The 144,179-nt window shown below is 41.3% G+C and overlaps 4 protein-coding genes across 5 annotated transcripts; 2 read left to right on the plus strand and 2 right to left on the minus strand.

Annotated features, from left to right (window-relative positions):
• The first annotated feature begins 32,542 nt into the window (after window positions 1-32,542).
• LOC134212170 (wee1-like protein kinase) lies at window positions 32,543-52,408 on the plus strand. 2 transcript variants are annotated; one of them, XM_062689790.1, is made up of 4 exons: window positions 32,543-32,883; window positions 33,669-35,198; window positions 35,256-35,398; window positions 51,053-52,408. In XM_062689790.1, exons 2-4 carry the CDS (start codon window positions 33,673-33,675, stop codon window positions 51,196-51,198), a joined length of 1,815 nt encoding a protein of 604 aa, XP_062545774.1. In that variant the 5' UTR covers window positions 32,543-32,883; window positions 33,669-33,672; the 3' UTR covers window positions 51,199-52,408. The 2 variants fall into 2 exon arrangements, with proteins under 2 accessions (XP_062545774.1, XP_062545773.1); XM_062689789.1 differs by having other exon boundaries at window positions 32,544-32,909.
• Window positions 52,063-78,631, minus strand: LOC134212169 (cilia- and flagella-associated protein 251-like). The gene is made up of 14 exons (XM_062689788.1): window positions 78,387-78,631; window positions 78,081-78,304; window positions 77,860-78,015; window positions 77,532-77,799; window positions 76,962-77,474; window positions 76,701-76,902; window positions 76,436-76,575; window positions 76,226-76,377; window positions 76,036-76,170; window positions 75,739-75,978; window positions 75,472-75,677; window positions 60,932-61,091; window positions 52,793-52,867; window positions 52,063-52,737 (listed from the first exon to the last, which is right to left on the minus strand). The coding sequence occupies exons 2-14, from the start codon at window positions 78,150-78,152 to the stop codon at window positions 52,414-52,416; spliced, it is 2,643 nt and encodes an 880-aa protein (XP_062545772.1). The 5' UTR covers window positions 78,153-78,304; window positions 78,387-78,631; the 3' UTR covers window positions 52,063-52,413.
• Window positions 59,603-60,618, plus strand: LOC134216025 (uncharacterized). Its single transcript, XM_062695061.1, has one exon. The coding sequence runs from the start codon at window positions 59,830-59,832 to the stop codon at window positions 60,616-60,618; it is 789 nt and encodes a 262-aa protein (XP_062551045.1). The 5' UTR covers window positions 59,603-59,829.
• Window positions 78,632-129,062: 50,431 nt separating the features above from the next.
• Window positions 129,063-136,031, minus strand: LOC134212171 (uncharacterized). Its single transcript, XM_062689791.1, has 3 exons — window positions 135,557-136,031; window positions 131,512-131,622; window positions 129,063-131,436 (listed from the first exon to the last, which is right to left on the minus strand). The coding sequence occupies exons 2-3, from the start codon at window positions 131,603-131,605 to the stop codon at window positions 129,779-129,781; spliced, it is 1,752 nt and encodes a 583-aa protein (XP_062545775.1). The 5' UTR covers window positions 131,606-131,622; window positions 135,557-136,031; the 3' UTR covers window positions 129,063-129,778.
• Window positions 136,032-144,179: the final 8,148 nt, after the last annotated feature.

Here is a 144,179-nt window from a genome sequence, read left to right on the forward strand (position 1 = left end):
TGAGTTCGTGGGAAGTTATCAAGCCGGCTTCGTTGACGGCCGCTCGACAACGGACCAGATCTTTACTGTACGGCAAATCCTTCAAAAATTCCGTGAATATCAGGTCCCAACGTACCATCTGTTCGTTGATTTCAAGGCGGCAGTATAGAATGCGTAGAGCTATGGAAAATTATGGACGAGAACAGCTTCCCTGGGAAGCTTACCACACTGATCAAAGCAACGGTGGATGGAGTGCAAAACTGTGTGAAGATTTCCGGCGAACATTCCAGTTCGTTCAAATCGCGTCGGGGACTAAGACAAGGTGATGGACTTTCGTGCCTGTTGTTCAACATTGCGCTAGGTGTGTGTCATGGTGTCATGCGGAGAGCCGGGTGTAACAGCCGGGGTACGATTTTCAACAGATCCAGTCAATTTATTTGTTTCGCGGATGACATGGACATTGTCGGCCGAACATTTACAAAGGTGGCAGAACTGTACACCCGCCTGAAACGTGAAGCAACAAAAGTTGGACTGGTGGTGAATGCGTCCAAGACAAAGTACATGCTTGTGGGCGGAACCGAGCGCGACAGGGCCCGCCTGGGAAGCAGTATTACGATAGACGGGGATACCTTCGAGGTGGTTGAGGAATTCGTCTACCTCGGATCCTTGCTAACTACTGATAACAATGTTAGTCGTGAAATACGAAGGCGCATCATCTGTGGAAGTCGGGCCTACTATGGGCTCCAGAAGAAACTGCGGTCGAAAAAGATTCGCCACCGCACCAAATGTGTCATGTACAAGACGCTAATAAGACCGGTTGTCCTCTACGGACATGAAACATGGACAATGCTCGAGGAGGACTTGCAAGGACTCGGATCATTCGAGAGACGGGTGCTTAGGACCATCTTTGGTGGTGTGCAAGAAGACGGTGTGTGGCGGCGAAGAATGAACTTGAAAAAATGAAAGCTCGCCCAACTCTACGGCGAACCCAGTATCCAGAAGGTAGCTAAAGCCGGAAGGGTACAATGGGCAGGACATGTTGCAAGAATGCCGGACAACAATCCTGCGAAGATGGTGTTCGCTTCCGATCCGGCTGGTACGAGACGGCGTGGAGCACAGCAAGCGAGATGGGCAGACCAGGTGCAAAACGACTTGGCGAGCGTGGGGCGTATCCGAGGATGGAGAGATGCGGTCTCGAACCGTGTATTGTGGCGTCAAATTGTTGATTCAGTGTTATCTGTTTAGATGTAAACTGAATAAATGAATGTAACCAATCCCGTGCATACCTAACACGGACATAAGAATACTGTAAGTCACGGGCCTTCGGGCCCTCCGCAAGATTTTCTTTATGTATAAAAGAAGCAGTGCCTACCGTGTGCGAGTCATTACAGTTTGTGATAGCAGCGGGTATTGACGTGCTTTCACAGTAAACAGACGTTCATCTTATGTCGCGAAGTTGTGTAAAACTTTGTACTGGTAATTTTAAAGTATGTCGTTATGCCCCCGTTGCGCGGTGCTAGTGTGCTAACAATGCTGGTGAAAATTTGTCGTATTTTACTTATTAGCGCTAGTGGTGGTTAGTGTTCAGTCCGTATTGTTACTAGATGGCAGTATCACTTTATTTACGTAGTGTAAGCCACCGCCATCGCTTGGTGATATTGAGTTTGTATGTCGGGCAGTCTGCGTTGGCGGCGCTACTGACTTTTACACATGTTTCCAACAAAAATTTTTATGAGCATCCAATTATATATTCTGTGGTAAAGGTCCGCAGCGCCGCCAACGTAGACTGCCCGACATACAAACTCAATGTCACCAAGCGATGGCGTTGGCTTACACTACGTAAATAAGATGATACTGCCAGCTAGTGACAATACGGACTGAACACTAACCACCACTAGCGCTAAGAAGTAAAAAACGGCAAAATTTTCACCAACATTATTAGCCCACTAGCACCGCGCAACGGGGGCATAACGACATATCTAGACCAACATTTGAAAAGGGCGTAACAGCCAAAATTTATTCCTTCTGATTCTTTGTCTACATATATATATATAGTAGAGTGGGGCGTCATGGTCATTTTTTTCAAATCAATGGTTTTTCGAAGCCATTCTGGGTCCTGAACAACTGTGCAGAATTTGGGACCGATTGGTTGCTGCCTCGCTTTCCGCATCGCGTTTGAAATTTGTATGGAAATTAGTATGGGAGAACGTATATTTTTGCATTTCTACTACTAGAGGTTTCAGTTCATCGTAAACCAAGTAGCACATTGCGTTAAAGTATAACACAAAGGATGCCAAAAAACTTTGCTGAAGAAGGCACGTTGCTGGAACGTCCACGAAAAAAGTTATAACGCTTCGAAGATTGAGTGTTCAAACCATATGCAAAATATCGTTTATTCTGCCAGCACTGCCGAACTACATAGATCAATAATTTAACTGAGTGTTATTTCAAAATACTTTATCTTATAGGGCTTTAGAGGTAATGGGAGCTATCCGGAATCATTTCACAAAGAAAAAAATCCGACAAGAAGGAAGATGGGTTTTGCCCTTCGATAACCATAGGTCGTTTGGTAGTGCTGGCAGAAACATTGATTTCTTGCATATGGTTTGAACAATCAATTTTCGAAACGTAATAACATTTTTTGTAGACCTTCCAGCTATGTACCTTCTTTGGCAAAGTCTTTCGGCATCTTCCAGACTATATGGTAACGTATTGAGTCACGTGATTGATGATAAATTGAAGCCGCTAATAACAAAAATGTAAAAAAGTACGTTTTCCCATACTAATCTCCATGTAAATTTAAAACGCGATGCGGCATGCGAGGTCGCAACCAAACGAGCCCATATTTTGCACAGTTGATAGGGGCCCCAAAACGATTCAGAAAAACCTTGATCTCACTTGATCGGACGGAGTTTGCGTTTTTCCATACAACTGCGCCCCACTCTAATATATAGCTGTATATGTAGACGAGGAATCAGAAGGAATAAATTTTGGCTGTTACGCCCTTTTCAAATGTTGGTCTAGATATGTACTTCAAAATGACCAGTACAAAGTTTTACACACAACTTTGCGACGTAAGATGAACGTCTATTCTCTGTGGAGAAAGTATCATCGACCATGACTTAAACGACCAATTTCAATTTGATTGATTTCGCGTTTCACAACTAGAGGCGCTAACATCGTAATCCATTTCACTATAGCGCCTTCTGGTGACAATGTCATACGAAACATTGTTTCGTGTAACAAGCTCGCAAGATGGTGGTAGAGGAGTAAATGAGTAAATTGTTCAAGCTGTTACGTCTGTTTGTCTGTGCTTTTAACGTCTTCTTATTGGTAAAGAAAATTATGTAGAGCTTTTTAGTGAAACGTCTTCGCTTGTCATAAGACGAGTTAGTACTATCCCATTTTTTTACCACTTGATTGTAACTTTACAGATACGTATTTCGACCTCAATAGTAATGTCTCGTACCTACCTTCCGCCTCTAAAGGCGACAAGTTAGGACCACGAAAACCACACTGATCCTCGTAAAACAGGAATGAAACGCAGGCTTGCTCAAAACGAGCCGCAGATAAGGCGGATTTGTATAAAGCCATAGTTTCTTATACTGTTTGCTGTGTTTTATAAAGTTCACACGGAATAACACTTATTACCGTGTTTGTATATAAAAAGAAGACGAGCTTCCTTAATAACCACACACACGTGATTTCATTGCACTCAAGATTGATCCGTTAAATATTACTGCACGAATCCGCTGGGTCATAATTGAATTATCCCTTTTAATCCAGTGCCTGCTCGCGGTCTCGTAATATCAAAAGCCATAACGATGCGTCATAAATCTTCACTCAGGCGCTATTTTCCCATCATTCGCGGCAATGGGTTACAGTCGCTCCCTACTCAACAGTCAGCGTGACCGCCCGGCGAAGCTGGGTGAGACGAATCGTACAGTTTTTCTAACCACACTCTCACACCAGGTCCACCAAATCCACATACATTGCGCGTTGTTTATGCTGCCATATCGTGTGGTGTATCAGTTCGTTGCGTTTTATCGATGTTGGCAGTTCCACGAAAGCGCGAGATACTTCATAGCACACGAGGCGCACCCGCTCAGCATCCGAATGCAAGGGGCGGAGAAGTCAATGAGAGCCTTTAATTTGCAAAACCCACTCTTTATAATTTAATTTACGGAAACTAATGTGCATACTGGAAATTATACGTTCGAACAATAAATAACCGCACAATTAGGCGATTCTCGTAGCAGACAACTGTGCATGAGATAGCACACAGTCCAAAAGTTGTGGTTTAACGTTTTGGTGTTTAGTCTTCAAAAAATGGACAAAACAATGTAGCCGAAATGTAATTCAAAAATTAAATTACCGAAAATCTATATATGTATTCTAAGTTCTTCAAAATTACGGAATACAGATTGAATGACAAAACATAATCATCTACGCCTGGTTTGAAAACGATAGCACTAATCATGTCCATACATGTCCACAGAACCCATGAGCATAAATGCCTGTCCCTACCGAGTCATTGATCAGAGTCCATATAATTTCATAACAGTAAAATGATACGTTTAATCGATTGTAAACTTGTGTGTGTGTGTGCCAATACTGACCGTGAATAATTTAGAAGAAAGTAATATGGTTTCCAAAAGGGACAGTTAGATGTCTTATGTCATCTCCGAAAGGGGCTTCCCTGATAGATTTAATCCTATCGGACCGGATGGTAAATTATTAAATGTGCTAAGTGCAGAAATTAATTAAGAGTAGTTGTGTTGCATCGGATTTTGATTAGGTTTAAATTTGATTTGTGTAAGGTCTCTCGGGCCTTCCTTAGCCGTGCGGTAAGATGCCAGGCTACAAAGTAAGCCCATGCTGAAGGTATCTGGATTCGATTCCCGGTCCGGTCCAGGCAATTTTCGGCTTGGAAATTTTCTCGACTTCCCTGGGCATAAAAGTATTATCGTGTCAGCCTCAGATAAATGCAAAAATAGTAACTTGGAACTGTGGAAGTTCTTAATAAACACTAAGCTGTGAGGCGATAATGTCCCAGTGAGGGAAAATAATGCTAATTAAAAGAAGGTCCCTAGTTAACCTTGGAAGCAAAGACGGGTTTGCCAATCCGGAGAGGGCGAGTTCGAATCCTTTGTGGATCTTGAATGTTTTCTGGCTGGAAATGCTCACGACTTCCTGGACATACAGGCGTATCTATTGTACTTGCCACACAAGATACATAATCACGTTATGGCATGCATAGAAAACCTTTCAGTTATTAACTGTGGAAATACTAATAGAATACTAAGTTGAAAAAACAGATCAAGTTCTATTAGAGCCATTGGAGAAGAAAAAGTTGTTATTGGGTTAAATATTTGGTTCGAAGCTACGAAGATTGATCTGGACATTTGATGATTTATTTTGAAAAGAGTTCGCCGCCGTATCAAAATGACTATCTACAAAACTCTCATTAGACCTCTGTATGTATACGAGACCTGGATGATGCTTGTAGAGGACCAATACGTACTTGGAATCTCCCAAAAAAAACCACGAATTGCATCGCATCAGCTAATGGGAGATTCATCCATCCTTCACACCGCTAAAATCGGACGACTGCGGTGGGTCGGACACGTACCTAGAATGATGAACAATAAAATGGTGAAAATGGTACTCGATATTAATTCGACGAGCACAAGAAGGCAATGTGCTACCAGGATACATCGATCAGTTAGATAAGATTTATAAAACCTCCGTAGACAGCTTGGTTTGTGCCGTGCAACTATAGACCGAGTTGAATGGAGACAACTTTTATGAGACACTCCTGCCTTCTTAGTTTAAATAAATAAAAATATTTATATCACCCGATCGAACCGGAAGTCGAATCCAACCACCTTTAGTATGGTTTCAACTCTGGGCTAAGAAAAACCACCGAACAAGTTGGCATGTCACGCAATAACACGATCCAACGCGAATTATTTAGTCGTTCTTATACGATCCAGAAAACACCATCATCGCTAGATGAATTAATCTATTTTTGTACATCGCCATATCTTGGACATTGGTCACTTATTACTGGCCAGTTCATTAAAAACAAACTATAAAATGAATCACCCATAAATCTGTCTAATATACACTAACAGAGGCAGAGCTAATTATGTTTCGAATGAAAAATGGATGCTTTCCGCAAGAGCCAAGCAGTTATGCGCTTTTGATGGTGATAGAAATCCTAGTAAAATGCAATTTTGCCGTCGGCAGGCATACGATTGTGCCAAAATGCGACTATTAATCATCTAAAACAATATAGAATAAATTATGTTCCGTATTTATGCATTTGGAACTAAGTTCGTTTTCCATTTGGCGCAGATTTATTTTGAGTTGGGAGATGCAGTCGTTTCGGACTGTACTTGCATCTCAAACGATATTAACGATATAAGAAAACAATTGAAACCGTCTGTAATTAAGTGTTTATGAGCTTCCATTTTAACCATTACTTGAATGAACACGAATCAAGTACTGCTGCATCATTGAGGCATTCCTTCCATTCTACCGCATCCATAGTTAGACGCAAAGAACATCTGCACCAGACAGCGAACGACACGTTATCTGATAGAATGCATCCACACTAATCGTCCACTCGAATGACTGAGACTGGACAGACGAATACACTAAACTAAAAGTCTTGCGAACCTGCCCCTTTTTCTTCCGTGACTATTCTCCCTTCCACACATCATTACATGTCCACTTCCAGGGCGCGGCGGCCGTTGGTGGATTGCACGCTGACTGGGAAACAGTGGTGTAGGTCTTCTTGAGCATCCGAGATGATAAATAATGTACCGCTTTTTTGGCAAATATTCCCAGACGAAAAGAAATAAAATATTATAGAAATAGAACTAATGTGGCGCCGCCGTTCTTGTGTCTGTAGTACGGGTTGTGCGAATTCGGTTTATCTCCATGGAGTAGCGCCTTCCAGATAGCATGCTGATGTTGCTTCTGTCTCTGCGGCCACTTCCTCCTTCCCGGTTCTCGTATTGCTGGCTCATATTCTCCGCATTTTGGAAACCGGTACTGTGCAGTGGCCAGCAGCAAGGATGTGTTCTCTCGGGCCAGTTTGTCTTCTCTCGCCTTCTTTTTGGTCCTTGTTACCGTTCTGGAAGCTTTGAAAGGTATGGTTCTTAAGATAAACATTTCTGTTATTTGATAATGACATATGAGATTGAAGATTTTTTTTTTGTTAAATATCTTGGCTGTGCATATGCACGAAATGGACAAATTGATATGAAATTTGCGAAAAAGAATCTACGTGTTTTGGAGGGACTCGAACCCTCAACCTCATAGGGTATCCAATCATGGTTTGAACCAAATGGCGGGTTTCAGATGAGCCGTCAAAATAAAGTTGATTTATTTCATTAAAGGGACATGTTAGAACTGCGATTTCTAAATTTTATGGAAGCTTTGTTCATTATCTTTCTATAAACATCCTGGGTGCGCATATTTATGCTTAGTTTCATTGAAAAAACTTAATAATTGCATAACTTTGATTCGTACCATGGATTGAACTACACTGTTCATGGTTTGAACTAAATTCGTACCATGGTTTGAACTACTGCAGCAGCCAGCAGCTCCTAAATATAATACTAATCACATGCATGAAACGCTGAGGAAATCTGTAGAAAAGCAAATTTGTTTACCTATTCATCTTCTCGCATTCGATTAGTAACTCGAAACGTGTGAAAATCGTCTAAATTATCGATATGAAAATTGCGATTTTTTCATATCGGAAATGTAAACAAAATGCTCCAGCTAGGCGCATGCAGCGCTCCTAGCGGACAGCAGCAGAACGTGCCTGCATTTACAAGTTCAAACCATGGTACAAATTTAGTTCAAACCATGAACAGTTTTTACCTTGTATAAATGTTACTATTTAAACTATTTAAAACTGTTTCTCAATTGTATGATGACGTCAATCGATTACAGATGAAAATAGCAAAAAAATAGCATGAAAATATTGATCTCACTCCTGTGTCATAAAATGCGTCCTTTACGAGCTTTTTGAAATTATGCCACTGGTGGGGGGGATTTGGCACAAATTCAGGACGTTTTTAAATCGTTTTTTTTTATTACTTAAACAATATGTACGAATGTTTAAATAAACTCTATCACTTCCAGTATACCTAAATATTCCATCCATACTGTTTTAGGTTCATTTCCTGCCAATGAGATGGTAATTTCTACTGATTTCAAAATGGTTCAAACCATGATACGCTTTTCACTAGTTCAAACCATGATTGGATACCCTACTCTCTAGATAGGCGTGACAACCCCTACACAGCAAGACCACTTAAAGGACACGTTTGCGGAAAAGCCATCAGAATCCGAGTACCAACCTCCACCGCGGTTACCTCTTTTTTGCTAATTGAATATATTTCGGACGCTTGATTTGTCTAATCTTCACATGTGCTTTACTGTTGTATATCCACAGTCAAGCGAGCCAACCTTGTTTATTATTTTTTTTAGATTAAAGTTTTTAATATTTGTTCATGCATGCCTCGAACATTTGATTTTCAATTTCGTGTTTGCTTTCGATTAAACAAAATTAGCGTTTTGCGTAGCTTATAAAATTAGTTTTTTTTTACATTTTTAACCTTAATGCTATCAGGATGGGTCTTTTTTTTTAATTTGTTTATGATTTTTTTTAACTTCTATGTAAGTTTATCACCAAGGACGGATGAGTCATACATGCCCAGCGTTTAATATTGGCTGTGCAACATCACAGAAAAGGGCTAGAGTTCACTTTTATTAGCAACATTGTTCATCAGTATGTAGGCTTTGAGGGAAAAATATTAGAGGTCAAGTTTGACTATAGCCTGAACACCAAGATATCCGACCCCTTGGGATGATTTTACTAATATCTCTTACTAAAATATCAATCTGATATGTTTGAATACTTTACCACATCGTGTGATAATTCTGGACACTCATGAATGTAAATCCAGAGAAGGGTCGTTTGGCCGAAACCCACTCGGCCGAAAGCCATTTGGCCGAATGCCACTAGGCCGAGAGTTGTTTGGCCGAATATACCATTTGGCCGAACGGACCATTACGCCGAAAGTCATTAGGCTGAAAGTCATTTAGCCGAATGGGTCATTTGGCCGAAAGAGTCCTTTGGCCGGAAGGGTCGTTTGGCCGAAAGAGTCATTTGGCCGAAAGGGTAATTTGGAAGAAAAGGGTCATTTGTCCAAAAGGGTAATTTGACCGAAAGAGTCATTTGGCCGAAAGGGTCATTTGGCCAAAAGGGTCATTTGGCCGAAACGGTCATTTGGCCGAAAGTGTTATTTTTTCCGAAGGGGAAGGGTCGTTTGGCCGAAACCCATTCGGCCGAATGCCACTAGGCCGAACAAACCATTAGGCCAAAACCCATCTGGCCGAAAGTCATTTGACCGAATAAGACATTTGGCCGAATATGTCAAATGGCCAAATAGGACATTTACTCGAATAGGGAACGGCCGTTTGGCCGAAAGGGTCATTTGGTCGAAAGGGTCATTTGGCCAAAAGGTAATTTGGCGGAAAGGGTCATTTGGCCTAATAGAACATTTGGCCGAAAGGGTTATTTGGTCGAAAGGGTCATTTGGCCAAAAGGGTCATTTGGCCGAATACAACATTTGGTCGAATACATCATTTGTCACAATAGGTCATTTGAAAAGTGAGAAATAAGGAGTGAGAAAAGAGACGTCTCAACTCTCACCCCTCATTTCTCACTTCTCACTGTAAAAAGTGCGAAGCGCGAAGTGAGAAGTGAGACATCTCGCTACTCAATTCGTACTACTCACTTTTCACAGTGAGAAGTGAGAATCAAGGAAAGAGAAGTGAGACGTCTCATTTTTCATTCCTCATTTCTCACTCCTCACTGTAAAAAATGAGAAGCGCGAAGTGAATATTGAGATGTCTCACTACTCACTTTGCGCTTCTCTATTTTCACAGTGAGAAGTCAGAAATGAGGAATAAGAATTGAGACGTCTCTTTTCTCACTCTTAATTTCTTACTTTACAAATGACCTATTCGGTCAAATGTCCTATTCGGCCAAATGACATATTCGGTCAAATGTCTTATTCGGCCAAATGTCCCTTTCGGGCAAATGTCCTATTTGGGCCATGACCCTTTCAGCCAAATGACCCTCTCGGCCAAAAGACCCTTTCGGCCAAATGACTCTTTCGGCCAAATGACCCCTTCGGCCAAATGACCTTTTCGGCCTAATGATATATTCGACCAAACAACTTTCGGCCTAGTGGAATTCGGCCAAATGGTATTTTGCCGAATGGTATTCGGCCGAGATTGTATAACATTTCACCGAAAACTATTTCGCGGAATTCCTTTTCGAAATTTTTTTTTGATAAGTTTCCTAGACCGGTTCAGAAGTTGAACCCAGCCTTCTTCAGCATAGTCTTGCTTGGCAGCCTTGCATCTTCCCGCTAAGGAAGGCCTCCCAAAATATGTAGAAGTAGTTTTCAAAATTTCAATTGCCCCTTATACCGGGCAGATACATCGATTTAAAGAAGGCATTAACAAGTCTATTCGAATTATACCGGGCAGATGCGCCTATTTAAAGAAGACGTTACTCCTGTCTTCGCCTTATACCGGGCAGACGCGTTCTTTTAAAGAAGGCATTATCAACTCCTTCCGCCTTATACCAGGCAGATGCATCCATTTAAAAAAGGCGTTACCCCATCCTTCGCTTTATACCGGGCAGACGCATTCTTTTAAAGAGGACATTATCAACTCCTTTCGCCTTATACCGGGCAGATTCATTTATTTAAAGAAGGCATTACCCCTCCCTTCGCCGTATACCGGACAGACGCGTTCTTTTAAAGAGGACATTATCAACTCCTTTCGGCTTATACCGGGCAGATGCATTCATTTAAAGAAGGCGTTACCCCTCCCTTCGCCTGATGCCGAGCAGATACATCCATTTAAAGAAGGCGTTACCCCTCCCCTCGCCGTATACCGAACAGACGCGTTCTTTTAAAAAAGGTATTATTAACACCTTTCGCCTGATACCGGGCAAATGCATCCATTCAAAGAAGGCGTAACCCATCCCTTCGCCTTATACTGGGAAGACACGTTCTTTGAAAGAAGACATTAGCAACTCCTTTTCATTATACCGGGCTGAACATATGGTGGGGTTTTAGGTTTTGAAACCTGAAACCCGAATCACCGGATTCGGGTTTGAAAATTAGTACAATATCGGATTCGGTTTGGGTACGGGTTTGTGAGATAAAAAATCAGGTCCGGGTCGGGTACGGGCTTAAGAAATAAAATACTGAATATTGTTTTATTCAGTTTTGTTAATTGTGAGGCAAGTTCGTTGTTTGGACTTACATTTTTACACATATCTTGTTTGAATTTTTCGGGGAAAACTTTTGTGTGGGCTTAGATAATTAAATTATGTCGGGTTCGGGTCGAGTACGGGTTTACGAATGCAAAAGTTCTCGGGAACGGGTCGGGTTTTCATTAAATCTAAAAAATTGCCCGGATTGCATGAAATTGAGCAGAAATCGGTAAAAATTTGAATAATAATTATTCTAACTGATTTCGGCCAAATGGCATTCCGCGGAATGATTTTCGGTGTAAAGGTACATTCCGCGAAATTTCTTTCGAAAAAAAAGGTGCATTCCGCGAAATGTGTTTCGGAGAGTTGATACATTCCGCGGAAATTCGTACAGCGAAAAAAAAACCGCGAAATGTTTTTCGGCGAAACAGTATACAACCTTTTCTGGTTCTACGAATGCAAAAGTTCTCGGGAACGGGTCGGGTTTTCATTAAATCTAAAAAATTGCCCGGATTGCATGAAATTAAGCAGAAATCGGTAAAAATCTGAATAATAATTATTCTAACTGATTTCGGCCAAATGGCATTCCGCGGAATGATTTTCGGTGTAAAGGTACATTCCGCGAAATGTCTTTCGAAAAAAAGGTGCATTCCGTGAAATGTGTTTCGGAGAGTTGATACATTCCGCGGAAATTCGTACAGCGAAAAAAAAAACCGCGAAATGTTTTTCGGCGAAATAGTATACAACCTTTTCTGGTTGTTTACTATTTCGCCGAATAACATTTCGCGGAATTTTTGTTCGCGGTACTACATCCCGCGGAATGTACATAATCTCCGAAACACATTTCGCGGAATGCACCTTTTTTCCGAAAGACATTTCGCGGAATGTACCTTTTCACCGAAAGTCATTCCGCGGAATGCCATTTGGTGGAATTCAGTTAGAATAATTATCATTGAAATATTAACTGAATTCTGCTTAATTACATGCAATCCGGTCTAAATTCTTCTGGACTGTAATTTAAAGCAATAAAAGAAGGTATAATCACAGACAAACAGACATAACACTCGTCAAATTTCCATCGTTGACTGATTTACTGGTCAATTCAAATAATCATTAGTTGGCCAATCGATCACTCGTGGCGCGCGCATCGTTTTTGCTCGAGCTTGACGTTTGCTCACGGTAACGCGAGGAAGGGCTGATGCCTTCTTTAAATGGCAGCAACTGCCCGGTACAAATCAAAGGGAGATTATAATGCCGTTTTTAAATAAATACATTTTCTTGGTATAAGCAAGCAAAGCTTGGAAATCAAGACATAAAGGATTACTCATAAAAACGTAAAGTAAAGTAAAGAGAAGAGTCAATCCCTTCATTATATCTGGCCCGTCTGCTAGATATAATAAAGGATTTGTAAGGGGCAATTGAAATTTCGAAAACTACTTCTACATATTCCTTAGCTGAGCGGAAAGATGCGTGGCTGCCAAGCAAGGCTACGCTGGGTTAAACTTCTTTCCTGGTCTTGGAAATTCATCGACTAGAACTTTTCTCTACTGAACATTGATCATAGCAACATGTGATCATAGTAAAATAGCCATAGTAACTTGAATCAATAAAACCTTCATTCATTTGTCAACCACTGTTAAAAGCAGACGTATAATTTTCAATTGGTTATTGGCCCAGAAGAATTGAACATGGTTTGTCTAGGAGTTGAAAAGCTCAACAACCAAATCTACGGCAGCTGGAAATTTACCGTTGAACTGCTTTTGGTGAGGGAGGACCTGTGGCGTTTCGTATACCCAGGACCAAGAATGTTATCGATCATTTAGTAATTCGCATTCGATCATTTAGTAGTTTGTCAATAACTCATTCCAAAAGCTGAATTTCAAAATGTTTTGTATGGTGGACTTCTAGTGCGAAGGTTTTCTACAACTCTGCCTCATGGTTCGTTGTTTGAATGCCACTCGTAACGGAGTTATAGCTATAGTTTCAGTAACTTAGACTAAATGATTACAAAATTCCAATCATTTAGTCTAAGTTACTGCAACTAGCGCTATAACTCCGTTATTAGTTGAATTCTATCAACGAACCCTTGGGCAGAGTTGTAGAAAAACCTTCGCACTAGAAGTCCACCATACAACACATTTTGAAATTCAGCTTCTGGAATGAATCATTGACAAACTGCTAGACGATCGAACGCAAATTACTAAATGATCGATAACATCCTTGCCCAGGACAACCTCCAGTGGAAATAGCGGAACGGAAGGGAACCCAGGAAATTCTGCAGTAGTTGCTGCTTGGAAAGCGGGAGATCAAAAGGCGAGAGCGACCATCGGGCTGCTAGTGGAACAAAAACAACATGTTCTTATCCGGAACACTACTTCAGCGAAACAAGCCTGGGAGAATCTACAACGTCATCATGAACGGATTACTCTTTCGGCGAAGGTTGGACTGTTTCATCAGTTGTGCGAAATGCGGTTCATAGACGGTTATGATATCGAGCAGCATTTCTACGATATGGAGCGATTATTTGAAAAACTTGCGAAAGCTGGAACAAATCTCGGTCGTGAACTGGAAGTAATGATGGTACTACGAAGTCTACCCAAGTCTTTCAGTACGCTTACAACCGCATTGGATTGTCGCAAAGAAGACACGATAACGCTGGAGCTGGTCAAACAAAAAGTGATTGATGAAGTTCTGAAACGTGGACGTGAAAGATTATCAGATCAAGCTTTGAAGGTAGAGGACCGGATGCAGAAAAAGAAAACCAACAATATTGTGTGCCACAACTGCAAGAAAATTGGTCACAAAAAGAAGCATTGTAAAGTTAAAGGCTTGATGAATCTTAGTGAAAATCATGAAGGTTCAAGACAGCATCGAACTGCACAAGATAAAGTGACGATTCCGGAAACAAGTACGTTTGCATTTGCCGTAACAAATTCTGTTCGGGAGTGGATAATCGACTCGGGTCTTGGCATATTTGTGCGAATCGGAATTTGTTCGTGAACGTTGGACCGCGGAGAGTTGGAACTCCAAGTGAAGTGGTTGTGGCTGATGGCCGTAAATGCCCTGTAGAAGGAGAAGGAATGTGTAAGCTGAGATGTCTCGTCAAGACTCAAGAGTGGTATAATAAAGGAGGTGTCCCTGACTCAAGTTTTATACATCCCGGAATTGTCCGCTAATCTTGTGTCCGTTGGCTGTTTGATAAAGAAATCCGCTAATGTAAGTTTCAACAAAGCTGGATGTATAGTGTCAAGTGAAGGACATATAGTGGTTGAAGCTATACTGAAAAATGGGTTACATGAGTTGAAATTAGAACGCAGCTCAGTTGTAGCGACAACCAGAAGTCATAATCCGAACTGTATTCACGAGTGGCACAGACGTTTAGGACATCGTGATCCTGAGGCAAATTTGGATGCAGAAAAGCATAAGCTAGTGGACAGTATCAAGATTCATCCATGTGGTATCAAGGTAATTTGTGAATGCTGCATAGAAGGGAAAATGACAAGAAAACTGTTTCCAAAAAAGGCTAAGCAGAAATCTAGAACAATCATGGATCTCGTACACAGCGACCTGTGTGGACCGATGAAAACGAAGACTCCTGGTGGTTGTAGGTATTTACTGACATTCATCGACGATCATAGTCGTTATTCGTGGATTTATTTCCTGTGCAACAAATCAGATACAGTTGATTGCATTGATCATTATGCCCGATTGATGAAGACACAATATGGAAGTACCCCGAAAGTGTTAAGATCGGATCAAGGAGGCGAATATTGTAACGGTCGTGTTGATGATTTATGTAAAAAATTCGGCATGATACAACAATTTACTACGGAATATACCACAGAACAGAACGGTGTAGCGGAACGTAAAAATAGATATCTGGTGGAGATGGCACGATGCATGTTATTAGATGCGAAAATGGATTACAAGTACTGGTGAGAAGCAATTAGCACAGCAAATTATCTTCAAAATGTTTTACTAACAAGAGCCAAGACGATGACACCGTACGAAATTGTGAATGGATACAAACCGGATCTATCAAGGCTTCACGTGTTTGGTGTAAAAGCATACGTACACATTCCAAAAGCAAATCGTACAAAGCTGAAGCCGAAAGCGTATAAGATGACCTTTGTTGGGTACTCTCTTCAACATAAAGGATACCGGATGATGGAATTGAAAACTAACAAAATCGTGGTAAGCCGTGACGTGAGATTCTTGACGGAAGAAGAACAGAGAATATTTGCTCCAACGGAAGAAGATTCAAATATTGTTGAATACGATTTTCAAGCTAGTGACGTTCAGGAGATACCGCAGCAGATTGATACTTCAACTAATTATAATGATCATTCCGTTGCTAATCAGACCGCATCGTGCTTTCGTGCTGTGCGGTTCTTTCTCTCTTTGCGGAAGGAAGTTTTTAATACTACCCGAAGCTATTTTAATTTCAACGGTGCTTCTTAGCGCTATTTGTACCCACTGATCCCGTTACGATCTTTGCAAGGACCCGTGCCTTCGTTTTACGTTGGACCCGTTTGCGGAAGTAAAATTCCGACAAGCGGTGGTAATCCTGCAGGGACACCGTTCTGGGAAAAAACCTCTTAGAAGGTCTCGTCTCAACGCTCAGCAATGAGCATCAATAAAAACAATAGGGAGGGCATTCTCCATTTCCTTCGAAGAAACTAAGTTTTAAAACTGTCCTGCCAAAGCGTGGAAAAATAGAAGGAAGCAGGAGAATTCAGATATTCCTTCTAACTCTAATATCGGAAATAATTCTTCTCCAATCGAACTGAGCAATCAGTTCGATTTGATTAATGATGAAATTGAGCAAATCGAATATACCTCTAGCCCAGGTGATTCGATTCATGCGAAAAAGCAAAGGATTCCGCCAATTGTGGTATCTGTTGCCGAGTTTTCTGGCTTCCGGAATGAGATTTTGAGTAACCTTCAGGGGATCAAGGTTTCATTTCAGATTGCTAGGAAGGGTGACTGCCGCGTTTTGCCGGGATCCTTTGACGATCGCAAACGTCTTCTTCAGTATTTAACTGAGAAGCGCCATAAATTCTTCACATACGACGACAAAACTGAGCGATTGTTCAAAGTCGTCTTTCCAGTGATGATAAATCACTGGATGAGATTAAAATTGAAATTTCTCAATTACTTGGATTTTCACCAGTCCAAGTAATTAAGATGAAAAAGAAATCCCACTCTGGTACTTCCCAGAGGGGCATTTCTCAAGAATTTAATTTAGTTCATTTTAACAAAAGTGAACTAAATAATATGAAAAGTTTGGAAAAGGCCTGTATTATGTCCCATGTCCGTGTTACATGGGAACATTTCCGCAGGCCTGGGGAAATTTCCAAAACCCCACCCAGTGCCGTAAGTGCCAAAAGTGGGGTCATGGAACCAAACATTGTCACATGGATGCTAAATGCATGATTTGTGGTGGAACCTCTCACGCCAAGGACGCATGTCCTGTGAGAGAAGATTCCAATAAATTTAAATGTGCAAATTGTGGGGGCAATCATAAATCCAATTTCTGGGAATGCCCTTCACGCAAAAAAGTTTTGAATTCCCGTGCAAAATTGATGACGGGAAATTCCAATCGGATCCCAGATTCGACGGGTAGAAATTTTTCAAACGCTCAAGTTTCGAAACCAGTTACCGGTCGAGCAATTCATACCCACCACAATTCACAAACAAATTTTGCCGCTCGTCAACGGGTAGCAAGCACTTCAGTAAATTCCAATTTTTTGAATGTACCTACGTATGCAAACATCGCTGCTGGTAGACAAAATTTCTCTTCTCAAAATGAGGTTTATACCCATGTCCCAACGGAAAATAATGGGCATGTTGCCGATTCAGGTAGCATGACTGCTTCCGATTTTGATTTTTTAACTGAACAATTGCATCACATGATTGATGCAATGTTCAAAGCAAATACCATTCCTGAAGCTGTTCAGGTTGGTATAAAGTACACACAAAAAATTGTTATCGGACTCCGTTTTAATGGATCTAAATAATTGTGTGAAAGTTCTAAATTGGAATGCCCGCTCTCTAAAGGGTAAGGAAGATGAATTATTCAGTTCATAATGTGCATATTGCCATTATAACTGAAACCTATTTAAAACCAGGACTCTCCATTAAACGAGATCCAAATTATTTTATCTACAGAAATGATCGTCTTGTCAGCGCCTGTGGTGGGGTCGCCATTGTCATTAATAGACGTATCAAACATAAATTATTTTCTTCGTTTGAAACCAAAGTTTTTGAAACCTTGGGAGTTTCTGTTGAAACAAATTTTGGTCAATTTTCCTTCATTGCAGCCTATTTGCCTTTTCAATGCAATGGGCAGCAAAAGAATTTGTTGAAAGCTGATCTTCAAATTCTGACTCGCAACAAATCAAAATTCTTCGTAATTGGTGACTTCAATGCCAAACACCGTTCATGGAATAATGCTCAAAGCAATTCCAACGGCAACATTTTATTTGAAGATTGTTCTGCGGGATATTATACTATTCAATATCCCAATGGCCCAACTTGTTTTTCATCCACTCGAAATCCTTCGACAATTGATTTGGTTTTAACGGATTCAAGTCAGCTGTGTGGCCAATTGGTAACTCATGCTGACTTTGACTCTGATCACCTTCCTGTGACATTTGAAATCTCAGAAGAAGCCATTTATAATCCAATCAGCTCTACTTTCAATTATCATAGAGCTGATTGGGATTTATATAAAACGTATATGGATAGGAATTTTGATGTTGATATTCCTCTCGATGCCAAAAGTGATATTGATAATGCTCTCGTATCTTTGACAAATTTAATTGTCGAAGCCAGAGGCATTGCAATTCCTAAATGTGAAATTAAATTCAACTCCATTATTATTGACGACGATCTTCAGCTACTGATCCGTCTTAAAAATGTGAGGCGAAGGCAATACCAAAGAACTCGCGATCCCGCGTTGAAAGTTATTTGGCGAGATTTGCAAAATGAAATTAAAAGACGTTTCGCTATTCTGAGAAATACCAACTTTGAGAATAATGTCTCGAAGTTGGATCCCAGTTCAAAACCCTTTGGAAATTAACGAAAATTCGTAAAAACCTCAAAAGCCAATTCCAGCGCTTAAAGAGGAAATAAAATTTTATTAACAAATGGCGAAAATGCTCAAAAACTTGCTCAGCAGTTCGAGAGTGCCCATAATTTTAGTCTAGGTCTCACTAGTCCAATTGAGGATCAGGTTACACGAAGCTTCGAAGACATTCTCGATCAAGATAATGTTTTTGACCCTTCGTTGGGAACTAATTTGGATGAAGTGAGATCTATTACTAGAAAATTTAAAATATGAAAGCCCCTGGTGATGATGGTATTTTCTACATACTTATCAAAAACTTCCTGAGAGCTCTTTATCCTTCTTAATTAATTTACTTAACAAATGTTTTCAATTGGCATACTTCCCAGATAAATGGAAAAACGCCAAAGTTGTTCCAATTTTGAAGCCGGACAAAAATCCAGCTGAGGCTTCTAATTATCGCCCAATCAGTTTGCTTTCTTCAATAAGCAAACTGTTTGAAAAGATTATTTTAAATAGAATGATGGTTCATATTAATGACAATTCTATTTTTGCTGATGAGCAATTTGGTTTTCGCCATGGGCATTCAACCACTCATCAGTTATTAAGAGTAACGAATTTAATTCGGCTCAACAAATCTGAAGGATATTCGACTGGAGTTGCTCTTCTTGATATAGAGAAAGTATTTGACAGTGTTTGGCATGAAGGTTTGTTTGTAAAATTGATGAATTTTAATTTTTCTCCGTACATTATTAAACTGATCCAAAATTATTTATCAGATCGTTCGCTGCAGGTAAACTATCAGAATTCGAAATCTGATAGACCACCTGTAAGGGCTGGTGTTCCCAAAGGCAGCATACTGGGGCCTATATTGTATAACATTTTTACTTCTGACTTACCTGATTTACCACCAGGGTGTCAAAAATCTTTGTTTGCAGATGACACAGGTCTCTCAGCCAAAGGGCGTAGCTTTCGTGTCATTTGTAGTAGATTGCAAAAAGTTTGGATATTTTCTCCACTTACTTGCAAAAATGGAAAATTTCCCGAATGCTTCCAAAACTCAGCTTATAATTTTTCCCACATAAGCCGAGAGCTTCTTATTTGAAACCTTCTAGCAGACATATTGTCACTATGAATGGGGTTCCAATTAATTGGTCTAGTGAAGCTAAATATTTAGGACTTCTGCTAGATCAAAATTAACTTTAAAAATCACATTGAAGGCCTTCAAGCCAAATGTAACAAATATATTAAGTGTCTATATCCACTTATAAACAGAAAATCAAAACTTTGTCTTAAGAACAAACTTTTGATTTACAAACAAATTTTTAGACCTGCCATGTTGTATGCTGTGCCAATATGGTCTAGTTGCTGCAATACCAGAAAGAAGGCACTTCAGAGGATTCAAAATAAAATTTTGAAAATGATTCTGAAGTTGCCTCCGTGGTATAGTACCAATGAACTTCATAGAATTTCTAATATTGAGACATTGCAGCAAATGTCCAACAAAATAATTTCCAATTTTAGACAAAAATCGTTGCAATCTTCTATTGCAACGATTAGCTGCTTGTACCCTTAGTATAAAATAGGTTAAGTTTAGTTTAAGTTGAAAACATTGTAATTCCTACATGGTTTATTTCAACCACAGGAAAAATTCTAACTGCCAAAGGCAATTGAAATGTATTAATAATAACTAAAACTGTAACATAGCAAATAAGGATGATAGTGTTAAGAAAACACGGAACACCTAGTCTAAGAGATGAATGCATGTATTAGATAATTAGCAAATAAAATTAAAAAAAAAAAAAAAAGATTATAGTGATCAGATGCAAGACGAATCAGAAACTGACGAAAATGATACGTTATTTGAAGACGCGAACGAATTTGAAGGTAATGATGACTTCAATAGTACTAACGATGCAGATCCGATACAGAAGGAGCATATAGTTGAGGTTCGACGATCAAAGCGAAGTACCAAGGGAAATCCACCGTTGAAGTACAGAGTAGATATGTTGAAAGGCGAATCTTCCAAACAAATTGAAGAACCCCGGTATATCAAGAAGCGGTAAGTGGTCCAGAACGTGAGCAGTGGATAGTAGTCATCGAAGAGGAACTTGAATCGTTGAGAGAAAATGGCACTTGGGAAGAAGTTGACCTGCCAATCGGAGTTAAGGCCGTAGGCCGTCAAAGATCTTTAAAAAGAAGAGAGATGCTACCGGAAAAGAGATTCGATACAAGGCACGGCTTGTAGCACAGGGCTACACGCAAATCCAGGGCTGTTACAACAGTCGCGGATTTCGCGAATTTTGCGGATTTGTTGAGGATTTGCTATTCCAATCGCGAAATCGCGGTTCCATTAAACGTTGTCGCGAAGATCGCCGATTTATATTTACACTCTCTCTAAAATTCAAAATGTTAATGGTTTTTATATGAGTGTATGAGAAATAAGCAGTACTTTGGGATCCGAACACATTATATCGAACACATGCATAGCACATTATATATTTTAGTTATCGAATGTTGGTTGATATCCAAACGATATTTGAGAGACCGTCTGTTGACCCAACAAATTGATCATATAGAAATTCTGGATTGCCGGGACGCCGAATTGTGTTTAGAAGTTAGTCTTTGTTCTCAATATTTTTGAGAGTGATTCCCATGGATGTCGTTGCGAATATTGCAGATTATTTCTAGAATTTGGGCTTGACATTTTGTCTATTTTTCTCTCCTAGGGTGTTATTGACCGAATTGAACGCATTGAAATTCGCACCTGGGACCGCCGGAAATGAGCTAAGGCATGCTGGTTATCACACGAAATTATGCTGGTTGTTATCAACTCTGTCCACTCGGTTGAGCGATAGAGAGATCTTTCCGATCTTCTGCCTCATCAAGTTCTGCTCCATAGTGACTTCCAGTACTCCTGGCTGCCTATTCCAATTATTTACCATCTTTCCCTTCAAACATTGTATATCTTTTTATAGTCTTAGTCAATTCTTTGCTTCGTTTGAGGTCAACTTTTCCGAAGAACCCATTTTTTTTAAATCGAAACAAAAACTGATAAGTGTTGCCGGCCAGAAGGATGTTGGTTCAAAATCGCGAATGTTAGGCCAAGTTTGTCAACAGCTCTTTTTTGATTTCTTGTTTTGAATTTTAATAATAGTTGAAGGCGTCAAAAAATATGAATTCTTGGGAAGGTTAATCTTGAATGAATTGAAGAATCGATTGAGCAAATACAAATGCTTGACTGGAGAGTCCAATTACCATCATTGCTTGATTAGATGTTTTGTCGGTAAAAAGCGTTTCTACCATTTAGCGGTCCAAAGTTCATCGTTTCTTCGTTCGCTCGTGCCTTAATTTGTCTAAAACTTTTTTTAGAAGCCTGTTAGTCTTATATTTTTAACCAAAGGTACATTGCTCTAAATATAAAGCCTCCCACGTGTCAGACTATTGTAAGACAAAGTTTTAGGGACATTTTATACGCTATAATTTCGTTCTTCTTCTTCTTATTGGCATTACATCCCCACACTGGGACAGAGCCGCCTCGCAGCTTAGTGTTCATTAAGCACTTCCACAGTTATTAACTGCGAGGTTTCTAAGCCAGGTTACCATTTTTGCATTCGTATATCATGAGGCTAGCACGATGATACTTTTATGCCCAGGGAAGTCGAGATAATTTCCAATCCGAAAATTGCCTAGACCGGCACCGGGAATCGAACCCAGCCACCCTCAGCATGGTCTTGCTTTGTAGCCGCGCGTCTTACCGCACGGCTAAGGAGGGCCCCTAATTTCGTTACACCTCATAATTTGATATTGTGTTTTTGAAATAGGTTTCGAAAAATTAGACAAATTTATGCCAATGCCATTTTACAACACTGCTTGTGCTTGAGTACATTGCAGAAATTGAGACACCATGGAAAATCACGGTTGGTTGCAAATTCGACAATCCACTGCTCGCAATAGACGATGCAATCCCTCCGACTGGGTACTTGTATGTTCATGAGGAGCAGAATATCGCAAGTCCTGTATTTCCCTCTGCGTTTTATACGCTAGGCAAGTGAACTGTACAATTTATTGAACGCGAGTTGAACAAAATTAAATTGAACATTTCCGTTCAATTTACTCGAACGAATAGAAAGTTGACTTTCGTTTGTTTTGACATGTTCGACTTTTGGCAAGTCCATTGAATTCAACTGTGTTGTTCTATTCACTTGCCCTGTCAAAAGGTAGCGTAAGGATTCTAGTCATCTGGGTTTCTAAATAGTTAACACATTTCAAGTTATTGCTCTTCAATATTACCTGGGCTGCACATGTGCAATATCTGCTTTAATTTTGTGTTTATTACCTCGGTGACTCGGTGAATTAAAGGAATATGATTAATTTATCGACTAGTCACTATTCTTCGCATATATCTATTAAAATAATTTAGAAATTTTAATGTTAAAATAAAGCACGACATCCTTTCATGAATGCCTTTTATGCGAAATTGATTTAAGAACCCGCGATTCTTATAATTGGGCGAAATAGAAAAAGTCTCTTTGCTCTCTTTCTCATGAAGATCACGACATTTTCCAGTACTTGTCCTGAGTAAGCTGAATGGACAGGATGTCTGGAAGCGATTGGCCCACGATCGAGTCCAGCGGAGAAGGATACTCCATTCTGCATAGGCATCGAGAACAAGCTGTAGCCCATCAAGTAAGTACCATTCAAGACGATGCCCAATTGATTTAAATCCATTAAACACTTGACTAACGATAACTTTTAATTTATTTTAATTATAAGCGTGTATTTGTGATTACCTATATACCTATATTCTTGCCCTAAAGACAGAAAGATATGAACATCGAATAGAAAACTAAGATGATTCTCATGTGGATAACAGTGAATGGCTTCGACTTTTCCGTTTACTCTTCAGCGCACTTCTAGGGGGGAACATGTCCGTACAGCGAGTATCCTTTTGCCCGACAACCGAACAGTTCGAGAACACTGCAGATATGTACTGTCTACTCCTCCCTATGGCATGCGTTGCGGTGTGCTACTCGTAGTGTGTAGATTCTTCTCCGACGAGGTCCATCGGTTGTCGTTGTCGGCGTCTGCCGTTGGAAGGATGAGTCACGTGCCATGCTGGAAACCGGCTGATGCAAATATGCTGTGATTGTTTTACTCGCTATGCAATGGATGGGGTATCTTCTTCTAGATGGGGTATATTAGTAAGTAAATTAAGCTTTGCATAGATACATAAATATTTTAATGGGGCGCAATTTGTTAGTTCTGTAACAATCATAAAAAAATATATTTGATTTTGTCGTAAAAATAAAGTTATATTGAAATATGATTACTTCAGTGAAAAAGAAAATTCCTCCTGTACCGAAAATGTCCTTCTTCTCGTCAAATGGATCAGAAAAATGTTACGTCTGTTTGTCTGTGGTTTCATTTCGGGGGAGTAATATATTTTTTTCATCTGGGTATAACTTCTTCGTTTTTGACAAAATTTCTAGCTGTTTTTTGGGAGCCTCTTTGTAATAATAGGCTGATGTCAGGTCATTTGGCCGAATGCCGTTTGGCCGAACGCCATTTGGACGAATGTTGTTTGGCCGAACGGGTCGTTTGGCAGAAAAATTAAAAAAAAATGACCTCAAATTGAGAGTAGTGAATAGTGAGTAATGAGTAATGAGAAGTAGAAAGTGAGAAGTGAAAAGTGAACTGAGAACTTCTTCCTTCAGCCTTCTTCATTCTTCCTTCTTCCATCTCCCTTCTCCATTTTCCCATTTTCCCTTTTTCGTTCTTCCTTCCTAAGTATTAAACTTCCTTCTCCCTCCTTTCTTCTTTCTTCCTGCTTTCTTCTTTTTTCTTCCTTCTTCCCTCTTCTTCTTTATTTCATCTTCATTTTTCCTTCTTCTTTCTCTTTCTTGCTTCTTCCTTCTCCCTTCTTTCTCATTTTTTTCTTTCTTAATTCTTCCTTATTCCTTTTTATTTCTTCCTTCTTCCTTCTTTTTTCTTCCTCCTTCCTTCGTCCTCCTTCATTCTTCCTTCATCTTTTTTCCTTCTTTCTTCTTTCTTCTTCCTTCTTTCCTCTTCCTTCTTCCTTCTTCCTTCTTAGTACTTCCTTCTCCTTCCCTTCTTCCTTCTTCTTTCTTTTATCTTCCTTCTTCCTTCTACCTACTTCCTTCTTCCTTTCTCTTTATTTATTCTTCATTCAAAGATAATCTTGCTTCGTATTGCTTGCTACTCGCTATCTCACCTATTACTTACCACTTCGTGCATCCCACTACAAACCCTTTTTACTTTTCAATGCTTACTTCACACACTTGATAAGGAAACGTTCGTCAAAATGACCCTTTCGGCCAAATGGCATACAGCCAAACGACATTCGGCCAAACGGCAAAAAAACAAAAAAAAAATTTTCGATTCATCCATCAAATTTGCCGAAAAAATCAGCTATTCCTTTGATTTCCGTAATTATTTTTATATTTATTTTCTGTATTTTTTTCAGCCGGATTTTTGTCCCCATGCATTTTAAATGGGTCGGGATTTTGATTCTCCGTGCCCAAATCCCGAAAACATCGCTTATGTAAAAATACATGGAGGAAAAATCCGCGGACCAAATTCCCGAGGTGTGAGACTACCTGAGCCCCCCCCCCCCCCTATCTTTACATGGATTGTTCTATTGTTCTATTGTGGATTCATCTATTTACTGATCAACCCGCATTTCTATACCGCGTAATCGGTGATTTGTACAGTTCTACTCGATATTTTTTTGACAATGAATCGCCTGCTTTGAGCGTGCTTACAGCGGCACACCAGGAGTTAACTTTCTGAAATCAGTATATATGGCGAAAGCCATCTAAGGTTCGATTTCTCAAAATCAAGCACCTTCATCGAAAAAATATTTGGTAGGCGTAGTAGCGGACACCTTCCTACATAACCGGTACCAAATAGTTTTTCATGAAAAGTTTCTAATTTTGAGAAAACCCGCGTTAGATGTCTTTCGCCATACAAATTTCTGGCGGTCAACTCATGCTGGTTATTTTGCGCATATACTTTAGCGCCTGGATGTGGCAGCGGCGAGTAGAAAATCAGCCACTTCCAATAATTCATTCTTTTACCGGGCCCGGTGAATAAATATAAATGTGTGGGTCATTTGATCGAACAGGTCATTTGGCTGAGTAGATCATTACCCGAGATTCTATCACAAACGCCCGAACGCCATAAACCCGAATTCCATTCGCCTGAACGCCCAAATACAGGGTGTGTGACGAAGTTTTGCAGTAAATTTCAAAAAGTATTTTTTTTAAATTGCATAACAAGATTCAGACACATCTGGCAGCAATGAATATTTTTGCAGTAAATTTGAAAAAGATTTTTGCTATGATTGCAGAAAAAGATAAACCTGAATCTAGAAATACTGGATATTTATAACTGATGCAAATTTGCTAATTTTTTCAATGAATTATCGGCAGTGGCTGATTTTTTACCCGCCGCTGCCAGCATCCAGGCACTATCGCATATGCGCAAATAGACAACATGAGCTAACCGCCAAAAATGTCTATGACGAAAGACAGGTAACGCGGGTTTTCTCAAAATTAGGAACTTTTCATGAAAAACTATTTGGTACCGGTTATAAAGGAAGGTGTCCGCTACTACGTCTACCAAATATTTTTTCGATGAAGGTGCTTAATTTTGAGAAATTGAACCTTAGATGCCTTTCGCCATACTGATTTCAGAAAGTTAACTCCTAGTGTGCCGCTGTAAGCACGCTCAAAGTGAGTGATTCATTTATTTTGAGAAAACACGCGTTAGATGTTTTTCGCCATACAAATTTTGTACCCCGGGGCAAGTGAAAATACGGGGTAAGTGGGTACTATGGCTGCCGATCAAGGTCACTCCTGACGGAATCCAATTTTCAAAGTACTCGCGTTTTCAAGGGCACACCATTCGATACGGAAGCAACGCACAACTGTCATTTTTATTTTTTCAGCTTTGCTGCGTCGCTTCCGGATTAAAAAGTTTCAACACCCATTTAAACACATTATGCTGTCAGTTTTCAAATTTGTGCTGTGATTTTGTTTTGGTTCGTTTGTATGGATTTTACAGTCGGATTAACGAGAGAAACCTCGATAGTCCGGCCATACATTTGTCGGATCAGCGGGGGTATACTGTACTTTGAAAATTGGATTCCGTCAGGAGTGACCTTATTCGGTGAACTTTTTTAATGGTAACAATGTTCTAGAAAGATGAAGCAGAACTATCAACGAATTCACCTGACACAAAAATATTTGGAATCAAAACCCTTCGCGGCACCATACTAATGATATTGTTTAATCATGACTTTAAACTACCGGCAAAAGCTATTACTTTTATTTTAATTCAATGGATTTCCAACAAAATAGTCGTTTCTAAATTCATCATTGATGTGGAAAGTGAATGTTTTGAGCAATTAAATAATTGTAAAACATCGAAAACAATTTAAAAGTTTTGATTAAAGCCAAAATCTGCAATTTTCACTTGCCCTTGAGTTTTAACATACATGAGACAAGTGGGACATATTTGAACAACATTTTCGATAAAGCCATTTTACCTGTTTTTATATTGTTGTCTAGTGAAAAATAACTTCGACACTCATATATCATATTGATCCGAATCAAATGCAGTTGATATTCTTAGTTTCGTTTTTTAGAAGTAATGTACAGTTGATTTACCAAATGTGTATTTTACTTTCTGAAAATTATCCCCCTCATGGAAAAGAGCAATGGTTATAACTATGCAAAGTTTTATGTAATAATTTGTGTTCTAAACAGAGAAACATTAATTCGAAAGGTGAACAAATATTTACTTATCATTTCCGTCTAACACATTTGGTAAGAAAGTAAGCTAATAGCTAATGGAAAGCCAGTCAACAGCCAATTAAATATTAAACCGACTTTTGTCTTGTTTTTATATCTGCTAACATTGTAATCAATTTCTTTTTGTAAAAACAATAATCTGACAAGCAATAAACCTCCATCCATGATCTGAAATACTATGACTCAGAAATTACATGAACATTATATCTACATTCTTCAAATTAGTTTCGTTCGACAGTATAAAGCAGAATAGGTCCCACTTGCCCCCTTTGAAGGGGTAAGTGGGTCCCACAGGTAAATTTATTTCTGTCACTACCAATATTTTTTGTAACTGAACAAATGGCTTACAGCACGTCTACACTTCAACAACGGAAGCATATAATGATGTATCCGTGGTTAATGTCCTGAAATACCCTGTTTTCTTAGTATGAGTTAACAATTTTGTTGAATTAGCGTTTTTTTTAGGTCCCACTTGCCCCGGGGTACCTTACTTTATCTTTGACGCATTCACCACCAGTCCAACTTTTGTTGCTTCACGTTTCAGGCGGATGTACCTTTGGATGCCGCCTTTGCAAATGTTCGGCCGACAATGTCCATGTCATCCGCGTAACAAATAAATTGACTGGATCTGTTGAAAATCGTACCTTGGCTCTCCGCATGACACCTTCTAGCGCAATGTTGAACAACAGGCACGAAAGTCCATCACCTTGTCTTTCCTTTTTTTTCTCGTTTGTCGGGTGAAGATCACTGCGTCCAGATTTTAGGACTATTGTGATATACCCTTTTGCTGTGAAATACGCAAGTAATCTCAGTGACATGTTTGTCACTGAGATACCTTGGTATCGACTGAACTCAAGACCATCTATTATTGATGAATAGAGATCCTGAGTTACAGTATGTGACTCCCCCATTTTGGCGAGACTAGCTTTATGAAGCCAACCACGTCCTTGGGGGATAAGATCCATATGTCAGCAGGCCCTAAAAAGGGCTTGCTGAGAACTTTGAACCTACGTTGGGTGAGTGCACTGCAATAGCAGAGGATGTGTTCTGATGTTTCTCTCTCCTCGTCACAGAAGCGGCAATTTGAGGTTTGGATTGCTCCGATCTTTGGTAGATGGTATCTGCAGGGGCAGTGTCCAGTTATTAGACCGGTGTAGATGTTGAGATCCCTTTTGTTGAGACCTAATAGTTGTTGGGTTTTCTTGTTAATCGTTACGAGCCTTTTGGATTGGCTCGTATGGGGAAGTGCATTCCAGTTTGATGTGATTTGACTGACCATATATTTGTTCAGTTCCATTTTTACAGAGCAGTCTGAGGTCCCGCAGAAGGGCTCAGGGCCAATGAACCTTTCATTAGATCCATTCCTGGCTAGCTCATCAGCAATCTCGTTTCCCTCTAGACCCGTATGTCCTGGGATCCAATATAGGTAGACTCGATTGCGTATGGATAAGTTTTTCAAAGCCAGAATGCATTCCCACACTAGCTTTGAGTTGCCACCTTGTCTTAGTCCCCGGCGCGATTCGAACGAACTGTGTGTTCGCCCGAAATCTTTACATAGTTTTGCACAATTTTCATCGTTGCTTTGATCAGTCTAGTAAGCCTACCAGGGAAGCTGTTCTCGCCCATAACTTTCCATAGCTCTACGCGGTCTATACTGTCGTATGCCGCCTTGAAATCAACGAACAGATGGTGCGTTGGGACCTGGTATTCACGGCGGATTGAAGGATGATGCCGTACAGTAAAGATTTGGTCCGTTGTCGAGCGGCCGTCAACGAAGCCGGCTTGATAACTTCCCACGAAATTATTCACTAATGGTGACAGACGTCGGAAGATGATCTAGAATATCACTTTGTAGGCGGCATTAAGGATGGTGATCGCTCGAAAGTTAACTTCCGTCAAGATGGGGGCTGGTTGGCTTCCATCGTCCGGTGAACTGACGTAGTCATCTCCTCCGCTACCTTGACTTTCACTGCCTGTACTCTCAGCGCCATTCAAATGTTCCTCGTCCGTCAAGATGCTCCCATCCCGGTACATTTCGGCTCGCGGCACGAAGCCTTTACGGGATGCGTTGAGCTTCTGGTACAACTTGCGTGTTTCATGAGAACGGCACAGCTTTTCCATCTCCTCGTACTCCGCTTCTTCCAGGCGGCGTTTCTTCTCCTGAAAAAGGCGGGTCTGCTGTCTCCGCTTCCGTCTATAACGTTCCACGTTCTGCCGGGTACCTTGCTGCAGCTGTCTGCACTCTTCGTCGAACCAATCGTTCCGTAGACTTCGTCTTACATACCCGACGTTGTTCTCCACTGCGTCGTTAAGAGCTGCTTTAACTGTATTCCAGCAGTCCTCAAGAGGGGCCCCATCGAGCTCACCTTCTTCCGGCAACGCTGCCTCGAGATGCTGCGCATATGCAGTGGCGACATCAGGTTGCTTCCGTTGCTCTAGGTCGTATCGCGGCGGTCGTCGGTACCGAACCGAAATCAATGAGTCGTAGGCCGTTTTCGTTCGTCAGCCGGTGAGCGCTGAACTTCCCAATAGTCGGTCTAAACTCCTCCTCTTGGCCAACCTAAGCGTTCAAATCTCCTATGATGATTTTGAGGTCGTGGCTTGGGCAGCTGTCGTACTCACGTTTCAGCTGCGCGTAGAATGCGTCCTTATCATCATCAGTGCTTCCGGAATGTGGGCTATGGACGTTGATTATGCTGAAGTTGAAGAACCGGCCTTTGATCCTCAACCTGCACATTCTTTCATTGATCGGCCACCACCCGATCACGCGCCTTTGCATATCGCCCATCACTATGAAAGCTGTCCCCAGTTCGTGTGTGTTGCCGCAGCTCTGGTAAATGGTATGATTACCGCTAAACGTTCGCACCATTGACGCACCACCGATGAAGTTGAGAGATTTGCAGTTCCACGAACCGAGTTTCCAATCGCTAGTCCCTTTTCGTCGCAGTGGTCTTCGCCGATGGTTCCGGTCCGTACTCTCTTGTTGATTATTCGTTGCTTATGTTTTTTAAAGGCTGGCTTGTCGGGCCTGACACCCAACCCCCTAAATTTCCGGAGGACCATTCCTCCTTATTCCCGGTGGACCATGGTGCACAGTTTCACTTAGAGTCCCTCGCTAGCACTCGGACGATGATCAGCCGCCCCTAACATGGAGAACAGATGCTGTTGTGAGCCGATCCTGACATGGAGAACAGACCCCCCCCCTTCCCTGTCAGCATACGACCATAGTTCCCACCGGAGTTGGCTACCCGATCATCCCTAAGGTTGCTCGTATCCCGGCCAGCACCACGGGAAGGTAGGGATAGGAGTACCTGGGTAAGAGTCTAAGGACCGCGAGATGGGGTCTATTTTATTCCTTCAGGTACGCGAAGTACCAATGGTACGCTTTACCGCGCATTTGCCGTGCGGTGCGGTGCGGTGTCCCATATATTACGAAATAAACGATGCAGTAGTTGGGCGTATGTCATGGGGTCAGCTTTGAGCATCTCAGCTTATTCGATTTCATGCTTTGTATGGCTGTTTGAATCTCTAGCAGTGATGGAGCTTCGGTATTGACGCGTGTTATACGTCGGATCCTAGGCAGATCATGCCGAGGTGGTGATGGCCTGGCTGGCACTTGAAAAAGTAGTTCGAAGTGCTCAAACCAGCGTTTCAGCTGGTCAGTTGGGTCGGTCAATAACTGATCATTCGCGTCTTTCACAGGCATCGTTGCATTCATCTTCGCCCCACTTAAGCGTCGTGAGATATCGTAGAGGAGGCGAATGTCCCCGGTTGCGGAGGCTCTCTCTCCTTCGTCGGCCAGAGAGTCTGACCACGCTCGCTTGGCCCGTCGACATGAGCGTTTTACTTCCTTCTCAAGAGCCGCGTATCGTTGACGGGCTAAGACTTTGGCTCCGCTGGTTTTTGATCGCTCTATCGCGGCTTTGGCTTCTCTTCGCTCCTCTATCTTCCTCCAGGTTTCATCGGTGATCCATTCAGGATCTCAAGCTTCATGCGGCGTGCCTCATTGGCAAGTTGTGCCAATTTACCCTGCTGGGCTAGGGTTTTAACCATGTTTCCATGTTCCTATTTGTGTCCGTTGTTTCGCGCTAAGAGTCGTCGCCGTAAAATCAGTCCGTATTCTTTCATTATCGGATTCTCGAACAAATTAATGTTTCGGGAACAGTATGTTGTTGGCCCAAGGTTCCCTATCCACCGGGATGGAACTGCCATCTTAGGTATAGCTTCCGGGGAATAGCATTTATTATGCTAAACAGCTACACTATTGACCCGATTTTGCCACTCCCTGATTTTATCACAGTTTTAGACCCATTTCTGTCAATTTAAGTCGTACTTTTTATTTTTGTAAATAATATCGCAAACAACAATGATTTCCATGCAAAAACTTGTCCCGGGTGCGATTTATTATGAATCATTTCTGAGTATCTATCAATATTTTTTTAAGAATTTTAGACAATAAATTACGGGTTCCGTTCACATGTTTTACCTTTCTAAGTCATAAACTAATTCATAATTGTGAAACAAATTTAAAAAACTGAAAATATCTTTTTTCCGATTTTGTGATACTTTCGATTTTATCACTCCAAAATTAGATATCGATGCAAAATGATTCGATATCTGCCAAAATTATTCTTGCTCTGCGAGCAGGGTTATTTGATAATTATTGAAATGTCACTTTAAAGTTTAATTTCAGTTTAAAGGTTCCCCCAAACACACGCGACACGACAGTCGCGACGCGATTCTATCGCTTGGCGACAGCGATTCTGTCGCCGTTGGTATGGAAGCGTAAATAGTGTATTGCTTGCAGCGACCCAACGATAGAATCGCGGCGACTAGTTGTCGCCGTCGCGGCGATGAAATCGCTTAGGTTTGGGGGATCCATAATTCTCCAAATGAGACAGACCCGGAGTAAAATTTTAACCACGATGGGAAAATAACCATCGGAATGTCAAATTTTAACTAAAAGTTAAACGAATGGTTCACAGCCTAAAGTCCCGACGATCAGGTTTACGTAATAGATTAATAATCGCAAATATCAAAAAACAAATTAAAATGCCTGTACAAAAATACTCACGCTACCCTGTCGCAACAGAACATTCAAAACTTGATTCAAAACCTAAAGCGCGCTTCATGCTCTGAACACCAGATGTCGCTCCAGTACTTCTGTCTTGATGCTCCACGCCAGCAAAATATTTTCTTGCGACCGGAAGTAAAGTCCCTCTCTGACATTTCGGCCGCTTTTCGCCCGTTTTGAAATCGAGTGAGCGGCGAAAGGTGCGAAAAAGAGAAAAGACGGTTGGCAAACACGAACACACACGAAAGCGCGTCCTGTGTGCAGAAGAAGAGAAAGAAAACATCGGCAAACTCAAACGGATTTTTTCTTCTGCTGCCTGTGTAACCGACATTGGAAATTTTTAATCGGTGAATATAACTCTAAAAACTAGTTCAAAAGTCTTATAAATTACGTGGCCGGTGCAGTTTGCTGCGGAAGTTTTGGTTTAAAGTGAAGTTTAGTGGTTTTCGCCAACTGCAGAAGAAATAATTGCGTGAATAGAATCTCCTCAGTGGTTGTTTTCGTTTTCTGTTTTTGCTTGAAGCCGGCCTTGAGGAGAGCGAAGCGATTTTCGTCGGATTATGTTTGTTTTGCTGACCCGTCAGCCAAGGATTCCAGCGCAGTAGTGAGTAGTTTTGCATGAAATTGTAGGTAAGTGAATTATGTGATCGATGTTCTTATTAGGAATCATTTAGGTAAACGATTAGAGTATTCAATTTTAGGAACTTTCAGGGAAAATTTGTTTAGTACAAAGTCAATGCAGGGCTGGTAGTGGGTCGCTTCGTAAGAATACTATCTATTTTTAGGCTTTACCAGTAACAATTTATTTAAATTTTCCTAATAAAGTCAAGCAAATTGCCTTCTATACAATTCAGAAGTGTAATATAAAAATGTACAAGTCATTCTTATCCTGTTCACAGTATAGGCTTTATCACTTGGTGAAGATTATCTTGGCGTTCATATATTCAATTATTACTGGGAATAGTATATCAAGTGATGAAGCTTGTAGTTTTAAAAAATACAACTTCGTTTAATTATACAATATTCTATTCAGTATTATTATATTTGGCAGTCATCACAATTTAAACAAAAATGTTTTTTTGACTTCAACATGTAATTTTTTTGTATTCTTATTTTTTATTTAGACTTATTGTAGCATAGGGGGAGGCGGTGTTTCTTTGCAAATAACTAAATAATTTTAGAAAAATAAACGCTTGTGCGCAATTTGCATTAATACATTTTTCTGCACAAAAATGAGAATAAAACATAAACGCAACAATTGCTTCACGCAATTAAAGGGGAGACCAGTAACCATGTTAAATAATGTTAGATAGGGGGCGTCCAAAATCCCGTTTTTCACATACGATAATCTGTCTCACACCATTATTAAATTTTGCCTTCTCATGATAGGTAGATGGATAACTACACGGAAAGCAGTGGAGTCGATTCATCCCCCGACATGAACTCCAGTGTCGAATTACCATCTCCGGATCGGACGACTGTGATGCCCCGAAAGTTGACTTTCGGATTGTCCCCGGAGCATGATGCACTTAGAGGAGACTTCCGCCGAGCCGCGTTGGCTGTCAGTCCATGTAAGCAGCCGTCTATTTCTCCTCCGTACCGGAAAGTTCGAGCACTGCGATTGTTCGATTCGCCGGCTACTCCGAAGACGATCATTCAGAAGTCGACTAGTAAGTTTATGAAAGCTCTTGGCAATGCCAAGGAATCGGACCTGGTAAAGCCAAACGATACCAACGAAGCAGCTATCAATGAGAAACCTCGTGCTGTGCCCTTGCATCGGAATTACGAGAATGTTATTCCGTCCGCTAATGTCAATCCGTTTACTCCACCGGGAATGTTCATGAGAACCAAAAAACGTTTGCGACCCGGTGTGGATGGAAGTGAAACCGTTCTGAATGCCAGTTTTCCGACGGTTTTTCCTAGTAACAAAGTGAATCAGCCGTCCCTACGGCAGAGTTTTGGATATTTCCAGAAGGCACGTAATGAATCGCTCAAGTCATCCATTCTGCTGGAAGACGATTGCGCAGAAGTTCGACAAGCTCCAAAGCGGCTAGCTCTTCAAGATTCAAACATTTCGCGGTATGAAAAAGAGTTCCTCGAGCTTACACTTCTGGGCGTTGGCGAATTTGGATTGGTTTATCAATGCATAAACCGATTGGACGGCTGTGTATACGCGATCAAGAAAAGCATTAAACCCGTTGCGGGAAGTTCTTTTGAGAAGACGGCATTGAACGAAGTATACGCCCACGCTGTCCTCGGTAAGCACGACAATGTAGTTCGATATTACTCCGCGTGGGCCGAAAACAATCATATGCTGATTCAGAACGAGTTCTGCAATGGAGGAAGTCTGCAGACTTTGTTGCAGGAGAGAATGCTCAAAGAATCCGAACTCCGCATGCTGTTGCTTCATATTTCAGAGGGTCTAAAATACATTCACTCGAACGATCTCGTCCATATGGATTTGAAAGCTGGAAACATTTTCATCACCAAAGTGCCAATTCGTCCGTCATGCTCTGGTCCGTCTCACCATCCGGATAATGCCGACGATGGATTCGAAGATATCTTCGAAGACCTTGAAAACGAGTTCCTAATAACATATAAAATCGGTGATCTTGGCCATGTCACGTCGGTCAATGATCCACAGGTGGAGGAAGGTGACTGTCGGTACCTACCGAACGAGATCCTCCAGGAAGACTTCTCTAACTTACCAAAGGCGGATATATTTTCACTGGGTATAACGTTGTACGAAGCGGGTGGTGGCGGCGCTTTGCCAAAGAATGGTCCCAAGTGGCACCAACTTCGGAGTGGATCCTTTCCGGATCTGCCGAACATCAGTAGAGAGTTCAATGAACTGATCAAGTTGATGATGCATCCGGATCCCGAGAAGCGGCCGTCGTCGACGACAATTTTTAACCATCAGTAAGTGAATCACTCATATTGATTGTAAAATTTGTTTTAATGCCCAATTTATTTTAGGGTTCTTTCACCAATCGACTCCAAAAGCAAAGCGCAACTTTGTCTGGAACTCAGCTTGGAACGGCAGAAAAATGAGGTTCTCATGCGAAAATTGAAGGAGCAAAGCAAAATGCTCAAATCCTACGAACAAGCACAAACGCCGAGTGAGTATAATTTGTAAACCTATGTTAAAAGCGAACCACAAGTTAAAATGGGACACTATATTTGGAAAGGGGTAGACATTTGCTAGCTTACATACAACACGTTTGATAATTACCTAATTGTACCATAGAGCATGGTAACTAAATCATACGTATCCAAAAGGGATTATTCCACTTACCCTTCCATTCTTACCCTCTAGATTAATAATTGATCTTATTGTTGTGAGGCTATCATGCTCTATTTATTAAAGATGCACCGAGTAGTGGTATTCGGTGTTCGGTCGAATACCGAATATTTTAATTTTTAGTTATTAAGCGAAACGAATATTCGGCCGAATAATCTGCCTTTATTCGGCAGAAAAATCCAGGCGAGTGCCAAGCTGTCAAATGTTTGTTGCCTCCAATCAAGCGAATGCCGACGGCACTAACACTACGCCGTAGTCTATGAAGAAAAAAACACTGCAGTGAGTGAGTATGTTCTGAAACGCACAAAGTTTGGATAATGCAAGAAACAACTGTTTCTGCTCAGCACAGAGTTTCTTCTACCAACATAATTATTTATTTGCATATTTCGCGTAAGGAATAAAGTGTTTGCAAGTGTTTGTTCGTTGCAATCTTTAATTTAATATGTGCTTTCGACACCACTGTCTCTTGCAAAAGCGGTAAACAATACAAATTTTCACAAATCCCACGACAATTTATGATACTATATGAGCATTTTGACATTGGAGTATAAATTTATGCGCCAAATAAGAGGGTACTGTCATACTTGACAAACTCCATATAAAAAAAAATCCGTTGTCGCCCCTCTGGAAAAATCACTTATGCTCAATTATTCCAGATTTTTATTATATTATTATTTATTTATTCAGACTAAGGCCGAAGTGGCCTGTGCGGTATGTAAGAGTCTTCTCCATTCGGCTCGGTCCATGGCAACACGTCGCCAGCCACGCAGTCTACGGAGGGTCCGCAAGTCATCTTCCACCTGATCGATCCACCTTGCCCGCTGCGCACCTCGCCTTCTTGTGCCCGTCGGATCGTTGTCGAGAACCATTTTCACCGGGTTATTGTCCGACATTCTGGCTACGTGCCCGGCCCACCGCAGTCGTCCGATTTTCGCGGTGTGAACGATGGATGGTTCTCCCAACAGCTGATGCAACTCGTGGTTCATTCGCCTCCTCCATGTACCGTCCGCCATCTGCACCCCACCATAGATGGTACGCAGCACTTTCCTTTCGAAAACTCCTAGTGCGCGTTGGTCCTCCACGAGCATCGTCCAGGTCTCGTGTCCGTAGAGGACTACCGGTCTAATGAGCGTTTTGTAGATGGTCAGTTTGGTACGGCGGCGAACTCTATTCGATCGAAGCGTCTTGCGGAGTCCAAAGTATGCACGATTTCCAGCCACTATACGCCTCCGAATTTCTCTGCTGGTATCATTTTCGGCAGTCACCAGTGAGCCCAAGTACACAAATTCTTCTACCACCTCGATTTCATCACCACCGATGCCAACTCGCGGTGGGTGGCTCACATTGTCTTCTCTTGAACCTCTTCCTATCATGTACTTCGTCTTCGACGTGTTGATGACTAGTCCGATCCGCTTGGCTTCCCTCTTCAGTCTGATGTAGGCTTCCTCCATCTTCTCAAAGTTACGTGCCATAATATCTATGTCGTCGGCGAAGCCAAATAGCTGGACGGACTTATTGAAAATTGTGCCACTCGTGTTAATCCCTGCTCTTCGTATTACCCCTTCCAAAGCGATGTTGAATAGCAGACACGAAAGACCATCACCTTGCCGTAACCCTCTGCGGGTTTCGAAGGGACTCGAGAATGCCACTGAAACTCGAACTACGCACATCACCCGATCCATCGTCGCTTTGATCAACCGTGTTAGTTTATCCGGAAATCCGTTTTCGTGCATTAGCTGCCATAGCTGGTCCCGATCGATTGTATCATATGCGGCTTTGAAGTCGATGAATAGATGATGTGTGGGCACGTTGTATTCACGGCACTTCTGCAGTACTTGGCGAATGGCGAACACCTGGTCCGTGGTGGAGCGTTCGCCCATAAAACCCGCCTGGTACTGCCCCACGAACTCTCTTGCAATTGGTGCTAGTCGACGGCATAAAATTTGGGAGAGTACCTTGTAGGCGGCGTTCAGCAATGTGATTGCGCGGTAGTTGCTACAATCCAGCTTATCGCCCTTCCTCCTGCGGCAAAACTTCCTCCTCCCAAATCTTGGTAATGACCCAGTGCAGCGCTCTAGCCAGTGCCTCACCACCGTGTTTAAATAGCTCTCCTGGTAGTTGGTCAACCCCAGGGGCTTTGTTGTTCTTCAGCCGGCCAATCTCCTCCTGGATTTCCTGGAGATCCGGAGCCGGTAGAATTATGTCCTGCGCGCGTTCTCCCAGGTCCATCACCATACCGCCATCTTCGTCTGCCACATCGCCATTCAGGTGCTCTTCGTAGTGCTGCTGCCACCTTTGGATCACCTCACGCTCGTTCGTAAGAAGGTTCCCGTTTATGTCCTTGCACATATCAGGCTGTGGCACGTGGCCCTTACGTGAACGGTTCAACTTCTCATAGAACTTTCGTGTGTTATTAGTGCGGTACAGTTGCTCCGTCTCTTCACGGTCTCGATCTTCCTGCTGACGCTTTTTCCTCCGGAAAATCGAGTTTTGTCTGTTCCGCGCCTGTTTATATCGTGCCTTATTCGCCCTCGTGCGGTGTTGCAGCAATCTCGCCCATGCTGCATTCTTCTCTTCTACTAACTGCTCACATTCGCCGTCATACCAGTCGTTTCTCCGATCCGGGGGCACCGTGCCAAGTGCAGCGGTTGCGGTGCTACCAATGGCGGATCGAATATCTCTCCAGCCATCTTCAAGAGACGCTGCGCCTAGCTGCTCTTCCGTTGGGAGTGCCACTTCCAGCTGCTGCGCGTATTCTTGGGCTAGCCTACCGTCTTGTAGCCGCCCAATATTAAGCCGCGGCGTCCGACTTCGACGCGTGTTGTACACCGTCGAGAGTTTTGAGCGCAGGCAAACTGCAACGAGGTAGTGGTCGGATTCAATATTCGCACTGCGGTAAGTGCGGACGTTCGTGATGTCGGAGAAGAATTTACCGTCGATTAGAACGTGGTCGATTTGGTTTTCCGTTTCTTGGTTAGGTGATCTCCATGTGGCCTTGTGGATATTTTTGCGGGGAAAGAAGGTGCTTCGTACTACCATTCCGCGGGAGGCTGCGAAGTTTATGCATCGTTGGCCGTTGTCATTCGATACGGTGTGCAGACTATCCGGTCCGATGACCGGTCTATACATTTCCTCCTTTCCTACCTGCGCGTTCATGTCACCGATGACGATTTTGACGTCCCGCAGTGGGCATCCATCGTATGTCTGCTCCAGCTGTGCGTAGAACGCTTCTTTCTCGTCGTCGGGTCTCCCTTCGTGTGGGCAGTGCACGTTGATGATGCTATAGTTGAAGAAACGGCCTTTAATCCTCAGCTTGCTCATCCTTGCGTTGATTGGCTGCCACCCAATCACGCGTTGGCGCATCTTTCCCAGCACTATGAAGCCGGTTCCCAGCTCGTTGGTGGTGCCACAGCTTTGGTAGAAGGTAGCCGCCCGATGCCCGCTTTTCCACACTTTCTGTCCTGTCCAGCAAATCTCCTGCAGCGCCACGACGTCAAAGTTGCGGGGATGTAATTCATCGTAGATCATCCTGTCGCAACCTGCGAAACCTAGCGACTTGCAGTTCCATGTTCCAAGCTTCCAATCGTGATCCTTTATTCGTCGCCTAGGTCTTTGCCGATTATATCGAGTCGCATTATCTCTTATATTGTTCGTAATTATTGGTTTTCCAGGCGGCTTATTGGGCCTGCGCAAACCTCCTGTCTCGCCGGAGGGCCGTCGTGTCAGGGCTGTTTAGCGTCCCACCTAACACCAGGACTTGGGCTTGTGCGCTTTGAGCGGCACACGGTCGCTTTGGCGGAGCCTACTTGCGGATACATGCAGCTTTTTATAGAGGTTTAACAGGGCCCACTGTCAAACCCCACCACATCCTAGGCAGGCGCCACAACTCGCAGATGGCCTGGGGAGGGATCGTCAAGCCCTTGGACAAAGTCCCTGCTGCCCCCAAGATTTTTATTATAGCAAAGTATGATTATCGGTGTCAGGCCATTAGGCCGAATGCCATTTGGCCGAAGGTCATTAGGCCGAATGGCCATTAAGCCGAATTAGCAAAAAGAAGCAAAAATTGAAAAATGAGAAGTGCTTTCTCCGCCTTACCCCTTCTTCCTTCTCCCTTCTAGCTTCTTCCTTCTTCTATCTATCTTCTTTTTCCTTCTTCTTACTTTTTTTCTTTTTCGCTCTTTTTTTCTTGCTCCTTTCTATTTCCTTCTTCTATGCTATTTCTCCTCCCTTCTTTCTTCTTTCTGCATTCCTCTTCCTTCTTTCTTCCTTCTTTCTTCTTCTTTCTTGGTTCTTCCTTCGTTTTTTCTTCTTTTCCCCACCCTTCTTCTTTCTACTTTCTTTTTCTTGTTTCTTTCTCCTTTCTTCCTTCTTCCTCCTTCTTCCTTCTTCCGTCTTCTTTCTTCCATCTTCCTTCTTCCTTTTTTTCTTCCTTCTTCCTTTCTTATTCTTCCTTCTTCCTTTCTCCTTCTTCCTTCTTCCTTCTACCTTCTTTTTCATCCTTCTTCCTTCTTCCTTTTTCTTTCATCCTTCCTCCTTCCTCTATCTTCCTTCTTCTTTCTTCCTTCTTTTTTCTTCCATCTTCCTTCTTTCTTCTCTCTTTTTCCTTCTTTTTCCTTTCTTCTCCCTTTTTCCTTCTTCCTTCTCCCTTTTTCCTTCTTCCTTCTTCTTTATTCTTTCTTCCTTCTTCTTTCTTCTTTTTTCTGTTTTCTTCCTTCTTTCTCCTGTCTTCCTTCTTTCTTATTATTTCTTCTTCCTTCTTCCTCACTTCGCACAACTCATTTCTCACTCCCCAGTTCTCATTCGGCCTAACGACCGTTCAGCCTAATGACCATTCGGCCTAATGACCCACACTCTGAAAAATCTTCACGTCATATTTACCTGAAAACAAATGTGGTTCTCATCCACCATACTTTTCACGTAAGAGTGACCTGAATGACAAGTAAACTGAACAAATTTTAGTTTCCTTGAGTTACGTGATTTATCCGGTGACTCTGACTGAATCTTCCAGTACTAATGACGTGAAATTTTAATGAATGCTACAAGACAGCAGGTAACCACTACATGTTTTGAAATAAATTACAATATAGTGATTTTGGAATGAATGCAAAAACGGACTGCCCATAAAAGGGAATCTTTTTCGCGTTGTTGATGCATTGATACATTGAAATGCCGTCATTTGGTTATTGCGCTTTGGAGTTACCGCAGAAACACTGTTGAAGAAAAAAAAGTTGTCGGCGGATGTTGAATGGAATTTATCAGATTTGTTGAGAAATGATGTCAATGAGAATCGCTGAGAATTTTAAAACCAGTTACTTGCTCGAAAATTGCTAATATTGCCACTGTAATTAACCAAAAAGTAGTTGAACAAAGACTACAAATTTTATACTAACGCAACCGGAAAACTGTAGCTCTAGACTTCCATGCAGCTTCCTTTTCTTCCACATCATTTTTCAACGAATCTAATAAATTTTATCCAACCTCCGTTGATTTTTTTTCAAGGAGAAAAAATGCAGGCACGGAAAATATCCTCCTAGATGCACCTGAAATATCACTTACCTCCGCGAAGCCTCATTATGTTTATGTTATGTATCAATCATTCTTGTTTACAATGCAGGTCTTACGCAAAGCTGCAATCACACTAACACAATCTCACTTAAATTGTTTACGTGGGTATACACTACAGTATATAATACAGTCATATTCTTTAAAAATTTTAGTAAAAGTTACGTGAATTTCAGGTGAGCATTACTATCGTCACGTAACAATCGTCGTTTGTTCAAGACAGACGAGTTACGTGATTTTTCACGTGAATATGACGTGATGATTTTTTAGAGTGCAGCATCATGATTACAATAGTCGATTTTGACAAATGCCGTGTATAGATTTTATGGTTTATGCAATCCTAGCAACCTGAGGAGACTGGCTGAACAATTGACACGTCAAAGTTTTCGGATTGTTTTGACATCCAATTATCGATTTATTATTTCTTCAAGATATTTTATTTTGTATTCAATACTTTTTCATATTTTAGATGGAAATACAAAACAGGAGATGAGATTAAAAAATTTGGGTATAGGTATTTTAATAATTTCCTTCATTTCAGATGAATCAATTAAAAAGTCCTCTTATATGTAAATTGAATACTGAGCATGAACCTATACTGCCGTCATACGCATATTTGTCCCATGTTTGCTGGGATTTCCTATGTACATGGGACAGTTATGAGTATAACGGCAGTATACTGCCGTGAATCGCATATCTGTCCCATCTTTGCTGGTTTTCCTATTCATATGGAACAAATATGCGATTCACGGCAGAATATGTAATCGGACTTTGCATCTGTTTCTGCCACTCTCTTGTGTCGACTATTGCATGTGCTGTAGAGTGTGGGTTCGATTCCCGCCCCGGTGAGGAGAAAACTTTTCGTAAAAGCGGAAAGTTCTCCATTGGGTGTTGTGTAAATGTCCTTGTCCGTTGTCTCATGCTCAGGGAATCAATATTCAAGCAACGCCTAACAATATACCCTTTGTCGTCAACAGAGTTTGTTACTGACAAACGCACCTAGCGACAAACCTTTATCAGAACCCGAACACAATATGACAAGAATCATTTGCCTTGCATGCTCTGATATTTCCGAGAATATGATGCTAATATTGTAATCATTGTTGAATTCTCGAATATTTCCATAAAAGCAGAAACTATGATAGCATAAAACCGAAATTTTCTCTCGAAATAATGCAAAATAACGGGATGAAAAGTTAGCAACAAGATTGTCTTCTTTTTTGTTGCTGACAAAATTTTTCGGATCTTTGTCATTATTATCTCCGACAAAAACAAAGCTTTGTCGTTGGTTCTCTTTTGTCGCTTGTTTCGCAAGCGTATTTCAGAAAAATTGATTCCCTGCTCATTAGAGTGATTCAAATTTTGACTTTTTTGCTCCCCTATGCTTAAACGATGTGGCATTTGCTATTGTATATCTTTGCTATTGTATATGCTATTATATATCTTTTTTAATTGAGGCTAGTAGGTAGAATTAGGAATTGTTTTATTTTATTACGTTAGAGAAATCAGTTAAGTCTCAGCTTCACACCAGATATTTGGGGTCGAATCTGGTACAAGTTTTTTTTAAATTTAGTACGCCGGATCCTATTTATGTTTGAGTTTTTCTCAATCGTACCGTGTAATTTGAACGGGATTTTTAGAACCTGTCGAGAATCAGCAATTGTTCAGAATTTGAAGAAATTGCAAACGTTATTCAATAGAGGAAATATAAAAATATACGAGCTGAACGGCCTTCAACTGATAATACACCATAAGATAGTGGAGCGATTGGAAAGCTGTGAGCGGGTATTTTGTGTGAGAAGATTTACAGATATTTTATGGTTAACCAGAACAATGTGTACGGTACTCAAGGTATGCGTCACTTTGAATATCTATGCTTTATTTCAGTCATATCTGTTATTTCTGAGTTCAGGCCTAGAATCATTCTTCATAGTGTTGGTTCCCTCTCCGAATCTAATTCGTATTCTAGGGATAGGCTTCATTAAAGCAAATCAAGACAACATTTTCAAAACGACTTATCTGCTTTTGTAAACAAAGATTCAAACGACGATTTGACGAATCTGATAGCTCTCCCACGCAAACCAACACCATCAGCAGGTAACTGAAACCTTCACCTACCTATTAGTTTTGAAGTTTTGAGTTTTCAATTTTCAATTTTTGAGAAAATTGAAAATTTGTCTTGAAATATTCATTGCTTAGCTGCAGAAACAACTTCGAATTAATAATCACCTAAAAATAGAAACATATTAGGAATATTCGTCAACACATCTGAAAGAAAATAAAAATGGTTATACCACGTTATAACGTCGATGTGTGAACTTTGATATCAAGACCAAGATGAATATCAAGTGTCAAAAAGCTTTATAACTCACGGTAACGCGGTGTTCCCAATTATATTTAAGACAAACTGACTTTCGGCAAGAAATCACAAAATAATCCGAATATTCTTAATTATACTAAGTACTAGCAGACCCGCCGAACTTCGTTTCGCCTAATATTGATTTATTCTCTGATAAGATCTCGAGTTATAAAGAAGTTGGAGTTTCATTTGTAGCCTTCTTTTTCAAAGAGAGGAGAGGTCGGGAACCATCTTAGAAACCTTCCCAGCCTTTGCATACAAATTTTCACGCCGATCGGTTTAGTAGTTTCCGAGTCTATAAGGTTCAGACAGACATAAGTTCATTTTTATGTATTGTATTCCGTGTATGGTAGAAAATCGGAAATTTGTTTTCAATAAAATTTAAAAAAATTTCTGCAGTTGTAAGACGTTTATTTAGATTAGTGCGCATAATAGTGCATCCACGCGTGCATGATGCGCACTACTAATGACATAATTTGAATTGTCGCGACTCGCGTCGCATCGCGAGTGCTCAATCGCGCGGTCCAGTTTGGTGGCGGACCAGTATTTTGCGCTCCATAATGGCGGCCTTGTGAGATCCGAAGAGTACCTTTGTAACATTCAAGAGGTAGAAAATATTTACATATTTACGATTTATTGAAAAACGATGGCACTCGTCAGGATCCGACAAACAAACAAACGAACGTCAATTGCATTTCTCAATTTCACTTTTCTAAATAACTTCAATTTAAATTAGGAATGCGAAAACTTTAAGCCATAGTTGAACCAAAATCACCGTGCTTAATGTTGTTTAATTTCTAGACTGATGTACTATGTTCAACATTACCCTGGAACACGCGAGGAGCACGTGCCGCCTAATAAACTGAGATGGTATCCCAAAAAATCCGTCGAAGAAAATTGATTGTTTTTCAAAACCCGTCAAAAAAGCCAATTCCCAACTGCGACGGTTCCGTGTTCCGCGCATAGATTTCAAGATCTGCATTAAAAACATGTAAAAACGATCCCATTGTAATTCGATTTTATTTGTACCAAATACAAAATTTGAATCCGCTATATAATGTGAATCTTATTATTTGTGGCATTTTGATACAGCGAACCTCGTAGTTCTCTTGTTTCTGGACCTTTTTTCTTACTCATCAATCAGAAAACAAACAAAAACTAAGCCCATAACATGTACCAACAACCTGACCGTTAAATAAAGAAATGGTTGGTTTTGCTTTTCCGAGAATTTGGTGAAGTTCTTATGGATAGCATAATGGGTGGTTCTGGCACCCGCTGCTTCAGTATAAAACATGCCCAACAAACTAAAAACGTCTAGCATTTGCATCAGTTCTTACTCAAATTGACTACACGAGATCAGATCCAGAATATCTTTGCTAATTTTGCTGGCTTTAACTGCAATATTTTTGTCTAAGAAAATATGCTTCGTGCGTGTCCTATTGCCAGCATAAAATTAATGACTAAATAACGCAGATACTTATCATTCGTTTTTATAATAACTTCGTTAATTTGTTACGCTGCAAGTAAATAAAGTTAAAATAATTAAAAAGAATGTACGAATCCATCCTAGGAAAACTTCGGAAATATTTTGGATAATGTTTGACGCTTATTTGTTTGTATAGAAGCCTGGTGAGTGCCGATGTTTTTAAACAAATCAAGGCCTACATTGATTGAAACATGTAAATATTTTCTACCTCTTGAATGTCAGCGAGGAACTCACTAGGCCGCCATTGGCCCGTATGAATAAAAAGTAGTAAAATCTACTATATGTAGTTACTACTTTGTAGTAAGGTCCACATGTAGTAAAGTTGCTTTGGTATGAATAATAAACTTTTTCGAACATAGTAGTAAATACTAATTTCGAAAATAAAAAAGTAGTATTTACTACAAAATACATCTGTCAAAATTTGATTTGTTTATGTTTTGTTGTTGTAGTTGTTCCCTATATGTACCATATTTATTAAAAGTTCAAATTCAAATGAAGTAAAAAAGCCTAGCATAATGGAAATTTTGATTCTGGGGCCAAGAATCTTGATATTTTTCATCGCATTGCTTGAGTTCGGGAATTGAATCCAACGGTCAGTTTTTTCGGCAATTTTCCGACACGCTGACGCTTGCTCTGGTATATGTATTACATTTACGCGTTTTATTAGCGTAATTAATTTTTACGCATCTATTTTAAATTTGGGATCTTCGTGGGTTTTCACGCTGATTTTTTTGAAGTTATTTTACGCGGTTTTTTATTATAGTAAGGGTAAGTAAAAAACGCAAATAATCGATTATACCGTGATGTGCCCTAATTTCGCGCGCGCCCTAACTTCGCGCATTATAAAATAATTTATTTTTTTCAATTTTTAGGTGCCAGTCAAAATTGAAAAATCTGGAGGATTATAAAATATCATTGTTGTTGAATGTTTTTCACGAAAAAATTTGAAGAACAGACTTGGTTTAGTACACCAAATAAAATTATTTCAATTTGATCCTCCCATCGACCGCCATATTTGCTTGTGCTTAGCACAGCGACGAAGAACATGACCCAAGTAAACAAATGATTTTACTGTACAAAACTGGCTACTTTTTGAAAATATTTGTATCCATTATGCTCTGTTGGATATGTTTATTCGTCATTACTATTGAAAAGTGTAAAATTTTATGTATTTTGTGTTTATTAAGACTTTTGCTTTGTGCGCGAAATTAGGTATATGAGAGTAATTATGGTGCCTAATTTCGTTTATTGTTGTTGCGTAGTTTTATTTGCAACATTCTAATGAAACAAAAGCAAAACAATATTCAGGACAGCTTTACACTGAATAGAACCCGAAGAGTTCATTCCCATACGCTTTTTATCTAATTTTCAGGCGGATAACCACCGACATCGACTAATGTTGACTTGAAAAATCTTATTGATCAGTGCCTGCAATAGCTATCAAATCCGATGTATAAAATGATGCTAAAATGTGCTATGTTTAAAATGATGCTAAACTTAAGATAAAACTATAGTGCGAAGTGAGCTCTCGCGACAATCGAGTTTTCTCCCGTTTCCTTTTGTCGCGTGCGCATCATGGCGCACGGCGGTAGCATAGATGCGCACTAGTCGCGATGCAGTTGCGACATCAGGAAATAAGGAAAAACTCAATCGTCGCGAGAGCTCACTTCGGTTTTCAACTGGAAGCACAATATAGATCGCATTTGCCGTTCGCCACTTCTCCTTGTGATTCGATTCAGTTAACAAATGTTTCGTCGAACATTTTACGTCCACTTCCAAAAATCGATACACTTAAGTCGGTTTTTACGTGGGGGACATTTTAAACAACCGCGTAAAAAAAACTTCAAGAAAATCCGTATAAAAACCCGCGTATGTCCCAAAATTTCGAAAATAATTCGTCGCATAAAAACGACCTGCGTAAAAAATTAGTAAAAACCGACCCCATTGTATAAACTTTGATAAATAGCACTAATCGTATCGATAATTTAATTTGCGGTGGTTATTTCTATTCGTAAACACCTTTTACCATGTAGGCAAATTTAAATTCAGGCGATGGAACAACTTTGTACCAAGCTCCTGAGCAGACTACAAATAATTTGTAGTATTTACTGCTTTTATTCATACCAACTGTCAAACACGTTCCACAAAAGTAGTATGTTCGAAAATTGTAGTAAAGTAAACGTGCTTTTATTCATACCGTTTTGCTACAAAAGTAGTAAATACTACATAATTTGTAGTAAAGTGTGGATTACTACTTTTTATTCATACGGGCCATTATCGGGCGCAAAATACTTGATGAAAAAATCTGTTGAGAAACTTATGTTTACTCCAAAATTCGAGAAGCTTTGAAAATATGCCCCATTTTGTTGGATTTAAACTGTTTTATCTCTTTTCAAAAATTACAGTTGATTGACAGTGTATTATAATATAGAGGAAAGTGAGGCAAAACAGCCAACATTGATTATGATTTAAGTGAGCATTATATTCGTATTATTACAGTGTTAAGCCGATTTTGTCACCCCAAAAATTTTTGAAAATTTTAGTCATACTTTTTATTTCCGTTAATCATACCGCAAACAACCATGATTTTCATTAAATAACTTTCACCGCCTGTAGTATTATGAATGACTTCTGAGAACTTGTGAAGAATTCTGTAAACATTTTTGACAAAAAATAACGGGTAATCGTAAAAATTAGGTTAAGGCAAATTCAGATATTAACATAGAGCCAGTGGTCAACAAATCAACATGCACTCTGAAAAATCTTCATGTCATATTTACCTGAAAACAAATGTGGTTCTCATCCACCCTACTTTTCACGTAAGAGTGACCTGAATGACAAGTAACCTGAACAAAATTTAGTTTCCTTGAGTTACGTGATTTATCCGGTGACTCTGACTGGATCTTCCAGTGCTAATGACGTGAAGCTAGAAAGTAGTTACGTGTTTGATCAGGTGAACCTGACGTGATTTGTACGTAATGGTTACGTGAAATTTTAGTGAAAGCTACAAGGCAGCAGGTAACCACTACATGTTTTGAAATGTATTGCAATATAGTGATTTTGAAATTAATGCAAAAATGAACAGGGACTGCCCATTAAAGGGAATCTTTTTCGCGTTGTTGATGCATTGATACAGGGAATGCCGTCATTTTGTCATTGCGATTTGGAATTATCGCAGAAGCACTGTTGAAGAAAATGTTGAATGAAATTTATCAGATTTGTTGAGAAATTATGTAAATGAGAATCGATGAGAATTTAAAACCAGTTGCTTGCTCGAAAATTTCTAATATTGCTGCTGTTAATTAACCAAAAAGTAGTGGGAACTAGACTATGAATTTTAAATACTAACGCGATCGGAAAACCGTAGCTCTAGACTTCCATGCAGCTTCCTTTTCTTTCACATAATTTTTCAACGAATCTAATAAATTTGATCCAACCTCCGTTGCTTTTTTTTTCAAAGAGGAGAAATGCAGGCACGGAAAATATCCGCCTAGATAAACCTGAAATATCACTTACCTCCGCCCGCGAAGTCTCATTATGTTTAGGTTATGTATCATTCATTCTTGTTTACAATGCAGGTCTTCCGCAAATGCCGAAGCTGTAATCACACTAACACAATCTCACTTAAATTGTTTACGTGGATATACAGTCATATTCACCAAGATTTTTAGTAAAAGTTACGTGAATTTCTGGTGAGCATTACTAACGTCATGTAACAATCGTCGTTTGTTCAAAACAGATCAGTTACGTGATTTTTCACGTGAATATGACGTTATGATTTTTTAGAGTGTGGAATACGACGTTTTCAAGCGAAGCATTATTTGGGCCTGATCCCTAGAAGTAGGGTAAAGTGCCCAATAGTGGACCCCCAACTAATAGTGGACCCTCCAGCGATGTTTGCATTATTACAGCACAATGTAAACATTTTGCTATGAAATTCCATCGGGAGAACCCATCCTACAGTCCTATGATTTGATTACATGCATTGGAAATGCTATGGAAAGTAGAACTAGATGATTTTTTACAATTCTATAGAAAATAAACACGAGAGTGTCCATTATAGTCAGACTTTAAAATGTTAATTTCAACGAATAACGTCGAGCATTTGAGTGTTTCATGTATGTATCGTGAAGAGGAGACGCAGAGCTTGATATTAGATATCACGCAAAATTAATATTTTGAAAATTTCCACTCCTTATGCCAGGAAGAGCAAAATTTCGCTACTAGGGGGTCCACTATTGGGCATTTTACCCTAAAAGAAATGTGTCACCCGTTCTAAATAGAATCAGCACACTTTTGATTTAACATTTTGTCCTAGCTTGTCTTGCCCCGAGACAAGGGGGTGTCCATTTCGCCCCATATGGTAAATATAGGCATCATAAAAACACCTTTTCTAAAACCAGTGTATAAGATACTGAAACGTCATTAATCAAAGTTTAGACAGATCACCATAAAGGTGTTTTATAAACAAATCAGCAGAATTCGAACACGTAAAAAAAATAATGTTATATATTATTAAGATTTCTAATACTTTTTTGCCGAAGCAGGCGCTTAATGACATGTATAAGAAAAAACTTATACATCGCATTAGTCACATACATTCCGAAACTTATACTTTTCATTAACTTATGCATGTTATTAGCTTTTTGATATGGGATCATTCATTAGGTGGCATAATGAAGAGTATAAGTATTTTCGAATGGTTTTTTGCCATAACATATAAGGTTATTTTTTTTACGTGAAGGATTTTCAATATTTTACAAGGGTTACCGCTTAGCGTTGGTCAGCTTGCCCCACTTTACTTTCCCCTATGATAAAGCAAACTCCATCAAAATTGACCAATCTGCCTGTTTTATATTGTCATGTAAAAGTGTCCTCTCAATAAACTGAACAGTCCTCAAAAAATCACCGAAAAAAAGACTAAAAAATCTATGCTCCTCACTGAATCCTCCGCCAGTAGTATGAATCCTAGTTTGTACAATGTTTATAAAAAATGTGAAAATTCACAGAAAATTAGTAAGTTTTTGAACTTTCATACAATTTTATGAAGCAAAAAAATATTAAAAAACTTTGCACCCATTTTTTCTCAAAACTAACTTTTTTTTCATTTACACCCCGCAACGCAAACGTTTGACCTCTTCATATATAAACTTCAAATCTCATAATAATTCTGTCTATGCAGCGAAAATTTATATTTTCATGTTCGAATTGAATTTTAATGCGGTTTTCACGTTGAGACATATGTGGAGCGAGCATCCTCTTAAAGATTATGTAAATTTGACATGATAAAACTTGTCAATAAGCTCATATTGCCCCGTATATAATAATAACAAAAGGAATATTGAATTGTGAAGGCATTGAATTCTAAATGCCAAAAAGTCTCACTTGACGTTAGAAAGGGACATAAAGCGAACTTTTCTTACTCCTGGTTGCCATTAGCAATACTAGAATAAGAGATGGGCGGAGACACCATCTTATTTCCAATTGAACCGTCAAAAGCGGTTCCAATTCGATATGTTAACATTTTTCACCCATAAGAGGCAAGCTAAAAGTTCAAGTGATGCCTGTATTGTTTTATAGATTTCACACCTTTTCATATACGTTGCCAATTCGGGAGTTTTTCACTCTGCTGGTCTCTGGTAATAGAGTTGGTAGTTTTCATTCTATTTCGTTGAAAAATGTTTTTACTATCCACCACGAGAAATTTGATAGCAGCACAAGAAGAAAATTTATACATATAACAGCAGTGTATAATGGTTTGAACTAGTGAAAATCGTATCATGGTTTGAATCATTTTGAAATCAGTCGAAATTACCATCTCATTAACAGACAATAAACCTAAAACAGCATGAATGGCATATTTAGGTACACTGGAAGGGATAGAGTTAGTACCCAGAAAGGAACTTCTAATTTGTTGGGGATTAACTTTAGAATAATATAGATTAAAACAAATTAACTGCCTTCGATTGAAAGAAAACACGACACGAAGGAGAGTCCTAACATGACAAAAAATGTTCACCACAACTCTACTATACTATAATAATGGTCCGACTCTTCTCTTCTAGATACCCGCAAATGTAGAAATTCCGCCACACGCGAGCTGACGGTTTCCGACCGGAAACTACGATCATATTCACGGAAGAAGCGCTCCACGAATCTCATTACAACGCGCCGAGGAATCCGCGACAACAGTAAGGGAAAGGAATATTGAAGAGTGCGTTGTGCCACACCCCGGCATCGTCCATCGAGGGGAAACGGATACCACCGTACCACAGTGAAAGGCATCAGAGAGAACCATAGTGCGCAGAACATCAGAAAGCCAGAATGAACATCAGCAACGATATCGAATATCACACAGAAGCAGAACCATCATGGAGAACATCGAACTTGTTTTATATTTTTGGTTGTATTTTTTTTTTAATTTGGAATTGTCTTTTTACTCAAAATTTAATATTATGTCACGGATTTTTCGACTTCTTTTATTTTCTAAATCTTTTTCTAGTATTTTGTTTATTACTGTCTTGAATTGGCTTAAAATCCACAGAATAATGATTAGGATCGTCAGGATTAAAAAGTGTTATGAAGTTACTATGTTTTGGGCTAAAGTTGAACTAAATTAATCGTAAATTATAAGCTTTCAAAATTGTTAATGATAATTTAAAAATAATGCAAAGAATTTCAAGAAAAAAAACATTAAAGCTAAGCTGTGAGACTTGTTGATGCGAAGCGTGCCTTTCAAAATGTGAATCTAAGACAGTATGTGAGGAAAAAACAGTCGATATTGGAGTACCTACATTTCAATCAAACGAATAACCCTAAATATCAGAAAGAGACAACCCCCCAATCTGGGATAGTTATATATTTATATAGAAATGCGGTCCGAACCGCAGAACAAATCTATGTTGAACAAAAACAGAACAAAACGAAGAAAATTTGTGATTTTAAAATATAAGAACCATCCTAACGTAGGAAAATGTGAAGTCAATGAATGTATCTTTATTCTGGAGATTAGTTTTCTGATTTGTTTTTGTTCAGAATTCACTCTTGGTAAGAAGTCGGCTAGGATATGAGCAGGTTTCAATGTAGTTTGTAAATAGTGCGTTAAGTTTCTTCCAATGTTTGCCGCCGAAGCAGCAAGTCATAGGTTTTAACGACGGATCCCTAACGGTTCCGTCGGTTCTCCATCCATATGCTCCATTGCCATAGAATTGAACTTTATATATTGTCCAATCGGGTAACGGTTGAATTATTTCAACTGTTTGCGTTAGTCGCTACTTGTTTAATGTTAGCCGATAAGAACAATGTTCCAAAAAGGTATATTTTTGATAAGTGATTTACATATAGATATCAAACAAAAATGTAAAACCAACTAAAAGAGAAAAAAGAATTTAATAAAGAGATATGCCAAACAACAACAAAAATTCTATTAACAAAGCTTTTCGGTAAATTCACCCAGAGGAACCAGAAATGTATCTGAATTATCATCGGACACATACTCTGGAAACAAGGCTCGATAATAGAAATCCATAGCCTTCGTGTCAATCTTCTCGCCAAGCGATGCCAATTGTTCGTTGAATTGGTTTAGGTCTACTGGGTCGAAAATTCCCTTTGTTACAAAAGTTACCGCCGCTCGTATTTCCTCGCAGTTAGGACTGGCTAGGGTTCTGTGGTTCAGGAAAAGTTTTACGACTTCCTCAAAAGTAAGGAACAATGTTCCCATCAGTTCGATTTCGCTTGCCAAATTATCCTCCTGAAAGTATGTATTGTGGGTTAGGGTTTAGGGGCTAGTGCCTTTAAAGAGTTACCTCAAATTGTGTCATATGAAACCCAATGCTTCTCATATAGTTAGGAACATCTCTTATGTCCATCGCGTCACGTATCTGAAAATATGATAGAATTATTGTATTGTAAAGGTTGCATTTGTCTGCCTTTTCTATTGGATGGGAAGATTTTATTACCGATCATACAGATCTTTAAAATCAATGATATGTGGCAACACTGCCTCTTGAAGAGAAAGACCATAGTAGAGAAGAAAGTCAGTTAGTGCGTGACAGTTAAAGATAACGGACGTATACGTTTTCTGAATAAAAAGTATTCTTTCAATCGGCGCGTTTATTTCATTTTCGTTTCCGTACATCGTGCTCCTCGATCCCGTCGTACGCCTGGCTATAAATTGGTGACCCCGACGTGATTTTTACGGAGAGAAAAGTGATTTAAGATCGCCACGATTTGCGACTCAAAAAGAAAACAAAATGGCGAATCCTGCTGAAAATCCAACACCAGCCGCTGCTGCTGCCGTCGCTGTTAAACTACCCGACTTTTGGAAGTCGGATCCAACTATGTGGTTCGCACAAGCCGAGGCACAATTTGCGTTGGCTGGCGTAACACAAGACGTAACCAAATTCCACCACATCGTCGCGAAAATCGATCAATCGGTGATCTGTCATGTGGCGGATCTGGTGAAAGATCCTCCAGCCGCCGGAAGGTATGCGGAAATCAAAAAACGCCTGATTTCACGATTCGAGCTTACACCGCAGTCGAAACTGGAAAAGCTACTAGGTTTCTGCGATCTGGGCGATTTGCGTCCCACCCATCTACTTTCCAAGATGCAAGAGCTGTCATCCGGACTCAATGTCGATGACGAATTTTTGAAAATGCTGTTTCTTCAAAGGATGCCCGCCAACATTCGCGCTGTTTTGAGCATTAATGACGGTAGTCTTTCAAAACTTGCCGAGATGGGAGACAAGATGATTGACCTTGTTCCACACGTCGCTGCCGTGAAAACAATTCCTTTAGAACCATTGCCGGAATCGAACACCCAGGAGAGCCTGGGGGAACAAATAGCCGCGCTAACAGCCGAAATACGTCGCCTAAAATCTGGCCCGGGCAGATCACGAACCCGTTCGGTATCGCGTCATCGTAGTGAAAATGGAGGTGCCATCTGCTGGTATCACCGTAAGTATGGCGGTCAAGCCGAACGATGCCGTAGCCCCTGCAAGTATCACCAACAAAAAAACTGAAAAGTCACCCACCAGAAGCGTGTGAGGTGGGTGAGAAGCAACAAAGCCGTCGATTACTTATCTACGATCGAACATCAAACAAGCGATTCCTAGTGGACACCGGATCCGACGTGTCAATAATACCAGCGACTAGGAAGGATAAACAAAGCGGACCATCATCATTTCAACTCCACGCAGCAAATGGATCAACAATTAGAACATACGGTTCTCGATTTGCCACAACCGACCTCGGATTGCGACGCAGATTTTCATGGAATTTTCTTCTTGCGGATGTTACTACAGCTATCATAGGAGCTGACTTCCTAGTAAACTTTGGCATCGTCGTGGACCTTAAAAACCGTCAACTAATTGATGGAAGCACAAAACTGCACTCCGTTGGTGGGTTCATAAACGCTGTTGTTCATAGCATTACAACTCTCGATCAACGTCATCCGTTCCATGATATACTTGCAGACTTTCGAGAAATTACGCTGCCATCGACTATGCGGGAAATTGTGCATCATGAAGTCACTCACCACATTCAAACAAAAGGACCCTCCGTCGCTTGCAAATCGCGTCGAATGGCACCGGACAAAGTCAAAGCGGCAAAGAAAGAGTTCGAAACCATGATGGAGTTGGGAATTTGTCGTCCATCAAAAAGCAGCTGGGCCAGCCCACTACACTGTGTTCCCAAAAAGAATGGCGAGTGGCGCTTCGTGGGAGACTATCGAAGTCTAAACCGAGTCACGATTCCAGACCGGTATCCGGTACCACACATACACGACCTCCTCAATAACTTTCTCGGAAAGCGCATATTCACAACATTGGATATGGTTCGGGCGTACCATCACATACCTGTCGAGGAATCTGATATAGCAAAAACTGCCGTTATAACGCCCTTTGGACTGTTCGAGTTTACACGAATGCAATTTGGATTGTGTAACGCGAGCCAAACGTTCCAGCGTTTTATGAATCGTATTCTTGGAGATCTTGATTTTGTCGTGGTGTTTGTGGACGATATCTGCATTGCATCAGCATCAGAAGAGGAGCATCGAGAACATATACGCGACTTGTACTCAACCTATCCAAGTGCAAATTCGGTCTTGCTGAGGTGGATTTTCTGGGTTACCGTGTTTGTAGTGATGGAATCAAACCTGATCCCGAGCGTGTTCGTGCAGTAGAAGAGTACAAATTACCGGACACCGTCAAGGAGCTACGACGATTCTTGGCCTTGGTAAACGGATACAAACGTTTCATACCTCGAGCAGCGGAAACGCAAAAACATCTGCAGGATCTAATCCCCGGAAATCGAAAAAATGACAAACGCAAGCTGAATTGGACACCAGCAGCGGAAAAATCATTCAACCAATGTAAAACCAACCTCGCAAACGCAGCTTTATTACAGTATCCGGACGCTTCTAAGACGTTGGGATTAATGATCGATGCATCTGACGTTGCAGCAGGGGCAGTGTTACAGCAGCTTGTGAGTGGAGCCTCTTACCCAGCAACTCCTATCCCTACCTCCCCGCGGTGCTGGCCGGGATACGAGCAACCTTAGGGAAGATCGGGTAACCAACCCCGGTGGGAACTATGGTCGTATGCTGACAGGGAAGGGGGGGTTTGCTCCTCTTCGGAGGTGCAAATCTTATTGAGCGTCTGTCTCCATGTCAGGATCGGCTCACAACAGCGTCTGTTCTCCATGTTAGGGGCGGCTGATCATCGTCCGAGTGCCAGCGAGGGACTCTAAAGTGAAACTGTGCACCATGGTCCACCGGAAATAAGGAGGAATGGTCCTCCGGAAATTTAGGGGTTTGGTGTCAGGCCCTGCAAGCCAGCCTTTAAAAATCATAAGCAACGAACAATCAACAAGAGAGTACGGACCGGAACCATCGGCGAAGACCACTGCGACGAAAAGGGACTAGCGATTGGAAACTCGGTTCGTGGAACTGCAAATCTCTCAACTTCATCGGGAGCACACGCATACTCGCCGATGTGCTCAAGGACCGTGGATTCGGCATCGTAGCGCTGCAGGAGGTTTGTTGGAAGGGATCAATGGTGCGAACGTTTAGAGGTAATCATACCATCTACCAGAGCTGCGGCAACACACGAGCTGGGAACAGCTTTCATAGTGATGGGCGATATGCAAAGGCGCGTGATCGGGTGGTGGCCGATCAATGAAAGAATGTGCAGGTTGAGGATCAAAGGCCGGTTCTTCAACTTCAGCATAATCAACGTCCATAGCCCACACTCCGGAAGCACTGATGATGATAAGGACGCATTCTACGCGCAGCTGGAACGTGAGTACGACAGCTGCCCAAGCCACGACGTCAAAATCATCATAGGAGATTTGAACGCTCAGGTTGGCCAAGAGGAGGAGTTCAGACCGACTATTGGAAAGTTCAGCGCTCACCGGCTGACGAACGAAAACGGCCTACGACTAATTGATTTCGCCGCCTCCAAGAATATGGCCATTCGTAGCACCTACTTCCAACACAGCCTCCCGTATCGGTACACCTGGAGATCACCACTGCAGACAGAATCACAAATCGACCACGTTCTGATTGATGGACGGCACTTCTCCGACATTATCGACGTCAGGACATATCGTGGCGCTAACATCGACTCGGACCACTATCTGGTGATGGTTAAACTGCGCCCAAAACTATCCGTCATCAACAATGTTCGGTACCGACGACCGCCGCGGTTCGACCTAGAGCGACTGAAGCAACCTGATGTCGCCACTGCATACGCGCAGCATCTCGAGGCAGCGTTGCCGGAAGAGGGTGAGCTCGATGGGGCCCCTCTTGAGGACTGCTGGAGTACAGTTAAAGCAGCCATTAACGACGCAGCGGAGAACAACGTCGGGTATATGGGTCGAAGTCGACGGAACGATTGGTTCGACGAAGAGTGCAGACAGATTCTGGAGGAGAAGGACGCAGCGCGGGCGGTCGCGCTGCAGCAAGGTACCCGGCAGAACGTGGAACGTTATAGACGGAAGCGGAGACAGCAGACCCGCCTTTTCAGGAGAAGAAACGCCGCCTGGAAGAAGCGGAGTGCGAGGAGATGGAACAGCTGTGCCGTTCTCAAGAAACACGCAAGTTCTATCAGAAGCTCAACGCATCCCGTAAAGGCTTAGTGCCGCGAGCCGAAATATGCCGGGATAAGGATGGGAGCATCTTGACGGACGAACGTGTGGTGATCGAAAGGTGGAAGCAGCACTACGAGGAACATCTGAATGGCGCTGAGAGTACAGGCAGTGAAAGTCAAGGCAGCGGAGGAGATGACTACGTCAGTTCAGCGGACAATGGAAGCCAACCAGCCCCCACCTTGAGGGAAGTTAAGGATGCCATTCAACAGCTAAAGACCAATAAAGCAGCTGGTAAGGATGGTATCGGAGCTGAGCTCATCAAGATGGGCCCGGAAAAGCTGGCCACTTGCCTGCACATACTGATAGTCAGAATCTGGGAGACCGAACAGCTATCGGAGGAGTGGAAGGAAGGGGTTATATGCCCCATCTACAAGAAAGGCGACAAACTGGAGTGTGAGAACTTTCGAGCGATCACCATCCTTAATGCCGCCTACAAAGTGATATCCCAGATCATCTTCCGTCGTCTGTCACCATTAGTGAACGAGTTCGTGGGAAGTTATCAAGCCGGCTTCGTTGACGGCCGCTCGACAACGGACCAGATCTTTATTGTACGGCAAATCCTTCAAAATGCCGTGAATACCAGGTCCCAACGCACCATATGTTCGTTGATTTCAAGGCGGCATACGACAGTATAGACCGCGTAGAGCTATGGAAAATTATGGACGAGAACAGCTTCCTGGGAAGCTTACCAGACTGATCAAAGCAACGGTGGATGGTGTGAAAACTGTGTGAAGATTTCAGGCGAACACTCCAGTTCGTTCGAATCGCGCCGGGGACTAAGACAAGGTGATGGACTTTCGTGCCTGTTGTTCAACATTGCGCTAGAAGGTGTCATGCGGAGAGCCGGGTGTAACAGCCGGGGTACGATTTTCAACAGATCCAGTCAATTTATTTGCTTCGCGGATGACATGGACATTGTCGGCCGAACATTTGCAAAGGTGGCAGAACTGTACACCCGCCTGAAACGTGAAGCAACAAAAGTTGGACTGGTGGTGAATGCGTCAAAGACAAAGTACATGCTTGTGGGCGGAACCGAGCGCGACAAGGCCCGCCTGGGAAGCAGTGTTACGATAGACGGGATACCTTCGAGGTGGTCGAGGAATTCGTTTACCTCGGATCCTTGCTAACGGCTGACAACAACGTTAGTCGTGAAATACGAAGGCGCATCATCTGTGGAAGTCGGGCCTACTACGGGCTCCAGAAGAAACTGCGGTCGAAAAAGATTCGCCACCGCACCAAATGTGTCATGTACAAGACGTTAATAAGACCGGTAGTCCTCTACGAACATGAAACATGGACAATGCTCGAGGAGGACTTGCAAGCACTCGGAGTATTCGAGAGACGGGTGCTTAGGACCATCTTTGGCGGTGTGCAAGAAGACGGTGTGTGGCGGCGAAGAATGAACCATGAGCTCGCCCAACTCTACGGCGAACCCAGTATCCAGAAGGTAGCTAAAGCCGGAAGGGTACGATGGGCAGGACATGTTGCAAGAATGCCGGACAGCAACCCTGCAAAGATGGTGTTCGCTTCCGATCCGGCAGGTACGAGACGGCGTGGAGCGCAGCGAGCGAGATGGGCAGACCAGGTGCAGAACGACTTGGCGAGCGTGGGGCGTATCCGAGGATGGAGAGATGCGGCCTCGAACCGTGCATTGTGGCGTCAAATTGTTGATTCAGTGTTATCTGTTTAGATGTTAACTAAATAAATGAATGAATGAGTGGAGCCTGGAGGCCAATTGGATTTTTTTCGATAAAATTTTCGCCTTCACAGAGAAAATATTCGGTTTTCGGACGTGAGCTTACCGCTATGAAGTTAGCCGTCAAGTATTTTCGGCATCTGGTTGAGGGTAGGAACTTCGTCATCTACACCGATCATCGACCTTTAACGTACGCCTTGAACTCTTCATCAAACCATTTGCCACACGAACAACGTTACCTGGAGTACATATCAAGTTTCACCAAAGACATTCGTCACATAAGTGGCAAAAACAACTTTGCAGCAGACGCGCTTTCCAGGGTAAGTGTAGTTACTATGCCATTGGTAATAAATTTTGCAGCAATAGCAGAATCGCAAAATGACGACGAGGAGTTGAAGCAGCTCTTAAATGCTAAGAAAACATCGTTGATTCTCGAATTGAAGCAAATCGAAAGCTTCGACCAGCCCGTCTACTGCGACGTAAGAAACAATCGAATGAGGCCATTCGTATCCAAGCAACATAGGGAGCATGTTTTGAAAATTATACACAGTCTATCAAAAGATATTTTAGTTACTAGATAAAGATTGTCGCTACTGTTCCCTTTGTTCTGCTGTCCGAAACATGTGTGGTACATACCTGTCAAATCGTATGGATTTTCCTTCTTTGACATTTAGCTCCCCTATCCTCGCCAGCAAAAGATGTTCCGGACAGCGACGACAGCGACAATCTTTATCTAGTAACTAAAATATCTTTTGTCTATCACATCCAGGAGTTCGCGGTACGAGAAAGTTAGTATTGAAGAGCTTTGTTTGGCCATCTGTAAATCGTGATGTAGGACATTTCGTTAGATCATGTATTGAATGTCAACGATCAAAAATTCAACGACACACAATATCGCCATTAAAAGAATTCAATCTTCCGAACAGTCGCTTCAAACATGTACATATCGATCTGGTCGGCCCATTGCCAACATCTGGCGGAAACAAATACTTGTTAACGATGATCGACCGGTACAGCCGATGGCCAGAAGCTGTACCATTACCGGATATGCTCGCCGAAACAGTAGCAAAGGCATTTTGCAATGTGTGGGTATCTCGATTTGGTGTACCAGAGATTATATCCACCGACCAAGGGCGACAGTTCGAATCGGAGCTGTTTTTGGAAATGACTCGAGTTTTTGGAACACATCGCGTACGAACTACTGCTTACCACCCCCAAGCCAACGGATTGGTAGAAAGATTCCATCGGACCCTTAAGGCAGCCATCATGTGTGTGGACGCTAAACACTGGTGTGATAAATTGCCATTAATTTTACTGGGTCTGCGATCAGCCGTAAGAGAGGATATCAACTGTTCAGTCGCAGAGATGATTTACGGACAGCCAATTCGAATACCGGGAGAATTCTACGACACCGCTTCCAAGGACATAGATCGCACCGAGTTTGTTAAAACGTTGCGGCAGTTGATTCAACAAGTTGGACCGATCGGAAATAGAAACCATGCTAAACAACACGTGTTCATACCCAATGATTTGAAAACCTGTAAGCATGTTTTTGTACGAGTCGATACCGTCAGGCGCGCATTGCAGCACCCATATGATGGTCCATTCGAAGTCATCGAGCGGAATGATAAATCCGTGCTAGTTTTCATAAAAGGAAAGAAACAGAGGATCTCGTTGGATCGTGTCAAGCCTGCATACATCTACAACTCGGAAATGGAGAACGATTATGACGATAACAGGAAAATTAAAGTTACTCCAGCAGGTCACAGAGTACGATTCATGGTGTAACTGGAAGGGGACTATGTGGCAACACTGCCTCCTGAAGAGAATAACTCATGTAGAGAAGAAAGTCAGTGATTGCGTGACATTTGTAAATAACGGACGTATACGTTTTCTGAATAAAAAGTATTCTTTCAATCGGCGCGTTTATTACTTTCATTTTCGTTCCCGTAAATCGTGCTGCACGATCCTGTGTACGCCTGGCTATAGATAAAAGCCTTTCCTATCATTTTTTTGTATCTCCGCACGATAAGAAGCTACAACGCCATTACTATTTGTCCTTAGATCACTCAAAAATATTTAAATAAAATGCAATACCTACCGAAATGTCCGTATCTTCCTCGTTATGTTTGGGCGAAATTTGGTTGTAGAAGAATAGACTCAGCATCTCCTTCACATAACAACCATTTTTTCCACCAGGTAAAAGCGAACAATAAGGATTCAAGCCGGACCCAGAATGTTTTTGGTTTTCGATCAGTGGACTGAAATTAAATTCGAACATACTAAATTATTATTCACCCCTATTCTTGTTTTACGGACGAACAAATCTTTTTAACGAATCCCATTAAAAGAAGTTTTAGTTTTAGGGCGCTAAGACGCCAGCGTTCGGAATATAAGTCATGTTCGGAATTTGAATCAAAACGGTACAACCAGCTTTTTTAAAATCATTAAAGAAACTTTCGGTCCGAGATTAAATCCAGCTTCCTCTTCAAGAACAATACTAGACCAACATTTGAAAAGGGCGTAACAGTCAAAATTTATTCCTTCTGATTTTTCGTCCACATATATATTGTCGATGCAGATAGAACCAAGAACATGTAGGAACTTGTCTCAACTACGTCGCTCGACTGAAACGTCGCTGGTCGCTGGCGACCATTTCCAGTAAGTGCTCCAGCGACGCTGGCAAATTCAGTGCGTCGCTGCAGCACCAAACTGAAAAGCGCTCGCTGGTTGAGCGACGCGACGGTCCAGCGACGTTCTAGCGATGACTCGCATAGACAATAGCTTATGTAGTTATGTAGTCAAAGAATCAGAAGGAATGAATTTTGGCTGTTGCGCCCTTTTCAAATGTTGGTGTAGAATACACTGAAGATCCATAAGGTATGTACGTCACGCGCAAATGCTGATTTTCAACCCCTCCTCTCTTCGTCGTACTTGTTGTATTAAACCTGTATGAAATTCTGTATTAGGGTGCGGCCTAATGATTATTTTTTCCTTGCGTGCAGTTTTCGCGCGACGTCGCGTAGACGTGTCTACTCTGGCAGGTACCTTAGTCGTGACCCCTAATTATGTAAATGTTATCTCGCCATGGTTAGATGTATCATCCATAAATGCTGTTAACAGCCGCCGCAGCAGCACGGAAAAGTTCATTCATGCCATACAGTCGATTACGTGGAGAAAGGTGCAGGAAATCTCGTTGACGCATTGTTCGTTCCAAGGGCATAAATATTTAACCTCATGAGAAGTTCCGGAGAGTCAATTTCGCCTGTTACGATTTTGGCGACGAAGGCAACTTGCGATCTTTTCCTTCTTATTTCAGGAATGTCAATTGTGCTTATTCTGCGTCTCGAATGACTCGAGAATTGTCGATTTCGACACGTCTCACGTGAGACGACCATGTAATTTAAATGGGAGGTATCGACAATGTATTGTCACTTTATTCGAAACGCCTCACCTCATACGAGACGCAGCATAAGCCTAAATACCAAGTAAAATAGTCTACATCATTCCTCACATGCGGGAAGATAAGCGGAATCCTTCCATGGTAGGGATTAAGATCCAGGCGCTAAGATAAGGGCCCAGACTTCAAGGATAAAAGGAACTAGAGAGCAGTACAGAGATTTTAGGCAATGAAGGCCCCGGAAGTCTAAATAGTTTGAAAATGAGGTTAGCTTTTGCTATTCCATCGTGTTGATACTTCTTTTAAAACTCCTCCTCCGCGAGACTTAGTACTGTTAGCTGAATTACGGTCTGTACGTTAAACAGCAAACAGGACCGAATAGCTGTAAGCCGAGTATTTCTTCGTCTAGCCAAGTTTCCGTCATCGGAGGCGAGCAAGCCTCGGGCTGAAAGTCTCCTTAATAAAGACAAAAAAAAAGTTTCCGTCAAAACAATTACGTCATAGGCACACTCACTAGCAGCCAGAAAGAAAGAGTCAACCTTAGTACGTAGCCCACGCACATTCTGGTTGTATGTACATAGATGCGCAATGCATGAGCAGGTAATTCACTGAAAGAAATAGATCCAATGATCAGCAGGCAATCGTTAGAATTGTTGGACGATGTAATAGTAGGCTGCTCGGGGTTGGAATCGGGCAGCAGGGACTTTGTCCAAGGGCTTGACGATCCCTCCCCAGGCCATTTGCGAGCTGTGGTGCCTGTCTAGGATGTGGTAGGTTAAACTTCTATAAAAAGCTGCATGTGTCCGCCAGTAGGCTCCGCCAAAGCGACCGTGTGCCGCTCAAAGCGCACAAGTCCAACTCCTTGTGTTAGGTGGGACGCTAAACAGACATGACACGACGGCCCTCCAACGAGACAGGAGGTTTGCGCAGGCATAATAAGCCGCCTTTAAAAACAATCATTACGAATGACATAGAAGACAATACGACTCGACACAATCAGCAACAACCAAGGCGACGAATAAAGGACAAATGGGAATCTTCTTACAAACGAGCGTGAGGTGATCCAAATGTGGCGGCAGCACTACGAAAAGCACCTGAATGGCGATGTGGCAGACAACGGTGGCGGTATGGTAATGAACCTGGGAGCACGCGCGCAGGACATACGACTTCCGGCTTCGAATCTCCAGGAAATCCAGGAGAAGATCGGGCGGCTGTAAAACAACAAAGCCTTGGAGTTGACTAACTACCAGTGAGGCACTGGCTAGAGCGCTGCACTGGGTAATTACCAAGGTTTGGTAGGATGAGGTTCTACCGGAGGAGTGAATGGAAGGTGTCGTGTGTTCCATCTACAAAAAGGGTGATAAGCTGTATTATAGCAACTACCGCGCAAATACATTGCTGAACGACGCCTACAAGGTATTCTCCCAAATTGTATGCCGCCGACTAACACCAATTGCAATAGAGTTCAGGACCAGCTATGGCAGCTAATCCACGAATACGGATCTCATGATAAACTAATACGGTTGATCAGTGCGACGATGGATCGGGTGATGTGCATAATTCGAGTTTCAGGGGCATTCTCGTACCCCTTTGAAACGCGCAGAGGATACGGCAAGGTCATGGTCTTTCGTGTTTGCTGTTCAACATCGCTTTGGAGGGAGTAATACGAAGGGCAGGGATCGACACGATTACGATTTTCACATGATAGGAAGAGGTTCAAGAGAGGACAACGTAAGCCACCCACCACGAGTTTGTATTGGTGTTGACGAAATCGAGGTGGTTGAAGAATTCGTGTACTTGGGCTCACTGGTGGCCTCCGATAACAATACCAGCAGAGAAATTCGGAGACGCATCATGGAAGGAAGTCGTATGTGCATTAGAGTGATTCAAATTTTGACTTTTTCGCTCCCCTATGCTTAATCGATGACATTTGCTATTTTAATAATCCTCCTAAATTTTTAGCTAGTTTGGTTGTAATTTGACTGAGCACGAACAGTTTGAAGTTCGTATGAAAATTAATATGAATCCAGTAACTTTTGTAAAAAAATCGTTCTGCAACGTTGCCCATTAGGCTCTAAAAATATATGAATACATTGGCAAAATATAAAATTTAGCACAGGAACCGATCGTTTTTGTTGCGAAACGATTTGACACTGGCAACAAGAGCTATTAATAAAATACTGAATCGCGGGAAATTCATTTTAACACGTAAAAGAATAACATCAATATCAATAATGAGCATTTTTTGTTTTCTTTATAGCTTTACTTACAAAAGTCAAATATGTAGCTTCGCAACAACACCTGACTTTCAGTTTATAAAGTGTTCTATGAAGTCGACGCGTTGATTATATTCAATTAGTTTATGGGCCACCTCACGGAACGGTCTTTCACATAAGTAGCGATTTCCATAGTAATTTCTATACTAACTTCAAATGAGGCGTGCACATTCAAATTACATCCAAATTAGCTAAAAATTTAGGAAGTCTATTAAAATGGTAAATACAATCGTTTGAGCATAGGGGAGCAAAAAAGTCAAAATTTGAATCACTCTAATGTACATTGGCCTCCGCAAAACGCTCCGATCGAACAGAGTTCGCCGCCGTACTAAACTGACTATCTGCAAAACGCTTATTAGACCGGTAGTTCTCTACGGACACGAGACCTGGACGATGTTCGTGGAGGAATAACGCGCGCGCTGGGAGTTTTCGAAAGGAAAGTGCTGCGAACCATCAATGATGGACTGCGGTGGGAGAAGATTTTTATGTACTGCACAGACCACTCCGGCCTTAGTCTGGTAATAAATAAATATACTTGACAAAATATACGTACAACGTACAATTAGGCCGGGGACATCTCGTACCAACCACTCCGTTTACATTATTAGGTGATTTTGCTTGAACCACCGGGAATGACTTAGCTCAGATGCATAATGTTGGATTCTCATGACCGAGTGCTACACAAGTCAGCTCCAGTCCATACAGTCATGGACATTTATGAGAATATCTTTTAAAGTGCGAAGGTGTTTTTATTCCACTGAGTGTATTGGATTGATCTTTGTGAAACTGCAACGTCTCATTTGCGACATTTGATGCCACTACAAAAGGCAGAAGACGTCTGTTACTTCCAGTATATCCAGCCAACGCTGATTCCAACCCCCATTTATTTATTTATTACCAGACTAAGGCAGGAGTGGCCTGTGCTGTACATAAAAGTCTTGTCCATTCAGCTCGGAGCATAGCTGCATGTCGCCAACCACGCAGTCTGCAGAGGGTCCGCAAATCGTCCTCCACCTGATCGATCCACCTTTCCTGCTGTGCACCTCGCCTTATTGTTCCCGTTCGATCGTTGTCGAGAACAATTTTCACCGGATTATTGTCCGACATTTTAGTTACGTGCCCGGCCCACCGCAGGTGTGAACGATGGATGGTTTTCAAAACAGCTCATGCAACTCGTGGTTCATTCGCCTCCTCCACGTACCGTCCTCCATCTGCACCCCACCTTAGATGGTACGCAGCACTTTCCTTACAAAAACTCTGCGCGTTGGTCCTCCACGAGCATCGTCCAGGTCTTGTGTTCGTAGAGAATTACCGGTCTAATAAGCGTTTTGCAGATAGTCAGTTTGGTACGGCGGCGAACTCTATTCGATCGGAGTGTTTTGCGGAGTCCAAAGTACGTACGATTTCCATCCATGATGCGTCTACGAATTTCTCTGCTGGTATCGTTATCGGAGGTCACCAGTGAGGCCAATTATACGAATTCTTCTACCACCTCGATTTCGTCACCACCAATACATTCTCTCTTGAGCCTCTTCCTATCATGTACTTCGTCTTCGACGTGTTGATGCCTAGTCCTATCCGTTTAGCACCACAATTTGCAGATGGCCTGGGGAGGGATCGTCAAACCGTTGGACATAGTCCCTGCTGCCCGCAAATTTTGTCATGTAGAAGGGTCATTTGACCGAAACCCATTCGGCCGAAAGCCATTTGGCCGAAAAAGTCATTTGGCAGAATAGGACATTTGGCCGAATAGGACATTTGGTCGAATAGGACATTTGGCCGAATAGGACACTTGGCCGAATAGGACATTTGGCCGAATAGGACAATTGGTCGAACAAGACATTTGGCCAAAAAGGATATTTAGCCGAATAGGTTATTTGGCCAAACAGATCATTTGGCTGAATAGGTTATTTGACCGAACAGGATATTTGGCAGAATTGGTCATTGGGCCGAACATGTCATTTTTCTGAACTCACTTCGTACTTCTCACTGTAAGAAGTGAGAAGTGAGACGTCTCACTGCGCACTTCGCACTAGACAATTCGAATGAAAATTTGGAAAAATATTTAGACATCTGCGATCAATTAAAACTAGCAATTGATGTAGCATTTGAAGAGTATAATACGAAAACAGAAAACGAAATAAAGTCATGCCCAAAGAACTTCTTCAATTACGTAAAATCAAAATTAAAATCAGACAATTTTCCCTCATCCATGTATCTAGATGAACGCGTCGGTAATTCCTCGGAAGACATCTGTAATCTGTTTGGAGATTTCTTCCAAGAAATATACACCACCTTTTCGGAACAAGATCGCGACCTTGATTTTTTTGCGCCTGTCCCAGAATTTGCTAGGGATATTGGTGTTAATCAGATCATGGTAAACGATATTCTAAACGCTTTAAAAAACATAGATGCATCTAAAGGCTCTGGCCCTGATGGTATTCCACCGGTATTTTTGAAGAGTCTGGCTAAAGAGCTGACGGCACCTTTATTTTGGCTCTTCAAATTGTCACTGGAATCCGGAAGTTTTCCCAGGGTATGGAAAAGCTCTTACCTTGTGCCCATCTTCAAATCGGGCAAAAAATCGGACATTCGTAATTACCGTGGAATAGCCATTATCTCTTGCATTCCCAAACTTTTTGAATCCATTATTAATGAAAAATTATTTTCACAACTTAAAAACAGAATTACAAATAAACAGCACGGATTTTTTAAAGGTCGCTCAACCGCTACAAATTTAATAGAATTCATTGATTATACCCTACATGCGATGGATAATGGTAACTACGTGGAAGCTCTGTACACTGACTTTAGCAAGGCGTTTGATCGCATTGACATTCCATTGTTACTCTTCAAATTGCAAAAAAATGGAATTGAGCCAGGACTCCTTAGATGGCTTGAATCTTACCTCACAGACCGGCAACAAATAATTAAATTTAATAGAAAGAAATATAATCCCATTCAAGTCACTTCAGGAGTTCCACAAGGCTCCCATCTTGGCCCTCTTTTATTTATATTGTATGTAAATGACATTTCCCTCATTCTCAAAAATATAAAGCTTTTAATTTATGCCGATGACATAAAGTTATTTATGGAAATAAAAATTAAGGCGACATTATTGTATTCCAGAATGAAATACAGATGTTTTATACATGGTGCAGAAAAAGCCTATTGCAACTAAATGTAAAGAAATGCAACATCATATCATTCAGCAGAAAAGAACAACACCAAATACAAAACAACACCAGAAACAAAACTGTAGAAAGAAGTGAAAGAGTTAGGGATTTAGCAGTGATTTTAGATTCAAAACTAACTTTTGTTGATCACTATAACACAATCATTCACAAAGCTAATAATATGCTAGGCTTTATCAAGCGCTTATGTTTCAACTTTCAGGATCCCTACACAATCAAAACACTATATATTTCTTATGTACGATCCATACTGGAGTATTGTAGCATTGTATGGTCGCCTTACTTAACCACACATGAAGAAAGAATAGAATCAGTACAAAAACAATTTCTACTATACGCTCTTCGTAAATTAGGTTGGACGTCATTTCCTCTTCCATCTTATGAATCACGTTGCATGCTTATAAACATACAAACATTGAAACAGCGTCGAGAGTTTGCAACGGTTTCATTTGTTAACGATATAGTATCTCAACGTGTTGACTCAACTGAAATTTTGTCGAAATTAAATTTTTACATACCTTCTCGGCTACTTCGACATAGGACATTATTTTTCACTAACCACCGCCGAACAAATTATGCCAAATTTGGACCTCTTAACCGAATGATGGCTGTTTATAAGCAACACTGCGAAGCTATTGACTTAACAGTGTCTCGGCATAACATTAAACAATATTGAGCTTGAGCTTGAGCTTGATGACCGCACAATTCGTAGTTGCTACTCCGTGATTGACCAGAACAATCGAAATTGCACAGGGAACCAACAGTTGGGGCTTGGGATAAGCTTTCCAACCTCAATGTGCACAGATCGAGAGTTCAGTAATTGAAGGATCAATAACGGCGGCGGCCACGTCCTTACGGTCATCAGGGAAGGAAAGGAATAGTTGATGTAACATCTGTTGTTACTAGAGACCGAGATCACCTTTGCATCTCCATAGTTGCCACAGGAGGGATTCTTATTAGTGGGCGGGGTAGGTAGTTACACGGATCAGGATTCACCTTGGTAAGTGATGCGATCCATGCAACTTCGATAATATGAAAAAAAAAAGCTTTTTATTATTTTGACCGGAATATTAATGCCAACATAAGTCGTCACCTACTATGACGAACCATTCAATGAATTTTTAAGTGCAAAAAAAGAGAAGCATGTTCAAAACCCTATATTTTTAATAATTTTAATAATTTTATTTTATTTACTAGAAGAAAAATGTCTTGTGCATCGAATATGAATAGAAAGTCCATAGATGTTGTGAAAACAGTCTAAAAAGAATAAACGAAGTCTGGCAACTACAAAGAAAATTACCTAAAATACATTTGCTTGACCTTTCCAGTGGTGGTTCTATTGTGAATTTAAAACTAAAAAGCTTCCAACAAACCATCAAATAAATCGCATGTGATAGTTAAAAAGAGAAAACCTGTATCGTATTCACAATTTTTACATTTAAGATGAATATTTATATATCAACCACCCCAAATGAGCAATCATAGCACTGATGAAGCCACTCACATCCTTAACAATGACACTGAATATAACTACACAATGAGAATAAATTTTTGGAGGACTCTAGTGTTTTGTATTCTGCTGGACTCTAAATCTAACAAAACAGTATATAACCAAGTTTTTTGCTCATTCATATTCACTAATAACACAGCTCAACAAGATTTTGTCCCTAACACCAAATAATGTGTCCCTAGTAGATTTTTGCTCGCTGAATCCGAATCTGACTTCAGATTTGCTCTAACACGTCGAGATTTTAAGATATACCTCAATAAATGTCGTAAAATCAATGATTTTGGGCATTTTGGAACAGCCATCGTTAACCCTATAGAAAGAATTACTAGTCAATCAAGGTCCAAAATGGATCACAAACATATAATCTTTCGAAATGTGGTGCATTTTGAACAAGTTAAACATAATAAGAGTGATTTATCTGCAATTTTAGTTAGTTAAAGTTATTTAAAAATATGTTTTATGCAAGCCACCTTGTGTACAAGCCTGGTCGAAGTCGAGTCAAGTACGAGACACTGAAGACGGCCTTACTGTTGAGGTCGAAATACGTATCTGTCAAGATACAATTAAGTGGTTGAATTCAATGGGATTATATAAACTCGTCTTATGACAAGTGACAAATATGATATTGTATTTCCTCTGGCGCGATAAATTTTCAATTATTGCACAAGTGATATGGTGTATTTAATTATTCAATTTATGCTCCTTCATTATGCTCATTCGAATAAAGCAAGTACGAGAACTGTACGCAGTTCTATATATTTTGATTATTCCTGCTATTTATGATCATTCCAATATTCCTATGATAGAAATTTGGGCGGAATTAGCAAAATCAATCAACGAATCGATAAGTTGGTTTTCGATCGTTCTTGTGTATGATTGCATACAAGCTGAAGCGATGTTGACGGCTACGCAACAGAAACCGGAAAACGTCAACAACCTACTCGTGCGTGGGGGACTTTGTATTTGATTCGCTTTGAAAATGCTGCGAGATGTTGCAATAATCCCAATGCAATTTCTTTAAACTATGATCAGCTTATAACATTGAAAAAGGAAAAAGTTCACAAGTTTTATCAAGCTTTGTAATGTGCTAAGACGCAAAGTTATGCGCCAGAAAAAAAAACCTGGGCTCCGCTCCACTTGTGTGCTGTTCAACATGTTACAGTTACCCGCATATGCATATGATTGGATGATCCGCCAATTCTGCACTCTGATATTTTTCTAATTTAACAAAACAACGGCATGAATGAGAGAATTTACGATGAAGTTACAAAATAATTAAGTTTCAACTTATTTTCCGAGTGCTGAAATGTATTTTATTAGTCAATGTGGCTTGAATGCTCTGGTAGGGGATCTAGTAGAGGATTTGAATACGTTAAAATTACACTCCGATCTTTTTCCTTGTTGATTAAAAGAAAGGAACTTTATGGATCATCATGTTCTCATTATATTCTAGCACAACCAAGGAATGTAATTGTCGCTGAAAAATGCAAAAAAAGAACAAGCGACAAAAGAGAATAGCGATAATTCTTTGTCCTCATCTGCAGAGGATAAAGACATTGTTGCGTTCCGTTTTATTTGCAACAAACATGGAGAGGTAATTGTTGTGAACTTTTCAAACTGCGATAACTTGTATATTTCAGAAGTAAAACACAAATCATGTCATGTTAAGTTAATGTCTAAACTATGTTAACTGATACTTATTTAACCAAAAACATCATCGGAAACCGACTGCTTCTCAAAATGCACGGCAGGCGATCATTGTCCTATTATGTTGCAGTTTGGGACAAACGCTTATTGCGAGTTGAGTTTGTCTCAACATTTACAAGAGAGGACAATGTTGTTGTCATTGGCAATGTTGTTATTTTACATTCCTTGAGCACAACACAATTGCAACATGTTAACAGATTACGTGTGGTTATTGGAAGTTGATCGATCGAAAAAAAAAACAACCAGAAATCGGTCAGAATAACATTTTAGGAGGAGGAGAAATGTTGAGCATAAAATGAAAAAAACGTGGATATTTTATTAAAAGTCCAATGAAACATATATTTACAAACTGACTAGCATCTATATACTTCATTTAACATTTTTTTTATCCCAGTTCCTCTGGCCTCATGTTGTGGAATTTTTGGTGGCTTCGAACTGGTGGTGATGGCGTTTGCATGCAAGTTTTTGAAACAAACTTGCATGGAATATTTTTAAATTAAATTCACTGAACTTAAATTCAAGTAAAACCGAATAGAAAACAATTGTAACGTGCAAATCTGATGGAAATTCATTAGATCAGATGTGCTTTTACCGTTTCGGGTATTGATTGACCTAAAATTATGTTAATATACTTCATGACAGTCCTTGGAAAAATGCCAATTTCTTCAAATTAGCGGTATTAATTTAGCTATATCTCAAAATTTGGACGTGTTAGAGCATATCTGAGGACAGATTCGGATTCAGCGAGCCAAAATCTACTGACGACACATCAATTGGTTCTGAGGACCCGCAAAAGGTTAAATTTTGTTCCCCTGTGTAATTGAAGTTGATTTGTACATGTTCCATTATGTTCTGTTCCATACATCATTCATTCGTCGTATAGAAGGCGTATTGATTTGAGGAACTTTTTTTGTTCTATAAACATTGAAGGAGAGATAATAAGATTTATTCAAAGCTTTTGTTTTAAAATTTCAAATTTGTTTATAGAAAACCAAAAGAAAACAAAATACCTAATTTCATCAAATTTTCGCTGATATTGAAAATTAACTGACTGAATGGCACTAAGATACCTTTACATTGAGTGTGAACAAAATTATCATTCCACTAAGCACAGCCTATCACGATTCAAGTGCCCCATGCGTGTTATGTTGCAGATTGCAAATACACAATATGAGCAGTTAATCAGTTTGAAACAGTTTTTATTCATTTTTGTGAACAGGAGAAAAACTTAATTAACTCATGGAAAATATATTAATCACATAACGCGGATTTCGGCCTTTTTCAACACGCTATGTAAAGCATCATTGAATTTTGTCTGAATCGTTAGTTAAGCGTACGTAATTCATAAAAAGTACATATGTCTACTAAACCTTTTCCAATCTTTGATGAATGAGCAAAAAACTCTAGCTTTCAGTGAGATATAGATCCATTATGCCAATACTGTATTGTGCTGTACACATATAAAATACAAATATATAGGTATAGTACCGTTGGTCTTGTTAGATTTGTTTAACAAATAGCTTCATGTTATGTTCTTCATCGGCTGGGAACACACATTCTCATAACTTATTATCACATTTTAAAAGTAATCCATCTTCCGGGGAACGCTCAAATAAAAAGCAGCCCAGTCAAAAAGCGCCCAGTTAGCGAACTGTTGCTGTATTTCAATTGTATATATGGTTAAAATATCAACTGAATAATCCAAATAAATTAACAAAAACCTGCCAAAGTGCCAAAGTGAACCTGAAGAAATGTTCATGTTCAACATAAGAAGTATAAGAAGACATGAATAAGGCAATATATCAAAATACGCTTGCCTCAAGCAGGCGCTAAGTCAAGCCATCCCGGGTAGACGATAATGGTTCATTGACAGTAAAACGTGATATTGATAACAAAACACGACACTAACCCGTCCGAAACAAGAATAAAAATAACAAGCGAAAACAACAAAAATTGAACCGAAATATCACAAAAATATCAGGTCCTGCCATTAACAAGAACTTATCAACATCTTAAGTTTTTAGTTTGTTCTAATGGCAAAACCCGACACTCCCATGACACCCCGGTGCAACCCCCTGCCATTCCCGCCAGTCACCCCCACTCCTACCTCAAACAAGTCAACATCACGGTTTCCACCCGGGATAGCACCGCAATAATTCAGGTCCTGCCATTATACATGATATTATACAATTAGAAAACATAGCATGAAACGGACTCACAAAATATGGGTTATGTCTTTGATGATAGGTCTTTCTTCAGTACCCGCTCCATAGTCTTGAAAACACCTTGGTCCTTGTTGAAATTTCTGGACACTAACACACGCGATCTTCCGAACTGGAACTAGGATCACCACATTTTTCCGGAAATTTCATCAGCCGAATGAAAAAAAACGGGGCAGAAAAAAAACGTGACAGGAATAAAAACCATAATAACATTAAACAATATTTTCAAAAAACAAACATAAGAAATTCAACAATTTAAATTCATAATTACAAACAACTCTAGCAAAAAAAAAATTTTTTTTACGTTTTTTATTGTATTTCATAATCTACTATAGCATTACGGAAGAAAAAAAACATGTATATGTATTTGTACTAGTCTACGTCGGTTGACGAAATAAAGAAATAAATAAAGATGAACTACTCACTTTTTCGGCAGTCTCCAGTGAGCCCAAGAACACAAACCACCTCGATTTCGTCACCACCGATGCAAACTCGCAGTGGGTGGCTCACATTGTCTTCTCTTGAACCTCTTCCTATCATGTACTTCGTCTTAAACGTGTTGATGACTAGTCCGATCCGCTTGGCTTCCCTCTTCAGTCTGATGTAGTCTTCCTCCATTTTCTCAAAGTTACGTGCCATAATAGCTATGTCGTCGGCGAAGCCAAATAGCTGGACGGACTTATTGAAAATTGTACCACTCGTGTTAATCCCTGCTCTTCGTATTACCCCTTCCAAAGCGATGTTGAATAGCAGACACGAAAGACCATCACCTTGCCGTAACCCTCTGCGGGTTTCGAAGGGACTCGAGAATGCCCCTGAATGCAATTGCAATTGGTGCTAGTCGACGGCATAAAATTTGGGAGAGTACCTTGTAGGCGGCGTTTAGCAATGTGATTGCGCGGTAGTTGCTACAATCCAGCTTATCGCCCTTTTTGTAGATGGGACACACGACACCTTCCATCCACTCCTGCGGCAAAACTTCCTCCTACCAAATCTTGGTAATCACCCAGTGCAACGCTCTAGCCAGTGCCTCACCACCGTGTTTAAATAGCTCTCCTGGTAGTTGGTCAACTCCAGGGGCTTTGTAGTTCTTCAGCCGGCCAATCTCCTCCTGGATTTCCTGGAGATCTGGAGCCGGTATAATTATGTCCTGCGCGTGTTCTCCCAGGTCCATCACCATACCGCCATCTTCGTCTGCCACATCGCCATTCAGGTGTTCTTCGTAGTGCTGCCGCCACCTTTGGATCACCTCACGCTCGTTTGTAAGAAGGTTCCCGTTTATGTCCTTACACATATCAGGCTGTGGCACGTGGCCCTTACGTGAACGGTTCAACTTCTCATAGAACTTTTGTGTGTTATTAGCGCGGTACAGTTGCTCCGTCTCTTCACGGTCTCGATCTTTCTCCGGAAAATCGAGTTTTGTCTGTACCGCGCCTGTTTATATCGTGCCTCGGTCGCCCTCGTGCGGTGTTGCAGCAATCTCGCCCATGCTGCATTCTTCTCTTCTTCTAACTGCTCACATTCGCCGTCATACCAGTCGTTTCTCTGATCCGGGGGTACCGTGCCAAGTGCAGCGGTAGCGGTGCTACCAATGGCGGATCGAATATCTCTCCAGCCATCTTCAAGAGACGCTGCGCCTAGCTGCTCTGCCGTTGGGAGTGCCACTTCCAGCTGCTGCGCGTATTCTTGGGCTAGTCTATCGTCTTGTAGCCGCCCAATGTTAAGCCGCGGCGTCCGACTTCGACGTGTGTTGAACACTGTCGAGAGTTTTGAGCGCAGGCATACTGCAACGAGGTAGTGGTCGGATTCAATATTCGCACTGCGCTAAGTGCGGACGTTCGTGATGTCGGAGAAGAATTTACCGTCGATTAGAACGTGGTCGATTTGGTTTTCCGTTTCTTGGTTAGGTGATCTCCATGTGGCCTTGTGGATATTTTTGCGGGGAAAGAAAGTGCTTTGGACTACCATTCCGCGGGAGGCTGCGAAGTTTATGCATCGTTGGCCGTTGTCATTCGATACGGTGTGCAGACCGTCCGGTCCGATGACCGGTCTATACATTTCCTCCCTTCCTACCTGTGCGTCAAGCCCTTGGACGTAGTCCCTGCTGCCCGCGTCATATACCTTACGGAATAAATTAAGGAACTGGAACTCTGTTCGAAAAATCCAAACATGCATTTTTGAACAGAAGCCAAATAAAAAGCAAGTAGCTACCTTCGCTGTGAGCTTCAAAGCCAATAAAACTTAATGGGCGCCACAAGGCTGATGGGGAGCCACTCTGAAAAAATGTTGAAAAGCGCTACTTTACAATTAGAAAAAATATCCTTCAACTCACATTGCATTGATCCTCCACATACTGATACCGTGATCTCCCTCTCCGTAACAGAATACGAATTGATCGCTCATGTTTCGCATAGCCTTCAATTTCTTTGGATGGGCAAACGTTCCCAAATATTTGAACGGGTTACCATCGATTGGAAGCTGGTGAATGTAGATATTCTTATCAGCCATGAACATGAAAAAATGATCCCCTGGTAAAAGCTGTGAAAACAAAATCGATTACGTTACGGCGAAGTGTATAAATAATCGTATAGTAACTTACAGCTAGATTGCGAATTGGCCCGTCATGAAAAGGTGCTAGAAAAGTATGCATTATTGTACACGAAGAACTTATGTTGAACAGTTTGAATTTGAACTGATCGTTTGCTACCAATAGTTTATCGAATGGTAGCATTAGAAGTGACGTGCAGTTTCCTGATTGTTCTATTTTGTAACGGTCGATTATTATTAGGCAGTCTGTACGAGAGCCGTCGTTCATCTCGATGTCATACTTAATCAAATGCTGTAATAAGTAACAGAATTTTAACAAGTAGTTTAACTTTACTTGCGAATAACATACCCTGTCTTCGCCGATTGTAAGGAATTTGTCATTAGAGATAAATATGATATCTATAACTTTGTGTGACACACATTTTCCTTTTAGTTTCCAGCATTCATATTCTCGGTGAAGTAAACCTATGGATCCTTCCTCGTCCTGAAATTATTCAAATTATAAAAAGGAACTTCTGCAAGTATTTACAATCCGTTACTATAAAAATGAAATACTTGGAATCAGGCGAAAAGTTGAGAAATTTGATTTTTTCAACGCTGTATTGAAGTGGACTGTCCGAACTGATGATCATCGTTGCAGGATTGATGACCCATATGTAGCCATTTTCAGCACCACCGACAAGATATGTTCCTGTGGAACGGTAAATTTTTCGTGATCATGGTAGGAACAGCCAAGTTGCACTTATTACCACACGATGAAAATTTGAGAACGGTGATTCTACCCCGGCGAGTCCTTTGGATAGGAACATTCAAGCTCATGACTGCCTGCCTCTCTTTGAGGTCAAATACCGTTATTTTACCATTTCCATCACAGGAACAAAGTTGATTTCTATGGAAATATAATCCAAAGCTATTAGATAGTATACTGTTTATGATTGTATGTACATTTGCACAACTAACTTAAATTAGCACACAAAATTGACTCTATGGAATTGATTACTCCCTTCTACTCACTTGACAGGATGCACATCAAATGAAGTGATAATGCTTCCGGAAGAATAGTACAACTCTTGAATTTTGTTCTGCACTATATCTACATCGAAAAGATGTCCTGTTTTCGTGGCCATCATGAAATTTCTTATAATAACCGGATTACCCTCGAGTGATACATCTCGAGGAAGAGCATCATAGCAGAGCACCTCCTCATCCGTGTCATCTAGAACAATACAATGGATGAAAATTATTCTCGTTAGTTTAAAATTATTGTTGAAATACCGGACGAATGTTCTTGTACGTTATCCAGCACATATTTCCTCGGCAGAATGTTGAAGGAAATGGTTCGAATTGGTTCCGGGTCTTCTTGTTTGAACCAATACAATATCCTCATGTGAATATCGTAGAATCGAATTTCTCCATCGTCGTCGCCAGTCACTAATTTCTGATCGCAACACTTAACGACATTAATTGATGCATATTTCAGGTGCAGGTACTTGAGGAACTGCTTTTTTATAGGAGTTGATATTTTCTTGTCATCACTCCAGATAATGGCCATACCGGCTGCCGTAACAGACACTGCCCTGGGTGTGTCGTCCACGAAAACCGAATCGTTATAATCCTGAAAACCGTGTTTCTTCGGCACTTCGATATGCAATTTCTGATTTTTAGAATCAAAATAACCGAAGACAACGGCATTTTCCATCGTGACTACGAAATAGTTTTTCTTGCCGATATCGGCACAAAATCTAATGTTTTTCGTTCTCCCCAATCTTGGCGGTAAAGTAACGCAGTCTGAAAATAAATTGAACGTATGATGATAACAATAAAGCAGTGTAAAACAGTCTCAACCGTCTGGACAATCGTTTCCTACTGTCCACTGCCACAGTTTTAGCTGCTGTTGAATTCCACTGCAAGCCGCGATCAGATATCTGGCATCGTGACTTAGTCCCACGGTATTGATCTCGCTCGTCTTGAATGGTTCATAGATGGTACGAATTGCAACCGGAGTGCCTTCCGGGACCGCCTCTCGGTCCCAAACATTGATACAGTATGTGCTATCCGATGACGCCACGAAGCGACCACTAGCATCACTGGAAATCGTATTGATGCAGCTTTTCTGCAATATTGTTTGTAATAATTTTCTGCCTATATTAATTTGAAAATACATCATACTCACATGTCCAACCAGAGTTTGGATAGATTCCACTTGATTCTCAAATTTGTAGAAAATGATTGCATTTCCTGAAGACATAACCATCTCTTTTGTTTCGCGGCTAGTTGTAAGATTAACCATAGGAATTCGTGGGTTGAACCCAAAGATCCATTCCAGTTTCTGAAATATTAAGACTGAGTATATGACGAAGATATTTTCAGAGGGGATAATATTTAGATACTCACAAATGGTTGGCATCGATGTTGTAGGTCCTCAGAAGATTCGGTATTTTCATTGTAAAGCACTATTTCACCCATCACTTAAATTTTGGTCACTCGCAATTTGTTTAGGAATTCACAGACTTATTTTTGTATTCAACGGTTGCTAAGAATGAAACTGACCTTTGATATGCAATATGCATATTAGCGCATGCCCAATGTTTGGTAAATTTCTCGTCGGCATGGCTTTGCTGTCCAGTAAGATTATGAACAAATCAATAATAATTTGTAAATGTTGGTTTCAACTAAAATTGAGCGATACATTGTACTTACTTACAACTGTTAGCAAAAGCTTTTCAGCTATTAATATTTTTCACCCTTTTGCGTTCGACTGGTGCTGTACACGTTACCTCCTAAAATTGGGAGTATGTCTTCTTATCTCATGGCCTTCAGCTTGTCAGCATCAATTTTGCCATCTATTTCCTCGGAATAGTTTTCCGTTTTTCTTCTATTAGCATTAGCATTAGCATTTAGCAGTTCGCACAAATTCGTAGGTGGTACAAGCCAAGACTATTATATGAGAGTAGCATCACTTTCATCCGTTCCCACAAATATTGATTTGGTACTAATCACTAACTCTTAGATGGGAGCAATGTACTCTCCAATAGTCGAGATCTGCACTGGCCATGTCCTTGCGAATGCTGAGGAAGGGAAAGGATGGTTTGTTGGATACTTACTTAAGAAAGATGCAGAGAACTCTACGACTACTAGGTGCCACTGGAGGTTTTGGGATTGTGTGGAAGGTTATAACAGTAGGAATCGTTTTTGGTATAACGTGAAACACAGAAACAACTGAGATAAAAATGCAAAGTAATAAAGGGACGAGCCTGGAATTGAACCCACGACCTCCTGCTTATAAGGCAGAAGCGGTAGCCACCAGACCACCGAGCTCGTCATGAATAATTTTCCGTTTTTCTTCTGAGTTCTTCTGAGTTGATATCGCTCTTGGAGACTTCGATTTACTCTTCAAAAGTGTGCTATAAACCACAATAAATCTATCGATGTTACTAGGATTGCGAAATTTTTAAGGATCTGCCCTAAACTTCAGATCATCACGAGGGCCTGGAACGGCGCTACCCGATAGCAGTATCAAATGAAGCAACTCGTCAGAAATAGATTGACAGTTGGAAAATGCTTCTACAATGATTTATCCTGAAAAAAATCACTTCAAATCCACATCTTCAATCGGTAGATTTCACGGCCCATCCATTTGGTATGGCTGAAATTACCAGCATTGAGAATTTGTAATCGTTTTGCGGGAATTCCCATAATAGTCGGAACTTTGTGTAGTTGACCTTGTAAACCAAATGATCTGAGCTCCAGAACAATTTGGAGAGCCTAGAACATCTGAATCAAATTAATTTGGACTGCACATTATACATAAGGGCTTGAAGGGCCTGCAGAGACAATGCTGGATTTATTTCCGCTTTGAAATTTTTTCTTAATCGCTAAATTTTACCCAATTTTACTAAATAAAACTCATTTTAAATGACAGCATCCGTACTCTAGCTGATCTGACAAAAAAACTGAGGATCCATAGAAACATAACAAACTAGAAAACTACATGAAACTAGATGAGGTGGATAAGACAACTGTGAAAGAATTGTGAAAATCGCTTAGAAGACGCCCGGGAACCTGCTGTTTGAAGTCATGATTCTTATAATTTCTTGACCACAGTATTCGATATGTTAACCAAGAACATGTACTTCCCAACATGCAATTAGGTTCAGGTTTCACATAATACAAGTTCCATTCAAATGCTTGCACACTTGTTCATTCAATTAATAAAACGGATGAGACGAAATTTGCGTAATAAGTTAAGTCGCAAGATTAATCATCGCACCAATGTACCATGCGGCTCCATATGCTTTTATGCTTATATGCTGCCGGACAGCTTTTAAAATCTCTAACTATCGTTTCCTCTGGGAGAAATATGTCCAGACATGCTGAGAATGATTGTAGAGGACCTTTTTCCGAAGCATAATCCGACAGTGTGGCCGTCGACGCCATATGCTGATGCAGACTCTACTGGTGACAACTTAGTCTCCAATGAAGAGCTCCGTGCAATAGCTAAAGGTCCTGGCCCAGACGAAATCCCTAACGTGGTCTTGAGAACAATCCCTGACATATGGAAGATACATTAGTTAGTGCTGTCGCCAAAGTCAAGAATACCGCCTGGAGATCTAACATCTTACAGGCCTATAAAAAGGATCATCCTTAACGGGCTTTCAAATTGTACAGAAAGTGAAAGTAATGGATACCTGTGCAGAATTCTAAAGAGTTACTTCGAGAATAGGACGTTGGTCAATGGAACACATGAAAGGCTAAAGCGAGTAGACATAACAGTGGGAGTTCTTCAAGGCTCCATCCTTTTTTTTTAACGAAGGTAATGGAAATCTGCAACCAGACACCTGGTGGCACGGCAAATGCTGGGAAAAGCGTACCATTGGTACTTTGCGTACCTCTCCGGAGGTGCAAATCTTATTGAGCGTCTGTTCTTCATGTCAGGATCGGCTCACAACAGCGTCTGTTCTCCATGTTAGGGGCGGCTGATCATCGTCCGAGTGCCAGCGAGGGACTTCAAGTGAAACTGTGCACCATGGTCCACCGGAAATAAGGAGGAATGGTCCTCCGGAAATTTAGGGGGTTTGGTGTCAGGCCCTGCAAGCCAGCCAAAAAAAACTCACGCAACGAACAATCAACAAGAGAGTACGGACCGGAACCATCGGCGAAGACCACTGCGACAAAAAGGGACTAGCGATTGGAAACTCGGTTCGTGGAACTGCAAATCTCTCAACTTCATCGGGAGCACACGCATACTCGCCGATGTGCTCAAGGACCGTGGATTCGGCATCGTAGCGCTGCAGGAGGTTTGTTGGAAGGGATCAATGGTGCGAACGTTTAGAGGTAATCATACCATCTACCAGAGCTGCGGCAACACACACGGGCAACACATCGGGTGGTGGCCGATCAACGAGAGAATGTGCAGGTTGAGGATCAAAGGCCGGTTCTTCAACTTCAGCATAATCAACGTCGATAGCCCACACTCCGGAAGCACTGATGAAGATAAGGACGCATTCTACGCGCAGCTGAAACGTGAGTACGATAGCTGCCCAAGCCACGACGTCAAAATCATCATAGGAGATTTGAACGCTCAGGTTGGCCAAGAGGAGGAGTTTAGACCGAGTATTGGGAAGTTCAGCGCACACCGGCTGACGAACGAAAACGGCCTACGACTAATTGATTTCGCTGCCTCCAAGAATATGGCCATTCGCAGCACCTACTTCCAACACAGCCTTCCGTATCGGTACACCTGGAGATCACCACTGCAGACAGAATCACAAATCGACCACGTTCTGATTGATGGACGGCACTTCTCCGACATTATCGACGTCAGGACATATCGTGGCGCTAACATCGACTCTGACCATTATCTGGTGATGGTTAAACTGCGCCCAAAACTATCCGTCATCAACAATGTCAATCAACAATGACGACCGCCGCGGTACGACCTAGAGCGACTGAAGCAACCTGATGTCGCCACTGCATACGCGCAGCATCTCGAGGCAGCGTTGCCGGAAGATGGTGAGCTCGATGGGGCCCCTCTTGAGGACTGCTGGAATATAGTTAAAGCAGCAATTAACGACGCAGAGGAGAACAACGTCGGGTATATGGGACGAAGTCGACGGAACGATTGGTTCGACGAAGAGTGCTGACAGATTCTGGAGGAGAAGGACGCAGCGCGGGCGGTCGCGCTGCAGCAAGGTACCCGGCAGAACGTGGAACGTTATAGACGGAAGCGGAGACAGCAGACCCGCCTTTTTCATGAGAAGAAACGCCGACAGGAAGAAGCGGAGTGCGAGGAGATGGAACAGCTGTGCCGTTCTCAAGAAACACGCAAGTTCTACCAGAAGCTCAACGCATCCCGCAAAGGCTTCCTGCCGCGAGCCGAAATGTGCCGGGATAAGGATGGGAGCATCTTGACGGACGAACGTGTGGTGATCGAAAGGTGGAAGCAGCATTACGAGGAACATTTGAATGGCGCTGAGAGTACAGGCAGTGAAAGTCAAGGCAGCGGAGGAGATGACTACGTCAGTTCAGCGGACGATGGAAGCCAACCAGCCCCCACCTTCAGGGAAGTTAAGGATGCCATTCAACAGCTAAAGACCAATAAAGCAGCTAGTAAGGATGGTATCGGAGCTGAGCTCATCAAGATGGGCCCGGAAAAGCTAGCCACTTGCCTGCACAAATTGATAGTCAGAATCTGGGAAACGGAACAGCTACCGGAGGAGTGGAAGGAAGGGGTTATATGCCCCATCTACAAGAAAGGCGACAAGCTGGAGTGTGAGAACTTTCGAGCGATCACCATCCTTAATGCCGCCTACAAGGTGATATCCCAGATCATCTTCCGTCGTCTGTCACCATTAGTGAATTAGTTCGTGGGAAGTTATCAAGTCGGTTTCGTTGACGGCCGCTCGACAACGGACCAGATCTTTACTGTACGGCAAATCCTTCAAAAATGCCGTGAATACCAGGTCCCAACGCATCATCTGTTCGTTGATTTCAAGACGGCATACGACAGTATAGACCGCGTAGAGCTATGGAAAATTAGGGTCCGCCTGGGAAGCAGTGTTACGATAGACGGGGATACCTTCGAGGTGGTCGAGGAATTCGTCTACTTCGGATCCTTGCTAACGACTGATAACAATGTCAGCCGTGAAATACGAAGGCGCATCATCTGTGGAAGTCGGGCCTACTACGGGCTCCAGAAGAAACTGCGGTCAAATAGGATTCGCCACCGTACCAAATGTGTCATGTACATGACGCTGATAATACCGGTTGTCCTCTACGGACATAAAACATGGACAATGCTCGAGGAGGACTTGCAAGCACTCGGAGTATCATAGAGACGGGTGCTTAGGACCATCTTTGGTGGTGTGCAAGAAGACGGTGTGTGGCGGCGAAGAATGAACCATGAGCTCGCCCAGCTCTACGGCGAACCCAGTTTCCAGAAGGTAGCAAAAGCCGAAAGGGTACGGTGGGTAGGGCATGTTGCAAGAATGCCGGACAGCAACCCTGCAAAGATGGTGTTCGTTTCCGATCCGGCAGGTACGAGACGACGTGGAGCGCAGCGAGCGAGATGGGCAGATCAGGGCAGGGCGAGCGAGATGGGCAGGGCGTATTCGAGGATGGAGAGATGCGGCCTCGAACCGTGTATTGTGGCGTCAAATTGTTGATTCAGTGTTATCTGTTCAGATGTAGACTAAATAAATGAAATGAACCAGACACCTGGGGAGGCGAACCCAGGTAGTGTGGGGATGGGATCACCACTCCCGACCCACTAAAACCAACTCCTTCCTCTCCAGTCATTCCCCCGGCCCGCAATTAAGCAATACTTCGGGGGATGACTATTGGGCATTGCATCACTCTCTTGACATTCAGTCACTCACTCAGTGGGGGTTGTAATACCCCCATCTCCCATTTTTATCCACTCTGTGCACCTCCTGTGCATCGTTTGGGCGTGGAGCACCCGGCACGTTCTCTCACCCACCTATTGACATTTCGAAGCCCAGATAGTCCTCAGCCAGTGTGGTGGTCTCCCCATCCTGCAACGGGGTGGCACCACTTACCTTACATGTCACCGATTTCTGAGGTGCCGCAGAAGCATCAACCCCCCGACACTCCTGCCAGACGCAGCGAGACTTTCGTGTCCCCTACTTCTGAGGTGCCGCAGAGGTATCTGCCCCCGACACTCCTGCCAGGCCTCACCAGACTTCAGTCATTCTAACACTACCGACCATGCATACCATGCGAGTCTTACTTGTGTGCTCAGCACTGCTCACCCATACACTCGGTCCCTCACTCTGTGTTGGTATTACGAGTAATACCCCCAACTCCCATTCGCTTGCACCACATGTGCACCACTTGGGGGTGTGTGGGTACCACCCACTGCCACCCGCTTGCCGCCGAAGCAGCCCTCACTCTGTGGAACCTCCACAGGCTCCGTTAACGACCTGGCTAATTGTTTCACCCCCCAGGTCATTCATCCCTTCGGCACGGGTCGCCTGATACCTTGGGATTCGGGGTTAGGGGCTAGTATGCTTTAAGCGGCACACGGTCGCTTGTTAGGGTTTGCTTGCGGATATGTGGTTTTTGGGAGGGAATTAACAGAGCCCCCTGTTAACCCCATCACCTCCTAGGCAGAACCCCCTAATTCGCAGACAGCTGGGAAGGGGTCGTCAAGCCCTTGGGCATGGTCCCTGCTGCCCCCAAGGCTCCATCCTGGGACCAACGTTGTGGAACGCGATGTACGATGGGCTATCTCAGCTAACACTGAAGTGATGTTTATCAGCAACCGAAAGGCAGTACAGCATAGTACGATTACGGTTGGAGAAGTCACTATTGGCTCGAAACGAGAGGTAAAGCATCTTGGGGTAAAGATCGACGAGTGGTTCAATTTCAATAGCCACGTCCATTATGCTTGCGAGAAGGCAACTAATGCGATCACAACGTTGACCAGAATCATGTCAAACAGTTCTGTGATTAGTAAAAAAAACTCCTGGCCAGCGTATCTACGTCAATACTCAGATACGGAGCTCCCGTCTGGGCGGCTGGTGTAATCACGAGGAAAATTCTGACTCGGCAAGTGTGTATCGTACCATATCGGTCTGTGTCATAGTAGGAATGACCCCCATAAACATTTTATTGGAGGAAGGACTGTAAGTGTTTCAGACTGCGAGGAACGGTCGGTGCTCGCATGATTGCAAGAGCCGATACGATGAGGAAGTGGCCGCTGGCTTGGAACAGTAGTTTGAAAGGAAGGTGGACTTAGTCTGGGACATGGACATATGAAAAAAAAAATCGTTCCCTCATGTTTTTCAGAAGCCTTTTGGGTCTTACAATGCATGTACGAAATTTCAGATCAATCGACGAAACTATATTTTAGCGCCAGCGATTTTAATTTTCCATAGGATTTACTATGGGGAAATTTACCTTTACAAAGAAAAAATCCCCAAGGTGTCCCATTATTCTCTAACGATAAATCTATCCAACTACATCATAGAAAGACCGCAAAGTGATCCGACGCTCGTGAAAAATGTTATTTAGATAAAACTAATTGCTGTATGAACGCAAGGCTCATTGCACTTTTCGTTCCAGCATCACTGCCGTCTGCTGCTTGTCGTTGTTTGCCCGAGGCATCACTTTGCGTGGAGGATTCGCTTAGCATGAATGAAAAGCGGGTTGCTAGGGATACGTTTATTGGCCTTGCTGTTTGAGTCTTTGTCCTTCTAGGTAGAAGAAATTCAACCAAATTTCATTGAAGGTGTGATTAACATAAAAAGGCATGTTACGCACATTTTCCACACACAATGCAACAAAGCGATTATACATGCGAGGTATAGGTTGGGGCCTCTCATTCTCGACGTCAATAGTTCGAAGCTGGTCTGAGCGGGATTTTTTTTTTCGATACTGGTATTCTTTAGGAAATTCTTTGTATTTCTAAATTCTAACTTTCGAGAAGCTTTCTGGTGTGTGTGTGTGCGTCATCCTCTACCCCTCACCCAGCTGGGGGTATTGGTCAAGTAGTACTATGAATAATTTGATCAGATCTCATGCTTCGTAATGGTGTCCTTTTTGTTACGAAGACTAATACTACAAAAAAGATTCACTCCTGAAGCAAGAAAGGTTTCTTCAGAAAGTGTAGGGAATAGGATGTATTAGTAGTTTATAACAGGTACAGCAAAACTTCACAAGGACGCCCTTATTCGTAGTAACTACTCAGGGAATAGAAGGTCGAGAAGAGCCACCGTTGCTTACTAAAGCGTGAACCGGATACCTGGGATTCCCACAATATCCGCGGCAATAGCAGCAACGATGCCCTGTACGTATTTAGTGTCAAATTTGATGAATTTATATATTATAAAAGCAATGAAAAGTAAAGAACTGGAACGTGCTCACCCGATTTGTTCGTCCACTATCAAAATTGCTCCAGTTTTGAACAAGATGGATATCCAGGAAGAAAACATAATTCACATGCATTTTGTACTTTTCGCCCTCCTTTGCTTCTATCTGAACTGTGGCCGCAATGCCCCATTGTCGCCGACGCAGTTAATTAATCACGGACAAAGACTGAAACTGCAAGACCAATAAACGTATCCCTAGTAATCCGCTTTTCATTCATACTAAGCGAATCTCCCACACAAAGTGGTGCCTCGTGCAAACAACAGCAAGCAGCATACAGCAATGATGCTGGAACAAAAAGTGCAATGAGCCTTGAGTTCATACAGCAATTAGTTTTATGTAAATAACATTTTTTCACGAGCGTCGGATCACTTTGCAGTCTTCCAATGAAAGTTTGCTGGTAAAATTTCCTATGATGTAGTTGGATCGATTTATCGTTAGAGAATAATGGGACACCTTGGGGATTTTTTCTTTGTAAAGGTAAGTTTCCCCATAGTAAATCCTATGGAAAATTAAAATCGCCGGCGCTAAAATATAGTTTCACCGATAGATCTGAAATTTCACATAAGCCCAAGAGGCGTGCAAAACACATGCAGGAAGTGAAAATAAAATTTTGTCCAACCCTAGTGGACATATTGGCTCATTCGTTACGGGTGGACAGAAAACATGGAGAAGTCAACTTCTTCCTGACACAATTCCTGTCGGGCCATTGATGTTTCAGGAAGTCCCCCCTTTGCCCGATCTGTCCGCACTACTAGGAGACACCGGAGCACGTGTTTTTCGACTGTCCACGATTCAGGACAGAACGAAGTGTGATGCAGCGAAAATGGCGTGAAGACCATCATCTGAGTAGTTCGCGATTTAGCTGGGAGCTAAATAGCTCAACGAAAAAGTATTTGAGAATGTCAAGGAAATTATGCTGGGAGCTGAATGGCTCAATGTTAAGAAAAGTTCCGTTCGGGGGAGTTTCCGCTACCAGGAAGTTTGTAGTCGGAGTAGGCTAGATCCACCGCCGGGGACTATACCGAGTAGTTCGTGACGCGTTGAATAATCAGTTTTGGGTAGTCGAAGCGCCATTGAACCGGACGAGAAAGTGCCTCGGACTATCTAAGTGAGATATTAGTGTTGGACATACAATACACTGCCACGGGTCTTCGGTTTTCGGGTAAGCTCTCACCGCCGCGGGAATTCCCGTCGGAGTAGGATAGATTTGCAGCTGGGGACTATCTGAGTAGGTTGCGAGCACGTGAAGAGCTGAATGGCATGAGGAAGAGAGACAGTGAACGTTGAAGATCAAGAGGCGCGCAAAGTGAGAAAAAATGTAGCGTACTAGCAGTGCTTGCTAGAGGCTGAACACATGAAGTGCATGAGCACTAAATCTGTTCAAGTTTCAAAAAGTTTCTTTAAATCGACCGGTCAACTGGTATTCACAATTCTTATGCTAAGATAGACTTCTGGTGAAAATTTCAGCTCAATTGGTTGAAATTTAGGTGTGCTTCAAATCGATTTAGTGTTTTCGGCATCATTTTTCCCCTAAAAAAAATCGTAACGCTGAGTGAGATGATGGAAATTCATTGCAACAACAACTAAATGAAAGCCATACTTATCCTCGAAAACTTTGTAGAACATTGTTTTATAATCGGAGCAGATCTTCTATGTGTTTTTCGTTGATAGCAGGCCTATGAAATCTACATCCAGATATTTTTTTGGATTGAATTTGTCGTGAAGATGCAGCTACACATTCATTTTAGTATAGCCCTAGGTATAGCCAGGTATTAAATCTTAAGCGGGTATCAAATAAAAATTGTAAAAAAATTAGAAGTGGTTTCACATTTTAATTTGCTTAATTGATTGCCACATTACAAAGACTTGCACGCTGGCAAGCATTTCTATCGAACAAGTTACCTACCATTGCTTTTCGATGATCGTCATTAAATATTTTTGGTTGGGACCTGAGATGTTGAAACAAAGTAATCATTGGTGCCTTGGTAGAATGTCATTCAACTGTAACATCTTACTGCAACGGTAAGCGTATTTGGTGCAGTTGGTAAAGCACTCGGCTGATAATCACAGTGTCATGAATCGAATCGCACAGAAATAGATCAAAAATTTTGTTTGTCAGGTTTAAAAAAAAATCTTCTTTATATGAACATGTACGTTTAAGTTTGAAAGATGATACATTTGAAAGATTAGCATTTTGCATTTTCATATAAAGAAGATTCTTTTAAAAACCTGACAAACAATCTGCAACTTCACGACAAATTCAATCCAAAAAAATATCTGGATGTAGATTTCATAGGCCTTTTATCAACGAAAAATGTTATGCCATGATCGATTCGACAGAATTTTGTTCGCTTGTTGTAACGCTCCTGGAGCCTGTGAATTGCTCTTCAAGTATGCTATGAAACTACAATTAGCATAACTTTGTTTTCAATAATATTATGAGAAAATCAGAATCATAGGATTCAAACTCAGCGTGCGATGGTTTCAATTTTATCAAAATCGTAATAGTTTACGCAATGTTATGCTAATTATTTTTTCCACAAAATTTTGTCTATCTCAACGCTTTTGTCTAACACCTGTATATGACTTGTTTAACAATTGTAAGGATCTTTAAAAAATAATTTATACAGCATAAAAATTCGTTATTGACTCTTTTTTTTAAATGACCGTCATCACAAGATTCAATCCCCAAATAATGTTATCATAAATGTTATTACAAATTTATGTGCATGAAAGTTTAGGACGATCAACCTATAAAATAGGAACTCATCAGTCAATGTCATCATCAACTCTATCGAATTGCAATAAACAGCAAATAAAATTGAAAAGTTTCCCAAAGTTTAAATATGAATCGGATCAAGAGCTAATTAGTGGTACCCTTAATGATCAACAAAACAAGTCAACCATAAAGTACTATCTATTCACGAAGAGAAATGTCTAAACTTTTACTTCGATGTTAAGGTGAGGGTCAGATGTGCTACATTCAACAAAGCAATGGAGGTGAGTGGTTGAAGTAATAAAAACTAACTTGCCAGCAAAAAAAAAACAACGAAACAACAGAAAACAAAACAAACACTCGAAAACCACCAAACCCAGGTGCCGAAGAATAAGCTGCATAAATTAGTTCGTCCGAGCCTTTCCAAGAGCGAGTCGTATGGTTAAGGTTACGGTCACGATCATAATGTGGGCTGTACTCTAGTGTGGAAATGCCGGGCGGCGCTTTTTTCTGCTATGAAGCTGAGGATGTGAAATGGAAGGCACAAAAACAAGTTTTGGCTTTTCTTTTCGACGAGCTTCAAGCGGTGTGATATGATCGCAAAAGTGACCTTTGGGTGAGCATGGGTGATTGAATGTCTTAGTTTTTGTTGAAATAGCTTTTATTCCAAAGATAGATTAGGTCATGTACAAAAATGATTTCACTTTTTACACACTTGATTTTTTACCGGGATCTCAGCAAAATGTTATACTGTTATACCCTAGCAAACATGTTTTTTTGCTGAGATTTCTGTAAAAGTTGCTGAAAATCAGCAAATAATTTGCCGAAAATCAGCTAACAAGCGCCGGAATATCGGAGTTAATGTAATATATAAAGGAGAGGGGCCAAATTGTGTAATCTATTAAAAAACGTATGTGTGTACACTTGAATGAAATCGATTATATTTCTTACTATAAATACATTCTGTTCCACGTAACTCTTTGACCCACAATTCCTATCCTGACTTTTATTCAATCTCTTTAAATTTATTCCAAATTACCCACCACACCCAACAAAACTCTTCCGCCGATCTGATTTAGTTATTTACAGTACGTCCAACAAACCGAGCTGCCAATGATGGAACGTAACAGTTTACCGCTCACGCTCATTTTTCTCCACAGTAAATTCTTTTTTAAAAGTTCCAACTGCGGGGAACACCATTTGAACTTGTTTTACATAGCTGTGCGAAAAAAACACGATCCCCAATGGCTATTAAGCGAAAATGAAGCTTGCCGGTGGAAACTGCTTCTCAGATTTTGGTCGTTTTTCGCGTTTATCATGTTACGGCAAATTTGTTTACATGGCCAATTATGACTAAGAGTGGGTTATGCGTCTCCTTTATCATCATTTATTAACATTTGAGAGCGAATTCTGCAATAGGAAAATTTAACACCGAAATTGAAAAACCTGACGCCTGAGCGCTCCAGTAGAAGTTCTGTAGCTGTAGCTCGTATCGGCTCTGCATGGACGGCAAAGACGGTAGAATTTAGGTAAATTTGGAAAATGTTGGAAAACTTAAAAAAAATATGTGAATTGACTAATTGTAATTTAAATCAAACCACAAAAAAAAACTCTCGGCAAGGTCGCAATATAAAAATTGTTTTAACAATTGTCGTACTCCTCTAATCTTCATTACAAAGAAGAAAAACAAATGCTAACATTAGTCAAAACTCAAAAGATGATGTTGCCACATATGCTTCTTATGCCAAATGTGTTCATTGCCAAGGTGAGAGTGATCGGTTCCACTCGTTGCGCCAACCAACGGACTGGTCTGGAAATAGTAAAGCGAGTAGTGTGTTGAGGTGCGCTGAATGGAAATCGCAACCAGACCCGGAGTGTGGCAGTGGGCTGACTATAGTGGGCTCCGCTGCTGGCTGCTTTATTATGGCGGCAAAATGGGTTAGTGTTGCAGTGCATACACGAATGCTTTCTTTTACCTTTCTTAAAGCTTAGCTGGAAAGTCGAACTAAGAAGGCATATTTGGTTTTGTTCATATTAATTGTGATTAGTTTAGCAATAATATGCAGTGACGCATATATTTTTTCATTAGACTTCAGAATATGTGAAGATTTTTCAATAGTTGCTTTAACATTCGCAACTGATGGCAGTGAATACCTAAAAATGGAAATAATAGCTCTGCTATGTTATATAAACATTAGTAAAGGGTCAACAGGTTGTATGGCAATTTTTTATCAGGAAACTGTTCAAAATTATTTAAAATGCGTTCGAGAGAATGCATCACGTTATCAACTCCCCAAGGCAATCCCTGTTCTATCATGGGGACGCATGATATTTATCCTTGGTCGGATCCATTCCCCCTATTTAACACATGACTAGAAGATTTACTGATCATAATTCAATAGAATTCCACATATAAGATCGACTGATCAAGCTTTGTTAAGCAGAATTGAAGTTTAAAAGCGATACCAATACAAGAATCTGGAAAAACATGATCGATAACAAAGACCCGGTGACCAGCTAGCTGGATGGGTTTGCTGTTTCCACTGCACCTAGGCGGAGATATGCTTCTATTAACGAATTGTTCCACTTTCCAATCCGATGAAGTGAAATGCGTGCAACTCCTCTCCAAGCAACACTGTTGATGGTGATGATGATGCTTTTGCTGTGCCATTTGGCGCTATTAGCTTTTGGCTCAGCACGATAGTGGCTCTTCTACGTGCATCGCATGAGTTCGGTTGCGGTGCTGGTGAAGGTTTTAATTTGACGAGCTTTACCTCGCATGAAATTCCACTTTCACGGCTTGTGCAGGAGGCAGATGTTGCATTTTCCTCGACTTTCCACGCTTGCGGTGGTGATTTTCTTGCTACTTTCACCGGCTCCAACGTAATAGCGCTCGCTGGGATGCTGTCATATTTACGTGTGTGTTGTAAAATCTCTGATTACTTGCTGCGCGGTTGTGATGTTTTCACTGATAACGCGTAACAGGGTTACCGAAATGGAAGTATGCCGACGATAATTACCTGCTATCGATTGTTTATGACACAATGTAAAGGTTGCTGCCTGAGCTGTTATTTAATGAAAAACGGAAATAGGTCCCATGTAAAGGGAACGTAATTTATGCAACAACTTAAATATAGACGGATTACTCCAAAGGGAAATACGTTCCTTTGTTTCTAACTCAGTGCCACGTTGATTCGACAAAGTGTCACGTTCACCGGCAATGTGTACAGAGGCTAAGCTTCATTGCAACTATATTTCCAGAACATGGTTAACATTTCGAGATACCAGATCAATGCTCACATCAAATGTATTCAACTTGAGCTCAGTTTAAAGAAAAAAATATTTGATGTTAGATTTACCAATTAATTCTTTAGAAGTATGTATCAACCAAAATATACGTTTTTCGTCTTCTATAAATACTTAAAATCTTATTCATTGTTGTTTGGTCAAAGATAAATAACATAAAGTAACTGTTTTGGTTGTTCATATCATAACTGGCATATACCCAATTAAAAACAAAGGAATGAAAACCAGTTTGACTTGTTTCACATTTATGTGATGTTGTTTCAGCAGGTTCAGCAATGAAATTGGTTTGACAATGAAAAATCTTTCTTTCGAGATGAAATAAATCAATTACAATAAGATGAAAATAAGGACAGTTTCTCTACTGGTTGATGCATAAAGTTACTGATCGGGGATCAAGTTGATGTGATAATTCATAATAATAATTGTAAGCGTATATAAAACTGGACCATTGCCTATGACAACAACATCGTTCTCTGTTGTAAATGGGGGGATAAACTCAACTCGTGCGATTATTTCAAACTACCCAAAAGTGGGGTGTTTTTGATTAAAGACGTATGAGGTAATCGGTTTCTGACCACCATTTTTAGGAATGTCAAATGCGTAGACTTTTTTTTCTTTTCTCTGTATCTTCTAACAGTCTCTTCCACAGCCACACACAATGAAGCGCCGGAATAGACCTGTGCGCCGAAGTATTTGTGAACAGTGGCGGCGTAAGGCCATTTTTACACCGGCGGCGGCGGCGTCAGCGGCGTCACGCCGTAAGCAATTCCCTTGAAAATTTATTAGGGTATTTCTCCGGAACTTCTTTCCAAAATTTCTTCAAAAGTTCCATCAGGAATTTCCTTCTACTTGAGGGATTTCTTCGGAAATTCATTCGAAAGTGTTTTTAGGGATTCCTTAGAAAATTCATTTAAGAATTAGATACCCTTGGAAAATCGTCCAAGAAGTTCTATGAGGAACACTGTTTTAGGAATACATTCGAAAATCCATTTAGGAGAAATCCTTCAGAAATTTCTAATAGAAAATCTTCCAGTAATTCATCAAAACATTTCGGAAATTCTAGGAAGTTATTTTTGGTATTCTTTCTAAATTTCCCTCTGGAATTTATTTGAAAAAAAATCTTCAGGACTTTATTTCAAATTTCTTATAGAAATCCCTTGGGATATTCCTTTAGCAACACTTCCAGAAATTCCTGTAGACCTTCGAAATTTCCTTTTAAATTACTTTAAAAATTATTTCGGGAATCTCTTCAGAATTTCTATTGGGATTGGGAATTCTTCGGAAATTTTGTTTGTAAATTCCTTCTTTTTTTAAAAACGTTTTATTTGAAAATAAGTTTAACTCTCAAATACCTTTAGAAATTTCTCCAAATTCGAATTCTTTCCGGAACTATTCCTGCAGTAATTTTGTATGGTTTACTGAAGTAATGTCCTGAATACTTCCTGGAGGAAGTTCCAAATGGATTTCTGAAAATATTACAAATGCCTTTCCGGAGGGGATTCTGAAGGAACCCCTGGATAAATGTCCAAATTAGTTCTTGGTGGCTTTTCTGGAGAGATTTTCGAAGAAATTCCTGAAGAAATTTCCGACTCAATTGTTGAAGGAATAACCGAAAAAGAACCTGAAAAGATTTTCAAACAGAATTTTAAAATGAGTTTCTGAAGGAATATTCGAAGGAATTCTGAAAGTAATTTACGAAGGAATTTTAAATGGATTTACCAAACAGCTATTGGAATTTACATAGAAATTCCTATATTTATCCTGGAATTTCTTCAAAAACACGGACAGTAGTAAAACAAATTCAGTTTTGACTCTAGAATCAAAATTACATGCCAAGAAAAACTCCCAAAATATCGAGCTTTCAGGGCTGGTAGCGACCAATGTCGTTCAAAATAGTGACTTTAGTGACCAATGCTGACGAAAAAAGGGACCAAATAGACCGTATTCCATTTCACTAAATATATATTCATCTCATCGCAAAACAAACAAATATAGCACAATCTTCATCGTAACTTTTCACAAACATGTATGCTCACTGTTTAAAGATCAAACAATCATTTCAAAATCTTTTTTTTTTTGACATGTCTGAACAAGCAGTTTGTTCGGAATATCATACGTTGTGTGTCAAATTCAAAATCATTAAAATTTTTAAACATTCACGATTTTTTATATTTGAGTACCCAAAATTTATGCATTTTCAGTTTCAGATGTATATCATCTGAATATATTTTTAAAAAATCACAAGTATTGATACGTAATCAATAAACCGCCTCAGATCCCATTACCTTATTAGACACAGATGCAGATTTTAATATTTCGATTCATTTCATGTTACAAAATTGTTAAATGTATGTGTTACAAAAAATGGAAAGCATGCATGTTTGCTTAAGGAATGCATTAATGACCTTTCGACCAACCCCTGGCTCACTTTCGGTTTCCTCAAAACACTGGAAAGTATATCTAAAATTGAAAATATCAATCTGAACGTAAACGGTTCAATTGATACGAAATGAAATTTAATAGTTTTTGAAAAAAAAATATAAAAACAGCAAATCCCTGTGCGCATTCTGTTTGCATCACTTATAGTTTATAAACTATGACATGAAACTCTTTCAATAAATTATTGTCGAAAATCCCATAAGAACACCAAGTTGGCCAAGTTTCAAAGCGAATATTAAGTCACGAAGAAGTTAAGAGCAACTTTCGGACCAAAAGGCACTTAGCGGTCATTTTTTTCCGATCCGTCATTCAATTTCCGCCATGAACTCTAGGAATTGGCCAAAATTAAAATTAGCCAAAAGTTCCAAAATAGTTGAAAATAGTGACTTTAGCGACTTGAGCTCGAAAAAAAACAGGCTTTTTAGTGACTTGCCAAAAAAAAGTGACCAAGTCACTAAAAAGTGACCCGCTACCACGCCTGAGATTGCAGATATTCGTATATTCTCAAGAATTCCTTGGGAACTTACAGCAGGAGCGCCTTCGAAAATTTCTACTTATTTTTTTTTCGTGAATACCTTTAATAATTTTTTAGGAAATTTATTCGGTAAGTCATCAAGAAACTCATTCTAGTATACCTTCAAAAATTCCGTCAGGAATTAGATCGGGAATTTCTCCAGGAATTCCTTCAAAAAACCTCCACAAATGAAACCATTTTTTCGAGAGATTTTTAAAAATCTCTCCTGAAATTTATTCTGGCAATGAGCAATTTTCAATGGAACTTCTAAAGGAATTACCGACATGCTTAAATTTCTTAAAGAATTTCTTTGGACATTCCTCCAAGAATTCCTTCGGAATTCCTCCAGGGATTCCTTCAGAAAATCTTCCAGACGGAGATAAATTCCGAAATTCCTCAAGACTCTAAGAATTTTCTTCAGGTACTCCTTCAGAACTTCCTCCAGGACTTCCTTCAGAAATTATTTCAAGAAAACTAAGAAATTTCTTTGGGAATTGTTTATCAAAATAAATCGAAACCGTTATTTTTAGAGAAATTCTGGCTATTTAAGTACAAGGAGAGTGAAGGAAATGTTCAATTTGGTGGGTCACGCGCTCCATCGTGTTCCAGTTTCAGAAGCCAAGTTACCATTATTGCTTTTTGTAGCCAATAGACGAATCCAAGTAAAAATAAGAAGAAGACACACGACGGTGTTAACTTTGACAGATCCTACAGTGCAGCATAGGAAGATCATTTTCAAATGCTTATAATAAATTCTAGACAAATTGTAATTAAAATCTGATTGATGTATGACACGAAAAAAGTTCCGAAGTTTATGACGGATACATTTTTGGAAAATATACAAAAAAATGAGATAAGCTTCTAAATAAGTACTTCAGAACTTTTTCTGTATCGTACATCAATCAGATTTTAATTACAATTTGTTTAGATTTTATTACAAGCATTTTAAAATGATCTTCCTATGCTGCGCTGTAGGATCTGTCAAAGTTAACACCGTCGTGTGTCTTCTTCTTATTTTTACTTGGATTCGTCTATAAGATCTTGGATGATCTAACATTTAACACGCCAATGCGGATAAACGTGACAGAGATAGAAGCAAACAAATCTGCTAAAGGTATAACAGCTATTTAATTAATGCCTGATAGGTTGCCTTGGTCCGGCAGATGCAAACGATCTGCATACTGGGATTTTTGTGTTGGCCAATCATCGCCGTGAAATACGCAATTCGGCGGCGTCGAGCCAACTGGCGTATGACGCGCCGCCGACACCTTAATCGGCGTCGGCGTACGTCAATAAGTATCGGCGGCGGCGGCGTGGCGCGGCGGCGCACAGGTCTACGCCGGAAAAGGTAGAAAAATATCTTCTCTGCGAAATAGACTACGAAACTTAACCAAAAAATCAATGTTTCACACCATTTCTACCATTTAGGGGGTCGATTTTGAAACCTGAAATTTAGATTAAAATTTCATGCGTTTTATTCTTCAGTGAGTGTTTTGAACTCAAATTTTGCGTTACGTCTCAGATGCGCGCTTTTCAAAAACGCTAGGCTCTTCGTGTTAGTAACGCCTAAGTAAGGATAGGGAGGAAAAAATAACGTAAATGTCTTTTGTCGAAAGCTTCCGAGCCTTCAGGGGTCGTACATTAATTACGTAAGCACTGGGGGGGGGGGGTTCTGCCATTTTCTTACGCTCCATATAAATAAAACAATATTTGTATGGGAAAAATTTTAAAAAGGGGGGGGGGGATTGGGTGGGTTGAAAGACGCTGTAGGTCAGCTGTAGTTACACAGATAACCAATATATGATGTTAAGGTGATCCAAATAGGATGATTCAAAATTAAAAATACTAGCGGCGACCGTGTCAGAAGGCAACAGGGAATAGTTATCTGCACTTTCACGAGAAATCACTAGGATGTTGGATATATGGGGTAGGTAGTGCAGCAGCGCTTGTTTTGGTAGAAGGCACCTAGCTTGCTAGTGTGTAGTTTGATCAATGTTATACAAAAACACAATCAAACGCGAACTGACCGTACAAAGCAGAACAAAATATTTCAACCATCGCGCGATCGTTCTGCCTTATCGAGAAATAAACACGATGGGACGCGCACTGATTTTTATTTGCTAATCAATTACCTACGGTCGTTCTGCGTTGTCAACGAAACAAGATAGGACGCGCACTCTGAAACACGATCGATCGCGTACTGATTGATTTACTTTTCGACCGCACCAAACAGAACTTATCACTCGTCCGATTCGAAACATTTGATTTACTTTTCAACCTCACCAAACAGAATCAATAATCCGGATCTCGCGAAAGTTCTGCGTCCACGCTTTTGGGGTCATAACCTTATTTACACTACACTGTGACAATTATTAATCACAACATTTTTCCTCGATGCGAGTTCAATGTATAGATAAATGGATAGCTAGCTAGATAGATAGATATGTAGATAGATAGATATATAGTGAACTTTCACCTGACGCAGTTTCTGTCGGGCCACGGATGCTTCCGGAAGTTTTTACATCGGTTTGGAGATACTAATTCACAGTTATGTCCAGAGTGTGAGAATGTCGAAGAGACTCCAGAACACGTGGTATTCGACTACCAAAGGTTTGCGGAAGTTCATAGAGGAATGCCTGCCCTACGGGCGGACAACATCGCAAAGCGAATATGTCACGAGGAAGGCACGTGGAATGTGGTCAGCAGAGTCGTGACGCAAATACTGTCAGAGCTGCAGCGTAGATGGAGAAGGGACCAGCAAATGAGCGTCGGCTCGGAGGAAAATCCAGTGTGAGTCCAGTGAGCAGAGTTTGGCCTCGGGTCGTCGAGGCGCCGGCGAACCGGAAGTCTTCTGCCAACCGGAATCGTCGGACCGACCTTGGCACTCAAACAGCCAACCTGCTGAAAAAAGAAGAAGAAAGCGCTTCGATTATGTAGGGCACCGCCAGTGCGGACGTCATACACCACCGGAACTGTCGGACTACCTCTGCAACCCGAAGACGAAGTAGGCGTAATGCGCGAAAGCATCCCCTGCGATAGCCGCCGGTAGTCGGGGCACCATCAGTGCGGAAGTTCCCTTCACCGGAACTGATGGACCACCGAGTATTCGAGTTAGGAAGTTTGTGGCACGACCGCCGAGGGATCGAGTAGCAATGGATTAGCCAGCCAGTCGGCGAACTAGCATAGGCTAGGGGCCGGAATTTTAGAAGCAGTGCATGAGCACAGCCTCCCCCGAAGTAGTCGCAGCATCCCGTGGTCCCGGGAGGATCGATGCAAGGAGGATAAGGGACCCGGAATCATCCGGGAGGCACATTTTTAGCCCGGGAAGGAGCCCAGGGTCTGTCGCGCAGATTTTTGATGGCCTTTAACCCTTAAAAAAAGATAGATAGATAAATAGATAGATAGATATATTCCTTTGCTCCAGCATGTAGAACGCTTCTTTCTAGTCGTCGGGTCTCTTTTCGCGAGGATACTAGTGTTTGGAGTCTCACACGGTCGGGATTCTGCCAAATCGCACCAACAAAAAATAATCCAATTTTCTGTCCAATCTATCGTTTAACAGATTTAATTGGTCACAAATTATATCGAATAACCTACAACTCCATAACTGAGGATATGTTACAACAAACGTTCGTATGAATTGGTGTGAAATACTTTCCAAAATATCACAAATCAGCCAAAAAGCCGTTTGGTGCGGTTTGACAGAATGTTGCATAGTAGGCAATGCTTCTCAATATGCGAGCAAGCAAACAATGAGTTCGCCATGCGGAACATGCTCTTCAAACTTGCGACCGTATATAAATAATAACAGAAAGTTACCACTGCCAGTAGCGAACTTATGCTGGCCTTCTTTCCCATTCGCAGAACATCTAATCTGCTCACGCTCTGAGCCCATGCGCGTCAGCCTATGCACTTTCCATTCCGCGCTATTATTTAGTATGCCTTTCTTCACTAGGTTAACCGGGCGGCAGGAGAGTGTCATTGTCATGTTCCTGGTCATGACCGACCAGGTTGGGCCACTGGAAGTTTTTTTGCGGCGCGTGGTGTGCCGATCGCTTTGGTGTTCAGATGCCAACCGATGATGATAATTTATTTTGTAATGCTTCACTCACGAGTCACGAGCATAGGGGGTAGCTAAATAATGGCTCGGTGGTTTGCGATGGTTGGTAGGTTGGAAAGGGTGCTCTTTACAATCGCGCAACCAACCATGATAAACACGAAACATAGTGGAGGATGGAAATCGGGGAAATAAGAGAACCGAAGGTAAAATAAGGTGAACTGGTTGCAAGCGCGAAAAAGAAGAAAGTATGTGGGTCAGGTACATTATTTTCCCAACAAACAGCAGCAAAAAAGTAACGATTGGAGTGGAAAAAGAGAGTTGTTTATGTACGAATATCTGGTTTTCCTACGGTGAAAGTGTACCGTCCGATCCGGCATTCCACCATTCCAACATCGGCTACCCCAGGTTGTGTGCCATGCTGGAGCGTCGGTGTGAGAAAGAAATTCCAATTACATTTACACTGCATTAAGATTTCATGCGCCAGAAATACATATGTTGCATGACCGTGGCAGTGATTTTTACGAGTGGAACGTTAATGAAATTACTCGAACAATAATGAAAATGTTATGCAAAATTACAATGTTGCTCGCTGGAAGAAAGTAAACATTTCGTTGCCAATGGAACCTCTTTTTTGAAAGCCTATGGTATCATAACATTAGTTCGATCGTCAGCATCACTGATGTAACATTGTTTATGAGCACAATTGAAAAAAAAAATACAGTGGGCTTATTTTTAACTTTTAGATGGGGTAATGTGCACCGAGGTGGTGGATTTTTTTTACTTATTAGGTACCTATGTTTCACGTCATTCAATTAGAAACTAATGAAGTTTTTTAACGCTCTTCATCTTCTTCAATAGGTCTGCAGCGAAAACTGGAACTTGACCTGCTTTGTAATTTAGTCTTCTATTAGCATTTTTACAGTTATTAGTTGGAAGCTTTTCCATGTCTGCCATTGCATGAATAAGGAAGGATAATCCAGAATGCCTTATGCATATGAACTGAAACTCCAAATCATTTCAACGTGCAGACACAAAAATTTAAAAACTACATATCATAATAGTCTCCTATTCAAAAGGATTTGGTTTTCAAGACTTTCTAAAGCATTTAATTTTTTGTTTAAATGGGACTGGGTCAAAACGCACTAGATGAGGTAGCTGAAATAATAAAAATGACAGTTGTGCGTTGCTTCCGTATTGAGTGGGTGCCCTTGAAAACGCGAGTAATTTAAAATTTGGATTATGTGAGGATTGTTCTTATGTTGGGAAGAACAGTGCATAACGCACACATGGGGAAAAATGGCCTAACTCATAGAATCACTGATGTATTTTTTTGTATGACATTTAAGAACGAATGTTACCATTACAATCCAATATTAGTTATTCATTAACAGCAATGGAAAAATGAGCAAAATCTCTTCATTTTCACTTGAATTTAACGATCTGCTATTCCTCGCCTCATCCGTAAGATTGTCGTTCAATCCGTTTAGACAAAACAAACAACCATGCGTTCACCATTGTTTGACATGCAAGTCATTTCACACCACCATTAACCCCTCCCCACAGCCTCTGCGAGTTAACGTGTTGGGGCTTGGCTGTGGGGTCTGCTATACCCATACAAACCCCCCTATATAGCAAACACATGGCCCTTCTTACTACAAATTTAATGTTCTAATGAATAAGGCCCTATTAAATCACAATCCGGAAACTTTTCGAGAATTTTCAGTAGGTGCAAGCACTAAATCGGCTTTCAGTATGCAAATGAATGCATTTTCATTTCTCCAGCATTTTGTTTAGTGCAATGTTGTCAACTGCTTGTAATGTGAGTTAGGGCTATTTTAGATTGTAACCCGACCTGGCGCGTCAAGATCGAGACACTGAACACGAACCTACTTTAATTGTGAAATCACGTATCGTAAAGTTACAATCAAGTTGTGGCATACTTAATTACCCTTGAAATTTAAATTATTACTAACATTTATTCTCTTGATCTAGATTTGATCATTTGAATTTGTCCTTCCGGAACTCGCAAACTACTAAATATCGTATGCTGACCTATATTGTGTACAATAAACGTACTGTTTCATACTGAATTAAAAACCGCTGTACGTTTGATTCTATTTTGCTTTTAATATCATGTCTCAAATATTTTTTGCGTAGTGTTGGATAATGACGATGAAATCAAAAGAATTCATGCCGTTTTGTTTTAAACTTTCCCTGAATTTTTGGAAAACATTTAAAAAATGGGCAACTGCAGTTTCCTAAATAAATAATTCAATATGTGATTTGAAATGGTGGGGTGTCGGCATGGTCCTAGTGTTAGTAGAAGAGAAGAATACAGCATGGGCGAGATTGCTGCAACACCACACGAGGGCGAACGAGGTACGTTAAAAACGGGCGCAGAACAGACAAAACTCGATTTCCGGAGAAAAAGAGCCAGCAGGAAGATCGAGACCGTGAAGAGACGGAGCAACTGCACCGCGCTAATAACACACGAAAGTTCTATGAGAAGATGAACCGTTCACGTAAGGGCCACGTGCCACAGCCTGATATGTGTAAGGACATAAACGGGAACCTTCTTACGAACGAGCGTGAGGTGATCGAAAGGTGGCGGCAGCACTACGAAAAGCATCTGAATGGCGATGTGGCAGACGAAGATGGCGGTATGGTGATGGACCTGGGGGAACGCGCACAGGACATAATTCTGCCGGCTCCGGATCTCCAGGAAATCTAGGAGGAGATTGGCCGGCTGAAGAACAAAGCCCCTGGGATTGACCAACTACCAGGAGACCTATTTAAACACGGTGGTGAGGCACTGGGTAGAGCGCTGTACTGGGTCATTACCAAGATTTGGGAGGAGGAAATTTGGATTGGATTGTAGAAACTACCGCGCAATCTCATTGCTGAACGCCGCCTACAAGGTACTCTCCCAAATTTTATACCGTCGACTAGCACCAAATGCAAGGGGGTTCGTGGGGAAGTACCAGGCGGGTTTTATGGACGAACGCTCCACCACGGACCATTCGCCAAGTACTGCAGAAATGCCGCGAATACAACGTACCCACACATCATCTCTTCATCGACTTCAAAGCCGCATATGATACAATCGATCGGGACCAGCTATGGCAGCTAATGCACGAACACGGATTTCCGGATAAACTAACACGGTGGATCAAAGCAACGATGGATCGGGTGATGTGCGTAGTTCGAGTTTCAGGGGCATTCTCGAGTCCCTTCGAAACGCGCAGAGGGTTACGGCAAGGTGATGGCCTTTCGTGTCTGCTATTCAACATCGCTTTGGAAGGGGTAATACGAAGAGCAGGGATTAACACGAATGGTACAATTTTCAATAAGTCCGTCCAGCTATTTGGCTTCGCCGACTACATAGATATTATGGCACGTAACTTTGAGAAGATGGAGGAAGCCTACATCAGACGGAAGAGGGAAGCTAAGCGGATCGGACTAGTCATCAACACGTCGAAGACGAAGTACATGATAGGAAGAGGTTCAAGAGAAGACAATGTGAGCCACCCACCGCGAGTTGGCATCGGTGGTGACGAAATCGAGGTGGTAGAAGAATTTGTGTACTTGGGCTCACTGGTGACTACCGAAAATGATATCAGCAGAGAAATTCGGAGACGCATAGTGGCTGGAAATCGTACATACTTTGGACTCCGCAAGACGCTCCGATCGAATAGAGTTCGCCGCCGAACCAAACTGACAATCTACAAAACGCTCATTAGACCGGTAGTCCTCTACGGACACGAGACCTGGACGATGCTCGTGGAGGACCAACGCGCACTCGGAGTTTTCCAAAAGAAAGTGCTGCGTACCATCTATGGTATGGTGCAGATGGCGGACGGTACGTGGAGGAGCGAATGAACCACGAGTTGCATCAGCTGTTGGGAGAACCATCCATCGTTCACACCGTGAAAATCGGACGGCTGCGGTGGGCCGTGCACGTAGCCAGAATGTCGGACAGTAATCCGGTGAAAATGGTTCTCGACAACGATTCGACGAAGAAGGCGAGGTGCACAGCGGGCAAGGTGGATCGATCAGGTGGAGGACGGTGGCGGTCCATCAGGTGGCGGACCCTCCGCAGACTGCGTGGTTGGCGAAGTGCAGCCATGGACCGAGCTGAATGGAGAAGACTTTTATGTGCAGCACAGGCCACTTCGGCCTTAGTCTGGTAATAAATAAATAAAACAAAAAATTGTTATCGGATTCCGTTTTAATGGATCCAAATAATTGAGTGAAAGTTCTAAATTGGAATGCCCGCTCTCTAAAGGGTAAGGAAGATGAATTATTCAACTTCTTATCAGTTCATAATGTGCATATTGCCATTATAACTGAAACATATTTAAAACCAGGACTCTCCATTAAAAGAGATTCAAATTATTTTATCTACAGAAATGATCGTCTTGACAGCGCCTGTGGTGGGGTCGCCATTGCCATTAATAGACGTATCAATCATAAATTATTTTCTTCGTTCGAAACCAAAGTTTTTGAAACCTTGGGAGTTACTGTTGAAACAAATTTTGGACAATTTTCCTTCAATGCAGCCTACTTGCCTTTTCAATGCAATGGGCAGCAAAAGAATTTGTTGAAAGCTGATCTTCAAATTCTGACTCGCAACAAATAAAAATTCTTCGTAATTCGTGACTTCAATGTCAAACACCGATCATGGAATAATGCTCAAAGCAATTCCAACGGCAACATTTTATTTGAAGATTGTTCTGCGGGATATTATACTATTCAATATCCCAATGGCCCAACTTGTTTTTCATCCACTCGAAATCCTTCGGCAATTGATTTGGTTTTAACGGATTCAAGTCAGCTGTGTGGCCAATTGGTAACTCATGCTGACTTTTACTCTGATCACCTTCCTGTGACGTTTGGAATCTCACAAGAAGCAATTTATTATCCAATCAACTCTACTTTTAATTATCATAGAGCTGATTGGGATTTATATAAAAACTTTGGATACCAAAAGTGATATTGACAATGCGCTTGTATCTTTAACAAATTTAATTGTCGAAGCCAGAGGCATTGCAATTCCTATATGTGAAATTAAATTCAACTCCATTATTATTGACGACGATCTTCATCTACTGATCCGTCTTAAAAATGTGAGAAGAAGGCAGTATAAAAGAACTCGCGACCCCACTTTGAAAGTTATTTGGCGAGATTTACAAAATGAAATTAAAAACGTTTCGCTATTCTGAGAAATACCAACTTTGAGAATATTGTCTCGAAGTTAGATACCAGTTCGAAACCCTTTTGAAAATTAACGAAAATTCTTAAAAAACTTCAAAAGCCAATTCCAGCGCTTAAAGAGGGAAATAAAATTTTATAAACAAATGGCGAAAAGGCTCAAAAACTTGCTCAGCAGTTCGAGAGTGCCCATAGTTTTAGTCTAAGTCTCACTAGTCCAATTGAGGATCAGGTTACACGGAGCTTCGAAGACATTCTCAATCAAAAGAATGTTTTTGACTCTTCGTTGGGAACTAATTTGGATGAAAAATTTAATGAAAATTTGAAAATATGAAAGCCCCGGGTGATGATGATATTTTCTACATATTTAAAAACTTTCTGAGAGCTCTTTATCCTTTTTGGCTAATTTATTTAACAAATGTTTTCAATTGGCATACTTTCCAGATAAATGGAAAAACGCCAAAGTTGTTCCAATTTTGAAGCCGGATAAAAATCCAGCTGAGGCTTCTAGTTATCGCCCAATCAGTTTGCTTTCTTCAATAAGCAAACTGTTTGAAAAGATTATTTTAAATAAAATGATGGTTAATATTAATGACAATTCCATTTTTGCTGATGAGCAATTTGGTTTTCGCCATGAGCATTTAACCACTCATCAGTTATTAAGAGTTACGAATTTAATTCGACTCAACAAATCTGAAGGATATTCGACTGGAGTTGCTTTTCTTAATATATAGAGAAAGCATTTGACAGTGTTTGGCATGAAGGTTTGATTGTACAGTATGGTCCATAAAAAAATGCGAAAATATTTTTAACTTATGTTTTTATACATTAAAGGGTTATTTCTACTATTCATATATATGTGTGTAAGCAAACGTATCATGAAAAAAATATTTGTATCTAGTGAATGTATTAATGAAAAAAATTGTTGCTATGTAACATAGTCTCTCAATTATGTAACTACGTAACTATAATTTTCATGTTTTCGCATTTTTTTATGGACCATACTGTAAAATTGATGAATTTTAATTTTCCTCTGAACATTATTAAACTGATCCAAAATTATTTATCAGATCGCTCACTGCAGGTAAACTATCAGAATTCTAAATCTGATAGGTTACCTGTAAGAGCTGGTGTTCCCCAAGGCAGCATACTGGCCCATATTGTATAACATTTTTACTACTGACTTACCTGATTTACCACCAGGGTGTCAAAAATCTTTGTTTGCAGATGACACGGGCCTTTCAGCCAAAGGGCGAAGCCTTCGTGTCATTTGTAGTAGATTGCAAAAAAGTTTGGATATTTTCTCCACTTACTTGCGAAAATGGAAAATCTCCCCGAATGCTCAGCTTATAATTTTGCCTCATAAGCCGAGAGCTTCTTATTTGAAACCTTCTAGCAGACGTTTTGTCACTATGAATGGGGTTCCAATTGATTGGTCTAGCGAAGCTAAATATTTAGGACTTCTGCTAGATCAAAAATTAACTTTTAAAAATCATATTGAAAGCCTTCAAGCCAAATGTAACAAATATATTAAGTGTCTATATCCACTTATAAACAGAAAATCGAAACTTTGTCTTAAGAACAAACTTTTGATTTATAAACAAATTTTTAGACCAGCCATGTTGTATACTGTGCCAAAATGGACTAGTTGCTGCAATACCAGAAAGAAGGCACTTCAGAGGATTCAAAATAAAATTTTGAAAATGATTCTGAAGTTGCCTCCGTGGTATAGTACCAATGAACTTCATAGAATTTCTAATATTGAGACATTGCAACAAATGTCCAACAAAATAATTTCCAATTTTAGACAGAATCGTTGCAATCTTCCATTGCAACGATTAGTTCTTTGCACCGTTAGTATAAATTAGGTTAAGTTTAGTTTAAGTTGAAAACATTGTAACTCCTACATGATTCAATTCAACCAGAGGAAAAATCCTAACTGCCAGAGGTAATTGAAATGTATTAATAATAACTAAAAATGTAACATAGCAAATAAGGATGATAGTGTTAAGAAAACACGGAACACCTAGTCTAAGAGATGAATGCATGTATTAGATAATTAGCAAATAAAATTAGTTAAAAAAAATGCAATAAACTGGCATAACAAGTATGACATTCTCTGAGCAGTTTGCATGCGAGATTTGATACAAAACACTTAATACAAAAAATGTCACAAAAACTTGTGTTGGGTGTATTAACCTAATAAAATTTTAAAACGATCCTTCTGAGCTTCAAGTGGTCATCATAAACTAGTCCATTGTCAGTATGTGTCCTAGTAGAGGGAACGTAAGGACGGGTTTAGCCTTGCCAAACTAAGCTACCAGGTAGCTCCAGCTGAACACCCAATAAAAAAATCACGGAAAGTGTGATTTGGTTCAACGGCCAAATGTTGATTACTTAACGGATAATATGGTCAAAATGTATGAAGCTTCTGAAAATTTGGTATGGATCGTCACACTTCACCTCCCCCCTCAACCTCTAAGCGTAACGTAATTTGTGGACGTTCCCTAACACGTTAGGCAGAAAGTCATCTAGCCAAATTCCAGGCCGAATCTCCGATTTATGCTTCTGTTTAGCAACCCTAGCCTACGAACAAAACTTCCTTCCAGTGGTATTCTCGGTCTGAAGTAGGGTTAAGGCAGGTATTTTCGTCTTTTCGTCATAGTCTCGAAAACCAATAAAAGATACACTTTTTTGACAAACTCATTCGTATCAAATCTTAAGCTCAGGAGATACGTTCTGCTATAGTGGAGCTCTAGCAAATGGATGTTGCTTTCGATGGTTTTAGCACCTATGACGATGGACGGAAATACCTGCCGTGTCCCTAGTAACAATAAGTATAGCCCTTTCCTTTCCTAATTGACTGCTGAAACTGTTGAACTTCGAGAGTATGTTCACTTGGATCGTAGAGCAATTTACACCAGTTCTGATCAGTCTTGAAGTAGAAACCATTGATATGTACAGTCAAAGCTAAGCTATTTATGAACAAATAATTCCATTATGACCTAGCCTAGAGTTCGACCAAGACAGAGAAGATGTAATTGAATTTAGGGAAGATCCATAAAGTACGTCACGCAAAAAACGGCGATTTTCGACCCCCTCCCCCTTCGTCACACTTTTTGTATTAAACCTCTAAAATTGTTGTATGGATCGTCACGCTGCTCTGAACCCCCCCTCCCCCCTAGAGGCGTGACGTACTTTGTGGACGGCCCCTTATAAACAACGTCTCTGGACTACGATACAGACGAAATTTGGTTCAAGCGTTGAACAAACAAAACATGGCAATAGCTTATTTGTGATTCGACTATCGAATCCCCTAATTTCGAGCTTCAATACGTGCCTTTCGATTCTTCCATTCAACAAAGAAGTCCTGATTATTCACCCTACTTTCAATGTACCGTATGAATTGGATCAGTGCACGAATGCACACAAGTTTCACTTTGCGTTCCTATTATAGTCTCATCGTGAACGGGCAAAACCCACAAACGTAGTTGGTTCGTATGTATTCACCAACTCGGTTTTGAACTTGAACCTTATGCGCCAAGTTTCAGTTCTTCGGAAAGCCAGAGAGACCCAAGGCAACTTTTATTTACATCGTCAGTTGACCATTTCCTACAGTTTACGTCGGGCCAGATGAAACGTGCGTGCCGGGGAGACCGGAGATAAATGATTGGCAACCAACAACAGACAAACGAAGTTCTCTCCCGCTCAGTCAGTTACGCCGCGGTTGGCGTTGATCGCGTGGGGGCTGATGGTTGAATATGCGCACCGGTTTGAAACTCGCAGGTTATATTCTAAATACACAACGGGATTTGCTCATTTTAACAAAATCTTGAATGCTACTTATCTGATCACCGTTTGCTTTACTAGATAATACATTAACTAGACTAAGAAGCATTTTATAAGTAATGGATTTGACCTCCCCAAAGGAGATTGAGCAAAATAATTCGATATAATTTTGAAGATTTGAAAACTGCTGTTGATCATATTGCCCTATGGCATGTACTACTGCTTGGTATTTTTAGTATCTCCTTATTTTTCTCAAATGCTTTAATAACTCTTAGTAAGAAAAATTGAACTTAAATTCATGTTCTTGCGCGATCTCACAAATAAATAGAAAATAGTATCGCTTACGAATAACCTCAATGCAGTTAATGAATAATTTGAAAATATTCGAGTTTCGTCAGCCGTCGTGTCATTTATTCTAATGGAAATAAATATGTTATAGATTTCGACTTGGGATCTTTTAGACCACTTCCAACACCACAAACAGAAACAAGATACTCAGGAGAGACTGGGGTAACGTCACCGTTGCGTTGTTCCTTGTTCCAGCACCGACGGAGTCAATGATCGTTCATTTTCCGCGTACGTAGCCTCGAACCCGCGAAAGATGGCCGCTGACATTTGTGTTCAATGCTGACCGAGCTGGCCCTCACCACAACTACGTTCTGTTTATGAATGTGTCCGATGTGACTTCGGTTCGGGAAGCCAATGATCGCTCTCGCGGATAGTCGTCAAACAGTGCGCACTCGCGCACTGGAAACGTACTGCGCTGAATATTCTGTGAACTTCATCACGTTGCCTCTCTCTTTGGCGATCTCTTTGGCGCGATCGATGGGGTACTGACTGTCGTCTTTCATGCGCTCAATCGTCACAGAAGTAAATTTGACCTAAATTCAGCAACCTTTCGTTTTGTGTACAAAAAGTTGCGCGGCTTCATTTCCATTTTGTACAGTGCTCTGACCTACTTTCGGGCCCCCTCACAGCAAACCGTTTGATGCTTTTCTGTTCACTCGCCGGGAATATGTATGCTGACATTGAAGGCGGCATGAAATAAAGACACCCACCCACCCAGATCGCGTTTTAAAACGAGTCGGTTGTGGGACGTGGATTAGTCTATATTTCCTGTATCTGTCTTAGAAACTTTCTCTTCGCCTGCCTTGATTCTAATAGGTAGATAAACGTTTATAGTTGCAGACAAAAAAGTACATAGAGTAAAGCACTGCACTGGGGCGATAAACATGCCGTATTGTGTTGGCTTTAAAACTGTTACAACCAGCCTACACAAATTCGAGTTTAATTCGCTTTTCTTTAAGTAAAAGTAGGCTAATTTTATTTCTATTGCTCTGTGAACATTCTCTGGGACTTGCAATCAGGCTTTAGCTTCCGTATAAAATGGCCATTTGATCGACAAACAATAGTTTTAACCTGATTTTAACTAGTCGCATTAAAGTATAAACAGTAACGGTAAGACATGTGGTCACAAAGCAAGACCATGCTGACAGAGGCTGGGTTTGACTGGAAATTTATGTGTCATAAGACAGTTTAAACAATCCCATTGAATTCCACCTTAATTGTATCTGAGATACGTATTTCGACCTCAACAGTAAGGCCGTCTTCAGTGTCTTGTACTTGACTCGAGTCAAGTACAAGACTGTTGAGGTCGAAATAATCTGTCAATTAAGTGGAATTCAATGGGATTGTTTAAACTCGTCTTATGACAGGTGAAAACATTGCACTAAAAAGCTCAAAATAATTTTCTTATGGAAATTTATGGTTGGAAATTTTTACGACTTCCCTGAGCAAAAGAATACATCGTTAATATAGACGGTTGTTTTTATAATGTAAATAAAATAAAAAACACCCCTTGGATATCACAAAATGTTTCATAGAAAATAAAAAAAAAAACAGATTAATCCACCTAGCGGCGATGTAGCCTTTCTTGTGTATCATAACATTTATTGAAAAAATCACATTAGAAAGGTCAAAAAATCACTTTAGGGATATAGTAGCATGTTTTCTATCATTTTGCATGTTTCTGCATTAATTAGTACACATTTCCACCTTTCTTAAAAAATCGAATTTGAATTTTTTTCCGGAGGGAAACCACAATAAAAATATACATAATATAAAAATAAAAATATCCATGAAGTTCAACAGAAAGCAATAAAAAATACAAAAGAAATTGAAATATGGACATTTGTTCCATAGATGACTCCTTTGAAAATGCTTATTGTTCGTGGAAAATTTACTTGTTTTGCTTAATTACATACTTTTACACTTAAAGGATAAAAACACTCCACGTATAATTGAGATAATTAACGCTCTCTGTTTTTCGTATCCGCTCTCCACTCTACACTGACGGTTTATCTATTTTTCGATTATCACACCTGTTATCGCAAAATGCTTTATTATTTCATTGTTATCCCACATGCATTCACGTCATAACTTACCTTAAGATTATCGTATCATCGTTGTTCCCTGCATGGTATCTTCCATCGTAGAAAGCAGAGACGGCCTCAATATAGCCGAAAGAGAGAGTAACTCGAGATGGTACCACTGAAAACCTGCTTCACGGACACGACGGGGGCTATGATGTAGGTACGAAGCAACGAGGTCGGTTACCGTCCTCCCAGCCAACCCTTTTACCTATTTCGACGGTGCGCAGCGCTTCCAGTTTTAACCTTTCGAAGCAACAACGCGACTCATGCTGCATTCCAAGTTTTCATTCGCTTAACCTACATTTCGACTGCTTTCTAACTTGTTTTTGTTGTGTCTCACTTTTGTTGACGAGGATTCTTTCTTATTTTATTGGGAAGGTTTGTTTTCAGTGGTCAGAGTGGACACCGAAGATTGTTACTCAACTTGCTGATGATGTGGGTCGAAGAATCCACTCGATGATCTTACTTCTGTTTTAATAAGCTTCATAAGCATCATAAGCATTTAAAATGCTTAACCATTCATTGGTTAATGTTTCCTCATTCCTTGTTATCAAATTCATATTCATTGTTCCTACTTATTATGCAATTTACAGTCAGCTGCTAGTAATACACCTGGCAGATAAGGAACTTATTTCTGATAAAATTAGAAATTCCAGTGAATGCACATAACTCGTCTTCAGGATGTCATCACCTTATCGGAATCGATTAAAATTTTGTGTATGTAAAGAAGTGTAAGCAACATTTCATGTTTATTAAATTTTAGTTTATTACTGAATATGATACCGATATAGGCGACGGTTCTATGCTCGCAGAGTCGTTACATGCATATACTGAGAAATCGTATGGGCAAAAGATGTTCTTCCTTACGATTCTCTTGTTGAATTGTTGCATTTTAAATTTGTTAAAACATGTAACATGGGTTAGAACCATTACCTTCGCGATCTTCCATCGCGTTTATTGACGCTTCGAGAAACCATCTTGATGAATCGCCTATAAACAATAACTATTTGTTTGTGCTAATCACCGCGAGTTTACTAATTAATTAATCCGCTAGATTGGCTTTTCTCGGTGATATATATCACCGAGAAAAGCCAATCTAGCAGATTAATTAATTATAAAGAATAAAGTTTTGTCTAAATCAACTTTTATCATATCCACAATTCCTTTCTTATTAAATCTTCTTATCAGTTTGCTCTTATGAAGGCCAACGATATCTTTTCCTTGAAGTGACGCATGAGGTGTGAGCTTTATTTTTTTGAATCCGTATGACGAATATCAACTAAAGCAAAAGTTCACGATTCAAACAATTTCATCAGAATAATATTTACTTGGAATAGTAGCGATACGAATATAGGGGAACTGGTCCGTTTTCCATCTCACTGAACATTTTATCATCTCATCGCGAAACAAAGAAATACAGCACCAACCTCGTCGCTTCTTTTTGTTAACAATAACATGTGTGCTCACCAGGGAATCAATATTTGAGCAACGCCTAACAATATACCCATATACCCTTTGTCGTCAACAGAGTTTGTTACTGACAAACGCTCCTCGCAACAAGCCTATACAGAACCCAAACACAATATGACAAGAATCATTTGCCTTGTATGCTCTGATATTTCCGAGATTACCGTGCCCGTTGGATCGTTGTCGAGAACCATTTCCACCGGGTTATTGTCCGACATTCTGGCTACGTGCCCGTCCCACCGCAGTCGTCCGATTCTCGCGGTGTGAACGATGGATGGTTCTCCCAACAGCTGATGCAACTCGTGGTTCATTCGCCTCCTCCACGTACCGTCCGCCATCTGCACCCCACCATAGATGGTACGCAGCACTTTCCTTTCGAAAACTGCGCACTTGGAGTTTGGTTGGTCCTCCACGAGCATCGTCCAGGTCTCGTGTCCGTAGAGGACTACCGGTCTAATGAGCGTTTTGTAGATTGTCAGTTTGGTACGGCGGCGAACTCTATTCGATCGGAGCGTCTTGCGGAGTCCAAAGTACGTACGATTTCCAGCCACTATGCGTCTCCGAATTTCTCTGCTGGTGTCATTTTCGGCAGTAACCAGTGAGCCCAAGTACACGAATTCTTCTACCACCTCTATTTCGTCACCACCGATGCAAACTCGCGGTGGGTGGCTCACATTGTCTTCTCTTGAACCTCTTCCTATCATGTACGTCGTCTTCGACGTGTTGATGACTAGTCCGATCCGCTTAGCTTCCCTCTTCAGTCTGATGTAGGCTTCCTCCATCTTCTCAAAGTTACGTGCCATAATATCTATGTTGTCGGCGAAGCCAAATAACTGGACGGACTTCTTGAGAATTGTACCACTCGTGTTAATCCCTGCTCTTCTTATTACCCCTCCAAAGCGATGTTGAATAGCAGACACGAAAGACCATCACCTTGCCGTAACCCTCTGCGGGTTTCGAAGGGACTCGAGAATGGCCCTGAAACTCGAACTACGCACATCACCCGATCCATCGTCACTTTGATCAACCGTGTCAGTTTATCCGGAAAACCGTGTTCGTGCATTACCCAGTAAACCACATATCGTATAACAAACAGCAAATAAAGTCGCATTTGCGTGCATCAAAAATCTAAATCGCATTCCATATCAAACTTTGTCAGATTATTGTCGAACAATGTTGTATTGAATGCATCGTATACGATAATTTTTACCGTAGTGAAAATCAATCGTATTTGTGTGAATAAAAACTCCTAATGACTTATATTCCTTGCAATATCCTATATATATCATTCCAGGCCGATAGTTCGAACGAGCCAGACGTGTGTGCTGTGTCTCATCGTGGATTGTGTTCGGGAGGGCGGGGGCTGTTGGGTGGTGCGTATCCTACCGTCGGATCCAAGGCGGGCACTTTCGGCGAGGGAAGTAGCTGATTCTGGCGACGCCAGTGAAGCAGGCTTTTGTTACTGCTGCTACCTACAGCAGCAGCCGCAGATAAGTGGCAAAGATTGTTGTATTGTTCTCCCACAGAGTGGGTCTGATTAGAATAGTTTGAATTAGTTTTTTTATTAGTTTTTTTCTAATTAGTTAATAGTTATTAGTTCTTAGCTTGTAATAACTATACTTCCAACACCTTACGAGGTGATAATGGAGGCAGAGACTGCGGAGGGCAGTGGGATGGTGATCGCACACGATTCTACCACGCATCTTCTCCTGGGCCTTGGGTTGTTTACTTTCGGCAAAAAGTGAAAAGCCTAGATTTTCTCTGCATAAGCGAGATTTGACGCGTCGTTTTCCGAAAACTGATTTCCATCAGGTAAATCGGAACAAACTACGCCTAACCGCACCTACATACAAGGATGCAAACGAAATCGCTAAAGACAAAGCCTACAATGTTGAATATTTGGTTTATGTCCCCTCGCGGGAGGTCGAAATCGAAGGTGTGATCAACGCAGCGAGCCTGACTTGCAAGGATGTACTTGCGGGAAAAGGCCGCTTAAAGAATGCAATGGAGTCTACTGTGGATATTCTGGATTGCAGGGAGTTGCGTTCAGCTGCCATGGTAGATGGTAAAAGAGTGTATTCTAAGTCAGGTTCGCTTCGGGTGACGTTCGCCGGTTCGATTCTCCCAAAATATGTATATATTGAAAATATGTTATTTCCGGTGCGTCTTTTTGTGCCGAGGGTGTTCAATTGTACCAACTGCAAACAGTTGGGGCACACTGCCGAGATTTGCGACAACAAGCCCCATTGTGGCAAATGTTTTGAAAAGCATAGGGAGGAGTCCTGTCAACAACAAGCTACAAAGTGCGCTTATTGTGGCATGGATCCTCCCCATGGTTCTGCAAGAATGCCCGGTGTACAAAAAGCGCACCCAAAAAGTGAAGCGCTCGTTGGTACAGCGCTCCAAGCAGTCATATGCGGAAATGGTTAAGTCGCAAGACACATCCGCCACAACCACCGCCACGGCTGCTATTTCAGCTGCCGTTCGAGTAAGTGATTACTACGATTCCATTGCCACTGATGAATTGGACTCCGACGTAGCTGATATGGATGATTCTTCGAGGTACACGTGCCCGAAAAGAGGAAGCAACCGTCTTCCCTGGATTACGCCGTAAGAGAACAAAAGTCATCCATAAAAGCTTGCCAAAAACTGAAGGTAATGGGGATTATTTAAAATCCTGAAGCAATCTGTCTTCACTGCTCCTTTGGATCCTAGTTGCAGCAAGACATTCCCGCCATTGTTTAAAACCGATGTTTCCAAGAAACATCCGGTTAGGAGAGTCAATGAAAGAAAAATGCAATTCGCACTTCCAGAAAAATATTCCGTCCAAGCGAGGATTGATCTCCTTTAAGGACCTCGTGGACCGTTTTTGAATTTGTTCAATATTCCGAATTCATTGAGGCCAATCATTGACCTCTTTATGCCAACAGTAGAAAGTTATCTGAAGCAATTGACTGTTTCATGGCCCCTTCTTGCAGAAATTGTATCTTTCGATGGATAATACGGCCATACAAGATACAATCACTGTGCTGCAGTGGAACTGTCATAGTCTGAAAAATAAATTAGACGTGTTCAAGTTTTTGATTCGCAATTCCGATTGTGATATATTTGCACTCTGTGAAACATGGCTTTCTTCTGAAGATGAAATCAACTTCCACGATTTTAATATTATTCGCCCAGATCGGGATGATCATTATGGTGGCGTTTTTTTGGGGATCAAAAAGTGCTACTCCTTCTACAGAATTCCCATTCCGACTGTTAATGGCCTATAGATCGTCGCATGCCAAGTAAATGTGAAGAATAAAGATCTTTGCATAGCTTCAGTGTACATTCCTCCAAATGCCTCTCTTAATCGTCGACATTTTTGGAGCGCAGTCTCCTTTTTATCATCTCCAGTATTGATAAGATATGAACGCACATGGCATTGGATGGGGCGAAACGTTTGACGATTATAGAGCGCCTATTTTCTATGCTTTGTGTGCTGATTTCAATTTGAATATTTTGAATACTGGTAAAGTAACTCGATTAGGACCAAATGGCCTACAAAGCCGTATTGATCTGTCTTTATGTTCATATTCACTATCGTTAGATTGCACGTGGAAGGTAATTCAAGATCCCCATGGTAGTGACCATATGCCGATAGTCACCACAATTAAGAGTGGCTATCAACAATCTGAGCCAGTTAATGTTCCTTTCGATCTCACGAAGAACATTGACTGGCAAAAATTTGCATCGGCACTGATACTCTTCCACCTTTGGATGAATATCGATTCCTTATTGAGTTGATCCAAAAAAGCGCACTAGAAGCACAGAAACGACGCGTTCCAAGTACATCTGTCATCAGAAGACCAGCCACTCCTGGATGGGATGATGAATGTACTAAGTTGTATTCTGAGAAATCTGATGCCTTCAAGGCCTTCCGTAAACACGGAAGGTCAGAGCTTTTTGAAGAGTATTTGAGGCTCGAAAGAAAACTCAAAAATCTTCTCAAGGCAAAAAACGTAGCTACTGGCGACGTTTTGTCGAGGGACTATCACGAGAAACCTCAATGACAACACTTTGGAAAACGGCTCGCAACATGCGGAACCGCATTTCCACCAATGAGAGTGAAGAATACTCCAATCGATGGATATTCAACTTCGCAAAAAAGGTCTGCCCAGATTCCGTACCAGCAGAACCGCTATTTCGAGAATCAGTCACTGATCCCGGTTCTTTGGGTGGACCATTCACAATGCTGGAACTTTCTATGTCGCTTCTTTCATCGAATAACTCTGCTCCGGGATGCGATAACATCAAATTCAATCTTCTTAAAAACCTCCCAGATATCGCAAAAAGACGATTACTTGACCTGTACAACTGTTTCATGGAGTACAACATTGTGCCACCTGAATGGCGACAGGTCAAAGTAATAGCTATTCAAAAGCCTAGGAAACCAGCGTCTAATCACAATTCATACCGACCGATTGCCATGCTATCATGCATGAGAAAATTATTGGAGAAAATGATCCTTTCAAGAGTCGACCATTGGGTCGAAGAAAATGCATTGCTTTCAAATACTCAGTTTGGATTTCGAAAAGGGAAAGGAACAAACGATTGTCTAGCGTTGCTTTCTTCAGATATACAACTAGCCTTTGCGCACAAGGAGCAGTTGGCTTCAGTATTCTTGGATATTAAGGGCGCTTTTGATTCAGTTTCCATAGAAGTACTGTCAGACAATCTGCACAGTAATGGATTACCCGTTATTTTGAATAATTTCTTGTACAATTTGTTGTCAGAAAAACAAATGAACTTCACACTCGGCACTCTGACAACTTCCAGAACTAGCTACATGGGCCTTCCCCAAGGTTCATGTTTAAGTCCCTTGCTTTATAATTTCTATGTCAAAGATATTGACAATTGTTTGGAAGGACAATGCACGCTCAGACAACTTGCAGATGATGCCGTGGTCTCTCTAAGAGGTCCATGTGCAGCTGTCTTGCAAGGACCATTGCAAAGTACCCTCGATAATCTGACTGTTTGGGCCAGACATCTAGGGATCGAGTTTTCACCGCAAAAAACTCAGTTGGTTGTGTTTACTAGGAAGCGGTACCCAGCTCAACTGAAACTAAAACTGTTGAATGATGACATCAACCAATCTTTATCTTCTAAATACCTTGGGGTCGTGTTTGATTCCAAATGTACCTGGAAACTCCACATTGAGTATTTGATACAAAAATGCCGGAAAAGGATCAATTTTCTACGTTCTATCTCCGGAACATGGTGGGGTGCTCACCCGGAAGACCTCATCAAACTCTATAGAACGACTATTCTCTCTGTTTTAGAGTATGGCTCCTTCTGCTTCCTCTCAGCAGCTGATTGCCACCTGATCAAATTGGAACGAATTCAGTATCGTTGTTTGCGTATTGCCCTTGGCTGCATGCATTCAACGCATAACATGAGCCTGGAGGTGCTTGCTGGAGTCACTCCTTTAAAGCACCGTTACTGGGAGCTCTCACTTAGAATACTCATCAAATGTGGAACAAGTAACAAACTTGTTCTAGATAACTTCGATAATATGCTTGGACTAACTTGTCGTTAGTCAGATATCATCAGATCATCAGATCTTTGTCTTCCGTGTTATAATCCCCCTCGAGTTCACTTCACCAACGACAGTTCCTCAATTGTATACGATCTGTCCATGAAACATGCTATTCAAGGAATACCAGATCATCTTCGACAAATATCTATTCCCTCACTTTTTTCTGAAAAATATGAACATGTCAATTGCAACAACAGATATTTCACTGATGGTTCTCGCATCAACGGATCCACTGGCTTCGGTGTTTTCAATGTAAATTCAACCACCTTCCAAAAACTTCAGGAACCGTGTTCGGTTTATGTTGCTGAGCTGGCAGCAATTAACTTCGCTTTGGGGATAATTTCCAATCAGCCCGTAGACCATTATTTCATCTTCTCGGATAGCCTTAGTTCTATCGAGGCACTCCGGTCGATGAAACCTGTTACACGCATCTTACTTTCTTTCAAACATAAGAGAGCAGATGCGTGTTTTGGTCGAAAGATCATTCAAGATTACCTTTGTTTGGGTCCCATCTCACTGCTTAATCTACGGCAATGAGAAGGCAGACTCGCTTGCAAAGGTGGGCGCACAGGAAGGTGAGGTTTATGATAGACAATTCTCGAGCAACGAGTTTTTCCCATTAGTCCGTCAGAGTACTCTTCAAAGTTGGCAAAAGAATTGGACACACAATGAACTCGGACGGTGGCTATTTTCCATAGTTCCAAAAGTTTCTGGGCGAGCGTGGTTCAGAGGTGAGGACTTAAGTCGAGGCTTCATTCGCGTGATGTCGAGACTTATGTCCAATCACTATTCACTTAACACACATCTGTACAGAATAAACCTTGTCAATAGCAACTTATGTAGGTGCGGAGCCGGTTATGATGACATCGATCACGTAGTTTGGTTCTGCTCGGAAAACGACGCCTCCAGAGAGCGACTTTTGGATACCCTAGTGGCCCGAGGTAAACAACCCTACAGGGAAATTCGAGGTGTTTTGGGGGATCGTGATGCGGTCTATATGCAGGCCATTTATAGTTTCATTTGTGATTCTGACATCAAAATCTAATTTATTTTTTTTTCTTCTGTCAAAGTTTTTTTTTGTACTGTCTCTGTCTCTATGTTCCGTAGATCTCCGTTACTCCGCCATCCGGAAGACGCTCCCAGTAGAACCAATCCTCGAGCACGACGATTGGTTCTCATCGTCCCTTACGCCAAATGCCCGGATGAGCAGCCGAAATTCCTTGATTCCGAATCCTAAGCCTCGTCCATCCTTTAATATTGTAAACTAATCTCGAGTCACCACGAGTACGCTGGCTCCTATGCCTCTCTTACTAACTGAAAAAAATACGTTAATTGTATATATCACTAAGAAATATGGCTCCGTAAAGTGTTATACACGCCTGAGCCTACCAAATAAACGAACTTGGAAAAAAAAAATCCTATATCAGTGCGAATGAATGTCTACGTGAATCGTAATACAATTGAAGCCACTTCAGTCCAAATGACTTGTAGACGTTTCAAGCAGTTGTAAAGATATAAATTGTGTAGTTTATGTTGAACAAAAATCCATCTCACTTCAAGATGTGCAGTGGTAGAGTATCCGCCTGCAAATCCAAAGATCGCATGTTCGAGACTTGGTGCTGGTAAGATTTTTTATATTTTTTTTTTGTTTAATCGTAATACTGTTTTTATGATGTCGGAAAAATCGTAAAATAAAACTCGTATGTACCTATATCACCTCCACTTTGGTACGTATATATCCAATCTGTGCATTATATACGATTAAGTTGGTTCTTATATAATAACCTATATCAAAAGTTATAGGTACCAAAATGTTGACTGGGTAGCTGCCATAGCTGGTCCCGATCGATTGTATCATATGCGGCTTTGAAGTCGATGAATAGATGATGTGTGGGCACGTTGTATTCGCGACATTTCTGCAGTACTTGGCGAATGGCGAACACCTGGTCCATGGTGGAGCGTTCGCCCATAAAACCCGCCTGGTACTGCCCCACGAACTCCCTTGCAGTTGGTGCTAGTCGACGGCATAAAATTTGGGAGAGTACCTTGTAGGCGGCGTTCAGCAATGTGATTGCGCGGTAGTTGCTACAATCCAGCTTATCGCCCTTTTGTAGATGGGACACACGACACCTTCCATCCACTCCTGCGGCAAAACTTCCTCCTCCCAAATCTTGGTAATGACCCAGTGCAGCGCTCTAGCCAGTGCCTCACCACCGTGTTTAAATAGCTCTCCTGGTAGTTGGTCAACCCCAGGGGCTTTGTTGTTCTTCAGCCGGCCAATCTCCTCCTGGATTTCTTGGAGATTCGGAGCCGGTAAGATTATGTCCTGCGCGCGTTCTCCCAGGTCCATCACCATACCGCCATCTTCGTCTGCCACATCGCCATTCAGGTGTTCTTCGTAGTGCTGCCGCCACCTTTGGATCACCTCACGCTCGTTCGTAAGAAGGTTCCCGTTTATGTCCTTACACATATCAGGCTGTGGCCCTTACGTGAACGGTTCAACTTCTCATAGAACTTTCGTGTGTTATTAGCGCGGTACAGTTGCTCCGTCTCTTCACGGTCTCGATCTTCCGGCGCGAAAGATAGCACACACAAATTCAGGCTACTATGTTGCACTGCACATTTCAGTGATGCCCTCAAAAAAGCTTAACGATCATGACTAAAGATTCGTAACCTGTCTTAAAATCGATTACTAATTATGGGGGCGATTAATCAACATGGGGTTTGCGTTGGGTGAAAGCTGTTGAGTATTCCTTTTAGCTATGTATTTAGGTTTTCTTTTCATCTGCGCTTAATGGGAAAGCGTCATCAACAGTATAATGAAAAAATAAATTTCCCCATACTAATTTGCATGCAAACTTGAAACGGCTTGTGCTAAATCAGTTTTAATCCAAATGAGCTCAAATTTTCATAGGACACTCAGAACATGGTAAAGAATCACATGAGCACTGTGGAGCAAAATAGATTTTTTGAACCACCCTAATGGTCAGCCTAAACACCGTGCAATAAACAGAGCTCACATAACACGATTTTTAGCTAAATTTTAGGTCAAATGTGTTGTGTTTTGTCGATTATTAGTAGCTCCGAACTTAATGAATTACATAACAAATAAGGGACATCGAGGTAAAACGAGGTCTTGCAGCATTGTGCAGTCAACTTGACCACCTGTGCACGATTTCCCAGAAAGTTTCACGATATGTGTCAAAATTTGATATTAAATGGTGCAATGGTTTGCGAAGTTCTTGTTGCTCATCCGCCTACCTATAGTATATATATATATATATATTAGCACTGCAATGGAGTTGTGTCTTAGCTAATTTGACAGGCGCGATCCCCCGAATAAGCGAATGACCGTTAATAAGTGGTGGAGCGCCAGTGACAAGGCGGTTCGTCGGTGTTAGCATGTCCTGCACGTGTGGGCCTAGTTTGTTTACATTTGGAGACAGTTTAAAAATAGCCGATTGTCTTTGTGACTTCCTTTAATAAATACTTTCTCACTAAAATAGAAAACCATCATTCAAAACTTCATATCCATTATTCTATCGTTGCCCAACAGTTGCGTATGGTTCTATTTCTGTTGCCGGTTGTTATGCCACCTCTTCTCTTATTATGACACGCGCCAACACGCCTGCCACAAGCGATGGTCACGTTGCAAAATGTTTGGTCACATTGCCAGGAAGGTGATGCGTGTGTCTGTAATGGCGAAGTGTGGATAAAGATCGAAATAAAATGTTCCTTAGTGTCCAGGTTATTGGGCTTTCAGTTTTCGACGCCAGTCTCCCTGCACGCCAGTTTAAAAACCCGTCTTCTTCGGCAATATACAATCACCTAGTGCGGAGTCCATCCCAAAGTTAAAGTCTCTCCAAGGACCTTCGCTGAATATCCAGTCTTGTATCTGACATACATGTTATATGACTCACTGTTATCTGTAGCATGCACAGAAAACAACAATCAGCACACGGAAAATAAAGACGCGGAAAATTCTGGATGTACATGGAACTTCTCTAATCAATTCACCCTAAATGTCTGCCATTTCATAGCATTAAGTCACTAAATCGTATGAATAATGAAATAATGTAAAAATAATTGCATTCTTTATGGCATTTCCTTCATATTGTGGTTCAAATTAAAAATTGTTCTAATTAAAAACGGTCAAATTACCGGGGATCCACGGTACTAAAATGTGAGAAGTGTGAGAAGATCCTCCATTTACGTTTCTTACCTCCTGCGCCAAATTCACACCTTTTTCAAAATCTTCTTCTGCTTATTTCTGTTGCTTTCTGATTAGCCAGAAGAAACAATTGAATTGAAGCAAGTTGAACAAAACAGGTGTAACGAATGGCTCACATGAAAAATCTCAGTATCCGAACCCGAGGGACACCTCCGGTGGGGCAAAGGGCCGACTTGAAAGATCTCCATCCTGAGCGTTGCCCGGCTATCGCTTTAACCTGTTGCCAGGTTAGATTTCGGTCGACTTCTTTTATTTCTTTATTGAGGCTTCGCCACCATGTGCCTCTGGGTCTGCCTCTGCTGCGATGTCCCGCTGGGTTCCAGTCTAATGCTCGTTTACAGATTTCGTTTCCACCCCTACGTAGAGTGTGGCCGACCCAGCCCCACTTCCGATTCCGAATTTCTGTTGCTATCGGCCTCTGGTGACAACGACGATGGAGCTCGTTGTTTGAGATCCAGTTGTAAGGCCACCAGGCCCGAATTATATACCGCAGGCATCTGTTAATGAACACCTGCAGTCGTTGAGTGTTCTCCACTGATACACACCATGTTTCGCTAGCGTATAACAGCACAGATTTCACGTTAGATTTGAACATTCGTATTTTGGTGCGTTCACTTATCTGCCTGTTTTTCCAGATATTTCTTAAACTCGCAAAGGCAGCCCTTGCTTTCTTGATCCGTGCGCCTATGTCGATCTTGGTACCGCCGTCTGACGCCATTTGGCTACCAGGATATTGGAAGCTTTCGACATTCTCCACTGGTTGTCCGGCTACTGTGGAACTGGAAGGAGTCACCCTGTTTACATCCAACGATTTGGTTTTGTTGACGTTGATGACTAAACCTGCCGAGGAGGAGCGCTCGGCAAGGTCGTTGAGCTTACTCTGCATATCAGAGCGCCGTTGCGCGAGGAGTGCAACGTCATCAGCCAATTCGAAGTCGTTTGGGTGCTCCATGGTTATAGGCTGCCATAACAGCCCGCGGTTTGGTTCACGGTCAATCGCATCTACCAGAATCTCATCGATTACGATGAGGAACAGTAACGGTGATAGAATACATCCTTGCCTCACACCAGCTACGACTCGGATAGGGTCGGACAGGACCCCATTGTGCAGCACTCTACACGAAAAGGCCTCGTACTGTGCCTCGATGAGGTCGATCATTTTCTCAGGAACCCCCTTGCGTCTCATGGCGCCCCACATTTTTTTTTTTTTTATCTTTCGTTTATTTGGAAGGCTCATTTGCCGTGAAGCGTTACGGAGCCGAAATCAAGTTTAATAATACATTTCTTGATTCTTATACATAGTGTTAGTTTTGCGGAACCGAAAGACTCGCTGTTTAGACGAGGTTAGGGAATACAATAATATAGTAAGAAAGGAAAGGATTTTAGAGTGCTTAAGTAATTACAATGCCGATGTTCACAAAGTTGACATTCCTCGCATTTTTATATCTGTAACGGGACAAACAAACTTTTTTGGTAGACAGCGACGAGAGGAAGACATACGGAAGGGATTTATGACAGACATTGAAATGTACAACAAGAGGAAGACATTCGTAATGGGGTACGACAGACAAGGGAATGGGCAGACAATGATTACAGTCTTACATCAGCAACTTTCAAAAATTGGTGGACCAGGGACATGTACTCGAGATCAAGGCCCGACAACACTTCCCTAATAGGCTTTGGTTGTTTTCCTCGGACCCGGAGATGTTCAGTTAGCGCAGATCTGGGGCCACGATGCTCCTCGCACGCCCACACGACATGATCGATGTCCTGATAATCCTCGCCGCAAACACAGAGATTTCCTTCCGAGAGCCCCACTCTGAAAAGATGTGCATTTAAAGTGTAGTGATTGGACATTAGACGACACATGGTTCGAATGAAGTCTCGTCCCATATTCAATTTGTTGAACCATGGACGCTTCGACACCTGCGGGCGAATTGAATACAGCCATCTACCCAACTCCCCATTTGTCCATTTCTGTTGCCAGCTGTTCAAGGTTTCCTGACGAACTAATGTGAAAAATTCATCGAAGGTGATTTTCCGATCGTAAATATCACCTTCCATAGCGCCCACCTTAGCCAAAGAGTCCGCTTTCTCATTTCCCGGGATCGAGCAATGAGAAGGGACCCAAGCCATGGTGATTGTGTAAGACCGTTGTGATAAGGCACTCAAAGCTTTCCGTATCCCATTTAGAAGATACGCTGAGTGCTTAACTGAGTTTCATTGACCGAACAGCCTCCAAGGAACTTAGACTGTCGGTGAAGATGAAAAAGTGGTCAGGAGGTAGGGATGCGATTTGCTCGAGTGAATAGTGTATAGCTGCTAGCTCAGCAGTATACACGGAACAAGGCTCTTTGAGCTTAAAGTAGGCGCTATGAAAACGTTGAAAACACCGAAACCAGTGGAGTCATCAATTTTGACCCGTCTGTAAAAAGCTTCTCTCCTCACTGGCGTGCCCGTATTTGCTTGCAAATAATGGAGGTATGACCTCCGCACACAGAAAGTCTGGTATTCCATGAACCTCCTGCTTCATGGACAGATCAAAAGTAACAGAGGAACTGTAAGAGTCTAAGAAGTTAGCACGATTGGTATCTACCGAAGAAGGGCTTACCTCCAGCGTTATGTACCAGTGGTAAATACTCATAAATCGAGATTGAGGGTTTTGTTCGAGCAGCTTCTCGAAGTTATCAATGACCAATGGATTGAGAACCTCACAGCGGATGAGGAACCGGAGCGATAATTCCGCGAAACGATCTGTTAGTGGCAGTACTCCCGCAAGTACTTCCAAGCTCATTGTATGTGTCGAATTCATACATCCTAACGCGATACGGAGACAGCGGTACTGAATCCTTTGAAGCTTCAGCATGTGTGTTTTAGCCGCGGACTGGAAGCAGAAACTACCGTATTCGAGGACCGACAAAATGGTTGTTCTATACAACGTCATAAGATCTTCGGGATGCGCTCCCCACCATGTTCCGGTTATTGATCGCATGAAGTTGATCCGTTTCTGGCATTTTTGTGTCAGATACACAATGTGCTTCCTGAAGGTACATTTCGAGTCGAACCAGACCCGAGGTATTTAGAAGATATGCTATGAGTGATTGTCTTACCCATCAGTTGGAGCGGAACTTTGCCGGCTTATGTTATTTTGAAAAGACAACCATCTCAGTTTTCTCCGGAGAGAATTCGATACCCAGCTTCGTAGCCCAAGTGGACAAATTGTCCAGAGTATCTTGCAACGGTCCTTGCAGATCAACCGATGTTGGCTCCGCAACGGATACAACACAATCATCTGCAAGCTGTCTCAACCAGCAATTTGGCATGAGACATTCATCAATGTCTCTGACGTAAAAATTGTAAAGAAGGGGCTCAAACATGAGCCCTGGGGAGACCCATGTAGCTAATTCGTGAAGTTGCCGAGCCACCATGAGAAAAACTCATACACTTCTCTGGCAACAAATTATACAAATACCTAGTTATTCAAAAGTGAAAGTCCACACACCTGGAGTTTGTCGGATAAGACATCGACGCAAACTGTATCAAAAGCCCCCGTGAATGTTCAAAAACACCTGCTCTTCGTTAGCGAAAGTTAGCTGAATTTCTGAAGAAAGTAACGCAAGACAGTCGTTCGTTCCCTTGCACCTACGGAAACCAAATTGTGTATCTGACAATAATGCATTTGATTCAAACCATTTGTCTAGCCGGAAGAGAATCATCTTCTCCAACAGCTTCCGGAGACGAGACAGCATCGCGATGGGGCGATACGAGTTACAATCCGACGCGGGTTTTCCGGGCTTCTGGATGGATATCACCCTGACTTCCCTCCAATCATCCGGAACAATGTTGCACTCCAGTAACTGATTGAACAAGTTCAATAAGCGCCTCTTCGCGACGTCTGGGAGGTTTTGAGCAAATTGAACCAGATGCTATCCATCCCTGGAGCGGAATTGTTACATGAAAGGAGAGCAAGTGAGAATTCAATCATCGAAAAGGGACGATCCATATCATCCCTGTCTGCAAAAGCATCACGTAGCTCTTGCTTCACCGGCACCGAATCCGGACAATTTTTTTTTTGCGAAGTCAAGTATCCACCGCGACGAGCTTTCACGATCTTCGTTTACGGACGACGCGTTGCGCATTCTTCTCCCGACGGTCCACAGAGTTTTCATTGAAGTCTCGCGCGATAAACCTTCAACAAAAGTGCGCCAATATCCGCGCTTCTTCACTTTGACCAGTTTCTTGAACTGGATTTCGAGCGCGGTGTATCGTTTGTGAAGAACGATCGCCCCGTGTTTCCGAAATTCTTTGAACGCGGCGGATTTCTCGCGATAAAGTTGCGTACACTCGATGTCCCACCACGGACTGTAGGGTGTCCTTCGAACCGAAGTTCCTGGCACCGGCCGACGTTGTGCCTGAAGAGCGCTTTCAAGAATCAACTGCGATAGAAACTTGTACTCTTCCCGCGGGGGTAGTGCTTCTATCGACTGTATGCCATCGCTGATGGCGTCCGCATATTTGCCCCAATCGATGTGCTTCGTGAGGTCATATGAAAGATCGATGGAAGCAGATTGCTTATGTCCATTGGAAATCGAAACTTCGATCGGCAAATGATCACTACCATGGGGATCTTGGACCACCTTCCAAGTACAGTCCAACGATAATGAGCTCGAACAAATGGAAAGATCTAGACGGCTATCTCTTGCTGGAGGAGCCACTCGTGTAACTTCTCCTGTATTCAAAATTGACATATTGAAGTCGTCGCAGAGGTCGTATATCATTGATGAACGGTTGTCGTCGTACAGTTCCCCCCAGCCTGTTCCGTGGGAGTTAAAATCTCCCAGGAGTAACCGTGGCTCGGGCATAACCGAGCAGATGTGCGAGAGATCTCTTCGAGATATCGCGGTGTTTGGAGGAAGATATATCGAGGCGATACTGAGGTCTTTTCCTCGAATAGTCACCTGACATGCGACAGCTTCGGTGCCAGACATCGGCGCAAGATCGACTCTATAGAAGGAGTGCTGTTTTTTGATCCCTAAAAGCACCGACCTGGCGCCCCACATATTCCATTTAATTTCACTACTTTATTGTACTTTTGACAAATACGTATTTCGACCTCAGCAGTAAGGCCGTCCACAGTGTTTCGTACTTGACTAGGTCGAGTCAAGTACGAGACACTGAAGACGGCCGTACTGTCTTTTGACAAGATTGTATAGGTAACAAAATTTAAAAACAGCCTCTATTATTTTTTTTGCTTAATTTAGTTTAGTTTAATTTAGTTTAGAAATTCCGCGGAATTCCGTTAAATTTCGTTAAAAGCTAGTTTTTGATGGCGAAATTTATGTAAATTAACGAAACGAAACGAAATCAATAATTCAGATTTCGCCACGCTCAAATTCCGCGGAATTCCGTTTCGAACCACCTAAAACGAAATTTTTCGAAATACCACATATGCTTAAGGTGGATAGATCATTGCTTGCCTTTTTTGTCTTTCTATCATTCCACTCCGAAACGAAGCCTCGGAGACCCAAAGCGTTATATACCAACCGAATTAGCTTGACGAGCTGAGCAAATGTCTGTCTGTCCGTATGTATGTATGTGTGTGTATGTGTGTGCACAACAGCTACGAAAAACATTAGACCACTTTTCATATAGTAATGTTTTACCGATTTTCTCGCAACAAGGGGTAAAACCTAGTTGATCACTATTGAATTTTATAACGATCGACCGTTGCGTTTGAGAGTTATGAAGAAAATGGTACATCGAACTGTTTTAGCGCCATATAAGGTTGGTGTCTTGGCTAAATGCGAGAAAGGCAATATCACTACTCGGTGAATTAAGTTGGGTTTTTATCAAAAGAAAGCCCAAGAAATATCCTTCAACTCTTCTGGAGACATAATGGCTCTAAAATCTAGTTTCAGATCGAGAACTAAAATAGCCTTTTGGTATAACTTTGTTGTACGAGAAAGGCAAAAAGGCACGTTTTGGGGGCTTTTGAACCAGTGTGGGATGGGGTGCTATTTGAGGTTGTCGACGAGTTCATATATCTTGGAACAGTCGTTACATGTGTCAATGATAATAGCCACGAGGTGAAAAGACGTGTTATGTCTGTAGGTAGGATTTCCTACGGTTTGCATAGCCAGCTACGAAAAAAACTGTCTCTGTACACATCGTTGGTTGGGGGTATACTCTGTTAGGCATAAGTACGTTTTGCATAGAATGCAGATTATCGAATTCTCGGATTGTTCGGCTCCGGATTAGACTCCGCACTCGCTGATTGGCGGCTTAAGATCGCTGGAATATGGCGTTACATTTTAACGGATTTACGGATTTACTTTGGACAACACAGAGGTTACGACCGTCATAGGTATAGGTTGGTATACTAGAGTAGCTTTTTAAGTGTTTTTTTCGTGCGGATTTTAGAATTCATATAGTTTTTGTGATTCATGCGGTTCATTAAGCAGATTTTTCATGAAGTTTTTTTTTCCAAAAGGACAAATTGGATTCGTTTGAAAGTTTTGTTCATCCGTAAACAAGAATAGGGGTGAATGTCATCTTTCTTCATGTAGAGGAACTGTTCCGTTTTCCATCTCACTATATATTCGTCTCATTGCAAAACAGAGAAATACAGCATAAATCTTGTCGCTTCTTTTTGCTAACATGCGTGCATGTCTGCTGGAAAAAATCACAAAAATAAATAACAAATGAAATACCTTTTCATTGCTTTGTTTTTGATGGGATTGGAAATGGAAGTTATGGGATGAAGTACCGAACCGTTCCCCTACTAGAGTTATCTGATGATATGATGTTACACCTGAAATGGCTGTGATAAAATTGTAGAAGTCGAAAGCAATTTTTTAAAAATATATATATTTAAATACATAAATTTGATACAAATTATACATTTCATGTTCATATCTTTTCTTGTTTACGATTAAAAGTGACATTTTTAAACCTACCAAATAATAGCTAATGTGTAGGGTTTCAGTAGTACTTTTTAGGTTTAATTTGTAAGTAGTGATTCAAGATCAGTTCTGAAAGTTGGGACAACTTTTTGGAAAGTAAAGATTTAATTATTTTGTTTTACCTCATCACTAATAGTTTGATGTTTTTGCTTTAAGTTTAAAATTTAAGGATGATTATAGCAAATAGATTAAAGTCGATTTTGATAGTGTTGATGGGCGCCACAGAGGCCCGCTCTATCACCTAGTTTTATATCCCGGTGATGGCATCAAAGATATAACAATTTATTTGAAATTTCACAAATTTCTCTTTTCATTACACTTGTTCTATACGCTAATTAACTGTGGTACTTACAGGAAAATGTAATAAATTAAAAAAAAGATACCTTCTATTGACGTTCACTGTTGCTTCTAAAAATACATAAAACAGAAGGTAAATCCTTTCCTTTGCTGTATCATACAAAAATATATATCACAATTCCGAAACTTGTTTGCCTTACGTGCTATACGAGTCTATTACATTCGTTTTCTGTACTTTTGCAACAGCTATTTTCTCACCAATCACTTTCGCTGTACTACGATCTTCCCTGAAGATAAAAGTTTGCTTTCAACTGTTTGTCCTTTTATTGTTGCATTAAACAGTTCAGTTAAAATCTAGGTTATCATACTTGGACTAATTTTTACTTCGTCATACTGCTTTGCCTTATCTCGATCCGGCTCATTATCGGTCACTGCTTTTCCCCAGGACTTGATAATTTTTATAAAAATAACAACTGACAAAAATGCTATCTTTCTTGTTAATAATTAGCAATAAATATTTCATATACTTCCAGTCAGCTCATAAAACGGACAGGTTGCCATCACTCGTTTCCATTGTTTGCACTTTTGGACCAGTCTCAGTCACCACTAGTCGTCAGCGATTAGTGCTCTCATCACAATAGGCGTTCATTGCCGAACTAGATTTCGCGGTCGCACAGCGGCGGTGGGTTCGCCCTGTATCACTGTGCCGCGGCTGTGACACCAAATCCGCTGCCAGCGGTGTTGGAAATCATCATATTCTTGATAGTGGCCACTTCCGACTCCAGCCGGGCCAATTTCGACTGGAGATGGATGTTTTCCTCGGCCTTTTTGCTGATGACAACCGACGCCGGGATCGAGGTGATCTTGCCACCGACAATGTTTCCGGTGGTGGATGCAATCGGAGAAACCGAGGTGGATGGGGGCGATGAGGGTAGGGGGACCATCATTTTCTGTTCGGCCTTTGTGGGCCACTCGGTGGAGATACCGGAATCGCGTTCGTCCGACGATCCACCGTCGCCTTCGTCCCAAGGGGAGGACGATCGAATCTGAGGTTCTTGTTTGATGTTTTGCAGGGCGAGAAGGGCGGTGGCTGCGTCCTTATCTCCCAGGTGTGATTTGTGACGTAGCTTCACCGGTAGGCTGTTGTTGTGATCGTGCATATGGTCGCGATCGTGTTCATCGTCACCGGAACTGCTGTGACTGCTGTTGGAACCGGTACCGTTGGATGTTTCGTAGGGTGACGGTGCCCTTCGACTGAGGTTGAGTACGTTGGCGGTGAGCAGGGCATTGATCTCTCGCGGGGGTGATGGGTACAGGTTACCGGCGTAGCTGCCCGGGTAGTTGGGGATAGTGTAGGGCGAGGAGTAGGGGTGGTGCGAGATGTGTGGTCCACTGATGTGCGAGTTGGTCGAGCCGAAGGTAGGAACCGGTAACACAGGAACATCAACTCGATCCAAATTGCGCTCACGGTCACGTTCACGGTCGCGATGCTCAGCGAGCTGGTCGCTACGGTGTTCGTCATGCTCCATGAGCTCCACTCTGGTGAGCGGACTGCGGATTGTTGATTCGTGCTTGTTGCTATCGCACCGACTGCTACCGTTGGTTAGGGGTTCGTAATCGCGGTAGATGGCGGCAGGTGAATGGTGACTGTAGTGAGAACTGGTATGTTGGATTGTGATCTGCTGAAGCTGCGAAGCTATTGATTGTGGCGGAGGGGGAGATTCGATGTTGGGATTGGGGTGAATGACTGCTGCCTGCTGGGATTGTTGTGGCGGCTGTTGGGCTCCATGCTGTTGCGTTGATTGGACAACATTGGGCTGCGATAAGGGTTGATGGGCATGAAGCGATGGTATTTGGGGTCCTTGCTGTGGAGTCAACGGTGACTGAGCAACTGAGGGCCTCGCCAGAGGGAATACTATTGGTGGAGTGCTGTTGATTTTGACTCGTTTGGTAGAGCTAAGAACCTGCTCGTTGGTGGGCAGAGTAGCCATGATCTGATCTACGCTGACTAAATTTTCACCACAAATGTTGTATTTGTTTTTGATAGCATCTAACTGCGCTTTCAGTACGTGGTTTTCCTTGGTTAACTCGACTACGCGTTGCTCCAGGACCATATCGTTGAAGCGACGTTTTTCCCGGGATCGTTTTGCTGCTTCATTGTTGCGTCGCCGACGATCCCAGTAGCTATCGTCTTTCTTGTTATCCGGGATGAATTCACGTTGCTTGCGCTGACTGAACAGGTCCTTGCGTTTCAGGTGACCTGATAGGTCATAGCCGTTTCCGTTGTAGTCTGATTCGGGACTAGCTGGGCTGGCTCGTCCCGTAGAACTGTTACTCATCAACAAGGCACTGTGCGCTGTAGAAAAACGAAAAATATAGAAAATAATGCGTTAGTATCGATCTAAATCGAATCAACGAGCAAAAAACTAACCAGGCATATTAGAGTTGTTATGATTCTGGCCTGGTATTTCACCGTTAATTGGTGAACCGTTTTGTGGTCTTGATACAAAATCCGCAACCATCATGGTCCGTCTTAGTGCATCTGCAACGAGCGGGGGAATGACAGAAATACAAATAAATTGATTAGTGAAAACGTGCAACGATCTACGTCGTGGGAATATTGCAGCTATATGGTTCAATTGCATACACGTGCGCATTCGTACTCACACCTACACACAACATACGGATCTAGTACTTCGTCCAAAACAACAGTCAGCGACAACAAAAGGCACTTGATTTATCGGTGTAGGGGGTGGGAGAGGTTGCGAACCCAGGCGAAGTGTTTTGCAATCAATAGTTGGATGCACGTGAAGCCGACATGTGACAATGTAGATTCGCTAACTCTGAGAATGGAGTATGCATAACAACACATGCATTACGAGGAGTACGAAACATGTGCCTTGTTATTGATTTCTTGCCAGTTCCCTCCCCAGCCTCCTGGCCGTTTTCGCTGTCACGTATACTGGCGGTTGAGCGAACCTCCTCCTCGTTGCCGTTCTAAACCGTGGTCGATAGAATGTAAGTCGGCGGCGACGAGCGTCGCGGCATCGTCAGGCTGGTGCACTTACTACGAGTTAGGTTGGACGGTGGATATGTATTTAGATACGAACAGCAAAACAAGATTAGAAGACGGGCCCTTGCTTGGTTCGAGGAGCGAACGACGCCGGCTCACGACTACGTCCGATGACATGCGGGAGCAAAACGTGCGCTTACGCAAGGGATGTGTGTTTGCGCGAATTTTCACCGTTTCGATGATTGGGCTTCCTGTTATGATGCGTTTTATGGAAAACATGGGGATGATTGATATTAATCATCAGTCGTTCCAGGGAGAGCGTCTGTTCAGTGGATGTTTGCGATTGCTGTTCGAAAACAAAGCAGCTTCATGCGAGTCGTAGATTTTTTAGTGAATCATAGCTGGAATTGGGATTTTCGTATCTTATCGCGACAGTTGAGCGATGCACTTTTTTTTCGGAAAGTTCATTCGCCTCGAACTTATTTTGCACCAGCTGTGCAGCTGTGTGCTAGCTATCACTTTAAAGATGTTTTTGTGAACTGTTGGTGCTGTTGTTGTTTTTCAAAGTAAAAACAGACTGATGCACCCATTTAAATGAAGAAAACAGATGCCTGCTCTTTATCATATACAGAGTGACGCTTTTAGAAGGTCAATCTATTTGGCTCTTCTGTCTTCACGTTTTACAAATTGATTCACTATTAGACTTGCAGACTTTGTTGCAGTTTTTATGGGCCTTGTTTTTTATTAAACAACAACCAATAATCAAAATATATAAATGATTTTTTTTATGTAAATATTACTGTTTTGCGAAAACAAAAAACTACATAGAAGCAAGACTGGATTGAGTAGGAGCCTAGCAGGGGCCAATAATATGTAGTGGCTCCTGAATGTACCCAAATATGTTGTTTTCAATTTTTATTTGCGTGAATTTTGGCATTCGGTGGGTTATTCACTTGGGAGACTATTTGTATTAAAACATGATGGGAGTTCCTGCATTCAAATATGATAAATGTATAAAATCATTAATGAACATTGTTTAAAAATGATTGAACAATTGTGAAGAAGGTTTGATACCACATTAAGAAGAATAAATGGAAATCTTTACTACTGAAGTCTTCAAAAGTCTTGTTCTTTTTTCCATAATGAGGTAATTTTCCAGCTCTTGCAAAGATAAAAAAAAACATTTTATCTGATGTAGTATAAGCTCAATTCAGTTTATTTTCGTAAATATTATCGTCAAATTGGTCAACAAGATGAAATTTTAATGGAATTGAAATGTGAACATGTTATACTTTTGAAAGTTTTTGGCTTATGACAATTTAATGCAAATAACATAGTTTTTTACTGATAGCTGACAATAATCTGAAAAGTAAACCATACTTGAAAATATTTACTTGGTTGTGTGTGATTTATGGTATCTAAATCCATATGTTATTGCTCTTTGCATAAATTTGAATTTCAACGATTCACAATTATTAAAATGTTTTTGGGAACAACAAGTTACAACCAGGTGTAGTTTAAAAAGCAATATAGTGTTAGAGGAGATATGAATCAAAAACTTATGACATCATCATTTGTTGATCATGAATTTGAGGCATGATTCAAGGTAAATCACATATTACGTAGTTCGCTTTATATGGCAATCTTTATTTGATACACCGTAACTAAGCCAAAGCGTAAAAGAATCTTATTGACAAACAAAATTAATAACATATCTGGTGATTTTATTGCGCCTCACGTCATACTCATCGAGAACCTTCAGCAGTAGGTATCGGGCGCAAAAAAGTAAACAACATTCTCCGTATCGCAGTTGAGATTCCCACAGTTCCATTAACCCACCGCACAGTGATGATGACACAACAAATGTACACTAGCCGTTCGGTTTTGTTTCTATCGCAAACTGTAATCTGCTGACATGCGCCTTCTCATCAGGAATGCAACCTACGGTCTGTTAGTTTGTAGTGAGACACGTGTAGTCAATTCGTTGACTCAAGCTCTCATTCTGCCTCCCTTAGAACCGTCCTTTTTTCCCCGGACCCCTCCTTCTGAAGTATGCGGCATTTAATATTCTACACCAGTTCACAATCAAGCCCACGCGCGGCAACCTTCGCGAATCGGGTTCACCTATTTCATCACATCGTTCAATAGTCCCTGTCTGTTGTGTACCACTTCACCTGTTTCCGAATAACGGATGACGCATTGTTTTTTTTCCCCGAGGAGTGAGTGATCCAATCAAGTTCTGAAAAGTCACGTTACGCCACCACAAGTCACACTTCGCGAGATGTTCTCACCGCGTCATTTCATCATTTAGAACCCCATTGTGTACAGCTTTGAATTTCTGAGCGGAAAACGTGTACCACGAGGAGCGAGCCGCGTGCCTTCGCTCTGTTACGCCATCACCGTCATTACCATCATCATCATCATCATCACCGTCTTCGACGTCGCGATCAACAACATCGGCGCAATTCCGCTGGTTTGTTATTGTCCGAGGCGCAAAACACGCTGCCATACAGAGAGTTCCTGTCATGCTTTGTGTCTGAAGTGTTCTTCGCGGTGCTCGCACGGTTCCTATTATCACTTAGATGGGCGTTCGCTCAGGTATCTAATCACAACTTGTCCACGAGGGCCCGTATTAGGTAACATCCTTTTACTATATCACTTCATTAACAAATTCATTACCGACGAACCGTTCTATTTGCACCGCCAAGTGATGTTACAGGAAGCCGCGAATCGTCGGGAAAAACACTGAGTCACTCTTTGATTCGATTTCTACGAAATCATGCAATAGTCTCTGGATTGTTCTTAGTTCAGGTGCTGCAGTGCATATAGGCACCAACACATGGACATGTGCACTTGGCATTTGAATCACATTTTCAAGGGTTCACGCCGCCTCATGGATGGGTTCATGGACGAAGGTCACTGGGATGATGAAATAACATCTTGAACTTGTTAAACACATTTTTCACTGTGCGCTTGCCAATTTGAGAATGCCGAGGATTCTTCACATCAAATTAGAATTAATTGAGTTTCTTGGCAACTATTATGAATTAATAGAGATGTTGAAACGTTTGACACTCTACCAAAATCATATTTGTTACTACAGACTTTATTAATTCAAAATTGATTAGACTTCTAGTTTTGTCACAAATTGGCAAAATGCAAAGCTTAGACGGCTCATAAAAAATCCCAATGTGCCCCTCTCGCAGTCTGGATCGCACACCACCCCCAGTCTGCGAACAACCCCGAGTCCTGATTTATGTCTTGATTCGTGCTGCTGCATCAGGAGCCGGGGTCAAAGAATCTTCAATGGAAACTGCATGCAGCAAACACCATTTAACTGCCTTTGTTGTCTGCGGAGTGCGCCGGTTCACAGAACTCTCCAAAAATATACAACACACATACCACACATTCAGTCGCTGGCACAAGAACTCTCGAAAAAGCGAACAACAAGAGCAACACTCACTGTCTAACAGCCTGTCTGGACGGGGTCGTTGGGGGACAAGAGCCTCCAAAAATACGCCTTTCTTATTCTGTTCTGCACACGATGTTGTAATCCTTTCTGCGCTGTTTCGGTGTTCTCGTTCTGATTCAACCTCAAAACACTAATAATGTTCTTCACGCAAACGATAGCACTTTTTTCTGCCGATATGCTTTCCACAATGTTTCTGTTTCGATGTAGCTGTTTATTTGCTGCTAACAGCGACCTTAAAATTTCCCACAAAAAAAGACGCGCACCCAAAATAAATTGAACTTTACGAACTTGCGAAATGCGCGCACTTGTCTTCTGACCGAGATTTGCCGTTTACCATGGAGCGAAGGAGCTCTAAAATTTCGCGTGCTCTCTCGAAGCGAGTATTCATAAGACTAGCTCGAACGGCTCCCAGAAAGGTACCATGAAGTGTCGAACCAGCGCGCGTACTGTGCTTCCCCCCGAGTTGGCCTTTCTGTGTGTGAGTCGCGAGCTGTTTTGGCCAGACACGAATGAGAGTGCAGTCGACAATGACGACAACTGCGGCCGTCTGTACCGTATACATAGCCGAGCGATCCAATCCCCGGCATGGGGGAGAATGAAGTAATACTTTTCCATCCCATGTTTTGATGCTGAACTTCAACTACGACGACGACGCCAACAGCCAACGCAACGGGTGCGCGGTGAGGCGTACCCGCTCGGTTATGTATTGTGGATTTTCTCTTGTGGACTCGTTCGCTCCAGCTCCCGTCTTTGCCCATTTTTCACTGCACTTCCATCAACACGGCAGCCAGCGATTGAAGACGCATGGTGGAGAAGGCAAGCGGCCGTCCGTCTCTGACCCACAACCGGAGAAATTGACGCAATACAGGGAATCTAGGTGGAGTGCGGCTGGCTCCCTTTGCCACCGCCACAAGCGACCCACCTGGGGCATTCTATACTCTCACTTTGTTTGGCGCTTGCCACCCACTTCATCACGTATGTACTAACGTTGCAAAATTACGCTAGTTCGTTTCACTTTTGATGCTTGGTCTGTGTATTCTATGCCGCATGGACCCCATTTCCCGACAGTCTTCGATAAGCATAAGTATTGAAAAATTATCTCAACTCCAACGGTTGGCGTGTAAAAAGAAGGGCAGATCATCCAGACAGCTCCTTCCATTCTGTCTGGTTATGGGTAGACTCTATTACTCACGACGTTGGATGCTGTGATCTTGACAATGTGTGCTATTTCGTCAACCCGACTAAAGCATAACGGAATAAATCGTGGTGTGGTGCTGCATATCTTTCGGTGCTTGGAAGGAGTGAATAGTAGATTTGGTGATTGCATACTCCACTATCAACAGAACAGCATTCAATATATCTTTTCGGTATTGAAAAAAAATAAGTGGAGCTTTCCGAATGCGTGTTATTGTCACAAATTATTATTTTTTATTGGAAACTTATAAAGCACAAAGCACTCCTTATGTCGGTAATTTTTGTTAACATTCGTACTCGTTACTGAGAAAAATAGACCAAAAAATGTATTGAATAAAAATATCTGCTTGAGATTCTCATCTCAGAAGACAACTGATTCTTGAGATTGGGAATAAATTGAAAAATGTACAGAATCTTGTTAAAATCTTTAAAAAATATGTTGCAACAGTGTGAGAAATTTATTTTCAGTTTCTGTATTGAGTTTTATTGTTTGTTTGTCTAGGTTTCAGCCTTTACACTACAAATTGCCATATGGAAAGTCGAGATATATTTAATATTTTTTTATTAAATACTAGAATAATCCTAATATAATAATTTCCTACAAGCAAAGAAATCAAAAGCTGCATATATGGAATCAGGAGATTACACAGTTGAAGAAAATTCAGATGGCATTTAGATAAGTTGTGACAGTTTAGGGTAGCAAAGAAATTCATGCACTGGAACCGCGTAGAAGACACCATAAATATAGATATTTGCAATATTCGTTTTTTTGTTGTTGAATTAGAACTACTGCGTCCATTGATTATAACTATTGTAGTACTCTTTTTATTGTTTTCCGTTATTCCTTTTTAGATCGACAAAAGCACGAAGTCTCAGATATGATTTTCTAACGTGAAGTTCGTCGTTTTTTTATTGGTGTGGAGACGCTTGGTACATCGTTGATAAGTGTTGAAGTCGGTCATAAGTTTCAGTTCACCCCCAAAAGTTTTTGCACAAATTTCTGTAGTGTTATCGTTATGTCCGATTGATCTTTCCATCAGCTGTTATTGTTCATGTCGGCTGGTGATGGCTCTTATTTACATATGCGTCGGTTGTGATTTTTGAAAATTCTTCTCGTCATTTGTGATTTTTGTGCTACTTGTTTGATGATTTCGAAACGAAACGAAACAAAAGAAAAGGTTTTCAAAAATCGTTGAAGAAAGTGCTGAGTAAAGAAGAATGGAATAGTTGTCAATAATGCAGTTTTCTATACAAAACAACCTAGGGTGCGGTGAGATCCATCCTTAATTGTTTTATATTCGGTGTGGGACCGAGTGTATCCTTTTGTTGAATATAATCACAGCATATTTTTATATATGAATGATTAATGATCTAATATGCCAGTGACTCTATCCCGAACTCTTGTCCAATTGGGGTAGACACATTAGTTTGCACACAAAGTGAGATTAATTCTTATATAGACCCCATTCAAATTTGGCAATATAACAATTCGTGAAAAAAATACCGAAAAACGGTTAGGTTTCAAAACCTGCGGAAAAAACAAGTTAGACCCAGAATCTGACGTAAAAACATCGTAAAAAAATTGGTTAGACCCCGAAGCCGACTTAAATAAAAAAAATCGTAAAAAAACGCGTGATAAAAATAGGAAAAAATAATGGGTCCTGTATGTAACTACGTAGGAATCAAGTGCCCTCTTATTGCTTCACGAGCATGGTTTGAACTCAAGGCTATTAAACATTTACATATTCATATTAGATCAAATCATTAGATGAAATACTCAAACTTTTGTTTGTTTCATAATGTTCACAGAAAGTATTAGGGGAAGGTGGGGAGACTTGATCCCCGGTGAGACTTGATCACCCCCTGTTTTATCGAGAACCAAAGTAGTTTTGTTCTAGCGTATTTTTTAGTATAGATCCTCTAGACAAATGACCTTTATATGGTGAGTTATTTTTTGGATTGACAACCTTATTTATTCTGCAGGGCGGTTTGTATGTTTTGATCGTCCTAAAACTTTTTTTAATGGCCACGCAAAATATGAACAGCTTTTCATAACAATGACTAAATCTTTTTGTTTTTTTCACAGCACAAAGCCATAAATATGCTTAATGATCTGTACTGATGAAAATTTCCTTCAATGTTTTAGGATATTTGGATTTGACGTTATTGCCTCAATATGGGGACACTTGATCCGCCATTAGTCACCCATACAAAAATTTGGCGAAAAAACTTAAAAACATATAAATACGTTCTCAGACTTCTAATTGTTTGTAGTTTCGATAGATTTGATGAAGGGTTGGCAGGAAGAATATATTTATTGCTTACCCAGACAACCAAAATGCATGCACAATGGATTTTTTTTTCTGTTATGCGATGCCTATGCGCACAAATTTCATCGCTTACCAGTCGCGAAAACACTTTTTACGTACAAAAGTGGAGGCGATATATGTGTATTTCTTATCCGACGTTGCACGGAAGTGTATGCGATGTGCACGATTTTTATGCGAGTTTGTTCGTTTTGCATTGCGATGTAGTTTGTGATAACAAGCTCTGTTTGACAGATAATCCGATTTCATCTGAGTTTGATTGCAGGAATATGCGATGTCAACAAATGAAGCTGGAAAAAAACTCGTAAAATAGCCTACTGTGCGGGAAAATTTATAAATAAACTGATGAGCTTTGCACAACAATGCGATTCTGATGAAATTTGGATCGGTAAACGATTTTGATCGTGCATTCTTATGCGATGTGTGGTTGTCTGGGTAGATATAAAAAAAAAGATTTCAAGTCTCCCAAAATTGCATGTGCTGCCGAATTCAAAAAAAAATCGTTCATGAATACGCACAGCAATTCGAAAATTCCGCGTATTTTGAAGGAAAAATATTTAAAAGATCTGAGGGCACCTTACTAATGTTATCAAAGCAAGTTCTTGGAGAGGGATCAATTTCTCCCGAATATTTTAAAAGTCGATTTATGACAGCACTCCAAAAAATCGATAATTTAAGGACTGTTATACATCAGTAAAGTTAAATACCATATTTCTTAGAGAGTCTGCGTGGAAATCGAGTATGTTTATTTATGTTTAGCTGTGGTACATCGGAAATCAGAAAAGGGGATCAAGTCTCCCCAGTCTCCCCTAAAAACTTATAGTATAGTATAGCCGAAATATTTTTAATGTTCAGTTCTGGGTTTAATCTTACTCAGACTGTTCAAAGAATACCTTCCTGAGTAACTGATGAAGCTTTTCAAATTATCGCAAAATTATGTGAAGAAATCAGGGTCCGAATTTCTCACTCACTCACTCGTAAACAGATTTCTAAACCATCCACTTTATCCGGAGAAATCATAGTGCAATAAACTCTGACACAATCGATGTTGCAAAAATGGCTATCCTTCTTCGTATGTCTCACGGAAATCATATGCCGTTCAGCTTCCTCGTCAAACTGATTTAAGGCTCAAGAAAAAATGGGCGAAGCTGTCTGAATGATGTACCACCGTCGGTGTGTCGTCTCTCTCTTTCCGTCAGTCGAACGATTGTGATTGTGTAATATCATAAACACTAGAGACCTTTCATGCTTTCAAAAAGTGTAGAAAACGGGTAAGCCAAGAACTATAGTTCTTATGCTAAAAAAGCCTTCGGTGAATCGTACATTAGCAATTATATAACTCAAATGTGCAGGAAAAAAAGAGGAAACATAATACAATTAATTAGCAATGATTTGTAACAAGTTCAAGAATTTTGTAGAACAACGACTTCTAGGGGAAACAGTGTTTTTATGCACTTAAAAGCTTGAAAACCATTGTAACAAGGTCAAAACAAGGAACGAAACGCAATGTTCACAAGACTTCAAGCACACTAAAAGCTCTAGTAGCGAGGTTGTTGCGATGATTTTCGGCAATTATATTTCGTGTTGGATTTTTTTTTTCAAAATTGAAAATAGGCCAAAAACACCAAACCGACTTGAGGCACCTCAAAATTTTATCCGAATCAGCTAAAAATTTGAAAGAAGGCTTATTTTTGCATAGGAATCGTGATTCAGGGCTAACTCGTTGAATTTTTGATAACTTTTTGGAAACATGGTCTAAGAAACACTCATTCAAAAAACACTGATCTGTGGCGTGAAGGAGAATTCGGAAGCACAAAATTACTCACGAGTTTATCACCTGTCGTTCTATCCGAATAAAATAGAGTAGTTATCGGAAAAGTTAGTGCAGTGCGTGTGTTATTCGTCCCGAGCAGGAGAAACAAAATATCTTTTTGATATTCGACGGATATATAACACTATGGGTCTCCGGATCTGCTATAACAAAATAGTCTTGGAAGTGAACATATAGCCTTTTCGTCACACCTTGGTGTACGAGAAAGGCAAAAACTTAGCAATGAATTAAATAAAGCATTGTATAACCGCATCATAGTTATTTTTATTGCTTTTCTAAAAAAAATAGAAAATTATAAAACAACTAGGGTAGGTGTACCAATTGTCGCCATACATAAGAACAACTATTTTTTTAAAAATAAGTAAAAGGCATTCGGGTGGACTTTATATATCAAGCAAAAGGTTTTACTTCCTGCTCCTTAGAACAACTGTGAAAACTGCAATAAAATTTGTTATAATCCTCAAAATTGATTAATCTATAATAGGAACGCATGCACCACTTATGGCATTATTCTTAATTATGGTTCCTTATTTGGCAAATCCCATTGTTTTCTTATGGGATTGGCCAAATTGGGACCACTAGTGCGACAACTGGTGCAAAGGACGTTAAAAATTAAGCAAAATCAATTTTTACAATTATGTTTTGCTTGTTTTGGTGGAGATCAAAGGTGTTATGGTATCATATGAATACGCTTATCGATATGAACTTGGTTTGCGGTGATTTAATTTGCCATTTGACATATAAAGCACTAGTGCGATAACTGGTGCTATAGCCACAACTGGTACATCTAGCCTAATTCGAATAATCATTATTTTGCTTACTAAAGTATATTCAAACACATTTTGTGCAATAAACATTATTGATTATTTATTCAGACTAAGGCCGAAGTGGCCTGTGCGGTATATAAAAGTCTTCTCCATTCGGCTCGGTCCATGGCTACACGTCGCCAACCACGCAGTCTACGGAGGGTCCGCAAGTCATCTTCCACCTGATCGATCCACCTTGCCCGCTGCGCACCTCGCCTTCTTGTGCCCGTCGGATCGTTGTCGAGAACCATTTTCACCGAGTTACTGTCCGACGTTCTGGCTACGTGCCCGGCCCACCGCAGTTGTCCGATTTTCGCGGTGTGAACGATGGATGGTTCTCCCAACAGCTGATGCAACTAGTGGTTAATTCGCCTCCTCCACGTACCGTCCGCCATATGCACCCCACCATAGATGGTACGCAGCACTTTCCTTTCGTGGTCCTCCACGAGCATCGTCCAGGTATCATGTCCGTAGAGGACTACCGGTCTAATGAGCGTTTTGTAGATTGTCAGTTTGGTACGGCGGCGAACTCTATTCGATCGGAGCGTCTTGCGGAGTCCAAAGTACGTACGATTTCCAGCCACTATGCGTCTCCGAATTTCTCTGCTGGTGTCATTTTCGGCAGTCACCAGTGAGCCCAAGTACACAAATTCTTCTACCACCTCGATTTCGTCACCACCGATGCAGACTCGCGGTGGGTGGCTCACATTGTCTTCTCTTGAACCTCTTCCTATCATGTACTTCGTCTTCGACGTGTTGATGACTAGTCCGATCCGCTTAGCTTCCCTCTTCAGTCTGATGTAGGCTTCCTCCATCTTCTCAAAGTTACGTGCCATAATATCTATGTCGTCGGCGAAGCCAAATAGCTGGACGGACTCATTGAAAATTGTACCACTCGTGTTAATCCCTGCTCTTCGTATTACCCCTTCCAAAGCGATGTTGAATAGCAGACACGAAAGACCATCATCTTGCCGTAACCCTCTGCGGGTTTCGAAGGGACTCGAGAATGCCCCTGAAACTCGAACTACGCACATCACCCGATCCATCGTCGCTTTGATCAACCGTGTCAGTTTATCCGGAAATCCGTGTTCGTGCATTAGCTGCCATAGCTGGTCCCGATCGATTGTATCATATGCGGCTTTGAAGTCGATGAATAGATGATGTGTGGGCACGTTGTATTCGCGGCATTTCTGCAGTACCTGGCGAACACCTGGTCCGTGGTGGAGCGTTCGCCCATAAAACCCGCCTGGTACTGCCCCACGAACTCTCTTGCAATTGGTGTTAGTCGGTGGCATAAAATTTGGGAGAGTACCTTGTAGGCGGCGTTCAGCAATGTGATTGCACGGTAGTTGCTACAATCCAACTTATCGCCCTTTTTTGTAGATGGGACACACGACACCTTCCATCCACTCCTGCGGCAAAACTTCCTCCTCCCAAATCTTGGTAATGACCCAGTGCAGCGCTCTAGCCAGTGCCTCACCACCGTGTTTAAATAGCTCTCCTGGTAGTTGGTCAACCCCAGGGGCTTTGTTGTTCTTCAGCCGGCCAATCTCCTCCTGGATTTCCTGGAGATTTGGAGCCGGTAAGATTATGTCCTGCGCGCGTTCTCCCAGGTCCATCACCATACCGCCATCTTCGTCTGCCACATCGCCATTCAGGTGTTCTTCGTAGTGCTGCCGCCACCTTTGGATCACCTCACCCAGCAAACCAGCAATCGTATAAGAATGTACAAATTAAATTATATATATTCACAGATCAGATCGTAATCATATATAGATCCAGCAGAAGTTGTGAAAAATTGTAGAAAGGTTACATATAATGCAAATGTACAATCTAATTACAATCTATGTCATAAGTTGTAAATATGTAAATTTAAACTCAAAACGGAATCATATATCGCAAATATTTGAAAAATTGCATATATGTGCATCTGAAGTTACAATGTCGTTAAGATTTGATTGTAAAGTCCTCTGTTATAATGATTTCAAATATACTTACAACAACTCTGTTGATCCTTGAATGTTCAATAAATTATTCTTTTTCAAGAATATTAAAAAGAACACATTTGTCATTGTCATTAAATACAATTCGAAGACAAATATCAAAAGCGGTAGTTGTTTTATACAAATACATTCCTCAACATTAAACAATCGGTAATCACCCAGTCAATGTCTGTGAAATAGAACTACATGAAAATGATCATTCAGTTATTTCTGTACTATTGGCCAGAATTCTAAGGGAACCTTTTTGCACCCATTCTCCATGAACTGTGTTTTTTCGTACATCTGTACTAGCTATGTATAACTAAATTTTCAAAGGTAGATTCTTAATAAATACTTACTGTTATTTGTCATTAGGCATAGTAAACAGCCTGGTGTTGTTTTTAAGTACTCACTAAATGGATAGAAATTTAGCAACCAGAAAGAGAGTACTATTAGTCGTTTTATTCCATATTT

The sequence above is a fragment of the Armigeres subalbatus genome, chromosome 2 (genome assembly GCF_024139115.2).
Source record: "Armigeres subalbatus isolate Guangzhou_Male chromosome 2, GZ_Asu_2, whole genome shotgun sequence".
In the NCBI taxonomy this organism is placed as follows: Eukaryota; Metazoa; Arthropoda; class Insecta; order Diptera; family Culicidae; genus Armigeres; species Armigeres subalbatus.

Coding starts and splice junctions, on each gene's coding strand:
- LOC134212169 (XM_062689788.1), bottom strand. CDS start 78,152: ATGGGTGAAATAGTGCTTTACAATGAAAATACCGAATCTTCTGAGGAC. Junction 75,678..75,738: donor GGCCAATTCGCAATCTAGCT/GTAAGTTACTAT, acceptor TTGTTTTCACAG/CTTTTACCAGGGGATCATTT. Junction 52,738..52,792: donor TTCATATGACACAATTTGAG/GTAACTCTTTAA, acceptor ACATACTTTCAG/GAGGATAATTTGGCAAGCGA.
- LOC134212170 (XM_062689790.1), top strand. CDS start 33,673: ATGGATAACTACACGGAAAGCAGTGGAGTCGATTCATCCCCCGACATG. Junction 35,199..35,255: donor ACGACAATTTTTAACCATCA/GTAAGTGAATCA, acceptor AATTTATTTTAG/GGTTCTTTCACCAATCGACT. Junction 35,399..51,052: donor CGAACAAGCACAAACGCCGA/GTGAGTATAATT, acceptor CTTCTCTTCTAG/ATACCCGCAAATGTAGAAAT.
- LOC134216025 (XM_062695061.1), top strand. CDS start 59,830: ATGATCGACCGGTACAGCCGATGGCCAGAAGCTGTACCATTACCGGAT.
- LOC134212171 (XM_062689791.1), bottom strand. CDS start 131,605: ATGATGGTTGCGGATTTTGTATCAAGACCACAAAACGGTTCACCAATT. Junction 131,437..131,511: donor TAACAACTCTAATATGCCTG/GTTAGTTTTTTG, acceptor GTTTTTCTACAG/CGCACAGTGCCTTGTTGATG.